We start from the raw sequence: 117,489 nt of genomic DNA on the forward strand, positions 1-117,489 counted from the left end.
TTTGGGAAGGAATCGAATGTGTACCTTATCACCATCCAAATCAGCAGTGGTCAAATCTTTGCAATGAGTCAGAACTAATTGTAAAAAGGCTCCCCCACCCACAGTCAACACACAGTCTGCCAAGAGCAGTGGGGAGAACAAGGTGTGTCTGACAGTGTTCCAAGTCACCAGGGCCCAGAGATGGTTAGATACAGCCCACACCCAACACTGATGATGAATAGGAGTCACACTCCTATTGAGCTCAATATGAATCCTATGAGATCATGTGCAGAGCAAGAGCTGTACACTTTCAGTCTGATAAAACATTTGTAGAGCCTCACTGCTTATATTCCTCTCTGTTTTCATATGGTTTACTGGGTTGGTACAACAATACTCAGTCTATGTGGCAGGCCTTAAACACTTCTGCCCATGCATGTTGCTTGCCTGACAAAGTACACAAAAAAAAAAAACTGTTAAACTACGACAGAGAAATTACATTCCAATCTTGAAATGTTCCTCAAGTCCCTAGTGCCCAGTGCTGTTGGATGGACAGTACATGACAGTGTGTCTGCCTTTGACCACCATTAGGAGCATGGCTACTGACTGAGGTATTTTCTGGAGTCATGAAAAGTGAGAAAGGGGGATTTTTCAGCCCTCTGTCGACTGTAGCTAAAATAATCCATAGCTGTACTTTTATGAAAGTTACCTGTAAGGTTACAAAGCAGAACACAATGTATGAGATAATACAGTGTACGTTTGACAGCTTACTTCAACAATTTCCATTTGCAACCTTGTACATCACCACGTGTGTCTTTGGACATACAGTAAATATCTGGTTTGAAAATTGAACGCAGTAGGACGTATGTTGATGTAATTCAGACTACTGCTCCACACACCACATACTGCAGATTGGAGGCTGTGTGTGAAACAGTCTAAAGTCTGCAGTCATTAAATGGAACTAGGAGAGACCTCTGGAGCGGTGTTGTTGAATAGTCAGCCTCCCTATTCCTAGAGGCCTTACCTCACAGGGGCAGTTTCCCATTCACAAGGCCATTAGATAACACAGTGGGATCTCAAGACCAACATGGTGTAAGTGTGGGAGGACAGGCTATAGAACAGCCCTCTCCCCAACTCACAATCCTCTAGTCTACCCCCTACTCCGTCTCTCTCTCACACAGGAATTATGGTGTCATTGCAACACCCACTTCACAATTCAGTCCAGCCAGACAGTTTGCAGAGAGTGTTATTCAGCCTTTTAGACTGGGTTTCCTATCTGTGTGCATATATATATATAAATATAAAAGACAGAGAGACAGAGAGAGACAGAGAGAGAGAGAGAGAGACAGAGAGAGACAGAGAGAGACAGAGAGAGACAGAGAGAGACAGAGAGAGAGAGAGAGAGAGAGAGAGAGAGAGAGAGAGAGAGAGAGAGAGAGAGAGAGAGAGAGAGAGAGAGAGAGAGAACACTGTTTATACAGGATGGATAAGTCACCATGACGACAGAGCTGCCAAGTCATGACACGATGAGAGGGGAAAACACCAAGCTGAGTGTCAGGTTCACTTCCATGCTCCTGCTTCTGCACGTTTCTCTGTCTGGCTACTCTTTGTTGGAGGGATACTTTTTTATAAAAATATTTGAGAAATCACTCTTATGTCAGCTGAGACTGTCCAGAGAGTAATATGGATAACATTTGAGTTAGTTTTAAGAGGTTTCTTAATCAATAGAGCAGTTATTATGCATTCATTGATTATCAACCTCCCGGGTGGCGCAGTGGTCTAGGGCACTGCATCGCAGTGCTAGCTGCGCCACCAGAGTCTCTGGGTTCACGCCCAGGCTCTGTCGCAGCCGGCCGCAACCGGGAGGTCCGTGGGGCGACGCACAATTGGCATAGCGTCGTCCGGGTTAGGGAGGGTTTGGCCGGTAGGGATATCCTTGTCTCAGTATGTAAATGTAATAAAAATGTATGCACTCTACTGTAAGTCGCTCTGGATAAGAGCGTCTGCTAAATGACTAAAATGTAAATGTAAATCAACATCTTCATATGACATTTTTACAACATAGGACCTATAACAGTTTGTTGGAAAGTACAGCAACTAGGTTACATAACCTTGGATGTTTGATAGATGGGTGGTTAACCACAAAGTGGACCACACAAGTCATGACATCACCATGGCGACATATCTTTATTATCTCTAATTGTGTGGGATCACGTCAACAGAACCGACAGAACACACATTCAGAAGTTCGGCAGAGAAACAGGGCACTAATTGAGCATAATTGAAGGGGTCCTAGATGTGTGTCTCTTTGAAATCTCAGCACAGGGTTCAAAGACATGGAAGTTGGTCCATCAAATTGGATTTGCAGTTGACAAATATTACCAAAGGAATTCATGAGGGAAACTATGTAGGCTAAGAATAAAGGAAACACCAACAGTGTTTTCATAGGGCATTGGGCCACCACAAGCCGTCAAAACAGTTCAATTAACCTTGGAATATATTCTACAAGTGTCTGGAATTATTATAGAGGCATGCGACATCATTCCTACACGAGAAATTCCATAATTTGGTGTTTTGTTGATGGAAAACTGTCTCAGGCGCCGCTCCAGAATCTCCCATAAGTGTTCAGTTGGATTGAGATATGGTGACAGACACACACACACACACACTTTACACTCCCTATGCCCCTTTGAGACCCCTCTTTCAAAGTCACTGAGATATCTTCTTCTAGCCATGGTAGCCAAAATAATGTGCAACGGAGCATTTGTATACATGACCCTAAGCATGATGGGATGTTAATTGCTGAATTAACTCAGGAACCACACCTGTATTGCAGCACCTGCTTTCAATATACTTTGTTTCCCTCATTTACTGAAGGGTTTCCATTACTTTGTCCAACTTTAATAACCTCTCCATAGTGTTAAATGACACAAATATCACCATATAGGCAGAAACCTGAGCTGAGCACAAAGAATAAAGTCAAAGAGCCCTGGAGAATAGCCGAGACACTGCACACCAGGCAGAATAGCCGAGACACTGCACACCAGGCAGAATAGCCGAGACACTGCACACCAGGCAGAATAGCCGAGACACTGCACACCAGGCAGAATAGCCGAGACACTGCACACCAGGCAGAATAGCCGAGACACTGCACACCAGGCAGAATAGCCGAGACACTGCACACCATGCAGAATAGCCGAGACACTGCACACCAGGCAGAATAGCCGAGACACTGCACACCAGGCAGAATAGCCGAGACACTGCACTCTGCTGCTGGCACACTCTGCCAGCAGCAGAGCGCAAGCCAGGTGTTTGAGTCGAGCCATGTGCCACACAGGTAGATAGCCAACAGTGTGAGAAAGGTGTAATTATGGCCCACAATTCGGCAGGCGGGAGTGAAGGACACTGTGTCCTACCTGGGACTCCGGTACACAGCAGGTGGTAGGCGGGGGCAACACTGGTAGCTAACTGGGACACTGGTAGACAGCAGGCAGTGGCTAGCTAACTGGGACACTGGTAGACAGCAGGCAGTGGCTAGCTAACTGGGACACTGGTAGACAGCAGGCAGTGACTAGCTAACTGGGACACTGGTAGACAGCAGGCAGTGACTAGCTAACTGGGACACTGGTAGACAGCAGGCAGTGACTAGCTAACTGGGACACTGGTAGACAGCAGGCAGTGACTAGCTAACTGGGACACTGGTAGACAGCAGGCAGTGACTAGCTAGCTGGGACACTGGTAGACAGCAGGCAGTGACTAGCTAGCTGGGACACTGGTAGACAGCAGGCAGTGACTAGCTAGCTGGGACACTGGTAGACAGCAGGCAGTGACTAGCTAACTGGGACACTGGTAGACAGCAGGCAGTGGCTAGCTAGCTGGGACACCGGTAGACAGTGTACTTCGCCCCCATAAAACTCAGATAATAGTTTATTTCCCTTTTGGCCCACATTTTAATGGCATCAAGAACCAGGAGAAATCTGTCACGCAAGCATGAAGATGGCATGGGGGGGGGGGGGGGGGGGGCGTTCATGCAGGAACCAATGGGATGCTCAAAGGGTGGGCGTTCCTGCAGATGCAGGAATGCCCACATGCAAGAACGCCTTGTATTGCAGGCCGCAATCACACACTTCTGAACAATTTGGCACACGAACTAATGCCCCACACCACCTGCCTGTCCTCCTGTGTTGGTCGTGAGGTAGGCTACCTACACTAACTGAGCCAGCTGAATTGCCCTGACTATAACTGCCGGTCTGCCAATATACATAGCCTATAGATACACCTACAGCACCGTTTTATTTTGTCCTTTGACCACCTCCATAACCTTTGCACTGCTGAAACCAAAATGAAATCAAACTTGAATTACACAACACCCTCTTCTTGTAAACGCGAAAACACGCGGGGCAGAATGAAGGAGGAGGTTATTTTTAAACCATCCAAATATTATTTAGAAAACGTTCTTATGACAGTTAAAAGTGACATGAAATTGTGAAAAGAGCAATGCTCACTAAATAGTACATGCAAAGACATTCAGGCACTTAGCAGGAAATAAAAGAGTTTTACCAGTTGGTTGATGAGCGGGGGTTGAGAATGTCCTCTTTGGCCGTAAGCAGTGACAGGCTGTAGGTATCGAGGTTAATCGCTCGCATAGTGATGCAGAAGTTTTCCACAATCCAGCCTCGAAGATTTCTTCACTTAGCCAATTGCACTAGAAACTTACCCGCATAAACGGTCACACTGAAACACTGACGCGCATTCACTGCCAGGAGAACGATCTGTAGGCTTATCTCATGCAAAATAGTGGAAGTATCAAGTGGAGAAGAAGGTGAAGGTCCGTCAGCAGGATATGTAGGGCAGCGTTCAGTACATAAAAACGTAATAGAACGTTCAATTGAACGGAAACGGTGCTGTAGCCTGGTGTACGACCAGTTGAAAAACGGGGTTGTGGCTTCAAAATGCACCTCTAGCTTTTAAATACGTCAGCCATTGCGTCAAGCCACACCCTGGCACACCCACAAAACGGAGCAAACTGTACCTCAAAGTCTCTTCAAGAACGTACAAAAACTTTTGGGGAAACACACACACACCACAGGAGGTTGGTGGCACCCTAATTGGGGAGGACAGGCTCGTTGTAATGACTGGAGTCAGTGGAATGGTATCAAATACATAAAATACATGGTTTCCAGGTGTTTGATGCCATTCCATTTGCACCATTCCAGCCATTACTATCAGCTGTTCTCCCATCAGCCGCCTCCTGTGACACACACACACACACACACACACACACACACACACACACACACACACACACACACACACACACACACACACACACACACACACAGAGACTGCCTAGTTGGGGCTGTTACAGACTTTCTTCAGTGAGATGTAAATACGTGTTCACCAAAAGCCCTACCAGATGAATGGGGGGAAATCTCAGTTACATTCTAGCTGGCCTGGTCCTCACACCATTATTTTCTCCTTCATTCCACGCTTTAATAATAAGGTGGAAATTATATATTTTCACCATTAACTAGCTTTATGTGCATATAACCAAATAGTTATTTTGAGAGCCATTCGTGTACATCAACATCTCTCACTTTCAGTAAGCTAATATGATCCAGATATACGACTACACGACACAGCTGAGGGTGTATCTGGCTGGCATGGTCTGCGTCAGGTTCAAGAAAAGCCACAGGAAAACAAAACACTTTATATTGGCACTGGAAGGGAGGGGCGGCTGTCAGTGTGAGGAGGGCCAGTGAAGGAGTGGTGGTGCTGGTGAGGTTTAGAGGGTGCAAATGGGGGGGGGGGGGGGCAGCTATAGAGCTGTCACTCTCGCTTTGTCCCACCAGCCCTTTGAATTGGCCCCTAGCAGCCCTTGGCAGCTCCCAGAGAATCAATGTACAGTGAGGGCCGTCTCCATCGAGACTCTTGAAGAATCAGAGGGACCAATTTCATGGGAACTGCGTCTGAGGCAGCCAGCGTGTTAAAAAAATTCAGTTCTCTGGTATTTGAGTGCTGATCAGGGTAGGGGGTATGCATAGCGTTTATGTAGGTTTCTCAGCATTTTTTGGATGGTCATTCTGTTATCGTTCAGTCCAGATGTATCATTTGATAGAATCTTTGTTTCTGGTGTGTCAGTACAGAGTTTCCCCTTAAGTCTTCAGAGATTCGGACAGAGACCAAAGCCCCATTTAATATCTGCTCATCAGACTCACAGACTCAGTGTCTGTCTGGCATATGAAATCATAAACATAACCACTACCTTAAAAATAATAAGGAGTAACTATGCTTTCTCCAGCTTCCTCGTTTAAGTCCAATTGCCTTAATCTGACACAACTCTCTTACTGCACCAGTGGAGGCTGGTGGGAGGAGCTATAACAAGATGGGCTCATTGTAATGGCTGGAATGGAATGAATGGAACAGAATCAAACGTGGTTTCTATATGTTTGATATGTGTGATACTGCTCCATTCATTCCATTCCAGCCATTACAATGAACCCCTACTCCTATAGCTCCTCCGACCAGCCTCCACTGAACTGCATGTAGTGCTACATCCCCACATCCCCATATCCCCAAGCCTCTATTATTCGTACAACTTCCTGTCATTAGGGGCTTCTCTCTGCCCTGGCCGGGGTTTCCTGACCGGACATGATTTGTTGTGCTGTTATGCTTCATTTCAGACGATTCCGGCACTTCCTCCGTTCGTGTGCAGTGGCAGGCAGCTGCTGTTGGATGGGGCTTTTAGTGGGGGAAGGGGGAGGTGAGATATAGAGGGGGGCTGGTTAGGGGAGGGCATTCATTTTACTGAAACTCTTTCTCTCTCTAAATTTTCTCAGTAGGAGTTGCTGTTGGCTGTTGGTTGTTTGGCCTGAAATAGCCTGAACAAACTCAGTGTGGGTGACAGTGTTGAGGTGAGTATCCGAAAGGCAACATCCTCTCTCAGATCTCTTGATTGTGTGTCTAGATGGTTATTATTGGTCACTATGTATAGCTATTGCTAGACATAGTAGGCCTCTATCATGGTTATAAGCATTGTTATAAGCATGGTTATAAGCATGGTTGATTGCACAGTACATTGGTGCATGGTGATGTTTCCTCGCAGTACATAAGCAAAAAGGTCTTCAAACCAAAATCAAATCAAATCAAATTGTATTTATCACATGCGCCAAATACAGCAGGTGTGGAAGTTACAGTGAAATGTGGGGCGGCAGTTAGCCCACATGGTTAAAGCATTGGGCCAGTAACCGGAAGGTTGCTAGATCGAATCCCTGAGCTGACAAGGTACAAATCTGTCGTCCCTGAACAAGGCAGTTAACCCACTGTTCCTAGGCCGTCATTGTAAATAAGAATTTGTTCTTAACTGACTTTCCTAGTTAAATAAAGGTTCAATTAAAAATAAATAAATAACAGGCCAAACAACCAACAATAACAAGCCCTGAACCAACAATGCAGTTTTAAGAAAAAAAATTATGTTAAGAAGGTATTTACTAAATAAACTGAAGTAAACAATGAAAAAAATAAGAAAATAACACATGACGAGGCTATATACAGGGGGTACCGGTACAGAGTCAATGTGGAGGCTATATACAGGGGGTACTGGTACAGAGTAAATGTGGAGGCTATATACAGGGGGTACCGGTACAGAGTCAATGTGGAGGCTATATACAGGGGGTACCGGTACAGAGTCAATGTGGAGGTTATATACAGGGGGTACCGGTACAGAGTCAATGTGGAGGCTATATACAGGGGGTACCGGTACAGAGTCAATGTGGAGGCTATATACAGGGGGTACCAGTACAGAGTTAATGTGTGGGTGCACAGGTTAGTCGAGGTAATTGAAGTAATATGTATATGTAGGTAGAGGTAAAGTGACTATGCATAGATAATAAACAGAGAGTAGCAGCAGCGCAAAAATGTGTGTGTGGAGTGGGGGGGGGAGTCAATGCAAATAGTCCAGGTAGCCATTTGATTAGGTGTTCAGGAGTCTTATGGCTTGGGGGTAGAAGCTGTTAAGAAGCCTTTTGGACCTAGACTTAACACTCCGTTACCGTTTGCCGTGCGGTAGCAGAGAGAACAGTCTATGACTAGGATGGCTGGAGTCTTTGACAATTTTTAGGGCTTTCCTCTGACACTGCCTAGTATAGAGGTCCTGGATGGCAGAAACTTGGCCCAAGTGATGTACTGGGCCGTACGCACTACCCTCTGTAGTGCCTTGCGGTCAGAGGCCAAGCAGTTGCCATACCAGGCGGTGATACAACCGGTCAGGATTGGTGCAGCTGTAGAACTTTTTGAGGATCTGAGGACCCATGCCAAATCTTTTCAGTCTCCTGAGGGGGAATAGGCATTGTCGTGCCCTCTTCATGACTGTCTTGATGTGTTTGGACCATGACAGTTTGTTGGTGATGTGGACACCAAGGAACTTGAAGCTCTCAACCTGCTCCACTACAGCACCGTCGATGAGAATGGGGGCGTGCTCGGTCCTCCTTTTCCTGTAGTCCATGATCATCTGCTTTGTCTTACTCACATTGAGGGAGAGGTTGTTGTCCTGGCAGTGTCTCTGACCTCCTCCCTATAGGCTGTCTCATCGTTGTCGGTGATCAGGCCTACCACTGTTGTGTCGTCGGCAAACTTAATGATGGTGTTGGAGTCGTGCTTGGCCATGCAGGAGGGGACTGAGCACGCACCCCTGAGGGGACTGTCATGCCAAATAATGTCCCCCAGCCAAATAGTGTCCCCCTCTACGTCACAATGGGATTAGATAAACTATTAGCGTCCGTTGCCATATCAACGGTGTGATTGCCTAATGACTAGAATTTTGGAGATCATTACATCCTAAATGACGTTCTTTTCATCATCGCTATGCAAACAAGGCTGATTTTCGTGACAATTTCGCTGTTTAAACAAGTTTACTTTAGCTAATCAAATGAAAACATTAATTCAAACTACTTTTGGGTACCTTGTTAACATTACAACATAAAATCCATGTCTTAAACATTGCTACGTTTCGGAAATGGCAAAGAAAACGTGTAATCTTCTTGACACATTAGAGTTACTTTCCTTAGATCAGGAAGTCAGCTAATTTCCACTCCATTCATATGCAAATCGTTTTGATTCATACACTAGCTTGTCTGGCTGTCATGTTTTTTATTTTAACCTGTCCTTCCCTTATCTACACTGAAATAATATAATTTCACTAGTCCTCTATTATGATAAATTTTGCTCTATCTCACATAGCTCATTAGTACACCCTTGTGGTTGAATATATATGTATCTATTGTAGGTTCTAGGATACAACAATGAATAATGTGGAACAAATAAATACCATCAAAGGAAACCTTACAATAATGAACACCTTGTAAAACAGCTGTGAAAACCAATCTGGCAATATTTAAGATTTTAATACATAAACTTTGATCGTTTTTGGTAGGTACAGTTGTGTCATTCATTTATTTTCACAGATTTTTTTGTGCACTCACATGGCAATCATAGATTAAAATACTGAATTCTGGTGTGTGGAATATAGAGGAGGTGATTTGAATTGGGACACTGACTGATCATGTGCCATGGTGAAACAACTTTGATGGGCTTAAACTCCGGCGCTACAGTCTTCGCCCTCTCAAACTTCTGCCAGGCTAGACAGGTACTGACCTTTAGCACAAAGTGACAAATTGAAACATTGTGTGCTCTCTGATATGACATTCATTGAAGTCATAATAATTTCAGATTTAATAGAATGTGATTGATAAACAAAAGGTTATTTTACTTGCCCAGCTGTCCACCTCCTTGATAATTCCCCAGCTGTCCACCCCCCTCGCAAAAAAACACACACAATACCACAATTGGTTAGGAGCCCGTCTCCTCCCGCGCCAGCCTTCTCCCTCCGCGCCATTATGTATCTTCAGCTATACAAAGACGTTGTATAATGAATATATTGTATATTATGAGTGAAGTCTAATGTGCCCAGCTGCCCATACTTCACTTGGCTAGGTCATTCTAGAGGGAGAAAATGTATTTCTATCTTCCTCAAAATAATATTTTATAATAAGTGTTTGGTGTCAGATGCAGGCTTGTGTGACAGCCAGGTGTATGTGTTCAGACCTAATGTGTGGGATTTGATGGCAACGGGCATCTGAGATGTGTTTGGGTTTAGAGGTTACAGTTTGACTCGTGCCCTTCTGTTATCGTTACTCGTTACGATAGTTTGTTTTTCATGACTCTCATTTCCGTGCTTTTAGACAGCATACCTTTTGGCCGTTCCACCTCAAAAAGCACCAGAAAGAGGACTTCGACATGCACCATCTCAGATTGTTCTGAAATCAGTTATGTAGTTAGACACAGATAAGATATGTATTCCTTCAACATTATTTTGTAAATGTCAATTTAAAATTAAGCTAATCGATTCCACCCAAATTTGCCATTTAAATTCATAGGATTCATATAATATTAAATAAATATAGTCCCCAACATCCGATTTGTACCAAACCTCTTCTTAACATTGAACAAGACGTAAGGAATTTAAATAAATGGACCCCCAAACCCAACACCAAGTCCACCCCAACAGCCAGTATACAGTATCAGTTCTCTATGTTTGTAGAATAAAGCTGTGACTAGTATTGTTTCTTCATGCTATGTCATGTATTCTCAGTGAATTTGGTGATGGTTATTTTCCCCTGTTCAGAGAAATGTTTCATTGAAGTAGTTAGGTTTATGTACCATCATACAACCTGATATTACCGGGTACTGACCCCGAAAAGTGAGAAGAACCCCCCCCCCCCCCCCCCCCCCAATGTTAATTCAAGACTCAACCTTAAAATAATAATGATTTATAAATGTAGAGTGAAGAGTTAAATGTTAGAACAATGTATTGGCCCAAATACATCTCAACCAAAAAGTATATGAAAACAAAAACAGCATTCAGGACTACTCATTCCACATTTCATTCTTTCACTTGTTTTTTCTTTCTTCAGTGCATCTTCTATTGCAGTGATGTCTCTACATCCCAAATGATGTTGGCGACCAGTTGCAGTGATCGGTGCCTTAATGGGGCAGATTATGCTTGTTTTGGGTACAGAGCATGTGTCCTCTCTGTTTGGCCCCCAAAAATGATCTTGATGGATAACTTGAGTCCATGTTTTCATCATCCACAGCATCGGCAATTCCAATATAGTACTCATCATCATAGCAGGTGTTGAATGCCTGAGAATGATTCACTCATCTGATTTGCCTATAGCAATATTTACCTTGGAGGATAGATAATGCGGCTAACCCTGCAACGTTCAAAGGTAGGCACATTCCAGTGAGTAGTACATTTACAAGACAATTAAACATGATAATGTCCTGGGAAAGGCTGTTCCATAAGCAGACCATTAAGCATTCCAGACATAGCTCACACTGAACACACACTCACACCCACAAACACAAACACACACACGCAAATGAGGGCTTACAGGACTGTCAAATCAAATCAAATTGTATTGGTCACATACACATCGTTAGCAGATGTTAATGCGAGTGTAGCGAAATGCTTGTGCTTCTAGTTCCGACAGTGCAGCAATATCTAACAAGTAATATCTAACAATTCCCCAACAACTACCTAATACACACAAATCTAAAGGGGTGAATGAGAATATGTACATATAAATATATGGATGAGTGATGGGCGAGCGGCATAGGCAAGATGCAGTAGATGGTATAAGATACAGTATACACATATGAGATGAGTAATGTAAGATATGTAAACATTATTAAAGTGGCATTATTTAAAGTGACTAGTGTGTGTGTGTGTGTGTGTTCGAAAGGGGTCGTTCCATGTCATTTTCAGATTGTTCTGAAATGGTTTCTGCATTTAGATACATATAAGACATGTATTCCTGCAACAGTTTGTTGAAATATTTTGTGGAAATATAATTTTATATATCATTTTATATATAAAATATAATTTTAGGATTTTATCAAATTTTATCTCTTACTGCAGTGGGCTAAATCAGGGTGGTCTTAAACAACTCTACTTTGAAACACAGGTATAGACCTCACACATGGTTATGGGCTTAAAACAAAGAAGACACCTGTACAATGTATTACATTTTGAGTTTGCATCCCAATATTATTCTTTATATACAAACACAGGATGTTCTGCATTTAAAAAAAGGAATGTTTATTAATAAAATAACGCTGATTAATTATGAAATGATGACATTCCACCGATGAGGCTACTGGGTCATTTGACTGCAGAAAAGGGCTACCCTTATAACTACGTGGAGGTTAAATTATGACTTGAGATATGTAAACAAAACAAACAGGTGCTTTCTAGTACCTGAAAGGGTTCTTTGGCTGTCTCCATAGAAGAACCCTTTGAAGAACCTTTGTTGGTTCCAGGTAGAACCATTTTGGTTCCAAGTATAACCATTTTGTGTTCCATGTAGAACCCTTTCCACGGAGGATTCTACATGAAACCCGAAATGGTTCTACCTGGAACCAAAAAGGGTTTTCACCTGGAACCAAAACTCATTATCCTATGGGGAAAGCCAAAGAACCATTTGGAGCCCTTTTTTTCTAAGTGTAGGTTTAACTCAAACATATCTCTCTTAACACATAACTCTCAAAGAAATCAATGTGTGATTTGAGTGAAATTCCGATCTACGTGATCATATCTGAAGTTAGAATGTGGCCCGGTATGACACCATGGACTAGCACTGAGCAAACGCAGGCTGATAACAGTCTCCCTTCCTGCCTGTTTCTGCTTCCCTCATAACCTTTCAGTACTGAGCCTGTAAGGTTGTGTGTTATTGTCTGTCTGGGTGGTATTGAGTTAGACGTGGGAGAGCTGGACTGCTGTTAGGCCACAGTGGAGCACTCCCTCAGTCATGATAAGCCATGCAATAAGTTTACGAGGCAGGAAGGGACCCAGACCATAACAAGCACCAGGCCATGTTGAGACAGTGACACCATGTGAGGCAGGAAGGGAACCAGACTACCACCACCACCAGCAGACCCTGTAGAGACAGTGACAACACCGCCATTGACAGCATCCTGTTGGGCTGTATCACTGCCTGGTATGGTAAGTGAACCGTCCGCAACCGCAGGGCTCTTCAGAGGGTGGTGCAGTCATCCCATCACCGGGGGCACACTGCCTGCCTTCCAGGACATCTACAGCACTCGGTTTCACGGGAAGGCCAAGAAGATTATCAAAGACCTCAACCAGACAAGCATTGTAATTTTGAATTCCGTAAAGTGAGTGTGCAAGAGCTGAAAAAATTATTGCTGTCTATCAACAATGACAAGCCACCGGGGTCTGACAACTTGGATAGAAAATTACTGAGGATAATAGCCGACTATATTGACACTCCTATTTGCCATATCTTCAATCTAAGCCTACTAGAAAGTGTGTGCCCTCAGGCCTGGAGGAAGCAAAAGTATTTCTACTACCCAAGAATATTAAAGCCCCCTTTTACCGGCTCAAATAGCCGACCAATCAGCCTGTTAACAACCGTAAGTAAACTTTTTGAAAAAATGGTGTTTGACCAGATACAATGCTATTTTACTGTTAACAAATTGACAACAGACTTTCAGCACTCTTATAGGGAAGGACAATCAACAAGCACGGCACTTGCACAAATGACTGATGATTGGCTGAGAGAAATTGATGATAAAAAGATTGTGGGGGCTGTTTTGTTAGACTTCAGTGCGGCTTTTGACATTATCGATCATAGTCTACCTCTGGAAAAACATATGTGTTATGGCTTTACCCTACTATATTGTGGATAAAGAGTTACCTGTCTAACAGAATCAGGAATTCCCCTGAGCAGCTGTCTAGGCCCCTTACTTTTTTCAATCTTTACTAATGACATGCCACTGCCTTTATCTGTGTCTATGTATGCGGATGACTCAACACTATACAAGTCAGCTACTACAGTGAATGAAATCACTGCAACACTTAACAAAGAGCTGCAGTTAGTTTCAGAACGGGTGGTAATGAATAAGTTAGTCTTAAATATTTTAAAAACTAAAAGCATTGTATTTGGGACAAATCAATCACTGAACCCTAAACCTCAACTAAAGCTAACATTAATAATATGCATGTAAATCTCTCATGGCTTAATGTGGAGGAGAGATTGACTTCATCACTACTTGTTTATGTAAGAGGTGTTGACAAGCTGAATGCACCGAGGTGTCTGTTTAAACTACTAGCACACAGCTCAGACACCCATGCATACCCCACAAGACATGCTACCAGAGGTCTCTTTACAGTGAAACTCTATTCCACGTCATGTAACTGATGCAAGCAGTAGAATCCGATTTAAAAACCAGATAAAATACACCTTTTGGAAAGGCGGCGACTGTGAAGATACACACACACACACACACACACACACACACACACACACACACACACACACACACACACACACACACACACACACACACACACACACACACACACACACACACACACACACACACACACAGGAACAGACACGCATACGCACACACACTCTACACATACATACATTGTAATATTGTTGTATGGTGGTATTATACATGTTGTATTGTAGATATGTAGCGGTGTAATAATGTTATATGATGTACTGTTTTTATATTTTGTTTTATGTGTGATGTGCCTTGATGTGTTTGGACCCCAGGAAGAGTAGCTGCTGTCTTGGCAGGAACTAATGGGGATCTATAATAAATACAAAATACCCGAGCCACGGCCTGTTCACCCCGCTACCATCTAGAAGGTGGAGTCAGAGACTGAGAAACAGCTTCTATCTCCAGGCCATCAGACCATTAAACAGTCACCACTAGCCTCAGTGACTATTCTAGCCGGCTACCACCCGGTACTCTGACCTGCACCTTAGAGACTGCTGCCCTATGTACAGTGCATAGAGTAATTGTATCAGAAATCAAGGTAAGACCAAGATGCAGACCGTGTCGAAGTAACAATGTTTATTACAGCAACAGGGGCGAAGGAACAGGACAGCAGGCAGGGTCAGGGTCAGGTCAGGCAGAGGTCGGTAATCCAGAGGTGGGGCAAAGGTACAGGACGGCAGGCAGGCTCAGGGTCAGGGTCAGGCAGAGTGGTAGGCGGGTGGGTACAGGGTCAGGACAGGCAAGGGTCAAAAACCAGGAGGACGAGAAAAGAGAGACTGGGGAAAAGCAGGAGCTGACACAAAAACGCTGGTTGGCTTGACAAATAAGACGAACTGGCAACAGACAAACACAAAGACAGGTGAAACAGATCAGGGTGTGTGTGACACATTGAACACTGGTCAATGTTTACATAGTGTTTCAACCACTTCAAATCAAATCAAATTGTATTTGTCACATCCACATGGTTAGCAGATGTTAATGCGAGTGTAGCGAAATGCTTGTGCTTCTAGTTCCGACAATGCAGTAATAACCAACGAGTAATCTAACCTAACAATTCCACAACTACTACCTTATACACACAAGTGTAAAGGGATAAAGAATATGTACATAAAGATATATGAATGAGTGATGGTACAGAATGGCATAGGCAAGATGCAGTAGATGGTATAGAGTACACTATATACATATGACATGAGTAATGTAGGGTATATAAACATAAAGTGGCATAGTTTAAAGTGGCTAGTGATACATGTATTACATAAAGATGGCAAGATGCAGTAGATGGTATAGAGTACAGTATATACATATGAGATGAGTAATGTAGGGTATGCAAACATTATATAAAGTGGCATTGTTTAAAGTGGCTAGTGATACATTTTTACATACATTTCCATCAATTCCCATTATTAAAGTGGCTGGAGTTGAGTCAGTATGTTGGCAGCGGCCACTAAATGTTAGTGGTGGCTGTTTAACAGTCTGATGGCCTTGAGATAGAAGCTGTTTTTCAGTCTCTCGGTCCCTGCTTTGATGCACCTGTACTGACCTCGCCTTCTGGATGATAGCGGGGTGAACAGGCAGTGGCTCGGGTGGTTGTTGTCCTTGATGATCTTTATGGCCTTCCTGTGACATCGGGTGGTGTAGGTGTCCTGGAGGGCAGGTAGTTTGCCCCCGGTGATGCGTTGTGCAGACCTCACTACCCTCTGGAGAGCCTTACGGTTGTGGGCAGAGCAGTTGCCGTACCAGTCGGTGATACAGCCCGACAGGATGCTCTCGATTGTGCATCTGTAGAAGTTTGTGAGTGCTTTTGGGGACAAGCCGAATTTCTTCAGCCTCCTGAGGTTGAAGAGGCGCTGCTGCGCCTTCTTCACAACGCTGTCTGTGTGGGTGGACCAATTCAGTTTGTCCGTGATGTGTACACCGAGGAACTTAAAATTGATATATGTATATAGGAACTTAAAACACGAGGAACTTAAAACACTTTATATGTATATACTGTATTCTAGAACTTATAGAACTTATTTTTTTATTTTTCTGGATTATTACTACCAAGGACTATCAAGAAAAAACTTCTAACAAACCAAAACCTGCAGAAGAAACAGAGGAACCTGGAAATACCATCCAACACAAAACTGAGTGAGTAATGTTCAGTCTGAACCTACTTCTGAAGCCAAAAAGTAAAATACAATAATTTCTAGATAATTTTGTTGTATAAAGCTTAATAAACAAGGCTACTAAGCTACCAAGCTGCTAGGACAGAGCTGACCTGGCTGCAACTTCAATTAGCACTGAAGTGTGAAGTGAGAGGTGTAAAAACTCTTGAGCCTAACAATGGCAGGAGAGTTTCACAGCTCCCCCCGCCCAAATGCAGAGGCCTTTGAAGCCCCCATGGCTTATCCCTGGGCAGAGGTCATTACAATACAGTACCCCATGGATATTAAAAATAACACTGCACGGAGTAAGTACAAAAAAAGCTCATCAAGGACAATCCAGAGACACTATTTGCTGACTGCTAAAAAGAGGGGAACGTAAGCAACTTAATGTTCCACACAGACCATCCCCTGGCATGGCACAGTGCTATAAGAGCACACTACCCTTATGTCAAGAGAGAGGGTATTGTCCCTGGGTGGAAACTCAGAATACTAGACATTGAGGAAATTGAAACAACCTCTGTCAACGTGTACAAGTCTGGGACAGTGGTGCAGGGCATCCTCAAGCAGTTCCAGCAGGACTTTTACAGGATCAAAGAGAGAGAGCACAGCAGGAAAAGCTCTCTTTCTGTGACGACTCGCCCATCCAGAGTGAGTCTGATCACACCTCTTCAAACTGTTCTGCAGACGAGGACAGTCACCACCCCAGCACTGAACACACCCAGGTCCCACAACTGCGCTGCTCCTCCATCATTGAGAGGGATACATTCACAGAGCTGGAGAGAGACATGGTGGAGCTCAGAGAGATAGTCCACACAATCCAGACAGTACAAACCCACAAAAGAGACCAGCACAACAACACCCCCGCAACAAGGCCCGGAGGGCAGAAGGTGGAGATGGACGGCTGTCTGAGAGAGCTGGCTGCTCTACGGACTGAGGTGAGAGAACATATGGCACTGAAGGAGGAGGTGAGAAAACTAAGTTGTGACAGAGAGCAGGACATTCTCCCAGACAAACCAGCAGAACAGCCCACCTTAGACCCGGACCACAACGGGACAGACAACACAGGACCCACCCACCCACCAAGCCAACAGACCCCACCCCGTCCTAACAGCCCTCATGTCAGCTCCCCTGATAACTCTCTTGACAACCCCCACACATCCACTGAGGACACACAAAAGCCAGAGATTGTGCTCCTCATGGACTCAAATGGCAAATACATTCAAGAGGATAAACTTTTTCCCAAACACAAAGTGGCTAAACTCTGGTGCCCAAACACTGTTGTCAAAGGACATACTAGGGTCCCCCAGCTTCATCATCATTCACACATGCACAAATGACCTGAGGACCCAGCAGGAAAGTGTAGCCACAGGACTAAAGGGAGTGATTGAAAAAGCTTCTTCCACTTTCCCCAACGCACAAGTGGTTATCTACACCCTGCTACCACAACCATGCCACCATACAGCGGGTGAATGCAAGAATTTCACGAGACTGTGCCTCAAAACCTAATGTCTACTTGGCCCACCATTCCACCCTGGACTTGAACAGCCTTTCCAACCAGGTCCACCTCTACATCAATCCAAACTTTTACCAAGACCCTGACAGATGTCACCCTCAACCATAGCCCCAGCACCTCACACAGGAGCAACATAGCAACAGACACCCCGCCCAGACCAGCAGACACCCTCCCAGACCTGCAAAACCCCCTCCTGAAGGACCTGCAATGAGAGAACCCATGCCAAGAGGACCTACACGCAGACCACAGCATCACCAGCCAAGACCACCCGAAGCAAACCCTGGCCACACCCTATGTAAGCCTCCCCTTATCAGACCTATGCCCCTTTTGCCCACCCCATGCCCCCCCGCCCCTGCGGCAAGGACCTCAACAAGATAGCAGGACATATGCCCAGGTCGTGAGCAGAGCAACAGGCCCAACCCCCACTATTACTAGAGAAAAATGTCCTCATGTGTGCTACCTACATCCCACAATAGAATCCTCATACTTTAACGATGACAGCTTCTCAATCCTAGAGGGGGAGATCAACAATTTCCAGGCCCAGGGACATGTACTAGTCTGTGGCGACCTAAATGCCAGAACTGGACAAGAACCTGACACCCTCAGCAAACAGGGGGACAAACACCTACCTGGATGTGACAGCATTCCCTCCTCCTTATGCCCCCATAGACACAACTACGACAACATAAACAACAAAAACAGGTCACAACTCCTGCAGCTCTGTCAGACGCTGGGTATGTACATAGTCAATGGTAGGTTTCAAGGGGACTCTTACGGCAGGTACACCTATAGCTCATCTTTTGGCAGTAGTACTGTAGACTACTTTATCACTGACCTCAACCCAGAGTCTCTTAGAGCGTTCACAGTCAGTCCACAGTCAGATCTGACCTATCAGATCACAGCAAAATCACACTCTACTTGAACAGAGCTATGCTCAATCATAAGCCATCAAAGCCAAAGGAACTGAATAATATTAAGAAATGCTATAGATGGAAGGAAAGTAGTGTGGAATTCTACCAAAAAACAATTAGGCAACAACAAATTCAATCCCTTCTAGACAATTTCCTGGACAAAATGTTCCACTGTATTAGTGAAGGTGTAAACTTGGCAGTAGAAAACCTAAACAGTTTATTTGACCTCTCAGCTTCCCTATCAAATCTAAAAATTGCAGCAGACAACCTAAGAAAATTAACAACAATAACAAATGGTTTGATGAAGAATGCAAAAACCTAAGAAAGAAATTGAGAAACCTATCCAAACAAAAACATAGAGACCCAGAAAACCTGAGCCTACGCCTTCACTATGGTGAATCACTAAAACAATACAGAAATACACTACAGAAAAAGAAGGAACAGCACGGCAGAAATTAGCTCAATGTAATTGAAGAATCCATAGAATCGAACCACTTCTGGGAAAATTGGAAAACTCTAAACAAACAACAACACGAAGAGTTATCTAACCAAAACGGAGATGTATGGATAAACCACTTCTCCAATATGTTTGGCTCTATAACAAAGAATAAACAGCAAAAACATATACATAATCAAATACAAATCTTAGAATCAACTATTAAAGACTACCAGAACCCACTGGATTCTCCAATTATCTTGAATGAGCTACAGGACAAAATAAAAACCCTCCAACCCAAAAAGGCCTGTGGTGTTGATGGAATCCTCAATGAAATGATCAAATATACAGACAACACATTCCAATTGGCTATACTAAAACTCTTTAACATCATCCTTAGCTCTGGTATCTTCCCCAGCATTTGTAACCAAGGACTGATCACTCCAATCCACAAAAGTGGAGACAAATTTGACCCCAATAACTACCGTGGGATATGCGTCAACAGCAACCTTGGAAAATCCTCAATCCTCATATCATTAACAGCAGAATCGTACTTTTCCTCAGCAAAAACAATGTACTGAGCAAATGTCAAATTGGCTTTTTACCAAATTATCGTACGACAGATCACGTATTCACCCTGCACACCCTAATTGACAAACAAACCAAAACAAAGGCAAAGTCTTCTCTTGCTTTGTTGATTTCAAAAAAGCTTTTGACTCAATTTGGCACGAGGGCCTGCTATACAAATTGATGGAAAGTGGTGTTGGGGGAAAACATACAGCATTATAAAATTCATGTACACAAACAACAAGTGTGCGGTTAAAAAACACACACATTTCTTTACACAAGTTTGGGGGGTGAGACAGGGATGTAGCTTAAGCCCCACCCTCTTCAACAAATATATCAACGAATTGGTGAGTGCACTAGAACTGTCTGTATCACCCGGCCCTCACCCTACTAGAATCTGAAGTCAAATCAAATCAAAGTTTATTTGTCACGTGCGCCAAATACAACAGGTGTAGACCTTACAGTGAAATGCTGACTGACAGGCCCGAACCAACAGTGCAATTTTTAAGTAAAAAATAGGTATTAGTTGAACAATAGATAAGTAAAGAAATAAAAACAACAGTAAAAAGACAGTGAAAAAGAACAGTGGCGAGGCTATATAGAGTAGCGAGGCTATATACAGGCACCGGTTAGTCGGGCTAATTGAGGTAGTATGTACATGTAGGTATGGTTGGGGTGACTATTCATATATGATAAACAGAGAGTAGCAGTAGTGTAAAAGAGGGGTTGGCGGGTGGTGGGTGGCGGGTGGCGGGACACAATGCAGATAGTCCAGGTAGCCAATGTGCGGCAGCACCGGTTAGTTGGGCTAATTGAGCTAGTATGTACATGAATGTACAGTTAAAGTGAATATGCATATATGATAAACAGAGAGTAGCAGCAGCGTAAAAGAGGGGCTGGGGTGGGGGGCGTGACAATGCAAATAGTCCGGGTAGACATTTGATTACTTGTTCAGGAGTCTTATGGCTTGGGGGTAAAAATTGTTGAGAAGCCTTTTGGTCCTAAACTTGGCGCTCCGGTACCGCTTGCCATGCGGTAGTAGAGAGAACAGTCTATGACTGGGGTGGCTGGGGTCTTTGACAATTTTTAGGGCCTTCCTCTGACACCGCCTGGTGTAGAGGTCCTGGATGGCAGGAAGCTTAGCCCCAGTGATGTACTGGGCCGTACACACTACCCTCTGTAGTGCCTTGCGGTCGGAGGCCGAGCAGTTGCCGTACCAGGCAGTGATACAACCAGTCAGGATGCTCTTGATGTTGCAGCTGTAGAACCTTTTGAGGTTCCGATGACCCATGCCAAATCTTTTTAGTTTCCTGAGGGGGAATAGGCTTTGTCGTGCCCTCTTCACGACTATCTTGGTGTGTTTGGACCATTCTAGTTTGTTGGTGATGTGGACACCAAGGAACTTGAAGCTCTCAACCTGCTCCACTACAGCCCTGTCGATGAGAATAGGGGCGTGCTCGGTCCTCCTTTCCTGTAGTCCACAATCATCTCTTTTGTCTTGATTATGTTGAGGGGGAGGTTGTTATTCTGGCACCACCCGGCCAGATCTCCGACCTCCTCCCTATAGGCTGTCTCGTTGTTGTCGGTGATCAGGCCTACCTACCACTGTTGTGTCATCTGCAAACTTAATGATGGTGTTTGAGTCGTGCCTGGCCACGCAGTCGTGGGTGAACAGGGAGTACAGGAGGGGAAGTCAGATGTCTACTGTTTGCTGATGATCTGGTGCTTCTGTCCCCAACCAAGGAGGGCCTACAGCAGCACCTAGATCTTCCGCACAGTGTCGGTCAGACCTGGGCCCTGACAGTGAATCTAAGTAAGACAAAAATAAGGGTGTTCCAAAAAAGGTCCAGTTGCCAGGACCACAAATACAAATTCCATATAGACACCGTTGCCCTAGAGCACACAAAAACCTATACATACCTTGGCCTAAACATCAGCGCCACAGGTAACCGCCACAAAGCTGTGTACGATCTGAGAGACAAGGCAAGAAAGGGCCTTCTATGCCATCAAAAGGAACATAAAATTAGGATCTGGCTAAAAATACTTGAATCAGTTATAGAACCCATTGTCCTTTATGGTTGTGATGTCTGGGGTCCGCTCACCAACCAAGAATTCACAAAACACCAAATTGAGACTCTGCATGCAGAATTCTGCAAAAATATTCTCTATTGTACAACGTAAAACACAAAATAATGCATGCACAACAGAATTAGGCCGATATCCGCTAATGATCAAAATCCAGAAAAGAGACGTTAAATTCTACAACCACCTAAAAGGAAGTGATTCCCAAACCTTCCATAACAAAGTCATCACCTACAGAGAAATGAACCTGGAGAAGAGTCCTCTAAGCAATCTGGTCCTGGGGCTCTGATCACAAACACAAACAGAACCTACAGAGCCCCAGGACAGAAACACAATTAAACCCAACCAAATCATGAGAAAACAAAAAGTTAATTACTTGACACATTGGAACGAATTAAAAAAAACTGAGCAAACTAGAATGTTATTTGGCCCTAAACAGAGAGTACACAGTGGCGGAATACCTGACCACTGTGACTAATTAAGGAAATCTTTGACTATGTACAGATTCAGTGAGCATAGCCTTTGTATTGAGAAAAGCCGCTGTAGGCAGACGTGGCTTTCAAGAAAAGACAGGCTATGTGCACACTGCCCACAAAATGAGGTGGAAACTGAGCTGCACTTCCTGACCTCCTGCTAAATGTATGACCGTATTACAGACACATATTTCCCTCGGATTACACAGACCCACAAAGAATTTGAAAACAAATCCAATTTTGATAAACTCCCATATCTATTGGGTGAAATACCACACTGTGCCATCACAGCAGAAAGGTTTGTGACCTGTTGCCACAAGAAAAAGGCAACCAGTGAAGAACAAACACCATTGTAAATACAACCTATATTTATGTTTATTTATTTTCCCTTTTGTACTTTAACTATTTTCACATCATTATAACACTGTATAACAGCACTGTATATAGACATAATATGACATTTCAAATGTCTTTATTTTTTTAGAACTTTTGTTAACTGTTAATTTTTTATTGTTATTTTCACTTTAGTTTTTTATCTATTTCACTTGATTTGGCAATGTAAACATATGTTTCCCATGCCAATAAAGCCCTTAAATTGAATTGAAATGGATTTCAATTGAGAGAGAGAATGCAGGCATGTAGTAGTATATATTGAGTGTGTATCTGCTCTTTGACAGCGTTGAAGCTCCCTGGTCTCTCAGCTGAGGTCACCTCTCAGCTAACTCTGGTTAACTTATCTTCCCTTGGAGCCCAAATGTGTCTTAAACACACACACTTTATACGCACGATTTACATGCACACACTTTATACACGATTCACATGCACACACTTTATACACACGATTCACACGCACACACTTTATACACACAATTCACATGCACTGACAAAATACCTAATTTATTAACACATTGTATCACCTCTCTCCCTGCCCCCTCTCTTTTCCCCCTCTCACTCTCTTCCCCTCTCTCTCTCTTTCTCTCTTCCGGTCCCCTCTCTCTCTCCCCCTCTCTTCCTGTCCCCTCTCTCTTTTTGAGTCCCCCCTTCATCAAATTTCCCTCTGAGAGATATGGCAAAACATAAACAGGGGAAAGATCAGTTTATTGTCCAACATCTTAGTTAGAACACAGTTATGTTTTCCCGTACAGAAACAGGTCGTTAAATTAGCCCAGAAATGTCATCATGCTGATGGAAAATGTAGCCCACAATGTCATGATGGACATTGTGTAAACTTGGTCTGATTGAGAGGTGTGTGTGGGTGGAGAGGACAGTGAAGACGTAGATTAACAGCATGCCCTGGAGGAGTGATAGAAAGAGAGGAAGAATGTGCTGTCACTACTCAACTCCCTGGGCTTTTTGGTATGTCACTCTTGTCAGGAATGCCCAGGCTGTGTGTGTGGGCGTGCGTGCAATGCATGTCAACAACAAACAGCTTTTCACTGCTTGTCCATCCAAGAGTGTGTTACACACAGGGTATAAACCCGGATCTCCCACAGGAGCAACAACCAAGAGGAAATTGCTTGGGCTGAGGGCAGTAACTGGTTTTGAAGTTTGTAGGCGGAGCTACGTCGTCACGTGACCATGGCCGACTCATGTCCGCTACAGAATAGTGCATTGCAGTTTACGCTCACTAGCCTCAGAAACCTCTGTTGTAAAGAACCCCGACCCCCAGGTACTTCGAGTCTATTATCTATACTTTCAGCTCAGATATATTATAATCAGCTGGAAGGCAATATTCTCACTCCGTTCTTCACATTTTCTTCTCTTCTCCCTGGAGAAAACTCTGAAACGACAGCCACATGTGGGGATGATGATGTCACTGTGTATCACAGACTGCGTTAAGCGAGGCTGTGGCGGCCTGGCGTTGGTGCTCAGTGGGAACTAGGTACACATCACTGATAAAGCGCAGGACACAGCGTTCAGGCCTGTAATCAGGGCTTCACCAATGCCAGTGGACAGATGACACAACAAACCAGCAGTAACCACCACACATCTGGAAATGCTCACATTTACTGCAATTTGAGGAGAAATTAGGTGAGTTAGGGACTCTGTGTGGCACCTGGACTTGTGTTACTGGTGATGAATGGCTTGTTGTTGTAACGGTGTTCCTCCTCCTCTTCATCCGAAGAGGAGGAGCATGGATTGAACCAAGGCGCAGCGTTGTGAAATGACATAATTTATTAAACAAGACGAAAAAACGAACTACACTTGAATAATTAACAAAACAAATAAACGACGTAGACAGACCTGGACGACGAACTTACATGAAACACGAAGAACGCAATAACAGGAAAACTGACTACACAAAAACCGAACGAACAAACATACCGAGAACAGTCCCATGTGGCGTAACATACAGACACTGACACAGGAGACAACCACCCACAACAAACAGTGTGAAAACACCTACCTTAATATGACTCTCAATCAGAGGAAACGACACACACCTGCCTCTAATTGAGAGCCATATTAGGTACCCATTAACCAACATAGAAACAGAAAACATAGACTGCCCACCCAAACTCACGTCCTGACCAACTAACACATACAAAAACTAACAGAAAACAGGTCAGGAACGTGACAGTTGTCAACATTGAGGCACATGGGAGGGTTGTTATTGCCATCAACCAATTAACACAAGGCACACAAGCAGATGCACACAAGCACACCGGTTGAGATTGCTGGGTACAAGAACTCAATGACCCTTAACCCCCCACTGCATTTCTGATGTGACCCATCAGCCATATCACTACAAGTCACCATGGCAACCCAACGATCCCCAGCCCAGTTCAAGTGCTGTTCACTAAACCCTTACCAGACTTTCTCTATTAAAACAAAAAACTCTGAAGGCTGAAAATAAAATATATTAATGATTAATGTGTCCTATGAGTAGAGCAGTGAGCCAAATGGCATGGGTTTGTGCTGACTCAGTATTCAGTCTGTCTGTCTGTCTGTCTGTCTGACTTCCAGGAAACTGTGGAAAGTAAAATATTGTCATGGATACAGGCAGACAGCTAGATGTCTTGTCAGAAAGCCATTGTGTGTTGGTGGGAACAAGCGGAGCAAGCTGTGGAATGACGGTTCAAAATGGGACAACGGCTCAGTTTGTGTGGGCATTGCGATTACAGTGCACACTCACTGTTGGGATATATACACTACCGTTCAAAAGGTTGGGGTCACTTAGAAATGCCCTTGTTTTTGAAAGAAAAGCATTTTTTTTGTCCATTAAAATAACATCAAATTGACGTAAACAGTGAAGAGGCGACTCTGGGATGCTGGCCTTCTAGACAGAGTTGCAAAGAAAAAGCCATATCTCAGACTGGCCAATGGAAAGAAAAGACTAAGATGAGCAAAAGAACACAGACACTGGACAGAGGAACTCTGCCTAGAAGGCCAGCATCCCGGAGTCGCTTCTTCACGGTTGACGTTGAGACTGGTGTTTTGCGGGTACTACTTAATGAAGCTGCCAGTTGAGGACTTGTGAGGTGTCTGTTTCTCAAACTCCTCTTTCTATTCTGATTAGAGCCCGTTTGCACTGTTCTGTGAAGGGAGTAGTACAGTGTCGTACGAGATCTTCAGTTTCTTGGCAATTTCTTGCATGGAATAGCCTTCATTTCTCAGAACAAGAATTGACTGACGAGTTTCTGGCCATTTTGAGCCTGTAATCGAACCCACAAATGCTGATGCTCCAGATACTCAACTAGTCTAAAGAAGGCCAGTTTTATTGCTTCTTTAATCAGAACAACAGTTTTCAGCTGTGCTAACATAATTACAAAAGGGTTTTCTAATGATCAATTAGCCTTTTAAAATGATAAACTTGGATTAGCTAACACAACGTGCCATTGGAACACAGGAGTGATGGTTGCTGATAATGGGCCTCTGTACGCCTATGTAGATATTCCATTAAAAATCAGCTGTTTCAAACCTTCCATGTTTGACGGACGCATAAAAATATGCCCCACCTCAGACAAACTGATATATCGTCAATATGACGCTTTTCAATCTGTTAGCATACCTTCTACAGATGCCATTAAGGCAAAATGGGAGGAAGAGCTAGGGACTGACATTTCTGTGGCAGACTGGGAAGATAGCTTGGAGTATATCCACACATGCTTCATTAACTCCAGACATAGTCTCATACAATTCAAGGTATTACACAGATTACACTATTCCAAAACCAAACTGCATAGGATATTTCCTGATACATCCCCTATGTGTGATAAATGTCAGGCTGCACAGGGTACACTACTCCACTGCTTAGCCCTACGCTCTAGCTTGTATGGTTATTGGTGTGGAATTTTTAGGATCCTCTCTGAAGTTCTGGAGACTTCAATAGACCCAGACCCGCTTCTGATAATCCTGGGAGTGTCTGATCCCTAAACGGATTAACCAACCCGCAAAAGCAACTCATCTCTTACAGTCTCATTTCGGCAAAAAAAATTATCTTGTTGTTTTGGAAAAGGAGGGAAGCGCCCTCTACCAAATTATGGCTCAGCGAATTGGCAACACTATATAGATATATTCTGAACAATAAATTGTCAACATTTGACCAAATCTGGCAGCCTTTCCTCTCTTACTTGGACCAGTCGGCGCTGTGAATTTGTGCATTTTAACGCACTCTGAATTGTAATATTTTAATCTACCTTTGGGCAGCATGTGCTTGCCCCGCCACCCGAGCAGTCGGGATGGGAATAGGGGGGAATAAGGGGGGGATAAAGGGGGGTGACATCTACCCTCTTTCTTTCTACCGGTCCTGGTTCTGTATGTCTTGTTTTGTAATGTTTGTTTTGTACCCAGAACTCTGGGTCTTGTTGTTTCTGTCTGCTCTTTTATGTTTAGATAAGAATTGCATACTTGTCTTTTACACCTATACACCATTCTTGTGTGTGTTCAATAAAAAATATTTGAACAAATAATCAGCTGTTTCCAGCTGCAATAGTCATTTACAACATTAACAATGTCTACACTGTATTTCTGATCAATTTTCTGTTATTTTAATGGACAAAAAAAAGAGCTTTTCTATCAAAAACAAGGACATTTCTAAGTGACCCCAACTTTTGAACGGTAGCGTAGATAAACTGGTACGCTATTCTCTACTGATCGGTGAAGTAGACAACCAATGGCAATGTCTCGTATGATCTCACAAATTTCATCCAGTTTGTCTTGTGCCAAATTAACTTCACCGGAGTTCTCTTTTCTCTTCTCCTGCCTTTTCTCCACCTTGGAGAAATAATCCATCTAATTTATGACTACAACAGCAGCACAGGAGGCTGCTCACTATAACAGCAGCACAGGAGGCTGCTCACTATAACAGCAGCACAGGAGGCTGCTCACTATAACAGCAGCACAGGAGGCTGCTCACTATAACAGCAGCACAGGAGGCTGCTCACTATAACAGCAGCACAGGAGGCTGCTCACTATAACAGCAGCACAGGAGGCTGCTCACTATAACAGCAGCACAGGAGGCTGCTCACTATAACAGCAGCACAGGAGGCTGCTCACCATAACAGCAGCAATAATAACACACCTTGAGGTGACTTGCTGGGTGTGTGTGTGTGTTGCTTAGCTGACACTGGAGATATGCCTCTGTGGAAACAGAGACAAAGAGCCAGTGTGTGTGTGTGTGTGTGTGTGTGTACATGCGGCAGCTTCATGCTTCACATCTTCATGCTTCCCTCTGTATAGGCCAAGGCAGGGATCCTTCCAATAGGTCCACAGGCTGGCTCCCAGCACTCATTGTGTAGGAACCATACAGATATGCAGACAGGTTTTGTTAAAAATGAGGTAAAATATTAAAACAGCAAAAAACGTTTTTTTAAATATTTTGTTTAATTATTATAATTATTTTATTTTTTTAACAAATCAGTGGTTCAAAAATATTAAATAATTTTTATTTTATTTTTCAAAAGCAGCAAAACATTCTGATTGTTGTCTTTTTAAAAAAGCCCTTAATATTGTGTATGTGGTGTGTGGTGTGTTGTGTTTCATAAACGTATTAACACAAGCAGTTAATATCAATTTGAACTGGAAAATGAAATGAGAAGGGGGAAACAAAAGTGCATAATAATATACATAAATCACACTGAAAAGTCACAGAAAAACGTGTGTTTTTTCTATTCACCATACATCACACTGAAAAGTCAGAGCAGAGATTCATCTTCACCCTACTAAGGCTCCTGTCTCTCCCCCTCCCAGCTCTATGTCCTGGGCCACTTTCGAGACAGGACTCTCTAGGCTAACAGCTAGCTTTGGGTCAAACAAATGGAGGTCGGGTTTCCAAAGTTAACTGTGAAATACCATTACAGCAAAGGAGCAGTTCTGCCATTTTGAGTCAAAATGGTAGACACGGTACTGCTGAACATCACATATTGTGGTAGTGTCTCAGTCTTTACAGATGGGACTCCCGCCGTACATTTAGAATGAATAGCCCAGTTCTACACAACCGCAGTCTCTGTCTAAAGAGCCTTACCAAGGAGAGAGAGAGAGAGCTGGAGACAGATTTGGGTTGAAGTTGTTTCTGACTGCTCAGGCAAGCTGGTAAATCTAGGTTTAATAATGTATTAGTACACACATGGTTTAAAGGCTACATAATAGACGGAAAGTGCAGGCCTTGACAGACTGCCGAGTGCAAAAGATCAGTTTGTGACAAAATCTGTTGGATCTCAATGTCTTCTCCACAGTTTATCAATAGCTCAGCTTGTTTGGATGATGTAACAAGGTTTGGGTGACATATTTGTAAAGCTCCAAGTCTGGCGCCTTTTGCAATGTGTACCCCACAACTACTGTAGACTACCGTAGGCCTCATTAGCAGAGCCTCTCTGGTACACAGCATAGGATTTACGAAAGATGGGTCGATCCACAGGCACTAAGAGACAAGAAGGAAAGCTGCCTGGTTGAATGTGTGTGCGCGTGTGTTTTTAGCTTGGGTGCCAACTTGAACCCAGAAGGCAGTGGTTTGGAGGCCCCCTCATGCATATGATAAGCCTATAGGAGGGCTCGGGGAGACAGGCAACAGCGTGAGAATATCTCAAAAGGCACAGGAGACGCCAGGCCAGGGGCAAACAACAATGGTTGCTTTCCATGAATAAATGTCATGTTAGAAAATATCAGCTTTATCAATGCTACAGCAAATTCTCATAGGAACACTCATGTTTTCTTGAGTTTATACTACTACACTCTATAGCTAATCTGAACTAGGGTGATGTTACAGTGACATCATAAAAGAGTCTGGACTAAATGACAGTAGTGCAGTAACCGCAGTTCAAATGATAGTCCATCATCTCGCACCAAATGTGAAGTTACAGAAATGAGCCTCTAGGGGACAATGTGGCTCAACTATCGGTGGCTGGTCAAAGCCAAGAAATCGTTTTATAAGTCAAATCAAAACATTCCTTTAAACTCCCAAGGCAGCCCATTGTATAAGTAGGACATTCTCAAGGTGTATGAATTCATATAGTGTTAGAACTTGAGCGCAAACTACAACTATGTACTGTACTAGCACTGTCAAGTCCTGGGGCAACCACATGCCCAACAGCTGGCAACCCAAGAACACCATGTCTCATATATAACCTCCTGCTTCCAATACACCACAGAACAGTGTTAAGATACTGCTATAACACTGTACAAGAAGCAAGACATCTCTGTAAAATTCCTGTGTACTGTCAATGTTATTCTGAGATCACAATGATGTTACCTTTAGGCTGTACACAACCCAACTGAATGTATGAGATTATATAAAATTAGAATATTATCATTTAAGAGGCTTCCCACACTATAGACGCAGGCTTCAATGTCAGCCACTAATGCTATGAATACTACCACTGAGTCCAGTTTGTCTTTGTCCGTGAGCATGAGATACCCACTCACTAAAACCAAGTACACCACATGGACAGTTAAAAAACAAAGGAGCCCCCATGCTACAAAATATCATTTTTTTTTTCATAAACTTTTTTAAAAAGTAGTCCATGCCAAGCACAAAAAGACAGAGCTAAAACGACAGAAAAGAAGAAAAGTGCAATCCAATATTAAAAGTCAAGAGAAAAGTGTCATTACAATGCCAAAATCAGGCCACCATGCAAAAATACTAATAACCACATCCCACAAGTATTGACCAGCATTCACACAAGGAAACCAGTATCCTCATAGTAAGCTTTGGTATCCGTGAGATCAGAGGTGTCTAACCCTGGGTCTCTAGGGGTTTACAGTGGGTCCTCTGCTGGTTTGTAACTGACACAATCAGTTTTCCAACCAGAAACAGACCTTACAATATATGAAATCCCCTTCATCTACTAATTTAAGGACTGTGTTTGACTGACCACCAGCAGACCCAGTGTCTCTCCAGGAGGGCTGGGGTCTGTTGCCCCAGAGGGAGGCTCAGTCGTAGGTGACAGACCAGGGAGAGACCTGCCTCTCTGGCCTGGGTGGGGGGTGAGACTGGGTGTGTTAGCATAACCAGAGACTGAATCAATCAGTTCAGCTATTATCCTTTGCAGAACCTGTCTGTAACTGTATACAACTACCTTAAAACTACACTGTACACTTAAGAGTATACTCTGTTCCTAATAGTGGATGTACATCTTTAAGGCACAAACCATGAGGGAAGGCTTAGTAGGGCATGTCTACCATTAGTAGGACTCAAATAACTCCTCCTTGGGGCATAGAAAGGGGTCATGAAGTGAAAACATCTGTATGTCCCCACGTCAACCCCAGATGAATGTTCTAATATCCCAGCCCTAAATAAGGGCGCTAGGACTATTTTCAAGATGCCTGGGTTATTTTCCCTTATATATTTTGTTGGTAAGGGCAGCCCAATTCTCACTTGGGTCCCGTGAGATCCTACCGTACAGCTAATTCAGTAGCCGTTGAAGACTCAAAACATGTCTTCTGTGGAGAAAAGCAAAACGAGCCATGTTTCACACCATCTATCCAACTCCCGCTGTTTGTCACCGTCGGCAAGTAGCCTAGCGGATAAGAGCATTGGACCAGTAACCGAAAGGTCGCTGGTTCTAATCCCAGAGCTGACTAGGTGACAAATTTGCCTATGTGCCCTTGAGCAAGGAATTTAACCCTATTCGCTCTGGATAAGAGCCCCTACTATGATGGAAATGTTACAGGGGTGGAAATCTCAAACCCACAAATAGAGCAAAAGTGCTTAAGAAAAACCGTGTGAAAAAGACTTGTTTTTTTCCACATTAACTCCTAAAGAGAAGAAAATAAACACAGTAACAACGCTTTACTAGTTATCTCCTTTCAACATGCCTGTTTTGATACACACTGTCGTGGATTAATGGAGATCTTAAAGGTGCAGTGGGTTATTAAGAGTTCCTCAGCAGTTCAACATCCAACTCCAATAGCATTCAACTAAAAGCTGGAACTGCATCCTCTTTGTTAAAAACTGATTGACACAGCACACTCCCTCGCAAATAAATAAAACTGATTGAAACAGTACACTCCCTCGCAAATAAATAAAACTGATTGAAACAGCACACTCCCTCGCAAATAAATAAAACTGCACTCTGAAACTAAAAGCAAGTCCAAAATTTGGTCTAATACTGTATTGCAAATGATGTAGTTAACTTCATGTTAAGATTCAACTCTACTCATACTGAAATTACCATCATTCAAATGAATAATACTATGAATATATTCACTAACACAACGTCTATTAGACTGCCACACACCTTTGGATAAGGAAAAATAACCCAAAACCCCTAAAGCTTTTCCAAGAGATCCTAAACCGTTGATAGGACACTTGTGCATCAGATGTGACTGTAACATTATCTTTGTAGATCAGGTTCCTGCATATTAACACTGATGAAGGACTGGGCCGACATTTTAAAATTAGTGGACAGAAAAGGAACAAGGTGTGCATGTATGTTTAAGTGTGTGTGTGTGTGTGTGTGTGTCAGTGTCTTTTAGTAGACATATTGAGCACCGTTTTCAATTCCAGCTAGAGGGGTGAAAGACAATGTGCTGCAGTGACACTTGGGTTTTACCTGACACTGCAGCTTTAAAGACACACAGACAGGGATCAAAAGATTATTCCTCCTTTCCTAATCCCTTTTTCCTTTCCTCCCATATTTGCCATGTTACGGAGGAACAGAGGAGAGGGCGAGGAGACAGGATGGAGAGAACATGTCACAGCTTCATTTTTGGTATAATACCTTTCAACACCATGTGAGGACAAACAGCTAAAGTTGCCTTTCAAATACAACTGGAATAAAAGAAAAGTCAAAAGCTACTGGAATCAAGGATATAAACAGGTAGGGGAGAAAACTCCTGTTTCCTCCGGGTGACAGTTGATGATGGTACCCTGAGCAGTGCTGCCCCCTGTGGTAAGGATGAGTAAAGGCAGGCTGGCTGAGGGGCACCCTAGTGGTCAATCAAGGCGGAGCAAGAACTCTGTTCAGTTCTGCTTCTTACTCCCTCCCATGGCAGTGGTATCAAATAGCCCTCTGATCCAGAATTGCTATCAAGTGTTCACTTTGAATGTCTTTGAGGGGGATTTGGTCAGTTTGTTCAGCACTGTTGGCCTCTCCTCTTAGTGTATATGTGGGGGTTGGGGGGGTCATGATGAGTGCTTGAACCACCAGCCATCTGCTGGGCTGGAGCAGGTTCCTAAACCCAGACTACCCCCTTTACTCCCCCTCCCTTTGAGACAGGTGATTCTAGAACAGTCTAGGTACCCTAGGACAACATTTGGGATTCAAACCTCCAACACAGAGCTTCACTGGGATGAGACCCGAAAGAAAACAAAATGGTGTCAAACTTTTCCAAAATGGAGGACAAAGTCTATGGACGAGAAGTTAGACAGGCATAAGTGGTGGTCAGAGACTCTGAGGCAAAACACCCAGGTCTGGGATAGGCTCTACTCTAATTTGAAATCCCTCCTGCCATTTTGGTCATCAGGGTCTTCAACACTGCGTGTGTCTTTGGGTGGTGTGTGTCATTACCCCTGACCAGACCTCACGGCGAAAGAAAAACCAAACAGAAACATTCCTCCTTGTGTGTTGGACCAGCGCTGGAACGCCTCTGGCTACCGTTCTGGTCCAGTGTTCTAACAGTCTGAATAGACTTGAAGGCAGAGGTAACCTCCCCATAGGGGAGTCTTCGCAGTGGTCTGTGGAATGGTCTTTAGCATCTGTGTGACTGAGAGACAGAGAGAGCCCTTGTTCCCAGTCCCATCACCCCCTGTTGGTGGCTGGGTGGAGGTCAGGGGGAAGAGGCAGCACTGGACTGCGGCCTGGCAAGGAGAGGCCAGCTGGGGTATAGAAAACTACCCACGCCTGACCTACAGCTGTGGGGGTGGAGAACCTCGCACATACGTGCACACACACACACACACGTTTGTTTTACTACCTTTATGTGGACCAACACATTTATTCCCATTCAAAATCCTATTTTCCCTAACCCAAAACTTACCCTTAACCCCAAACCCTAAAAATAAACCTAACTCCTAACCTTCATTCTAACCTGAACCCCAATTGTAACCCTAACCCCTAAGCTTAAAATAGCCCTTTTCTTTGTGGGGACTGGCAAAATGTCTCCAGTTGTCCAAATGTTCCTTGTGAGGACTTCTGGTCCCCAGTACAACCACACAAACAATCATACAGAGATGAGACTTGGCTCTCCCGTTATGGAGGGATGGTAGGCTCATGGCCTCCTCAGTCTGAGGTCAGAGGTCAGGAGGGGTCATGGAGGGGCGACAGCCTCAGGAGACGTGGGGCGAGGAGGACGGGTGTCTCCAGAAGCACCAGCCCCTCTTGGTGTGCTGCTTACGGAGGACCTCTTCCTCCCGCTGGCGCTCCTTCTGAGAGCGCAGGTAGCGATCCTCCTCCTTCAGGAACCACACTGGAGGCCACCGCTGCTTCTCAAAGTGCCTCTGGTTCTCTACATACAGAAAGAGAGAGTGAGGGGTGGGGGAGATCAGAATAAACAAATGAATATTTGAAATGGAGAAATGTACATAAATAGATGTAGAAAGAGAAAGAACAAAGAGTGAAATGAAGGGAAGCGACGAGAGGGTGCCAAATAACATCAGAACAGGAGGCAGGAGGGGAAAGCGTGAATATAAAAGAGAAAAAACAAATGTGAAAAAAACAAGTGAGAGGAGTGGAGGGAAGTAGGGGAAGAGTGGAGGGGAATGGAGGAGGGGAGTGGAGGAGGGGAGTGGAGGGAAGTAGGGGAAGAGTGGAGGGGAATGGAGGAGGGGAGTGGAGGAGGGGAGTGGAGGGAAGTAGGGGGAGAGTGGAGGGGAATGGAGGAGGGGAGTGGAGTGGAATGGAGGAGGGGAGTGGAGGAGGGGAGTGGAGGGAAGTAGGGGAAGAGTGGAGGGGAATGGAGGAGGGGAGTGGAGTGGAATGGAGGAGGGGAGTGGAGGAGGGGAGTGGAGGGAAGTAGGGGAAGAGTGGAGGGGAATGGAGGAGGGGAGTGGAGGGAAGTAGGGGAAGAGTGGAGTGGAATGGAGGAGGGGAGTGGAGGGAAGTGTGGAGGGGAATGGAGGAGGGGAGCGGAGGGGAATGGAGGAGGGGAGTGGAGGGGAATGGAGGAGGGGAGTGGAGGGGAATGGAGGAGGGGAGTGAAGTAGGGGAAGAGTGGAGGGGAATGGAGGAGGGGAGGGAAGTTGGGGATTGGAGGTGGGAGGGAAGTTGGGGATTGGAGGTGGGAGGGAAGTTGGGGATTGGAGGTGGGAGGGAAGTTGGGGATTGGAGGTGGGAGGGAAGTTGGGGATTGGAGGTGGGAGGGAAGTTGGGGATTGGAGGTGGGAGGGAAGTTGGGGATTGGAGGTGGGAGGGAAGTTGGGGATTGGAGGTTGGGAGGGAAGTTGGATTTTGGAGGTGGGAGGTGGGAGGGAAGTTGTGGATTGGAGGAGGGAGGGAAGTTGGGGATTGGAGGAGGGAGGGAAGTTGGGGATTGGAGGAGGGAGGGAAGTGAAGTTGGGGATTGGAGGAGGGAGGGAAGTTGGGGATTGGAGGAGGGAGGGAAGTTGGGGATTGGAGGAGGGAGGGAAGTTGGGGATAGGAGTTGGGAGGGGAGGTGGGAAGGGAAGTTGGGGATTGGAGGTGGGAGGGAAGTTGGGGATTGGAGGAGGGAGGGGAAGTGAAGTTGGGGATTGGAGGAGGGAGGGAAGTTGGGGATTAGAGGAGGGAGGGGAGGTGGGAAGGGAAGTTGGGGATTGGAGGGGAAGTGAAGTTGGGGATTGGAGGATGGAGGGGAAGTGAAGTTGGGGATTGGAGGAGGGAGGGAAATTGGGGATTGGAGGTGGGAGGGAAATTGGGGATTGGAGGTGGGAGGGGAAGTGAAGTTGGGGATTGGAGGTGGGAGGGGAGTTGGGGATTGGAGGGGGGAGGGAAGTGAAGTTGGGGATTGGAGGAGGGAGGGAAGTTGGGGATTGGAGGAGGGAGGGGAGGTGGGAAGGGAAGTTGGGGATTGGAGGTGGGAAGGGAAGTTGGGGATTGGAGGTGGGAGGGAAGTTGGGGATTGGAGGAGGGAGGGGAAGTGAAGTTGGGGATTGGAGGAGGGAGGGAAGTTGGGGATTGGAGGAGGGAGGGGAGGTGGGAAGGGAAGTTGGGGATTGGAGGATGGAGGGGAAGTGAAGTTGGGGATTGGAGGAGGGAGGGAAGTTGGGGATTGGAGGAGGGAGGGAAGTTGGGGATTGGAGGTGGGAGGGAAGTTGGGGATTGGAGGTGGGAGGGAAGTTGGGGATTGGAGGAGGGAGGGGAAGTGAAGTTGGAGATTGGAGGTGGGAGGGGAGGTGGGAAGGGAAGTTGGGGATTGGAGGTGGGAGGGAAGTTGGGGATTGGAGGTGGGAGGGAAGTTGGGGATTGGAGGTGGGAGGGAAGTTGGGGATTGGAGGTGGGAGGGAAGTTGGGGATTGGAGGTGGGAGGGAAGTTGGGGATTGGAGGTGGGAGGGAAGTTGGGGTTTGGAGGTGGGAGGGAAGTTGTGGATTGGAGGAGGGAGGGAAGTTGTGGATTGGAGGAGGGAGGGAAGTTGGGGATTGGAGGAGGGAGGGAAGTGAAGTTGGGGATTGGAGGAGGGAGGGAAGTTGGGGATTGGAGGAGGGAGGGAAGTTGGGGATTGGAGGAGGGAGGGGAGGTGGGAAGGGAAGTTGGGGATTGGAGGTGGGAGGGAAGTTGGGGATTGGAGGAGGGAGGGGAAGTGAAGTTGGGGATTGGAGGAGGGAGGGAAGTTGGGGATTGGAGGAGGGAGGGGAGGTGGGAAGGGAAGTTGGGGATTGGAGGGGAAGTGAAGTTGGGGATTGGAGGATGGAGGGGAAGTGAAGTTGGGGATTAGAGGAGGGAGGGAAGTTGGGGATTGGAGGTGGGAGGGAAGTTGGGGATTGGAGGAGGGAGGGGAAGTGAAGTTGGGGATTGGAGGTGGGAGGGGAGTTGGGGATTGGAGGAGGGAGGGAAGTGAAGTTGGGGATTGGAGGAGGGAGGGAAGTTGGGGATTGGAGGAGGGAGGGAAGTTGGGGATTGGAGGAGGGAGGAGGGAGGGGAGGTGGGAAGGGAAGTTGGGGATTGGAGGTGGGAAGGGAAGTTGGGGATTAGAGGTGGGAGGGAAGTTGGGGATTGGAGGAGGGAGGGGAAGTGAAGTTGGGGATTGGAGGAGGGAGGGAAGTTGGGGATTGGAGGTGGGAGGGAAGTTGGGGATTGGAGGAGGGAGGGGAAGTGAAGTTGGAGATTGGAGGTGGGAGGGGAGGTGGGAAGGGAAGTTGGGGATTGGAGGTGGGAGGGAAGTTGGGGATTGGAGGAGGGAGGAGGGAGGGGAAGTGAAGTTGGGGATTGGAGGTGGGACAGGCAGTACAAAACAAGCTGAGAATAACAAAAATTGATTCAACTTCTATATTGCTTTTCATAAGACATAAATCTCAAAGCACTTCTAAAGCAAAAAACAAACAAGCACTACATCAATATGAGGAGTCTATCTATTGACATGGAGAGGGATGGAGGAGAGATGAGAGAGAGGGCCTTGGTTTGTACCTGGAGACATGACCTTCATGTCTTTGGGGAACTTGCGACAAACGCTGTTGTAGTTGGTGCAGATGTGATGGAGACACCAGGCATAAAGCTGCTTGGCATTGTGGAACTGCCAGGGATGAATGAATAGGTGAGCAGTCCATCAAAAAGGTTACATGACAAGAAAGAACACCTCAAACTTTCTTACTTTACAAATAAGAAAGATGAACTTGAATGGGAAGTGGACAAATGGCTTTTTAAGACTAATGTCACCTGTCATTGTAGAACAGAGTTCTATACAGTCCTGTATATGATATATAGGCCTAAGCTTTAGGGTGGTCTCATCGTTCAGGGATGTCAGTTAGAATGTTCCCTCCAGTGAAATAGTATTTCCTTAACAACCACGTACAGTATTACATGTATTGCAGTAACAGTGTCTTCACTACAACTGTCACTGAGAATATACAGTGAGTACTTGTAGATGAATTTGGAGACTCACCTGAGCCAACTCCAGGTAAGCAAGCACCTGTCCGTCAATGTCTACTCCCTTCACCAAACACTGTAGCAGCTCATCCACAACATGTTGCTCTGTGAGGGCAACGAGGCGTGGCAGACACAGCCGATTGGATAGGACGATGAGCTCCATAGGCTCCCAGTCAGGACAGGCCGTCACCAGCCCACAGTATAGGAACTCCAACACTGCACGCATACAGGCACTACTGGAGTCAGGGATGGACACCTGGAGAGAAGGGGAGAGAGAGAAAGAGAGAAGAAGAGAGATGGAGAGAGAGAAAGAAACGTAGAGAGAGACGTAGAGAGAGAGAGAGAAAGAAAGAGAGAGGGAGAGAGAGAGACGTAGAGAGATAAATATTTACATTTAGTATGGCTTCCAGTAGTAATTTGTCTGTAACTCGTGTTTGATTGGAGCCCAACTGTAGTAAATTCAATTGATTGGACATGATTTGAAAAGGCACACAACTGTCTATATAAGCTCCCACAGTTGACAGTGCATGTCAGAGCAAAAACCAAGCCATGAGGTCGAAGGAATTGTATGTTGAGCTCCGAGACAGGATTGTGTCGAGGCACAGATCTGGGGAAGGGTACCAAACAATTTCTGCAGCATTGAAGGTCCCAAAGAACAAAGTAGCCTCCATCATTCTTAAATGGAAGAAGTTTGGAACCACCAAGACTCTTCCTAGAGCTGGCCAACCGGCCAAACTGAGCAATCAGGGGAGAAGGGCCCTGGTCAGGGAGGTGACCAAGAACCCAATGGTCACTCTGACAGAGCTCCAGAGTTCCTCTGTGGAGATGGGAGAAGTTCCAGAAGGACAACCATCTCTGCAGCACTCCACCAATCAGGCCTATATGGTAGAGTGGCCAGACGGAAGCCACTCCTCAGTAAAAGGCACATGGCATCCCACTTGAAGTTTGCCAAAAGGCACATAAAGGACTCTCAGACCATGAGAAACAAGATTCTCTGGTCTGATGAAACCAAGATTGAACTCTTTGGCCTGAATGCCAAGCTTCACGTCAGGAGGAATCCTGGCACCATCCCTACAGTGAAGCACGGTGGTGGCAGCATCATGCTGTGGGGATGTTTTTCAGCGGCAGGGACTGCGAGACTAGTCAGGATCGAGGGAAAGATGAACGGAGCAAAGTACAGAGAGATCATTGATGAAAACCTGCTCCAGAGCAGGCTGGGGCGAAGGTTCACCTTTCAACAGGACAACAACTATAAGCACACAGCCAAGATAACGTAGGAGTGGCTTCGGGACAAGTCTCTGAATGTCTATGAGTGGCCCAGCCAGAGCCCGGACTTCAACCTGATCAAACATCTCTGGAGAAACCTGCAGCGATGCTCCCCACCCGACCTGACAGCTTGAGAGTATCTGCAGAGAAGAATGGGAGAAACTCCCCAAATACAGGTGTGCCAAGCTTGTAGCATCATACCCAAGAAGACTTGAGGCTGTAATCGCTGCCAAAGGTTCTTCAACAAAGTACTGAGTAAAGGGTCTGAATACTTATGTAAATGTAATATTTCAGTTCTTTATTATTTATTTAAAAAAAATCTTTGCTTTTTCATTATGGGGTATTGTGTGTAGATCAATGAGGAAAAAAACGTGGAGATGAAGGGTTGTCCGTCTCCAGTTGAGGAGTACTTTTTGAGCCTGCGAAAGATGAAAGTCCCACCCTACCAGGGGGGCACTGACGCTAGCTTGTTACCCCACTGGGCCTGTCGCAACGGATGGCATAGACGGCCTAGATGTCTTTGTGGGATAGAGCTGGAAGCAGAGCTGTGAAAGGGACCGAGGAAAAGACACCTCTGATTGGATCATGAGAAAAGAGCATTTACGTATGCACACCCAAAACGGAGCAGGATCAACATGAAAGAACAGCTAATGTGTCTGCAAATCCGGACAATAAAACTACAGCTACAGAAAATAAGTTAATGTCCGCTCACTGTCCGTGGCTCACTGTGTCCCACTCCAATAACACGGTCTGTCGTTGGAGCAGCACACAGGCTGACCAGAGCTACTCATACAGGCAGAGTGGGCCGGCTGGAGGTGCCCTAGACATCAAGTTTGCCGATGACAGAACAGTGGTAGCCCTGATCACCGACAACGATGAGACAGCCTATAGGGAGGTCAGAGACCTGACCGTGTGGTGCCAGGACAACAACCTCTCCCTCAACGTGATCAAGACAAAGGTGTTGATTGTGGAATACAGGAAAAGGAGGACCGAGCACGCCCCCATTCTCATCGACGGGGCTGTAGTGGAGCAGGTTGAGAGCTTCAAGTTCCTTGGCATCCACATCACCAACAAGGGTACCAACAACAGAGGGTAGTGCGTACGGCCCAGTACATCACTGGGGCCAAACTTCCTGCCATCCAGGACCTCTATACCAGGCAGTGTCAGAGGAAAGCCCTAAAAATTGTCAAAGACTCCAGCCACCCTAGTCATAGACTGTTCTCTTTTCTACCGCACGGCAAGCGGTACTGGAGCGCCAAGTCTAGGTCCAAGAGGCTTCTAAACATCTTCTACACCCAAGCCATAAGACTCCTGAACATCTAATCAAATGGCTACCCAGACTATTTGCATTGCCCCCCCTCCCTTCTACGCTGCTGCTACTCTCTGTTATTATCTATGCATATTCACTTTAATAACTCTACCTACATATACATATTACCTCAATTGCCTCGACACCGGTGCCCCCCCCACCGGTACCCCCTGCATATAGCCTCGCTATTGTTATTTTACTGCTGCTCTTTAATCTCTTACTTTTTATAGGTATTTTCTTAAAACCACATTGTTGGTTAAGTTTGTAAGTAAGAATTTCACTGTAAGGTCTACACCTGTAGTATTCAGCGCATGTGACAAAGAAATTTCGATTTGATATGTTGCCAGTCGGCCAAAAGTGTGTTTCTCTCCTGAGAGGAGAGCAAACAAAGGTACACTTATTCCCACAGCCACAAGTGACGGCCGAGGATTTACGGGGGCAATTTGGGGAGGGATAGAAAGAACTGCTGAGACTGTCAGACCATGGTAACTCCCTTTTCATCTTCTCCCCCCGCCCTCCCACAAACGCATGCAGTTTATACAAAATTTAAAAAACTACACCACCCTGGCCACTAGGTGTCACTAAAGTACAACTGTGGTTGGCTTCAGATAAGTACTGACCAAGGCACGTTTACATTTTCCTCCTTTAGCAGACGCTCTTACCTAGAGCGACTTACAGGAGAAATTAGGGTTAAGTGCCTTGATCAAGGGCATATAGACCGATTTTTCACCTAGTCAGCTCTGGGATTCGAACCAGCGAGCTTTCGATTACTGGCCCAACGCTCTTAACCAACACTCTTAACTGCTAGGCTCTCTGCTGCCCTAGGTAGTGATTCAATTAAATGTTATTCTACGTTTTCAACCTTTCAGCCCAATTGGTTGTTCAATAGGTTGGATTAAAAAGGGACAAGACATTTTAAAGTCTCAGAGCAGTCTCAACACCACTATTGAGTATTGCCTTGTGGTTTAAGCTACAGTAGGAGGTAGGAAGAGCCATGAGGGGTCCTTCCTCAGTCCCAGGGGTGCCCCTCACCTGCCTGTCTCTGTGCCAATTAGGTGAATGTCAGCCTGGCAATGACCCTTCATTATGGCGGAAAAGGTTCGGGTAGAGACACAGGTGGCCGCTCCAGTTCAAAGCTCCTAAACACACACAAGTCCTTACTCCTCATCAGAATGGCATTCAAACCAAACTATCCAATCAGGGAGGGGTTTATTGAGTTCAACGTGATCTTTTATAGGTGGAAACGTGTGGGGGGGTGACTGACAAGGACACAGCAGGCTGGCAGGCTGCTGACACAGCAGATCGTAACAGTAGGACCAGAATAGAAGCGTTATCACAGCACCTCGTGAATACAAACAGTGACAGGCTAAAGATACGCATGAGAGAAATGAGAGAGTGTGGTGAGAAGAGTCAGGGTGAAAGGTGTTAAAGTAACTGTCCAGTGAAAATGTCACTTTTAAAAGCTCATAATCTGTTCACCTGTACACAAATAATGTTGTTGACTCATCCTATACTCATACTTGTGGCCAAAGCATAAATTAGAGAAAAAAACACTTCAAAAGCCACAGTGCCGAGCGACTAGTGCTTATTGAGGTCGGTTCGGTTTCAGTTCGATTATTAAAAAATATTCACGTTTTCAATTTCGGTTTCAAATTTGTATTTAATCATGAAATGCATTATGAAATAATTACATACAAATTATTTTAGAGCTTTTTAATGGAAATTCCAAAGCCAAAAATAGTGAACATTCAATTGCCAAAACAAAGAAAATATTCCATTCTCAGTCAGGTCTACATTGGGTAGACATCAATTGAAAAACAGGAAATTACAATGAAGTAATAAACGTTTTTAATTGATGACTTTATTCTTTTTCATTCCTTAAAAGTAATCATCTCATCTCTGCTCAGTCAGTAGCAGCCAGACAACCTTCTCTCTGCTCCCCATACTGTACAGTCTTTTGGCTGAATATTTGCTTAATAAAAAACGACAGCTTAAATTTCTCTCTAGAGAAACTGCACGTTGGGTTCAGAAAACAACGAACCGACGTGGGTCAATAAGTTGTTAAATAGCCGGAAAATAAAAACGAAATGTTGGTTAATCGCTCAGTACTAAAAGCCCCACCACAAACTTATATCAAAAATGATTGCTTTTTCCTCATAGAAGATGATGTCATGTTTTTGGCCAAGACGTCTCATTGGCTGAGCAGTCCAATCAGCTGTTTACTTGTCATAAATATTTTAATTGACCGGTATATGCCCACACTATTCAGTTGTTGGGGTACGCCCACACCATTCAAACACAGAAAAGCTGCTTTTAAACATACTCAATAAACAATTAATGGAAGAAAAACGATTGCACTAATATTGTAATTAACTATAGGTAATATTTAATAGAAATCTGGAAACACTGGACAGCTACTTTAAAGACAGATCGCACTGTGTTAGCTGATGGCAGACAGACAGACAGTCTCAGTCCAACACACTCTGAAACAGAGGCCAGACAAGTCACAGTACACTACAGTACACCGATTGGTCCGAGACTCCCAAGGTCACATGCCTCTCCACGCCACTCTGATGCCTAGCCCTGCCCACAACCATAGCCACATCTGTGTCACTCCAAGGGAGGCTTTGTCTATGCACCTCAAGGCCAGCCAGCTAAGCAGGGGAAGTGTTTGCTGCTGAAACTTTAAACACCACGATCATTGCTGCACCACTATGGAAATCTCTCACACAAAGACAAATGCTGGCGGCCTCACATTGTCCAGAGCCTCAGTCTTTGTTAGATGTACTATGCCAACCAAAAGCCATAAAGAGTGTCACAATGGGGACAAAGCTACGAGGGTTACCATGGATACTGGCAGGCGTCCCGGTGACCCCCCCCCCCCTCACCACTGCTGTTGGTGTCTTACAAATGACCCCGTCCCGGTCCCCTTTCCCCTCGCTACACACACACACAAACAAACGTACCCCTACTCGCTCTACAACCTCTTAGCCTCCCAGTCTCCACCTTAGAGCATGCAGCACACCATGACCCTGTCCACTCCTCCCTCTCTGTGGACTCTGGCTGTAAGCGTATCCAGAGGGCCTGTCCAGCGTCCTGTTTCCTGGGGCTGCCTGCTTCCTGGCAGGGCCGTAACTCAAAGCCTGTGGGGCCTGGACTGTAACCGTACCTGGGGGATCCAGTTCTCCAGAAGGGCCCAGGCAGCAGACACCCACAGCATCGAGAGAAAAGAGCTCCCTCCCTGGGTGGGTTGGCAGCAATGCCCTGGAAGAGTCTAGCCTTTCTAGAACCCGAGCCATCAGAGAGAAGCCGGGGGTAACTGGACACTCCGCAGGCTCGATGCCTGCATAGTTTCTCATGAACGCCTCTCTAACATGAATGCATGTCATCTTACACCGTTGTCTTGGGGTCAAATGTCAAAGGAAAAAGAGATTGTTCATCTCTAAAAGCGGTCCCTTTAAGATACATATTGTCCTCTAGTCTACCACCTCTCTGTCTCACCCTCCCTCCTCAGCCTCTTCTCCAGCCATCCGATGAGGCTGTGACGAGTGTGTTGATAACAGGCAGGAATGTGGGCAGTATGTCTGGTTAGCTGTGATGTGATATTTTAATATTCTCACGCTGCCTCTTGTCCAACAAGTATGTATAAAGAGGAAATGACACGGGCCCTCAACCCAGAAAGTGCTGAGGTGAGCCGACTTCCTGCCGCATCTGCTCAGACGCGGAACCCTGTGTGCCCTGCCCGCTTTGGACCACGTTTCTGGCTGTATGCAACGCCAGTACTGTACATATTGTCGGTTAGTGTAGCAGTTGGCTGTGAGCCCTCAGGGGAGGCTTATAGTATAGCATGCTTTCAACACAATCACGGGTGAAACACAGCTTTACTGATCACAGTGCAGGCCAGCCTCATGCCTCCCCCACCCCACCTCTACAAACACACTTTACAACCCATCCTTACCGAATCACTCTCACACTCTCACACTCTCACACACCTCCTTGATGTAGCTCTCCACGAAGGATCCCCGGAACATAGCGGCCATCCAGTCACAGCTGGAGATGAGCAGAGGCTTGTGGGCTGGCAGGTAGCCATCGTCCAGGCGGAACACCACATCTAAAACCGGGGAGGGAAAAGAGCACTCATCTCGGAGTGAACCACAGAGTCGAGGCTACAGAGGGGAAAACAGACGGACGGGGACACACAGAGATATACGCAGACAGACGCACACAGAAACAGAGACAGGTAGACAGACAGAGATAAATGGAAAGGTAGACAGAGCTCTATTTGACACAGGGTGCAAGGGAGGGAGAGGGCAGGACATAGTATCTCAACTCTGTTTTGTACTAAGATTGAAACCTATATAGACTTTTGAAGCTGTCCAGATAGCTTGCATCCTACCTAACTACACTGTCTGTAAGGGCTCGGACTGTGGCTCTATTCTGTTTGGATACCCAAGGAATCCGTGTTGGGGAGTAGTGAACTATATTTAACTCCATTTGGCTGTAGCTTGGTGGTAGTTGAACTAAATTCAAATCTTGTTAGTGTTTTCAGTAGTTAATTACTTTTTTTGTAGTGTTGTAGCTAAGTACTGGAACTACATACTGCTCTTTTTGCAAAAATAAAATGGGTAAAGTAGGTAAGAATTTACTTTTCCTTCATCAGACCTGCCTAATTCTCACTTGAAACATTGTTTTTGTGTTTAATATGAAATGACATTCTGTTAACATCTGACTACAGAGTGATTAAGGCAGCCCTCCGCACCTCTCTGATTCAGAGGGGTTGGGTTAAATGACTCCTGCACCTCTCTGATTCAGAGGGGTTGGGTTAAATGACTCCTGCACCTCTCTGATTCAGAGGGGTTGGGTTAAATGACTCCTGCACCTCTCTGATTCAGAGGGGTTGGGTTAAATGACTCCTGCACCTCTCTGATTCAGAGGGGTTGGGTTAAATGACTCTGCACCTCTCTGATTCAGAGGGGTTGGGTTAAATGACTCCTGCACCTCTCTGATTCAGAGGGGTTGGGTTAAATGACTCCGCACCTCTCTGATTCAGAGGGGTTGGGTTAAATGACTCCTGCACCTCTCTGATTCAGAGGGGTTGGGTTAAATGTGGAAGACACATTTCAGTTGAATACATTCAGTTATACAACTGACTATACACACAGACCGAAGAACCCAGACAAAAGTGATACACAGAAACGCATAGGAATGGGCATGGCACACATAAGGACAAACGGATAAAAGCTCAGCAACACATGTTTATAGCAATGACACCAAATGGACTCATTTGATGGAGGACACCAGGATACAGATAAACACACACAGATATTGCATATAGGAAAAACAATATAATGACCATAGATCCAGACGTGTGAATCCATGGGAGAATACTGAAATAACATGGGAATGCTAAATGTACTGGGTACACACACACGTATGGACCTTTGCATGCACACACACACACACACACTAGAGAATCTCTGATGACGCAGCAAGTGGAGGCAGTGTGTTTACCAGCGAAGGTGCCCTTGCTAAGGCACTCTTTGATGCGGTTTGCTCGACGGACGTGGAAGGCCTTGGTGATCTCCTGATTCATGAAGCTCTCACGGTTCAGCACATTGGCCACCATCATCCTCAGGTCAAACACCTCCAGCAGCTCAGCGATGGTGGCCACCTGCATCAGATCCCCTCGGCCCTCATCCAGACTGCCTGTGTACAGGTACTGCAGCACCGCCTGAAACCACCACACAGTTGAAATATAATCAACACCCTCGACCTATCGGAATCGAGTATTAGGACTGTGGTATAAATGTGGTATAAATCAAGTGAATAAACACCACTTGAGGTGTATGGATTCACTTCAGTTTAATAACCTTTCATTAGAATTCTGCATCTTTGTTGCCCTAAAATGTGTTATGGTTATGATGACCAGTAGAGGGCACTCTTCAAAGTGCTCTAAGTAGATGATATAATCCTGGAGCAGTATAGGGAATGGGAACCTCACGGTGAGCTGGTTTTGTATTAATACGGTGATTTAAGCAGATGCTATTATCCGAAGCTACTTGGAAGACTTGGTGATGTTGCTACGATCTGATCTTACCTGGAAGGGTTCTTCCTGTATGAGACCGTCCATGGAGACCACGGTCATGAGGCGAGGTCGCCCCGTCTCGGGGTCAGCTACGTGCTCCAGGTACACACTCAGGAAGCCCCTCCCCCAGCTTGAAAGGCCACGGCCGGCCCCCAGGGGCCCCACGGAGCACTGGCTCCTGGCGGGGAGGGCGTTATCACTTTTGGAAGTCCTCAGGGAGCCCTGCTGGAGCATGGGTGGCCGTTTGATTCCCCTGGCTCCACCCTCCCCATCATTATCGATGTCCAAGCTCTTAGTACGCCCTGCCTGCTCTTTGGCACCTCTCCTACTCTGTTCATCCTCCTCACCGCTCTCGGCGCGCTCCTCTCCTTCCCAATCCGCCTCGATGGCCAGCAGATCCAGGGTGAAGAGGTCGTAGAACTTGGAGCAGGAGGTGGCCAGGTAGACTTTGTGTGCGAAGACATGCGTGGCGCCACCTTGGAGTAGGAAGAGGACATCAGCGCATAGCGGCTGGCAGAGGAGGGAGTCGGGGGCTTCTCCGTCGATGGGAGGGGGGTCAGGGATGCCCACCACAGGGCGCGGGGGCCGAGGGGGCAGGAAGGGGGCCTGGAGGAGGGGCCGCTGGACTCTCTTCAGGTGGGACTTCCAGAACTGGAGGTGACGGCGGGAGATGAGAGCGGAACGGATGGCGTTGTCGAACACATCCTTGACCCCAAACTGGGCCACGATGCTGGTCTCGTAGTAGGGAATGCCCAGCTCCTTGGCCACCTCGTGCCCTCTCTCTGGAGGCAGGATGTCTGTGGGCTTGATGGGTCTGAGGACAAGGGGGAGGGGAGAGGGTTAGGGCATTAGCAGAGTGGTAGGTCTCTAATGAAAGGAGTGTGCTGACAGAAGCTATGGACAGAGAAAAGGTGAAACAGGTATGTTTGCGTTTCAGTCAAATGCTGCACATGCAGTTAATGGATGTGATGGGTGTTCTGCAGTGAATGTCGCCCGTGTCAGCAGCATGGATGATGGCGGTCTCACTTGGCCAGGGGTCTGCGGGCGCGGTTCACAGCCTCCAGGTCAGCGTAGCGCAGGTCCAGCTGGCAGCCCACCAGGATGATAGGGGTGCGGGGGCAGAAGTGCTTGATCTCAGGGTACCACATGGTGCGGACGTGACGCAGGGAGTTGGGGTTGGCCAGGGAGAAACACAGCACTACCACGTCAGACCTGCACCACGCACAGAAAAGACAGCGGGAGAGAGAGAGAGAGAGAGAGAGGGTAATGTAGGAGGGAAGAGGTGAGAAGTCAATTCCTGTCTGATTTTCATATGAGAAGAGTCTGCTACTAGGCAGTGTACACTACTGTTCAAAAGTTTGGGGTCACTTAGAAATGTCCTCGTTTTTGAAAGAAAAGCACATCTTTTTGTCCATTAAAATAACATTAAATTGATCAGAAATACAGTGTAGACATTGTTAATGTTGTAAATGACTATTGTACCTGGAAACGGCAGATTGTTTATGGAATATCTACATAGGCGTACAAGAGGCCGATTATCAGCAACCATCACTCCTGTGTTCCAATGGCACGTTGTGTTAGCTAATCCAAGTTTATAATTTTAAAAGGCTAATTGATCATTAGAAAACCCTTTTGCAATTATGTTAGCACAGCTGAAAACTGTTGTGCTAATTAAAGAAACAATAAAACTGGCCTTCTTTAGACTAGTTGAGTATCTGGAACATCAGCATTTGTGGGTTTGATTACAGGCTCAAAATGGCCAGAAACAAAGAACTTTCTTCTGAAACTCGTCAGTCAATTCATGTTCTGAGAAATGAAGGCTATTCCATGCGAGAAATTGCCAAGAAACTGAAGATCTCGTACAACACTGTATACTACGTCACCCCCTTATGCACTGACATATTGAACGACAAGGTCAAAGGTCAATAATATGTCAACTTCTTTAGAGCCATCTACAAGTAAATGACACAATAAATTATCAAATAAACTATCAGATAATGTTGGACACAGAGGACAGTGTGAGTGTGCCTATAAGCAGCTGATTGTTGGATAAGGGTGCATGCATGGTGGCCTGTCTAGTGGGTTTAGGGCCAGAGGTTGAGCACAACAGCACCCAGACAGACGGGCAGACACAGAACAGCTTATCTGGCAGTGCCTCTTGTCAGCTGACTGCAGGCTGACTGAGCACACACACAGTCATTGACCATTTAAAATGCTAGCAGGGCTTAATCCACACCCACACCCACACACACACATTGACCATTTAGAATGCGCACACACACACACACACACACACACACACACACTCTGTCACTCAAAAACAGATCCACAAAGTGACAGGGTGACTTGTTATACAAACCCAGCCCCCACCTAACCTGCTCAGTGACTGTGCCTGTGTGCGTATACACGTGTGTGTGTGTGTGTGTGTGTGTGTGTGTGGATTAAGCCCTGCCAGCTGGCTGAGTAAGGATCAGTGTTATGCCAGAAGCTTATTGTCTGAATGGCCTGGGTGAGAGGGATAGAGAGATGATTCCATCACGTCTGCCTGCTACAGGAGAGGTATATTGTATCTAGCTATCAGAACACAAAACATATTAATAATGGTAGCCATATCAGCCACTATGACTGTATGTGACAGTGTGTGTATGTGTTTGTGTGTACACGTGTGTCCTTCAGCCTAAAAGCCAGGTGAGCTGAATGCTGGTAAATAAATAGTGTCAATCCTTTGCCAATGACCTGAGATCAGGGGGGGGGGGGGGTTGGTTATTAGGTCAGTTACCAGAATCTGGCTGTACAACAAGTACCCTGAGCCCAAAGTACCCACAGCCTCCCAGTGTGTGTGTGTGTGTGTGTGTATATATCTCCTCACCTGCCGTAAGCGAAGCGTCTGTCTTTGTGATGGTCACCGAAGGTGTCCCATAGTCTTAGGGAGACACTGACCTCATCCACCACATCCCTAGACCTCTCCAACACCTAGAGGCACAAGCACACATCAATGGAAGAAGTGTGTGTGTTAGTGTGTGTGTGTGTAGGTGTGTGTGTAGGTGAATGTGTTTGTAGGTGAATGTGTTTGTAGGTGCGTGTAGGTGAGTGTAAGTCTGTGTGTGTGTGTAGGTGTGTGTAGCGTGCATCTATGCCCACCTCCTGGCACACGCGGTACTGGTCGATGGCCCAGACTGTTGGCACGTGGGTGGCGAGCAGCTGGTACTGTGTGAGGGTAGCATTGCAGGCGCGGGCACAGATGAGCCTGGTTTTGCCCACTGCATTGTCCCCTACCACCACACATTTAATAGTTTCCACATTGGGCCTTTCATAGTCTGTGTCTATATCCATGGAGAGGGCCCTGAGAGAGAAAGAAAGAGAGAGAGAGTGAAGGGGGAGAGAGAGAGAGGGGAGGGGGAGAGAGTGGAGGGGGGAGAAAGAAAGAGCGAGAGAGAGAGAGACAAAGAGGAGGGGGAGAGAGATTAAGTGAAGAATTCAGGTACAAACGGAACAACACTGACCAGAACAACACTGACCAGAACAACACTGACCAGAACAACACTGACCAGTAATGAGCAGCTCCTGCCAAACTCCTTCAGAGTGAACACATGGTACGGAGGCAGAGAAATAAAGAACCGAGCAGCTATTTATGTCATATATGAGAGAGAGGGAGAGGGAGACGGAGAGGGAGAGAGAGCAGGAGAGAGAGAGAGAGAGAGCAGGAGAGAGAGAGAGAGAGAGCAGGAGAGAGAGAGAGAGCAGGAGAGAGAGAGAGAGCAGGAGAGAGAGAGCAGGAGAGAGAGAGAGAGAGAGAGAGAGAGAGAAGGAGAGAGAGAGAGAGAGCAGGAGAGAGAGAGAGAGAGCAGGAGAGAGAGAGAGAGAGCAGGAGAGAGAGAGAGAGAGAGAGAGAGAGAGAGAGAGAGAGCAGGAGAGAGAGAGAGAGAGAGAAAACGAGGATAACACTTCTAGCCTCCTCTTTCTCTCAGGCAGGGAGGAGTCAAGCATAACCACTAGCGCATGCAGCCAATGCACTGTACATTGTGAAGATACATAAACACAGCCCCATTATCCACACTCCACAGACAGTCAGCATTTAAAGGAACACACGGTCTCTTCATGAACATGACAAGTGTATCGTAGCCATGCCTCCAACCCTGCCGGAGGAGAAAGCCACTTATCAGAGTGGGCCATGATAAACCAGGACCCAGTCCTAGTGGCAGACTTTCTGATGAGTGAATGAGTTCGCTCTATAGAGAATGATAGAGGACTCTCTGTATTCGTCCCATTATGGCACCTGTGAGTCCACGGGCAGCACCATTGAAGCCATCTCCATTTTGAAGTAGTCAATTTTCTTCTTCTACTACTTCTATGAGTTGGTTAACAAACTGAAAGGGTGCACACTGCTACCTGGAGTGTGTTGTTTGAACAGGTATAAAGACAAGGTTGCCTATTTACTGCTACCTGGAGCGTGTTGTTTGAACAGGTATAAAGACAAGGTTGCCTATTTACTGCTACCTGGAGCGTGTTGTTTGAACAGGTATAAAGACAAGGTTGCCTATTTACTGCTACCTGGAGCGTGTTGTTTGAACAGGTATAAAGACAAGGTTGCCTATTTATGTCTGGTCACGAGTATATTTCATTGGCTGATTCCTCCTGATGACCTGGATGGAATTATGTGATCCTTCCTTAATCCATAGGAAGCCCCACCCAGTTGACTACTTCAAAATGGTGAAAGTCCTCAATGGCGCTACACATGCTTAAACAAGCTTATGGTTCGCTCTCATCTGCTGAGGGGCACTCATTAAAAGACCCCCACCCCCTCCTGCCAGACCTCTTCCTTCCCTCCCTCTCTTTTTCTCTCTCCCTGGAGAGTCTGCTGATGCCAAGATTGCCTCCTCTTTGAAAACAGAAAGAGAAATAGGAGGCAGGGGCGTTTCGAGAAACAGTAGCGTCTGAACAGGACAGATGACAGAGCTCTCGGCTCGTCCTGAAACTCTAGTCTAGAGCCACAGCAGCAGAACAGTAAAAGAGCATGTGGTTGCCCTATGCCAAAAGGAAGTGCTGAAGGAAGTGGTGATGTACAGACAGAGTACAGACCACTTTGACCTGGTTCAACAGACAAATGGGTCTGAAAAGCAAGAAGTTTCCCAGAGACTTGTCTTGTCTATTATTTAACAGAGAATGTGATGAAAGCGATGATTCATGTGATTGTGTCACACACAGGACAGGACAGTGTCTCCATAGGCTCCCCTATCAGAGTCAGAACACCAACCAACTTCCATCAAGAGCTTGGCACGTAGCAGAGGTGATCGCATAGTTCCAATGACTTCCTCTTAACGCCATAAATTCACAGCCCTGTGAAAAGCTTACTTTAAGCTTCTTCCTTAAAGCTGGAATCCTTAACTGCCACGTCTGTTTGGGATATTACAACACAACAAACCGCCCCCCCCCTTGGACATCATTGCACGCACAACAGAACAGCAGAATATGCACTGCAACGTTTTTTTAACACGCTGCTCGACGCATCTCACCTCCGTTTTAACCCGCTGCTCGACGCATCTCACCTCCGTTTTAACACGCTGCTCGACGCATCTCACCTCCGTTTTAACCCGCTGCTCGACGCATCTCACCTCCGTTTTAACACGCTGCTCGACGCATCTCACCTCCGTTTTAACCCGCTGCTCGACGCATCTCACCTCCGTTTTAACCCGCTGCTCGACGCATCTCACCTCCGTTTTAACACGCTGCTCGACGCATCTCACCTCCGTTTTAACACGCTGCTCGACGCATCTCACCTCCGTTTTAACCCGCTGCTCGACGTATCTCACCTCCGTTTTAACCCGCTGCTCGACGCATCTCACCTCCGTTTTAACACGCTGCTCGACGCATCTCACCTCCGTTTTAACCCGCTGCTCGACGCATCTCACCTCCGTTTTAACACACAACACACAATTTCTGACATGTCAAATCAAGGCTGTCAATATTCGGCTCTCATGAGGAATGATCTTATGAAATTGGAACAGGGTTGTTGCATTTCATTTCGGCAAGCCATGAACACCCACAGTCGCAGATTGTTCTGAAATCGTTTCTGTAGTTAAAAACAGATAAGAGTAGCATTCCTGCAACATTATTTTGTTGAAATATAATTTGATCTCTGAGAAATTGAGCGAATTGATTGCACCCAAATTGCCCATTTTAATTTACAGAATTAATATAATATTCAATAAATACAGTAGCTAACATCCAATTTCGAACAAAATGTCTTCTAACAATGAGCAGGATATGAGGAATCCAAAGAAATGGTTAAAAGCCACCCACAGACCCCCCCCACACCCATGCCAATCCCACCAATCAATCAATCAATCAATCAAATGTATTTATAAAGCCCTATTTCACATCAGCAGATGTCAAAGTGCTGTACAGAAACCCAGCCTAAAACTCCAGAAAGCAATGCAGATGTAGAAGCACGGTGGCTAGGAAAAACTACCTTGAAAGGCAGGAACCTAGGAAGAAACCTAGAGAGGAACCAGGCTCTGAGGGGTGGCTAGTCCTCTTCTGGCTGTGCCGGGTGGAGATTATAACAGTACATGGCCAAGATGTTCAAACGTTCATAAATGACCAGCAGGGTCAGGTAATAATAATCACAGTGGTTGTAAAGGGTGCAACAGGTCAGCACCTCAGGAGTAAATGTCAGTTGGCTTTTCATAGCCGAGCATTCAGAGTTCGAGACAGCAGGTGCGGTAGAGAGAGAGAGTAGAAAACTGCAGGTCTGGGACAAGGTAGCACGTCCGGTGAATAGGTCAGGGTTCCATTGCCGCAGGCAGAACAGTTGAAACTGGAGCAGCAGCACGACCAGGTGGACTGGGGACAGCAAGGATTCATCAGGCCAGGTGATCCAGAGGCATGATCCTAGGGCTCAGGTCCTCCGGGAGGGGAGGACCTGAGCAGGCTTATACAGTATCAGCTCTCTATGTCTGACAAGTATTATTATTGTCATACCTTGTCAATAGACTGCTTACAGGAAGGAAACCAATGTAATTTTGAAATTTGGGTGAACTGTCCCTTTATCACCTAATAGCAGGAACAACACCATCTAGTGGTCAGAACCTGGTAATATCAGGATATACGATGGGACTTAAACCTAACAACTTCCATGACTAAATACTCAGGGGGGGAAAAAAACAATCAAATTCACATTACATAGGATGAAGAAACAATACTCCAAGCTGCAGCTCCATAGTACTTGTCAAACATAGAGAACTGATACTGTATACTCATTGTTGTGGTGGGATTCCTCATGTCTAAGTCATTGTTAGAAAAAAGTTTGGTCCATATCAGATGTTAGGTACTATATTTATTGAATATTATATGAATCCTATACATTAAAATGGCCAATTTGGATGCAATCAATGAGCTTCATTTCTCAGAGATCAATTATATTTCAACCAAATAATGTTGCAGGAATGCTACTCTTACCTGTTTCTAACCAAATTAATTATTTCAGAACAATCTGAGACGGTGGGTGTCGAAGTCCTCTTTCTGGTGCTTTTTGAGGTGGACCGACTCAGTAGAGAGAGAGAGAAAGTTGGTTAGACTCCCGTGCTTCTCTGAAGGTGATATTGATACGGCCAGACCAGAACAGACCTGCAGTCCTGTCCTACCACTCTGCCACTCCAACCTATCCAAGGTCCCATAAATAGGCTGTTTGAAAGATTCATAGGCTTATTATTGTTCCATTGACGTAGATGCACTTCATCCCTGCCCTGACAGACAGTAGCGGATAAAAATGGCATCCATTCATCGGACACAAGAGACGACAGGCAGCCGGATATTCAGCTCACCCCCCTCCCCCACCCCTCCACTCATCTCCACCAACTCCTGCTCCTCTCGTCTCATACATTGTATGTCCCTGTTGCTACAGATTGAGACACTATTGCAATAGGCCTAAACAAACAATGTCAGGTCTTGTTTAAGAGCTACAACAAACAGTGTGTTCCCTTTGTAATATTCCATCACCGTTACAGTCCCAGAGCTGTCAAAGCCACTGAGCTGCAGCTGTTATTATTACACTGTACCTTAACCTTAGTCGATGTGAGTAGCGGAGGGAGTGACAGAACCCAGAGAGATGCAGAGGAACTGAGGGAGTAGTGGCTGTCTATCTAGACTTTATCTGTGCTCCCTCCCTACTTTTCCCTTTGTGTTTGTCTTTCTGAGACACACAGTCAGGCACATACTGTAGGTCTACGTGAGTCAGTTAATAGTGGGATAGAGAGAGCAGTAAAAGTCACGACATTCTATCCTTATCTAACAGTTCTTCACTTCAAGGAAAATTCCAACCAAAAACAAGATTTTGGTATTTGTTTCATTAGTCCGAAATGTTTTGCATGTCAGAAGGTTTCAACATATTACATTTTCAAAATACATACAGTACCGGTCAAAAGTTTGGACACACCTACTCATTCAAGGGTTTTTCTTTATTTTGTATTATTTTCTACATTGTAGAATAATAGTGAAGACATCGAAACTATGAAATAACAAATATGGAGTCATGTAGTAACCAACAAAGTGTTAAACAAAACACAATATATTTGAGATTTGAGATTCTTCAAAGTAGCCAGTCTTTGCCTTGATGACAGCTGTACACAGTCTTGTCATTCTCTCACTATTATTCTACAATGTAGAAAATGGTAAAAACGAAGAAACACCCTGGAATGAGTAGGTGTGTCCAAACTTCTGATGGTGCACTTTGCATCATACCAGATGTATTTATGTATTTTGAAAGTTAAATATTTTTGAAAATTGATTACTGACATGCAAAACATTTTGGGACTATATAATCAATGGACTGAAACAAATACCAAAATATAATTTTGGGGTGGAATTTTTCTTTAATGGTCGTAGCAGCTGCAAGAGGAGCACATCAATAACAGCTCTGAGAGTTGCAGATGGAAAGAGCAATAAAGGGAAATATTAGACAGTCATCCCTACAGGATCAGCACACCACCACTCAGGGTTGAGTACAATGTGCTTTGTTTTCCAAGTAAGTCTATGGGGCTGACAGAACCTATGTGTAGGACAGAGTGTGTAAGTGAATTCGCATCAATGTCTCACATCAGCAGTGTCACAGCTCACTCACCATTGGCTCATGCTTGTTTGTATTTGAGAGTGTGTCTGCATGTGTAAAACATATAAAGGCCTGCCTGTGTGCGTGCGTGTGTGTCTGTATGGTGTTAAGGGTCCCCTGGGTCTGGTGTGTAACAGGCTTAGGCAGGCTGTGAGGCATGGAGATATGAAACTAGGGGCAGAGGACAGTTTCTCAGGGGATCAGACGCTGGATCCCTGGAGCACTACACCATCGCTCTGTGGCACAGCATCCACCACGCAGAAGGCAGCGAACACATACACACGCACACATTTTACACTCTTATCCAGACTGATTCCAACTACTGTGTTCATCTTAAGGTAGCTGAAACAACCACATATCAAAGTCACAAACACACACACACACACAGAGAGGCTGGCTGAGAGAGGCAGCAGAGGTAACTAGACACAGAGCTGTGTAGGGTTTAATTCACAGCCAGTGACTGACTGATGCTGAGTAAAGCAGCAGTCTAGACACCATCTGTTAGGCTGTCACCTGTACTACAACGATTGGAAACGTCAGTGAACAGCAGACACACTGAGGAAGGTGCAAGCCAATACTTCAGCTCTGCTACTAAGACATGTTCCCCTTGAAAAAATAACATAAAAACATCTAATCTAAAATCTCTCTACATCAAGGCCTTTTTTACCTCTATATTATGGGGTTGTTCCACATTGATCTAAGGATGGAAAAGTGAGTAATGAAAGGTGTTAGGACAGGAACAAGTACAAGAAGTCCTGCTACGACCTCCTCAGAGTCAACAAAGGGACAATATAGGAATAAGGTGGAATCATATTACACAGGCTCAGACGCCCACCGCATGTGGTAGGGACTACAGTCCATTATAGATTACAAAGGAAGACCCAGCCATGATCTGCCCAATGATGCCTCTCTACCAGATGAACTCACGCCTTGACAATAACAAGCCTGTACCGTGCGTGAGGGCCCCCAACTACCCAGAGGACTGGGTGATCTCGCTCTCTGAGGCCTGCGTGAGTAAGGTCTTTAATCAGATCAACAAACGCAAGGCCACGGGGCCGGACGGTATTCCAGGGCGCATTCTCAGAGCATGCGCAGATCAGCGTACAGGCACATTCACTGTAATTTTCAACCTCTCCTTGTTCCAGTCTGTAATCCCCACATGTTTTAAGATGACTACCATCATCCTTGTTCCTAAGAACTCTTGACTACCACCCTGTAGCACAATGACTACCGCCCTGTAGCACCGACATCTGTAATCATGAAATGCTTTGAAAGGCTGGTTATGACACACATCAACTCCACCATCCCAGACACCCTAGACCCACTCCAATTCGCATACCACCCTAACAGATCCATAGATGACGCAATCTCAATTGCACTCCACACTGCCCTCACCCACCTAGATAGCGGAATACCTACAGTTGAAGTCGGAAGTTTACATAAACTGAGTTTAAATGTATTTGGCTAAGGTGTTTCACAATTCCTGAAATTTAATCCTAGTAAAAATGTTCTGTATTAGGTCAATTAGGATCACCACTATTTTAAGAATGTGAAATGTCAGAATAATAGTAGATAGAATGATTTATTTCAGCTTTTATTTCATCACATTCCCAGTGGGTCAGAAGTTTACATACACTCAATTAGTATTTGGTAGCATTGCCTTTAAATTGTTTAACTTGGGTCAAATGTTTCGGGTAGCCTTCCACAAGCTTCCCACAATAAGTTGGGTGAATTTTGGCCCATTCCTCCTAACAGAGCTGGTGAGTCAGTTTGTAGGTCTCCTTGCTAGCACACACCTTTTCAGTTCTGCCCACAAATTTTCTATATGATTGAGGTCAGGGCTTTGTGATGGCCACTCCAATACTTTCTTTGTTGTCCTTAAGCCATTTTGCCACAACTTTGGAAATATGCTTGGGGTCATTGTCCATTTGGAAGACCCATTTGCGACCGAGCTTTAACTTCCTGACTAATGTCTTGAGATGTTGCTTCAATATATCCACGTCATTTTCCATCCTCATGATGCTATCCAGTCCCTCCTGCAGCAAATGACCCCCAAAACATGATGCTGCCACTCCCGTGGAAGCTGTTTACAAGGCAGTTGTTGGAAAAATTACTTGTGTCATGCACAAAGTAGATGTCCTAACTGACTTGCCAAAACTATAGTTTGTTAACAAGAAATTTGTGGAGAGGTTGAAAAACAAGTTTTAATGACTCCAACCTAAGTGTATGTAAATTTCCGACTTCAACTGTATGTGAGAATGCTGGTCATCGAGTACAGCTCAGCGTTCTACACCATTGTCCCCTCCAAGCTGGTCACCAAGCTTAGGACCCTGGCATTGAACAACTCCCTCTGCAACTGGATTCTGGACTTCCTGACCGGCTGCCCCCAGGTGGTGAGGGTAGGAAACAACACCTCCATCACGCTGACCCTCAAAACAGGGGATCCACAGGGGTGTGTGCTTTGTCCCATCCTGTACTCCCTGTTCGCCCATGACTGCGTGGCCACGCACGACTCCAACACTATCATCAAGTTTGCTGACGACACAACATTGGTAGGCCTGATCATCGGCGACGATGACACAGCCTACAGGGAGGAGGTCAGTGGCCTGGCAGTGTGGTTTTGGGACAACAACCTCTCCCTCAAAGTCAGTAAGACCAAGGAGCTGATAGTGGACTAGAGGAAACATTGATGGGACTGCAGTGGAGGGGGTCAAGAGCTTCAATGGTCCACTCACACAGTCATAAAGAAGGTGCACCAGCGCCTCTTCCCCCTCAGGAGGTTGAAAAGGTTTGGCATGGCCCCTCAATTCCTAAAAATGTTCTACAGCTGAACCATTGAGAGCATGTTGACTGGCTGCATCACTGCTTGGTATGCCAACTACTCCGCCCTCGATCGCATGGCTCTACAGAGGGTGGTGCGGACAGCCCAGTACATCACTGGGACCGAGCTCTCCCTGCCATCCAGGACCTCAGGCAGTGTGAAAGGAAGTCCCGGAAAATTGTTAAAGACTCCAGCCACCAAAGTCATAGACTGTTCTCTCTGCTTCCGCATGGCAAGCGGTACCGGTGCATCAAGTATGACACCAACAGGCTCCTGAACAGATCCTATCCCCAAGCCATAAGATTGCTAAACAGCTCACAGAATGGCTACATTGACTACCTGAGTTGACCATTGTATTTTATTTTTGCACTGATTCAAGACTCTACACTCACGCACACTAACACTCCAACACACACATAACACATGCACACACATTTATACTGACTCTACACACACAATCATCATATACGAGGCTGCTACTCTGTTTATCATATATTCTGATGCCTAGTCACCTTACCACTATACATATCTACCTCTATTACTCCAGTATCCCTGCACATTGTTAGAGTGTCTCAGTATGGGTTTGGTTGTGTCAGTGCAGTGCGAGCTTTCATACCTCCTCTCCCAATGCTCCCTCCCTTTCTCCATCCACCACTCTTTTTTCGCTGTTTCTTTAAAAAATAATTCACCCAGTTTTTTCTCCCCAATTTCATGGTATCCAATTGGTAGTAGATACAGTCTTGTCTCATCGCTGCAACTCCCGTACGGACTCGGGAGAGGCGAAGGTCGAGAGCCGTGCGTCCTCTGAAACACAACCCAACCTAGCCGCACTGCTTCTTGACACAATGCCCATCCAACCCGGAAGCCAGCCGCACCAATGTGTCGGAGGAAACACTGTACACCTGGCGACCGTGTCAGCGTGCACTGCGCCCGGCCCGCCACAGGAGTCGCTAGTGCGCGATGAGACAAGGACATCCCTGCCGGCCAAACCCTCCCTAACCCGGACGACGCTGGGCCAATTGTGCGCCGCCCCATGAGCCTCCCGGTCGCGGCCGGCTGCGACAGAGCCTGGGCTCGAACCCAGAATCTCTAGTGGCACAGCTAGCACTGCGATGCAGTGCCTTAGACCACTGCGCCACTCGGGAGGCCTCTTTTCGCTGTTTCTATTGCTCACCTTCCCCATCTCCTTTCTCTCTCGCTCCACTCGATTAAACAGCTATTCCCTCCCTAGGTGTTACTCTCTGTCCTTAGTTTACTTATTCTTTTTCACACCCATTGCCCTCTCTCTCTACCCACTGTCCCTCCCTTCCTGGCTTACCTTCTTTCTCCAAACTCCTCCCAGATCTCTCCCTCCCAGTTATGTAACAGTTGGAATGGTAGCAGCCGCACGACCCCAGTGCTCCATAAACCCGATTCCTCATCCTGCTCTTTCTCCCCCACCTCCTCCTCAAGGCTAGAGTTCACCCAAACACCATGACACAGCTGGCTGCCTGTAGCACCCCCTCAGAGGATGCCAGCTACAGTCTGCTTCACGCACGCATACACACACAAATTTAACTCTGGTCACAAGCTCGCTAATTGTCTTCCTTCCTTTGAAAATGACTGGCGATGGTAGCTAGGTCGTTGATACTGTCGGCAAATGTGTACCCTAGGTTATTCATAAATAGAGCAGGTGTCTGAGCATGTCTGGACATGTGTGTGTGCATGTGAAATAGAGAGAGAAAAAGAGGGGAGACAGTGGCAAGAGTGGCACAAACTGGTTACTGTATATAAGGCGGTAGGTAGTCTGCTCTAGTCTACTGCCTCAGCCTGGCCACACTAGTCTACCGTACTGTAAACAGCCTGGCCGCACTAGTCCACGGGAAACAGCCCGGCCGCACTAGTCTACTGTAAACAGCCCGGCCGCACTAGTCCACGGGAAACAGCCCGGCCGCGCACCGGTCTACTGGAAACAGCCCGGCCGCACTAGTCCACGGGAAACAGCCCGGCCGCACTAGTCCACGGGAAACAGCCCGGCCGCACTAGTCCACGGGAAACAGCCCGGCCGCGCACCGGTCTACTGGAAACAGCCCGGCCGCGCACCGGTCTACTGGAAACAGCCCGGCCGCGCACCGGTCTACTGGAAACAGCCCGGCCGCGCACCGGTCTACTGGAAACAGCCCGGCCGCACCAGTCCACGGGAAACAGCCCGGCCGCACCAGTCCACGGGAAACAGCCCGGCCGCACTAGTCCACGGGAAACAGCCCGGCCGCACTAGTCCACGGGAAACAGCCCGGCCGCACTAGTCCACGGGAAACAGCCCGGCCGCACTAGTCCACGGGAAACAGCCCGGCCGCACTAGTCTACTGGAAACAGCCCGGCCGCACTAGTCTACTGGAAACAGCCCGGCCGCACTAGTCTACTGGAAACAGCCCGGCCGCACTAGTCTACTGGAAACAGCCCGGCCGCACTAGTCTACTGTAAACAGCCCGGCCGCTCTGGTCTACTGTAAACAGCCTGGCCGCTCTGGTCTACTGTAAACAGCCTGGCTGCTCTGGTCTACTGTAAACAGCCTGGCTGCTCTGGTCTACTGTAAACAGCCTGGCTGCTCTGGTCTACTGTAAACAGCCTGGCTGCTCTGGTCTACTGTAAACAGCGTGGCTGCTCTGGTCTACTGTAAACAGCCTGGCTGCTCTGGTCTACTGTAAACAGCCTGGCTGCTCTGGTCTACTGTAAACAGCGTGGCTGCTCTGGTCTACTGTAAACAGGTCCAGGGGAGAGGCAGGGGCACCCAGCTACAGTCTCCTATGTTATTAAACTGCCCTGGGCTTCTGACACACAGAAACAGACACACACAAAGAGCTATAGGAACACACAGTACACACAACACAAACATTTCTAAATGCATCCATCACAACAGGCCTAATGGGTAGCTCTCGGCACTATGGGAGTATGTCTGGGGATGGGTGACTCTACTGCTTCACTGCCTTGTAAACAAGACATGCATCCTTCTCTGTCCTACTTCCTCCCTCTCCTCCTCCTTCATCTCTCTGACCCTCATTGGCCAATCCATATCCTCCTAGGTTTCCCTCCCTCCCTCCCCTTCTCTTTCTCTCCCTTTCTGTCTCTCTTTCTTCCTGTCTCTCTCTCTCTAATGCCTTCCCTCTTCCTCTTTGGTCGAGCCATATCCCCAGGGTTGACAATGTCTTAGCCAATGGCAATGTCTCGCCATGTCCTTCCATTATCAATAGCTTCCATAGCTTCTGTTAGGAGCCTGAATACACCAGACAGCCTATCTTACACAACGAACATTACTAACAGTGTTTCATAAGCTCCAACTGCACGTCACATGACCAAAACATCACCTGGGACTACCACTAACTGCTTAGGCATATGTAAACACCAGAGACACTTGCACACAGGGCTGTGCACAGCCTTTTCAGGGGGAAGGTGCTCAAAATGACAAGCATTACACTCACAACATGTACCAGTAAACCAACCACCCACAAGAACACTTTTACTTTGGACTGCAGGATAAGTGTCACTCCTGTGTCACTCCTCTCAGCTCAGGCATCTGCTCCGTCTCAGACCCTGGCATTGGGCATGACCCTGTCATGACCCTGTCTGCCACACTGCCCCAACGGCTTCGCTCTCATCTCCCTCCAATTCAAAGGTCATATGTTTACATTGCCAAAGCAAATGGAATAGACAATAAACAAAAGGGAAATAAACAAGGAAACATTAGTGAACATTACACTCACAAAAGTTAAAAGAATAGACATTTCACATGTTATACTATTCGCTATGTACAGTGTTGTAACAATGTGCAAGTAGTTGAAGTACGAAAGGGAAGATAAATCAACAGATAAATATTGGTGGTATTTACAATTTGTTTGTGCTCCACTGGTTGCCCTTTTCTCATGGCAACGGGCCACATATCTTGCTGCTGTGACTGCACAATGTGATATTTTGCCTAACAGATATGGGAGTTTATCGATGTTTGATTTGTTTTCAAATTCTTTGTGGGTCTCTGTGATCTGTTGGAAATATGTGTCTCTAATGTGGTCTCTCTCTGTCTGTTACTTCCATGTGGCTCAGTGCAGCATGTTATCTCCTAACTTCTGACAGACAGAACAGGCCTTGGTCACTATAATGGCTTGCTTGGCCCTGTATCCTCTCTAGACTGCATACATATGATAAGATATATAATGTAGATATACAATAAAGCTAGTCATTCAACGAGAGCAGCAGCAGAGTTTTTTGTTTGTTAAATCCTACTTCCTGAGTGCAAGGCCGAAGCAGATGCAATGTTGTGTTTATTACACATGTATAACGTATATGGGGAAGATAATTCCTCTTGTCCTCCCTAATAAAAAGTAACCTTTCCTCACAAGGCATTGGTTTTGGTCAACAGATAACATGCCAAAGGATGTTTCGAACAGCATAATTGGCAGACTGCAATTCGTGATTTGGAGTACTGACTAACTGAATCACTGACAGAGTGGTACTGCAACCTAGCGTAACCTAACCATCTTAATGATCGGGATCACTATTACAGGCCGTGCGTGTGTTATTTGATAGATGTCTTTGATAGATGTCATCATCCACAAATCAACAATCAATCTGCTATTCGGCTTTTCTTCTATGAAAGACTGCATGTTGAAACATTGCAGAAAGCTGCTGGAGACTATAACATATTATTAAATTGGCATCAATGGACAGTGCTTTATGTGATTGCTGATGCGCGACCATTCATAACCAAGCATCGGATTATTCATATTCTCTACAGTATGAGACCCAATATATTGTTCACTGATAGGAGACCTGCAGGCAACTGATGTATAAGCATTTTCATTGCTGGCAAGAATTAACCCCAAAATATACACTAGATTACTCGAAAACAAACGTGAAATTAGTTACAATTGTGAGACAAAACACGTTAATGAGGAGATAAGGGTAAATGGGTACACCCCAAACAGGTGCAATAGTCTTGCGTAACAGACCAAGCCCATTGCTGCACCACAACCGAACGCAAGCAGCTTCCGAGCAGCAGGACCCGTGTGCAGAAAAAAAAATCTACCATCATTATTGCTTGTTACGTTGTCATTGTAGTCTATTGTTGACAGCTCTAAACTTTGGGAAACATTAAAGCAGTGAGTTGTAATCACAACCTCCTAATGCAAAAGTAAACACGTGACCATTACTGCAACACTGTTGCACTGTCATTTCTCCCTACCTTCCGACTGTTCCAGTACTGACCCACATGTCACTCGGCGCGTGGTTCGCCCGTCACATTAACCGGGCGCGAGAAAGGAGTGGTGTGGAGGAAAGAAGAGGTTGCCAACTCGAGAGCCTTGGCTTGAGAGAACTAGCTAGGTAGAGCGAATGTTGCACAAAAACTCAGCGCTAAAACAAAGGTAGCATTTTCCTTCCTTTCACTTCAGATTGCTCACTGACTAATTTAGCATCTAGCTAAAGCAGTAAGTAACTCTGTACTTTTGCCTAAACTGCTCTTATTTGGTAAAATATCAATCATAATCCTAACTATCTCCCCTGTGAGCTACGCGTCTATTAGTCTGTGTCTCTCCAGCTGATTTCTTCAAAGGCACGCCCCCTTGTTGTGCGTCATGATGTCTTGGCGACGGGGAGCCAATGGTAAGGACTCGTGCTCTTCCTGTTACCGCCCTAAAGCAGTTTGCCCGCCCGTTAACAACCAAAAATGAATTACGCTGATACTAAAATGTATACCAAACAAAAAACATTGATTTAAAAGTTTAACAAACCATAGAACTCTTTGCACAAGAACTACTTTTCACAATTTCCCCTGAACATTTTACAAGAACACATCTGCAGGAATAACTGTGCAGATACAACGTTCGGTAACAGAATAAAACTGAGGGAGATTTTCCATAATAGCAAATTTTGCATCTGCACAGTTTTTCCCAGTAAATGTGGGGCTTTTTTTTGTCTCCGTGTAATTCTGTTATCATGGAATTGCCCCTTATCAACAGCATTGCCACAAGTGTCTTTTGGCACAAACTGTAGATGAAACAAGTGGAACATCTATTTATGATTTTCAAATATTATACAAAGTATATTACACAGTTCTTGATGTCATATTATTTGATCTCTTATTGAAGAAAGCTAACCAAAGACTATAGGGCACTTCACTCCCAAAACATGACTATGGTACTTCACTCCCCAAAAACAAAAACATTTCAAATTCAGGTAAAATATTTGCCAAACAGATCACTGTGAGATGGTTGTCACTAGTTACCAGAACCGAAAAGTCCAAACTGGCTAAATTGTAAAAATTCCTTATTCTTTTTTTGTTGTCTTTTTGGTCTTAATTTAAGGTTAGGGTTAGGCATAAGGTTAGCAGTGTGGTTAAGGTAAAGGTTAGGTTTAAATTCATTATTTTGACTTTGTGGCATTTTGACTTCATCTATTTTGACTTAATCAATTTTACAGCCTGAATGTAAAATTGGTTAAATTGAAATTGTGTGTCACTGGCTTACACACAATACCACATAATGTCAAAGTAGAATTATGTTTTAAGACATTTTTATAAATTCATTAAAAATAAAGAGCTGAAATGTCTCGAGTCAATAAGTATTCAACCCCTTTGTTATGGCAAGCCTAAATAAGTTCAGAGGTAAATGTGCTTAACAAGTCACATGATAAGTTGCATGGACTCACTCTGTGTGCAATAAGTGTTTAATATAATTTTTGAAGAACCTAACATGGTCCACACACACCCGCACAGTCGTGAAGAGGGCAAGGCAGTGCCTCTTCCCCGTCAGGACGCTGAAAAGATTTGGCATGTGCCCCTCAAAAAGTTCTACAGATGCACCATCGAGAGCATCTTCACTAGCTGCATCACCGCCTAGTCTGGCAAATGCAACGCCCTTGACCAAAAAGCGCTACAGAGGGTGGTGTAGACAGCCCAGTACACCATTGGGGCTGAGCTCCCTGCCATCCAGGAACTCTATATCAGATTATCTATATCAGAGGAAGGCCCGAAAACTGACCAACTGGGACAGCTTCTACCCTCAAGCCATAAGACTGCCAAAATAGCCAGACTGCTAAATAGTCAATTAATGGTACCCAAACTGTCTGCTCTGACCCTACGCACACTCACTAGACAATACATACACACCATACACACACTCACTAGACAATACATACACACCATACACACACTCACTAGACAATACATACACACCATACACACACTCACTAGACAATACATACACACCATACACACACTCACTAGACAATACATACACACCATACACACACTCACTAGACAATACATACACACCATACACACACTCACTAGACAATACATACACACCATACACACACTCACTAGACAATACATACACACCATACACACACTCACTAGACTATATATACACACACTCACTAGACAATACATACACACCATACACACACACACACACACACTCACGCACACTACATTGACACTCACACACATTCACATACACTACAGTACATACGCACACACACACACACACACACACACACACACACACACACACACACACACACACACACACACACACACACACACACACACACACACACAGACCAACACAAACACATTACACACACACACTTTTACACATAACTTTCTGCTGCTATTCTGTTCTTTATTTTACTCTTATTATTATTTATCCTGATGCCTAGTCACTTTACCCTGCATTCATGTACATATCTACCTCAAATACCTTATTATTATCTATCCTGATGCCTAGTCACTTTACCCTGCCTTCATGTACATATCTACCTCAAATACCTTATTATTATCTATCCTGATGCCTAGTCACTTTACCCTGCCTTCATGTACATATCTACCTCAAATACCTTATTATTATCTATCCTGATGCCTAGTCACTTTACCCTGCATCTCTGTAATTGCAAACAAAAGTTTCTGTACCAAATATTAAGTTCTGCTTTTCTGATGTATCAAATACTTATGTCATGCAATAAAATGCAAATTAATTACTTAAAAATCATACAATGTGATTTTCTGGATTTTTGTTTTAGATTCCGTCTCTCACAGTTGAAGTGTACCTATGATAAAAATTACAGACCTCTACATGCTTTGTAAGTAGGAAAACCTGAAAAATCGGCAGTGTATCAAATACTTGTTCTCCCCACTGTATATATATTTTTTTAAAGCAGACACTGAATATCCCTTTGAGCATAATAAAGTTATTGATTACACTTTGTATGGTGTATCAATATACCCACTCACTACAAAGATGCAGGCGTCCTTCCTAACTCTGTTAACAGAGAGGGATTTCGCCATGAGGCCAATGATGACAAACTTTTTTTCAATTTTCGCCTAAAATGACATACCCAAATCTAACTGCCTGTAGCTCAGGACCTGAAGCAAGGATATGCATATTCTTGATACCATTTGAAAGGAAACACTTTGAAGTTTGTGGAAATGTGAAATTAATGTAGGAGAATATAACAGATTCGATCTGGTAAAAGATAATGCAAAGAAAAAAACGAGTTTTTTTGTATTTTTTTTGTACCATCATCATTGAAATGCAAGAGAAAGGCCATAATGTATTATTCCAGCCCAGGCGCAATTTAGATTTTAGCAACTAGATGGCAGCAGTGTTTGGGCAAAGTTTTAGACTGATCCAATGAACCATTGCATTTCTGTGCAAAGTTTTGTATCAAGACTGCCCAAATGTGCCTAATTGGTTTCTTAATAACTTTTCAAGTTCATAACTGTGCACTCTCCTCAAACAATAGCATGGTATTCTTTCACTGTAATAGCTACTGTAAATTGGACAGTGCAGTTAGATTAACAAGGATTTAAGCTTTCTGCTCATATCAGATATGTCTATGTCCTGGGAAATCTTCTTGTTACTTACAACCTCATGCTAATTGCATTAGCCCATGTTAGCACAACCGTCCCGCTGGGGACCCACCAATCATGTAGAGGATATTATTAAAACAGTTACAGAGTTTAATGGCTGTAATAGGAGAAAACTGAGGATGGATCAACAACATTGTAGTAACTACACATCACTAACCTAGATTACAGAGCGAAAAGAAGGAAGCCTGTATAGAATAAAAATATTCCAAAACATACATCCTGCTTGTAATAAGGCACTAAAGTACAACTGCAAAAAATGTGCCAAAGAAATTAACCTCAATACAAAGCGTTATGTTTGGGGCAAATCCAACACACTCATCACTGAGTACCACTTCATATTTTCAAGCATGGTGGGGGCTGCGTCATGTTATGGGTATGCTTGTCATCAGCAAAGACTAGGGAGTTTTGTAGGAGAAAAATACATAGAATAGAGCTAAGCACAGGCAAAATCCTAGAGGAACACCTGGTTCAGTCTGCTTTCCAAGAGACACTGGAAGACAAATTCACCTTTCAGTAAGACAATAACCTAAAACACAAAGCCAAATCTACACTGGCGTTGTAACGGCTTTCTTCCTGGGATGAAGGAGAGGACCAAAATGCAGCGCAGTTAGTGTTCAACATGTTTAATATAACAAACTGTGAACACTTACAACAATACAAAAACAACAAACGTGAAAACCGAGACAGTCCTATCTGGTGCAGAACACAAACACAGAGACAGGAAACAACCACCCACAATCCCCAACACAAAACAAGCCACCTATATATGATTCTCAATCAGGGACAACGATTGACAGCTGCCTCTGATTGAGAACCATATTAGGCTGGACACAGAAACAGACAAACTAGACACACAACATAGAATTCCCACCCAGCTCACGTCCTGACCAACACTAAACAAGCAAAACACATAAGAACTCTGGTCAGGACGTTACAGGCGTTGTTTACCAAGACGACATTGAATGTTTCTGAGTGGCCAAGTTAAAGTTTTGTCTTAAATCGACTTGAAAAACTATGTCAAGATTCGAAAATGGCTGTATAGCAATGATCAACAACCAACTTGACAGAGTTTGAATTCTTTCATAACAATGTGCAAAGATTTTATAATCCAGGTGGGCAAAGCTCTTAGAGACTTACTTAGCAAGACTCACAGCTGTAATCACTGCCAAAGATGATTCTAACATGTATTGACTCAGGAGTGTGAATACTTGTGTAAATGAGATATTTCTGTATTTTACTTCCAATAAATTAGCAAAACATTATTATTATTATTTTTTTTTTACATGTCACTTTGTCATTATAGGGTATTGTGTGGAATTCAGGCTGTAACACAACAAAATGTGGAATAATTCAAGCTGAATGAATACTTTCTGAAGCCACTGTATGTGAGATCATTGGCATGGCAACGTGCTACCACACACAGCAACACCAACAGTCATGTGCTCAGCCACCACCATACAGGACCACAGAGATGGCACTGTAGATGAGAAAGGTAAGCCTCCCCCACCTGTATAATAAACTAGCCATTATTGTCACACCCTGGCCTTTGTTATATATATTTTCTTGATTAGTTTAGTTAGGTCAGGGTGTGACATGGGGGATGTTTGTGTGTTTTGTCTAGTTTAGGGTGTGTGTATTGTTTAGGGGGTTTTGTATAGTGTATGGGGTTGTGTTCAGTGTAGGTGTTTAGGAAAGTCTATGGTTGCCTGATTTGGTTCTCAATCAGAGACAGCTGTTTATTGTTGTCTCTGATTGGGAGCCATATTTAAGGCAGCCATAGGCTTTAGGTGTTTGTGGGTAATTGTCTATGTTGAACGTTTGTAGCTTGTGTGTGCACTAACGTTTGTAGCTTCACGGTTGTTTTGTTTTTGTAAAAGTGTTCGTTTCGTGTTTCGTCATCTCATATAAAAGAAGATGTCCTCATATCCCGCTGCGCCTTGGTCCGCTTATTATGACGATCGTGACAATTATTTTTCATGATCGGAATGTCTGGGAATTCAGTGCCTGGAACGTTAAACTATGCCACAGGGGATTAAGTGCCACTGTGTTGCCAAGAATAAACATTTATTTAACGTAACGCATTACTTTATATTTTCATTATAAGGGCATAGATTTAACACTTAACCTATTTAATCCCATCGGTCACAATAGTGACCGTAAAAATGTTTTAGTTATAAGGCTCTAAAAATGTTACTGAATGATGTATCAATGCATTTCCAGCAAATATTGAAAAAGTAAAGGGTCTCAATGAAATATGTGCAGTGTCACATGTTTAGTGTAAATTGTCACATGACCAGAGCTGTTTACTTCCTGGTTGCACCATGAGAAGAGAAATGCTGCATCAAAGCTCCCAAACAAGAGGTTAGTGAAATATGTTAACATAAAGATAGGACAAAGATTTTTGGTACACATCATCTTTAAGGTGTCTAGTATTGATATATGCATTTGCAATTTCTCAACTTTGTTCAGTGTGGTCATAGAATGTGTAAACATGTTGACGGCAACAATAGTGACCGCTGGGATAACACAGTGCGTCTAGGTATACACATAGTTATACACATACATAGTTCTTGTTCTAACTGTCTACTCTGTTCTTTCTTTTAGTTTCACTTTGAGTCAAGTTCTGGATATGTTGGATCTAGGTGACTGCCCAGACAAGCCATGCAACAAGTTCTGGATATGTTGGATCTAGGTGACTGCCCAGACAAGCCATGCAACAAGTTCTGGATATGTTGGATCTAGATGACTGCCCAGACAAGGCATGCAACAAGTTCTGGATATGTTGGATCTAGGTGACTGCCCAGACAAGCCATGCAACAAGTTCTGGATATGTTGGATCTAGGTGACTGCCCAGACAAGCCATGCAACAAGTTCTGGATATGTTGGATCTAGGTGACTGCCCAGACAAGCCATGCAACAAGTTCTGGATATGTTGGATCTAGGTGACTGCCCAGACAAGCCATGCAACAAGTTCTGGATATGTTGGATCTAGGTGACTGCCCAGACAAGCCATGCAACAAGTTCTGGATATGTTGGATCTAGGTGACCACCCAGACAAGCCATGCAACAAGTTCTGGATATGTTGGATCTAGTTGACCACCCAGACAAGCCATGCAACAAGTTCTGGATATGTTGGATCTAGGTGACCACCCAGACAAGCCATGCAACAAGTTCTGGATATGTTGGATCTAGGTGACCACCCAGACAAGCCATGCAACAAGTTCTGGATATGTTGGATCTAGGTGACCACCCAGACAAGCCATGCAACAAGTTCTGGATATGTTGGATCTAGGTGACCACCCAGACAAGCCATGCAACAAGTTCTGGATATGTTGGATCTAGGTGACCGCCCAGACAAGCCATGCAACAAGTTCTGGATATGTTGGATCTAGGTGACCGCCCAGACAAGCCATGCAACAAGTTCTGGATATGTTGGATCTAGGTGACCGCCCAGACAAGCCATGCAACAAGTTCTGGATATGTTGGATCTAGGTGACTGCCCAGACAAGCCATGCAACAAGTTCTGGATATGTTGGATCTAGGTGACTGCCCAGACAAGCCATGCAACAAGTTCTGGATATGTTGGATCTAGGTGACTGCCCAGACAAGCCATGCAACAAGTTCTGGATATGTTGGATCTAGGTGACTGCCCAGACAAGCCATGCAACAAGTTCTGGATATGTTGGATCTAGGTGACTGCCCAGACAAGCCATGCAACAAGTTCTGGATATGTTGGATCTAGGTGACTGCCCAGACAAGCCATGCAACAAGTTCTGGATATGTTGGATCTAGGTGACTGCCCAGACAAGCCATGCAACAAGTTCTGGATATGTTGGATCTAGGTGACTGCCCAGACAAGCCATGCAACAAGTTCTGGATATGTTGGATCTAGGTGACTGCCCAGACAAGCCATGCAACAAGTTCTGGATATGTTGGATCTAGGTGACTGCCCAGACAAGCCATGCAACAAGTTCTGGATATGTTGGATCTAGGTGACTGCCCAGACAAGCCATGCAACAAGTTCTGGATATGTTGGATCTAGGTGACTGCCCAGACAAGCCATGCAACAAGTTCTGGATATGTTGGATCTAGGTGACTGCCCAGACAAGCCATGCAACAAGTTCTGGATATGTTGGATCTAGGTGACTGCCCAGACAAGCCATGCAACAAGTTCTGGATATGTTGGATCTAGGTGACCGCCCAGACAAGCCATGCAACAAGTTCTGGATATGTTGGATCTAGGTGACCACCCAGACAAGCCATGCAACAAGTTCTGGATATGTTGGATCTAGGTGACCACCCAGACAAGCCATGCAACAAGTTCTGGATATGTTGGATCTAGGTGACCACCCAGACAAGCCATGCAACAAGTTCTGGATATGTTGGATCTAGGTGACCACCCAGACAAGCCATGCAACAAGTTCTGGATATGTTGGATCTAGGTGACCACCCAGACAAGCCATGCAACAAGTTCTGGATATGTTGGATCTAGGTGACCACCCAGACAAGCCATGCAACAAGTTCTGGATATGTTGGATCTAGGTGACCACCCAGACAAGCCATGCAACAAGTTCTGGATATGTTGGATCTAGGTGACCGCCCAGACAAGCCATGCAACAAGTTCTGGATATGTTGGATCTAGGTGACCGCCCAGACAAGCCATGCAACAAGTTCTGGATATGTTGGATCTAGGTGACTGCCCAGACAAGCCATGCAACAAGTTCTGGATATGTTGGATCTAGGTGACTGCCCAGACAAGCCATGCAACAAGTTCTGGATATGTTGGATCTAGGTGACTGCCCAGACAAGCCATGCAACAAGTTCTGGATATGTTGGATCTAGGTGACTGCCCAGACAAGGCATGCAACATTGCAGTTATCCCTCAAAATGAGAAAGATGCTGTCCTGAGTGATTGTGATAGCGATGGGTCAGATATGGACAGACCATTTGCCAGCCAGGCTGTTGAATGCATATGCTGAACCTATGCAAACAGATCATGACAGGAACAACGTTATCAAAATAGTGATGCACAAACTAATCTTGCACTTGGTTCTGAAGCCTCTATGATATATATATATATATATATATATGCACTCATTGTGCAGTGGCGCTTTTTAAATATATATATATATATATATATATATATATATATATACACTGCTCAAAAAAATAAAGGGAACACTAAAATAACACATCCTAGATCTGAATGAATGAAATATTCTTATTAAATACTTTTTTCTTTACATAGTTGAATGTGCTGACAACAAAATCACACAAAAATGATCAATGGAAATCAAATTTATCAACCCATGGTGGTCTGGATTTGGAGTCACACTCAACATTAAAGTGGAAAACCACACTACAGGCTGATCCAACTTTGATGTAATGTCCTTAAAACAAGTCAAAATGAGGCTCAGTAGTGTGTGTGGCCTCCACGTGCCTGTATGACCTCCCTACAACGCCTGGGCATGCTCCTGCTGAGGTGGCGGATGGTCTCCTGAGGGATCTCCTCCCAGACCTGGACTAAAGCATCCGCCAACTCCTGGACAGTCTGTGGTGCAACGTGGCGTTGGTGGATGGAGCGAGACATGATGTCCCAGATGTGCTCAATTGGATTCAGGTCTGGGGAACGGGCGGGCCAGTCCATAGCATCAATGCCTTCCTCTTGCAGGAACTGCTGACACACTCCAGCCACATGAGGTCTAGCATTGTCTTGCATTAGGAGGAACCCAGGGCCAACCGCACCAGCATATGGTCTCACAAGGGGTCTGAGGATCTCATCTTGGTACCTAATGGCAGTCAGGCTACCTCTGGCGAGCACATGGAGGGCTGTGCGGCCCCCCAAAGAAATGCCACCCCACACCATGACTGACCCACCGCCAAACCGGTCATGCTGGAGGATGTTGCAGGCAGCAGAACGTTCTCCACGGCGTCTCCAGACTCTGTCACGTCTGTCACATGTGCTCATGTGCTCAGTGTGAACCTGCTTTCATCTGTGAAGAGCACAGGGCGCCAGTGGCGAATTTGCCAATCTTGGTGTTCTCTGGCAAATGCCAAACGTCCTGCCCGGTGTTGGGCTGTAAGCACAACCCCCACCTGTGGACGTCGGGCCCTCATACCACCCTCATGGAGTCTGTTTCTGACCGTTTGAGCAGACACATGCACATTTGTGGCCTGCTGGAGGTCATTTTGCAGGGCACTGACAGTGCTCCACCTGCTCCTCCTTGCACAAAGGCGGAGGTAGCGGTCCTGCTGCTGGGTTGTTGCCCTCCTACGGCCTCCTCCACGTCTCCTGATGTACTGGCCTGTCTCCTGGTAGCGCCTCCATGCTCTGGACACTACGCTGACAGACACAGCAAACCTTCTTGCCACAGCTCGCATTGATGTGCCATCCTGGATGAGCTGCACTACCTGAGCCACTTGTGTGGGTTGTAGACTCCGTCTCATGCTACCACTAGAGTGAAAGCACCGCCAGCATTCAAAAGTGACCAAAACATCAGCCAGGAAGCATAGGAACTGAGAAGTGGTCTGTGGTCACCACCTGCAGAACCACTCCTTTATTGGGGGTGTCTTGCTAATTGCCTATAATTTCCACCTTTTGTCTATTCCATTTGCACAACAGCATGTGAAATTTATTGTCAATCAGTGTTGCTTCCTAAGTGGACAGTTTGATTTCACAGAAGTGTGATTGACTTGGAGTTACATTGTGTTGTTTAAGTGTTCCCTTAATTTTTTTGAGCAGTGTATATATGTGTGTGTGTGTAATATATATATATATATATATATATATATATATATATATAATTGTATTTTGTTCAGTGTAGGCCTCTACTTGAATGCATATTCTACAGGCTACCTCTATCCTAAATGTTACCTTTATGTTCAGTGGGAATGAATCACACGACTGCTATATAGTTGTTAGTGAATGTTGCACTAAAATATCACAATGACAATGTTACCATGAATATTGCACTAAAGTACAAGTTCAACTGTTACAATAAAGTTACAATATAAATGTTTCAATACATGTTGCACTAAAGTAACAATGTTGAAATACGTTGATGGTTGTTGTTTTTTTGTCTTTGCTCTCAGTATTCATATCGTGTTGTATAGGGGTTTTTGATGTGTAAAATAGTCACACTAGAATGTGACGGGGCATTCTAGTGGCAATGCTGGGGACTGCTAGTGACAGAGTTTTAAATGTGTTAATAACTGGGTTGGGATTTATAAGAACTTTGATAACTGCATAGGAGAAATATGTTAATTCAGTGTATGTAACATTATCCCACCGGTCACAATTGTGACCGACCATAAAACACACTTTTTCACTTACTTTTCCATTAAAATGTAATAAAATAATGATTGATTACTTCAAAGGTTTACTAATGACACTTGATTTGGATATTTTCATGTCTGGGAAAAATTCGGGATTTTAACACTTAAAGCTGGAATCCTTAATTGAAACAATAACAAAGCGACACCCTGCCTGTGTTTTGGTAAAAAGCTGAGGGATGGACATGGAGAAATGTAACCACTCTCAAATTCAAAGCATCTATGATATCAAAATAATACTTTTAACCATGTGTTGAGACTATACCGTGTTTGTTTACATTAACTTTGCTTACAAACATTGGAGTATAACAAGTTGAACTAAGCTCATGAGGCATTTATAAGTTATATTCTTCAAGAATCAATGGGTATATATCATTAAGTTATAAGTCCAAAAATGTATGTAGCAACTAAGGATTCTAGCTTTAAAGGTAGAGTCAGCGTTATGACGTAGATGCAGAAAGTAAACAGCATAGTGGGTCAATTTCTGCAACAACTAAGGGCGTTGAAGCACGAGGCTCAACTTCTCCACTGTTTTGGTCCAGTGGCTACCACGTTGTACAAGTGTGAAGCAAACCTGTGCACACACGCCGATACTGTGTGTGACTCTCGCTCATCACAATATCTGTGGTGCTGCACGTGGCAAAGTAATTTCACTGAGTCTACCTTTGACTACCCCATGCACTGTGACCAGACAATGTGTCCTGTAGGACGTTTATTTAAATTGTAATTACTTCGCCACTATTGGCATATTTATTGCCTTATCTCCTTACTTAATTTGCACACACTGTATACAGATTTTTCTATTGTGTTGTTGACTGTACGTTTGTTTATCCCATGTGTAACTGTGTTGTTGTTTTTGTCGCACTGCTTTGCTTTATCTTGGACAGTTCGCAGTTGTAATTGATAACTTGTTCTCAACTGGTCTACCTGGTTAAATAAAGTTTAAATAAATAAAAAATATCTTGGCATCACAGGTCATAGGGTCATTCCTTAGCCTTTGGCCTATGCATGACAGTGCTGATGTTGGCCCAATATTTCCAATGTTCTCATCTGATGCACAAAAAATCTTCTGGATGAAAATGTTGTCATTAAAGGTGGGAATTAGGACCAACATTTAAATGCTACCAAAAAAGTACCTCTACTGATTGTATAAGGGAAAGAAGACTGACATCTCCTGGTGGACCTAGGTACTGCATGTTCCAAAAGAATGTAGGAGGAAAACATGTTTTGGTGCTGACAGGTAGTTCTGTCATTCTGTAGTGATAGGCTGTTACTGCTAGGAAACAGCTTAGCTTACGCCCCCTGTTCCCACAGTCTTGTCAATGCAGTCACTCAGCCCTGTCCGTCAGCCGACACACACATACACACGCACAGACTCGCACACAAACCTGCACAAGAGTGTACGCACGCACGCTCACACGCACACACAGCCCTCACCAGACACACGCACGGACTCACATGCACTCACCTGCAGACGCGTGTACGCACACTCACATGGACACACACGCATATACACACGAATACACGCATGGACGCACGCACACACACACACACACACACACACACACACACACACACACACACACACACACACACACACACACACACACACACACACACACACACAGTAGCCAGTCCTGAGAAAGCGCTGCCCCCTTGCCCCCTCTGGCATGGCACAAATGGAACGTCATGAATGATGGGATTGGAATGCTGCATAAAGCGGGGGGTCATGGTCTTACACTGAGGGCTATAACATTAGAAGAGGCAGTGCTTGTTAAGGAGGTGCCTTGTGACAGAACTCTCAAGTGGCTTCCTTGTTCCAGTCGCAAGAAGCACTGGGCTTGTATCAGTGTTTTATTACTATGTTATTGCAATTGTATTACACATTGTTATTAAATGTGTTTGGAAATATCTCTTTGCTGCTGTACTGTAATGAACTGTGGGTTGAGAATGATCCTTGCTGGTGTACTATCATGAACTGCGGGTTGAAAATGATCCTTGCTGGTGTATTGTAATGAACTGTGGGTTGAGAATGATCCTTGCTGGTGTACTGTAATGAACTGTGTGTTGAGAATAATCCTTGCTGGTGTATTGTAATGAACTGTGGGTTGAGAATGATCCTTGCCGGTGTACTGTAATGAACTGTGGGTTGAGAATGATCCTTGCTGGTGTACTGTAATGAACTGTGTGTTGAGAATGATCCTTGCTGGTGTACTGTAATGAACTGTGGGTTGAGAGAATGATCCTTGCTGGTGTACTGTAATGAACTGTGGGTTGAGAATGATCCTTGCTGGTGTACTGTAATGAACTGTGGGTTGAGAATGATCCTTGCTGGTATACTGTAATGAACTGTGGGTTGAGAATGATCCTTGCTGGTGTACTGTAATGAACTGTGGGTTGAGAATGATCCTTGCTGGTGTACTGTAATGAACTGTGGGTTGAGAATGATCCTTGCTGGTGTATTGTAATGAACTGTGGGTTGAGAATGATCCTTGCTGGTGTACTGTAATGAACTGTGGGTTGAGAATGATCCTCGCTGGTGTACTGTAATGAACTGTGGGTTGAGAATAATTGAGGCCATAGATTAAGGAATAGATTTATCTTATCTAAACAAAGTCAATTATTTCCTAAAAATACAGAGTAACACAAGTGGCCGTCACATGAACATAAGACTAGGAAAAATGCTCTGCCATATTTGTTGATTTAGCTTTCGTCAACACACACACACACACACACACACACACACACACACACACACACACACACACACACACACACACACACACACACACACACACACACACACACACACACACACACACACAGGGATAGGAAACATTTACACAGGCTGCTGGAGCAGTAGGGGAGCCTTGCTGACTAGGCCAGTCTGTCTGTCTGTCTGTCTGTCTGTCTGTCTGTCTGTCTGTCTGTCTGTCTGTCTGTCTGTCTGTCTGTCTGTCTGTCTGTCTGTCTGTCTGTCTGTCTGTCTGTCTGTCTGTCTGTCTGTCTGTCTGTCTGTCTGTCTGTCTGTCTGTCTGCCTGCCTGTCTATCTGTCTGTCTGTCTGCCTGTGCCCAGACCATGAATCCCTGACCCCAAGAACTTCACCCAACAGCTCCCCAAGATGAGCCACATTCAGACACTGACACTACCCCCAATCCCTGTCAGTTCACCCCACTGTCCTATGTCCCGTGCTTCAGTCTCAATCCCTGTCAGTTCACCCCACTGTCCTATGTTCCGTGCTTCAGTCCCAATCCGTGTCAGTTCACCCCACTGTCCTATGTCCCGTGCTTCAGTCTCAATCCTTGTCATTTCACCCCACTGTCCTATGTCCCGTGCTTCAGTCCCAATCCCTGTCAGCTCACCCCACTGTCCTATGTCCCGTGCTTCAGTCCCAATTCCTGTCAGTTCACCCCACTGTCCTATGTCCCGTGCTTCAGTCCCAATTCCTGTCAGCTCACCCCACTGTCCTTGAGACTTTTACTCAAGTAGAATTTTACTGGGTGACGTTCACTTTTACTTGAGTCATTTTCTATTAAGTTATCTTTACTTTTATGCAAGTATGACAATTGGGTACTTTTTCCACCACTGGTCAAAACACCCAGCATCTTGCTCCTGCACACCCACAGAGAGCTCCCCTCAGACACCATGTGACAGCCAGAAACCTCCACACTGACACAAGTAGGTCAGTGTCATAGTGGGCCATCCAACAGTCCCCCAAAACCAGGGAAGAGATAGGCTTACCACAGAATCAACTCTCAATTCCACTCTGTCAGACGTAGCCACGAAGCTTGAGGAAGTTTGGAAGTCAGCAGGGAGATAGTTTTTATTTTGTTTTGCAAAGGGAAGTGGAGTTTGCTGCTTGCTTGTCCTCAGGGAAACGTAGTGGTCAAAGGTGAGGGGTGAAGATGATGCTACTGGAGGGGCAGGAGACCTTGTTGGGAAAAGTGAAGCTGGCATTCCTAAATACACACACGCACGTGCACACAGACACACACACACACACACACACTGTGTGTGTGTCAGCCCAGCTGTCAGTAAACAGTATGCGTCTCACTAGTCCTAATGGGGACATATCAGTCTCTGCACACAGCACAACAACATAGCCTCCATGATACAGGAAACACACTTACATTTGACCAGTATGTGTAACTGTTGTGGGGTATGAGTTTGTATAGAACAATGGAGGGCACCTCAGTTCCTTCTTCTGATGCAGTACTCAATGTAATGTTGTAGTTGGCATTTGTAATACTGTACTTTATATTGGTTGTACTATTGTGTAGGCATAATAGAACAGCAGATATTGAAGGCAAGGACTTTAGGTCCTACATACTTTTAGATAGTTTTGTTTGTGATATCCATGTCTATGCCTTTTGCTCTACAACTTTAAAATTATGCACTGACAAAAGGCCTTTCTGCTGGATAAGATCATAGGCCATATTCACAAAGCGTCTCAGCATAGGAATCTTGAATTTTATTAGGATCCCCATTGGCTGACACCATGACGTCAGCTAATCATCCTGTGGTCCAACACAGAACTAAAAACACATTACAAACAATTACAGAATGACAGGGCCCCCAGTAGAAGAGCTGATCTAGGATCAGTTTGGATATGGCCCTGAGCTAGACTGCTAGCTAGATGACTATAACCCACCTGTCCACGTCAGTAGCTGTGATGAGAGGTTGTGATGAATGCAGCTATGCAGGGAATGTGAAGTGACTTAGAGGGAAGAGGATGTGTTGTGTTTAAATGCCTTGTGTCTCAGTGATGTAAAACAGGCCTCTGATGATGATGATGCCAGCGGTGAGTTTTATCACAGAGGCCCCATCCATGCCAAGCAGCACTGAGTGCTCAACCAACTCTACCCAGCCCCCCCCCCCCCCATACCACAGAGCAGGCAGGCAGTCCTCTCACACCAGCCACAGCCCATGTACAGTCATGTGGCATCTCTGCTCTCTGCCATCATTTCTGCACCACTCCCTTACCCCCTTCAGCTAGATATGCACCGCTTAAAAGTAGGGGGTGGGGGGCATGGGAGGAACTCAGGGGGTGGGGGGCATGGGAGGAACTCAGCTGTGAAACACCTCACAGTGCTCAAGTCCAAACACCTCACAGTGCTCAAGTCCAAACACCTCACAGTGCTCAAGTCCAAACACCTCACAGTGCTCAAATCAAACACAAGAAATTCCAGACATTGTTTTCTAGCTAAACTGTTTTTGTTTTGCTTCATTGTTTGAAATGCCACAGCCCTGAGCGCAACACAGTTAATAAGGAGGACTTGGGTGAGGGGAGGTTGAGGCGGAGGGGTTTGAAGTGGACGCTCTGAATTCTTGACTGCTTTGATGGAGACAAACTGCATGGAACGATGATGGAGACAAACTGCATGGAACGATGTCTGTGGATAGCCTGCCATGTGTCTGCGTCAACCCCCAACTCACTTACACACACCACCTTGTACTTACTGCCACAGGGGGAGCGAGGTTGCTCAGGCGTATCTTATAGGGACACATCTCCTCAGCGGGGAAAGGGACACACAGGTCAGCAGAGCTCCTTACAGTGTGGCTCTGTCAAGTGGCAGTTCTAATCTCATTAAGGCTCCACTCAGCCGCTGTTCAGGGGCTTAATTACCCAGGCCAAACACACACACGTATGCAAGCACACGGCCCCACGACCTGCCTCTGCACTGGACACACACACACACACACACACTGGGAACCTCTGTATGGCACAGGCCAGGGACACACACACAACTCCCAGATTTAGGATTGGCATGACAAAACTCTATAAGGCCAGTATAGTGATCAAAACATCTAGGTCCAGAGTGTATAGTGTTTAAAGAGTAGAATCCAGTGAACATGTTCCCTCTATCACTCTGCATAATAATCACACACTAACCACTTGTCCCATACATCCAGAGATCAGTCTGAAACGAGGTTCATCTGCTAGAACTGTTCCCAACCTCATTTAGTACTGTAGATTACGTCCTTTAGTCGATCCATCACCCTGGATCAAAGAGCCACTTGACATGGACAGCCGTAGCATCTGTATCCTACTGTATGCAGAGAGGTTCCTGATACAAGCAGCCCTGCTACTAGGACCTATATCTTTCCACTGGCCTGTTTCACCATCCACTTACGAAGCATTTGCAGCCCTGTGCTACTTGTGGGATTGTTGGAATGTTCTTAACCTGCGTGAACTTCGAACAGATCCAAGCCGCTCTTCACACTTTGGTGAAAACATGTCACAGTAAAGCTTGGAATGGGGTTGAGACAACACACACAGAGAGCCAGAGAGAGGTAATGTAGCACTGATGTTGCTTGACCTCACTGAACCAACCAGGATATGGAAGAGAAGGGTACGATGCTGCTGGACTGGGACATGGTTGATGAGAAATTGTCCCTAATGTCATACATAGTAATGAAATTATGATAGATCTGTTGTTGATATGTATTTCAGTGAGCAAGACTAATACCTCAACAAATATTGCAGAGCGAGAGAGAGAGGATGAGAGAGGACGAGAGACAGGATGAGAGAGAGACAGGATGAGAGAGAGACAGGATGAGAGAGCGAGAGAGAGAGAGAGAGAGAGAGAGAGAGAGAGAGAGAGAGAGAGAGAGAGAGAGAGAGAGAGAGAGAGAGAGAGAGAGAGAGAGAGAGGATGAGAGACAGGATGAGAGAGAGGATGAGAGAGAGGGAGACCATGGAGAGGTGGAAGAGAGGGGGGCTTTTGGCAGAGCCAGTGGTCAGTTTTCCAGAAACAGCCTGATCAAACACAGTCACAGGCCAAGCCAAACACCTCTGGACTTCAGCCTGATGGAGCTGACTGCAGCCTGAGGCCACTGATCAGACTGTACAAGGTACAGTTCTGTAACCACACTGACAAACACAGGTCCTAACGCACTGCAACATTTCAGACAAAGTCAACAGAGAGAGAGAGAGCAAGAGAGAGGGGAACAGGGTCAAGAGAAAGAGAGGGGAGGGAGAGGAAGAGAGAGAGAACATATTGTATCACCAGACAGTCTAGCTCAGTAAGAGAGACCCCACTCAATTCAATTCATAGGGGCTTTTCCCACTGCAAACAGGAAGGGCCTTTGTTGTGATTACTCCAAATAGCTTGAATGTTGTTTGTCTGATCTGCTTTGCTCTGTTTTCTTCATACTCTTCTACACACACACACACACACACCACCACACACACGTAGGGCTAGCACCATTACTGTATAACCGACAGTTATGGATGAAGACTGGCTTGAAAAATAAAATAACCGTCATTGACCGTTTTAAATTTCCTTTAAAAAAACAAACAGCTGACTGAAGACGGGACTGCCAGCCATTCTTAGGGTTAAGTCCGTTTATGCGGTAACATGGACTCGCAAGTGCCCCTTCCCTGCAGCAGCAGCACACATAGCAATAGAATGAATAGAATGGGCTTGGTACCTCTAACCCTGGCAATTTGACTGGTAAACTCACAGTCCTAGTTGGTATAAGAAAGAACATTGCGGCCCCGCCCGTCTGAGGGGAACGTAACCTGTGGTTACCTAGGTTACCCCATTGGCTCACAGCAAAAACTTAACCTTTTTCCAACGAAATGTTCTTGTTGTCTGGTTGTTTTATCAATTACAAAACTACATTTAAGAAAAGTACAACATGTCTAAAGATTATTTTTCAACATTGCCTGCTTAGAACAACATAATATGTAGGGCTTCCCTCATGCCCCTTTTCATGATGATGCTAGCAGCCACTTGAGTGAGTGTTAGCTAGCTAACTTACCGATCGGAAAATAAGATATTCAAAACCAACAACACAAACACACGGACTATACAGCGAGCTACAAGTAGCGAGTGGGGTTACAAACAAACTGTACTAAACAAGTTAAATGTCTTCCACACACATAGCTATGTGTAGTCCACTTGGACTCTGTCCCCACATTTCCCACTCTACATGGGCTACCAACCATCACCACACAGTGAGTGACTTGGGCTGAAAAAACGATTATTGTAGGCCTAGATAGAGAAAGACCATTTAGGCTATGGTTGCAGTAATACTTTTAGACTATGATTTCCTACACATTTGTATCTTTATAGTTTGCAGTTTGTAACCTATGGAATTAAGAAAAGGCTGAACAAGACCCCATAGAGCAACAGTTACTTTGCTCTTAGGTAAATGATTAGTACATCTTGTTGAGATGAGTTGGATACCAGTGGAGGCTGCTGAGGGGAGGACGGCTCATAATAATGTCTGGAACGGAGCAAATGGAGTGGCATCAACCACATGGAAACCACGTCTTTGATGTGTTTGATATCATTCCATTGACTCCGTTCCAGACATTATTATGAGCCTTCCTCCCCTCAGCAGCCTCCACTGTTGGATGTGCTCTGTGCATCTACAGTACATGTAGTCACACAGGTGCCAATCAAAGCAATCATCAGAGTGTGATGAAATAGGAGCACACTACATGCACATCTATTCATGTACAGTAAGACAAGCTAGTAAGAGTCACCCTGAATGACCAGAGAGCTGGCTATTCATGTACAGTAAGACAAGCTAGTAAGAGTCACCCTGAATGACCAGAGAGCTGGCTATTCATGTACAGTAAGACAAGCTAGTAAGAGTCACCCTGAATGACCAGAGAGCTGGCTATTCATGTACAGTAAGACAAGCTAGTAAGAGTCAACCTGAATGACCAGAGAGCTGGCTATTCATGTACAGTAAGACAAGCTAGTAAGAGTCACCCTGAATGACCAGAGAGCTGGCTATTCATGTACAGTAAGACAAGCTAGTAAGAGTCACCCTGAATGACCAGACAGCTGGCTATTCATGTACAGTAAGACAAGCTAGTAAGAGTCACCCTGAATGACCAGAGAGCTGGCTATTCATGTACAGTAAGACAAGCTAGTAAGAGTCACCCTGAATGACCAGAGAGCTGGCTATTCATGTACAGTAAGACAAGCTAGTAAGAGTCACCCTGAATGACCAGAGAGCTGGCTGAGCCTATTTCCAGCGCTCTGAAGATTTATGAGCACAGTCATAACTGTAATTCACACAGAGGCAATTATCTATATACAGTACGGTGTGACTTTTGTCACTACCACCGTGCTATGCCCTGATCCCTTCCTGGTATGACATGCACAATAAGGCCTCCCCATCATGATACATGACATTGTGTTTTATTGTACCCAGGGGCCCCGCTTAGCTTTTATCCATGGTAATGCAGAGATGATATTTGTTCCACAGTGACCTCCCAGTATTAGCTGGGCTGGGAGGCGACCACAAAGGCAGACAGAGACTGGGAGACTCGCCCACTCAGTGGGATGAAAGCGCCCCCAGCAACGCATCCAACCTGTGGTTTGGGTGGATGACTAATTCACTATGGCAGTGATGTTACATCAGTTCTCCCCATTATAACAAGTGGCTTTTTTCACAAGGTTGATTAGGACAGCCAATCCTATGGCTTCTTGGATTGCTTGCTAACATGCAAACTGGTTTGTCCCTGTTAGTAGATGTCTCTGTAAAACATCCAGGTCAAACTAGGTGTGAGGCTGTGTGTGTGTGTGTGTGTGTGTGTGTGTGTGTGTGTGTGTGTGTGTGTGTGTGTGTGTGTGTGTGTGTGTGTGTGTGTGTGTGTGTGTGTGTGTGTGTGTGTGTGTGTGTGTGTTGGCGTGCATGTGCCATTTAAAATCCAGTTTAGTTTCTATCTCTGGCAGCTGAATATGGCCAATGTCTTTTCGATGCTGCTTGGTGGTAATTGCCAACCTCCTTAGTGAAGAACAGGGTGGCCAATACAATACTATCTAGCCTACTGGCAAATACAATACTATCTAGCCTACTGGCAAATACCATACCATTTAACATACTGTCACCTACAATATTATCTAGCACAGGGGTCTTCAACATGTTCTTGCCCATGGACCCCCTCCCAGGCAAACCGGAGACTTAGGAACCCACATCATGCATTCGCAAAACTTTGATTTTTCACGTCTTGTCTTATCATCCGGTGAATGATAATGGCAAGGAGAAGTAATCCACATTTTTAAATGAATAGATTTGGTAGATAGTTTTTCATTATTTTGACCTCCCCACATTATAATTGGAAGATGAAGTGTAAACTCTAACATACCAGCCGCCAGAGGCATTTGCCACACTGGTAGCCTATTGGTGGATGCTTTTTGAAAGCCTATGTCAGATACTACAGTGAGTCTACATGGCTCCGAATAGTGTAATTTGCTCAATATTAGGAGTTGAGAAATCATTAGAAAGAAGATATTCTCTTATTTTCTACTGTAGGTATGTAATTCAAAGGCTGTTTATTCTGTTGTTGCTAACGATATTAATACAAATATTTAACATTTCTTTACATATTTTTTCTCGGCCCCCTGCAGTACCTTGGACCTCCGGTTAAATATCCCGATCTAACAAACTGCCCAGTACAATACTATCGAGCCTACTAGCAACTACAATACTATCTAACCTATTGGCACAGGCATCAATGTCAAACACATAGAAAATTAGAGCTTATAATTTTATGATTTTATTTATGATTTATTAGGATCCCCATTAGCCGACGCCAATGGCGACAGATAGTCTTCCTGGGGTCCGACACGTAACATTAAAATAGATTACAAACAAAAATACTTTACAATTTACATATATTTAAAACATTAACATAGAAAGGACAGACATACAACTATAAGAGCTATAAGATCTGTAGAGACATTGGAGAAGGAATTCATAACAAATCACTCCTCAATTTCTGGTACTGTCTTTTCAATACTGTCTTTTCAATACTGTCTTTTCAATCTGTTTCTTTCTCTCTCTCTCACACACACACATGCGCACACACACACACACACACACACACACACACACACACACACACACACACACACACACACACACACACACACACACACACACAAACACCGCTGGCGACGGAGGTGCTAATGGTGTTCCTTAATTCAGATTTAATGAAACCCACAGCCACTGGAGGAGTGTGATGTGGGATGTTATTAAAGGAAGGCAGGAAGCAGAGAGATGCAAGGAGACACCAGAGAATACTGGAGAGTCTGAACATAACAGGCATGGCTAGTGTGTGTGTCTGACCAAAAAAAAAAAAAATACACACACACAAGCATGTACACACTTTGTGCACACAATGATTTAGGGAGCTTCAATGTTTTGAACCCAAGTTGAACCACTCCTCCCAAAACCAATGTGCCTGTTTAATGTGTAAATGTACATTTTTAAACTGTACCCAGTATGCAAAATGACATTGAAAATACAGTACCAGGAAAAAGTTTGGACACACCTACTCATTCTGTCACGCCTGCTCCCGCTGCCCATCATTACGCACACCTGTCACCATCATTACGTGCATCAGTACTTCATTGGACTCACAGGAGCTTGTTCATGTTTTGATTGCCTCCCCTATATCTGTCTATTCCTCAGTTTCATCCATGTGTCAGCATTATTATCGTTATGTTTCCCTTGTCCAGACGCTGTTCGTGTTTTGTTTCATGTCCGTTATTCATTAAATGTTCACTCCCTGTACTTGCTTCTCGTCTCCAAGCGTCTGTCCTTACACATTCAAGGGTTTTTCTTTATTTTCTACATTGTACAATACTAGTGAAGATATCAACACTATGAAATAACATATATGGAATCATGTAGTAACCAAAACAGTGTTAAACAAATCAAAATAAATGTTATATTTTAGATTCTTCAAATTAGCCACCCTTTGCCTTGATGACAGCTTTGCATACTCTTGGCATTCTCTCAACCAGTTTCACCTGGAATGCTTTTCCAACTGTCTTGAAGGAGTTTCCATATATGCTGAGCACTTATTGGCTGCTTTTTCTTCACTCTGCGGTCCAACTCATCCCAAACCATCTCAATTGGGATGACGTCGGGTGATTGTGGAGGCCAGGTCATCTGATGCAGCACTCCATCACCCTCCTTCTTGGTCAAATAGCCCTTACACAGCCTGGAGGTGTCATTGTCCTATTGAAAAACAAATGATAGTCCCACTAAGCGCAAACCAGATGGGATGGCGTATCGCTGCAGAATGCTGTGGTAGCCATGCTGGTTAAATGTTCCTTGAATTATAAATAAATCACTGACAGTGTCACCAGCAAAGCACCCCCGCGCCATCACACCTCCTCCTCCATGCTTCACGGTGGAAACCACACATGTGGAGATCATCCGTTCACCTACTCTGCGTCTCACAAAGACACGGCGGTTGGAAACAAAAATCTCAAATTTGGACTCATCAGACCAAAGGACAGATTTCCACTGGTCGAATGTCCATTTCTCATGTTTCTTGGCCAAAGCAAGTCTCTTCTTCTTATTGGTGTCCTTTAGTAGTGGTTTCTTTGCAGCAATTCGACCATGAAGTCTTGATTCACACAGTCTCACATTCTAAAAGGCACATCTGTTAATTGAAATGCATTCCAGGTGACTACCTCATGAAGCTGGTTGAGAGAATGCCAAGAGTGTGCAAAGCTGTATTCAAGGCAAAGGGTGGCTACTTTGAAGAATCTCAAATATAAAATATATTTTGATTTGTTTAACACTTTTTTGGTTACTACATGATTCCATATGTGTTATTTCATAGTTTTTTATGTCTTCACTATTATTCTACAATGTATAAAATAGTCTAAATAAAGAAAATCCTGGAAAGAGTGTGTCCAAACTTTTGACTGGTACTGTATATATTTTAGACATACACTACCGTTCAAAAGTTTGGGGTGACTTAGAAATGTCCTTGTTTTTGAAAGAAAAGCACATTTATTTTGTCCGTTAAAATAACATTAAATTGATCAGAAATACAGTGTAGACATTGTTAATGTTGTAAATGACTATGTTAGCTGGAAACGGCAGATTTTTCACGAAATATCTCCATAGGCGTACAGAGGCCCATTATCAGCAACCATCACCCCTGCGTTCCAATGGCACGTTGTGTTAGCTAATCCAAGTTTATCATTATAAAAGGCTAATTGATCATTAGAAAACCCTTTTGCAATTATGTTAGCACAGCTGAAAACTGTGGTACTGATTAAAGAAGCAATAAAACTAATGTTGACGTCAGGTGCAATGACCGAAATATGTATTTTTTGGTCATTGATTATACAGCCAAATTTAAACTGCACATACACTCTCAATAAAGTAAGAATTATATCTCAATAATAATATTTCAAGCCTCTTAATACAGGAAAAAGGAGTCAACTGAAGATCACAACAGAATATTTATTATCACTCCAATTGGCCACAAGCACTTACTGTATGTTTGATTTTTTTTTTTTACTTCAAAACTAACAATAACGATGTTCAAAGTAGTCAAAATCACAGAATAAACCAACAGACCACTTCAACTACAATAACATTCTCAGTAATGGTTCCAGAAAAAACAATTCTGGCTATGACTGATATGTTGTTCTTTATCTACCTTAGTTGAATGCACTGACTGTAAGTCGCTCTTGATAAGAGCATCTGCTGAATGACCAAAATGGAAATGGAAAAACAAATACTTGCAATGCATGCTGGGTATTATTCTAATATTTGGAAACCCCAGCTCTACTGTACTATACCTTGCTGTCCAAACTTGTGAACCATAGCCATCTATGATTCATTCAGACCAAATCTACCAAAATTCAGACCAAATCTAAACCAAATATAGACGTCTATGTTTGGGCTAAATCTAGTCCGGACCGGACGTCTGTGGGCATTGAAATCAAGGCTGGACTGCACCAAAAAAAGGCGGTTGGTCCGGACAGGACCAAAAAAAGATGGCTGGTCCGGACAGGACCAAAAAAATACATTGTCATCGGTACATACTTAGTGGGAAGTGCTTTATGTTGTAAATCTTAGAAACCTAGAGTGCTGCTTTTTTGGCCAGGTCTCTCTTGTAAAATATATATTTAACATCAATGAGACTAACCTGGTAAAATAAAGGTAAAATAAATAAAACAAACACAGACACACAATCATGTACACACGCTAAAACACACACTTATGCAACATGCACACATGAACACAGACACATCCCACACAGTAGTGATATATTGTGACAACACACTTTCTCTCTCATGCACACGCACAACCCCCCCCCCACTGTCATATGACTGAAGTGCTATGTCTCCCAGGAGGATCAGCTTTCCAACACAAACATGAGAACAGCAGCAGACGCTACAGAATGGCACCTCCAGATCAAATCCCTGACACACACTCCAAAATACAAACATAGTCACAGTGACGTACTGTTTAGATATAAGATCTTAACTTGAGCCAGTTTGCTACAGCAGAAAAAATATCCTGCAGGAAGAGAAAATACTAATTATGGAAATTACTAACTTCAGAAGCCTTTTAATAAAACCTCAAATAAACTGCAAGTTTTGAATTTCCTGCATCCTGTGACAGGGTGATCAAATTAAGATCCTACATCTCAATTTGCAGTCTCATAATGCTATTCTACATATTTTGTCATTAAGGCTGTGAGAAAATGTTGCATGTGCCCTGGGTATGAGAACATTTGTGAGAAAACATTTTAAAAACTGTCCAAATCAGCGGTTATGTTTTAGAGACATTTAGACACATGTTTTAGGTGGTTGTTAACAATACATTTGAAGATGTATTGTATTACCTCCATTTGGTAAATCCGACCACAACTCTATCCTCCTGATTCCTGCTTACAAGCAAAAATTTAAGTAGGAAGCACCAGTGACTCGGTCTATAAAAAAGTGGTCAGATGAAGCAGATGCTAAACTACAGGACTGTTTTGCTATCACAGACTGGAACATGTTCCGGGATTCTTCCGATGGCATCAGTCACTGACTTTATCAATAAGTGCATCGATGACGTCGTCCCCACAGTGACTGTACGTACATACCCCAACCAGAAGCCATGGATTACAGGCAACATTCACACTGAGCTAAAGGGTAGAGCTGCCGCTTTTAAGGTGCAGGACTCTAACCCGGAAGCTTACAAGAAATCCTGCTATGCCCTGCGACGAACCATCACAGAGATAAAGCGTCAATACAGGGCTAAGATTGAATCATACTACACTGGCTCCAATGCTCGTCTTATGTGGCAGTGCTTGCAAACTATTACAGACTACAAAGGGAAGCAGAGCCACGAGCCTACCAGACAAGCTAAATCACTTCTACGCTCGCTTCGAGGCAAGCGACACTGATGCATGCATGAGAGCATCAGCTGTTCCGGATGACTGTGTGATCACGCTCTCCGTAGCCGACGTGAGTAAGACCTTTAAACAGGTCAACATACACTAGGCTGCGGGGCCAGACGGATTACCAGGACGTGTGCTCCGGGCATGTGCTGACCAACTGGCAGGTGTCTTCACTGACATTTTCAACATGTCCCTGATTGAGTCTGTAATACCAACATGTTTCAAGCAGACCACCATAGTCCCTATGCCCAAGAACCCAAAGGCAACCTGCCTAAACGACTACAGACCCGTAGTACTCACGTCCGTAGCCATGAAGTGCTTTGAAAGGTTGGTAATGGATCACATCAACATTATTATCCCAGAAACCCCAGCTGCAACATCGAGAGCATCCTGACTGGTTGCATCACTGCCTGTTACGGCAATTGCTCGGCCTCTGACCGCAAGGCACCACAGAGGGTAGTGCGTACGGCCCAGTACATCACTGGGGCTAACCTGCCTGCCATCCAGGACCTCTACACCAGGTGGGGTTGAGGAAGGCCCTAAAAATTGTCAAAGACTCCAGCCACCCCAGTCATAGACTATTCTCTCTACTACCGCATGGCAAGCGGTACCGGAGTGCCAAGTCTAGGACAAAAAGGCTAATCAAATGGCTACCCGGACTAATTGCATTGTGCGCCCCCCCCCCGCCCCAACCCCTCTTTTTACGCTGCTGCTACTCTCTGTTTATCATCTAGTCGCTTAAACTATAGTCGCTTAAACTATACATTCATGTACATGCTACCTCAATTGGGCTAACCAACCAGTGCTTGGCTAACTGCATTGTGTCCCACCCACCACTCGCCAACCCATCTTTTACGCTACTGCTACTCTCTGTTCATCATATATGCATAGTCACTTTAACCATATCTACATGTACATACTACCTCAATCAGCCTGACTAACCGGTGTCTGTATGTAGCCTCGCTACTTTTATGGCCTCGCTACTGTATAAAGCCTGTCTTTTTACTGTTGTTTTATTTCTTTACCTACCTATTGTTCACCTAATACCTTTTTTGCACTATTGGTTAGAGCCTGTAAGTAAGCATTTCACTGTAAGGTCTACTACACCTGTTGTATTCGGCGCACGTGACAAATAAACTTTGATTTGATTTCAGATGGAATGTGAGCTGACCCAGAGCCTGACCCTGTCCTAACTCAGGCCTAGTGCTGTCATTTGACCCAGACCCAGACCCTGTCCTACCTCAGGCCTAGTGCTGTCATTTGACCCAGACCCTGTCCTACCTCAGGCCTAGTGCTGTCATTTGACCCAGACCCTGTCCTACCTCAGGTCTGGTGCTGTCATTTGACCCAGACCCAGACCCTGTCCTACCTCAGGCCTAGTGCTGTCATTTGACCCAGACCCTGTCCTACCTCAGGTCTGGTGCTGTCATTTGACCCAGACCCTGTCCTACCTCAGGTCTGATGCTGTCATTTGACCCAGACCCTGACCCTGTCCTACCTCAGGTCTGGTGCTGTCATTTGACCCAGACCCTGTCCTACCTCAGGCCTAGTGCTGTCATTTGACCCAGACCCTGTCCTACCTCAGGCCTAGTGCTGTCATTTGACCCAGACCCAGACCCTGTCCTACCTCAGGTCTGGTGCTGTCATTTGACCCAGACCCAGACCCTGTCCTACCTCAGGTCTGGTGCTGTCATTTGACCCAGACCCAGACCCTGTCCTACCTCAGGTCTGGTGCTGTCATTTGACCCAGACCCAGACCCTGTCCTACCTCAGGTCTGGTGCTGTCATTTGACCCAGACCCTGTCCTACCTCAGGCCTAGTGCTGTCATTTGACCCAGACCCTGTCCTACCTCAGGTCTGGTGCAGTCATTTGAAGCCCTGTCCTTCCGAGAATGTGCTCATGCTGTTTTTTCCACCACTTCTTAGGATCTGTGTTTACGCTGTGAGATCATTACATCATGCAGAGGAAGAGCTTCAAATAATATCATAAGCAACTGGAAAAGTTTATAAAGAGTGCCTTTGAGTTGCCAGAAATGACAATGCAATAATTCTACAACCCAGTGTGGGAAGTTAAAATCCCCATAGAAAAAACAAGGCACACTTTTCTGTGCTGAACATTTGGCTTGGAAGCTCGGAGCTCTTATCCCAAAGTGTGTCAGTATGGGGGGTTGTGCAACAGGCACGCTTATCTGTACCGTCACCCTGGACCCAAACAGGACACCCACTCAGGCCCTGTCCCCAGCCTAGGGCTCTCAGAGTGGGGGAGAGGGCAGAGGGAGAGGACAGAGGGCTTGTAAATGTTTCTGTGTGCTTGTGTGCATATGTGATCACCTTAAATGTAAACGTCCATGTATATACGTACTGTATGTGAATGTGATAGGAGTGTGAGTGTACATGTAGGTATAAAAATGTATAATATTACAAACTGTATTTTTTGTTTTTCTAGAATAAAATATGAATATCAAAAAAAGATAAATGTCTTTGAAAGGCAGTGTTTGTTAGATCTGTTATTACATAAATATGCACACGGTTATGTGTAGTAGCAGCTGCAGAGCCTCAGACCTATGTAACACAGAGTAACTGAGTGCACTGACTAATGACATTACTCAACTAAGAGGAATTACTTTTTAAGGGGCGAATCCTAACTTTAACTGAGGTCTTTTTAATTCATTGATATCAATGGGAGACTAAATTAACATTTTACTGAAAGTGGAAGTTAGGATTCGCCTGAAGAGCAGAGGAACTGAGGGAGCACTACTGTAAAAGATATGGCAAGTAGATGACTCTAGTAGCCTGTCTGTCTGTCTGTCTGTCTGTCTGTCTGTCTGTCTGTCTGTCTGTCTGTCTGTCTGTCTGTCTGTCTGTCTGTCTGTCTGTCTGTCTGTCTGTCTGTCTGTCTGTCTGTCTGTCTGTCTGTCTGTCTGTCCGTTTGTCTGTCTTTCTTTCTCTCTGCCTGTCTGCCTGTCTCTGTTATGCCCATGTTGGATTGTTTATGTTTTTCACAAGGTGTTGTAACGGACTTAGTACCTGACTCCCAACTCTGTATTGGCAAAACAAAGGCTTTGTGATATCTAGCCCTCTTGTCTGTGTTCCTCTCTGCTCTCTGCTGTTCTCCAGGCTGCTTCCCTCTTCCTCAGGGTCTGTGCTCCTCCTTTCCTCTCTGGGGAGGCCCACTGTCTCCTCCCCAGCTCTCCTCTCTGCTCTCCACTACCATACAAACACATGCACATGCACATGCATGCGCACGCGGACACACGTTCTTTGCACACGGACACCCTGCTTAAAAAACAACCACAGTGGCAGCCAGAAAAGAGAGAAAGGAAAGAAAGAACTGTATGAGTGCCACTCCTCTCTCAATCGCCTGCTACATTCCCCCTCCTTCTCTCCCTCTCTCCTTCTCTCCCTCTCTCCTCCTCTCCTTTTCTCCCTCTCTCCTTCTCTCCCTCTCTCCTTCTCTCCCCCTCTCCTTTTCTCACTCTCTCCCTCTCCTTGAAACAGCATTACTTCAGCAGAGACAAACATCATGTGGTTTAGAGAGAATAACTAACTTTTGTTTAGTGTATCTCTGTGGGTATCTCAGTGAATGTTTTATGACTGCCAAGGTGACAATGGGTGTGTGTGTGAGAGAGTTTGCACACGTGCACACTGTGCATTCGGTGTGTGTGTTCCTTTGTCTTGCAATGTATCTTACAGAGACTACGTCTGATTGTTATGAGGCGTCACATGGTTTCAGCAGCTCTCTGTCCTTTGGTAGAGAGTGGAATGCACACACACACACACACACACATAGCCCTCCCCACGGCGTCCCACCCCATGCGTTCATCGGGGTATGCAGAGTTGAACAGTGGTGGGGGTCGGAGTGTGTGTGTGTGTGATATTGCTCAACACACAAAGACACAGCGTCTTATATGGCTCCCAGCTGCGCAGAGCTGGCCCGCTAACCCTTCATCCAGCAGCCTGGAATGTTTGGTGTTCAACCCCAGTGGAAAGCCCCAGTTGCCAATACACACTCCCAGCCCCCTCAGGAGACAAACATATTCCACAGAGCCGGACAGGCCTCACCCAAGGAAGAATGGCTCAAATTATACAGCTGGTACAAAAACAGAGCAGAGGATACCGATGTCAACCCTGTATCTGACCATCCACATCTCATAAAGTGGGACATTCTGAGAGAGAGAGAGACAGAGAGAGAGAGAGAGAGAGAGAGAGAGAGAGAGAGAGAGAGAGAGAGAGACAGAGACAGAGACAGAGACAGAGAGAGAGAGAGAGAGAGAGAGAGAGAGAGAGAGAGAGAGAGAGAGAGAGAGAGAGAGAGACAGAGAGAGATGGAGCAATGTATACATATGTTTCCCATGCCAATAATGCCCTTTGAATTTAATTGAACTGAGAGAGAGAGAGAGAGAGAGAGAGAGAGAGAGAGAGAGAGAGAGAGAGAGAGAGAGAGAGAGAGAGAGAGAGATGGGGGAATTATGCAGTTTGTTGGTCAAGTTGATAAAGATATGGAGGGTGGTGTCATTTTCAGAGGCAAAACGCTTGAACGTTTATAAGCTACAGTGGGTGTCTATAGAGGGGGGTGGGTATGAACTGTTCCTGCTGTCATTCTAATAACGTAACTTCTCAGGAGACACATTGTTGTGGTGGCTTTTTCTTTGTCATGGTCGACAGACAGCAGGTGCTATGAAAGAAAGTAACCTATCTTATTGAGATTGTCATAGGCTATACAAACCGATGTTAAATACTCTATTTATTTTTAATAAGATTTCTGTTACCTATAGGTTGTTGAAACGTTTGGCCTAATATACGGGTTTAACCGAGCTACCATCGCAGTACAATTAGCTTTAAAAATTCTAAATTCTCTCAGTGTCATTGCAAAATGTGTAGAATAGCATGAGATTAGCTATACAACTGCAAATTGTTTTCTCTGACCCATGTCAAAATGTGTTGAATTGCATGACATTTGCTTTAAAACAGCAACATGCTCCCTCGGCACACATATCAGCAAGTACACACCCTAAATAAACGCCTCTCAAATAAACGGCAGGTCTAAATGAATTGTTTATGAGGTTACCATGAATTACCATGAATTGTTTATGAGGTTGCCAAAAGGAAGCAAACACCCCGAAACAGAGGGACCTACCTGAATTTGTCCAATAAGAAACGCCTGTTCTTCCTTTGCAAAACGTTTAGTTTATGGTGTGCTCTAATGACCTTCCATGGCTCCTACGGTGGGCTCAGACAATGCGGGACCGCGAAACTTCTGTATACCACTGTACATGTGTGGTCAGTTGCTTGTAATTTCGTTTTCTTATGATAATAACACATTAGCATAAATTATTTCGTCCGATTACTGCAGTCAATTAGGAACTTACCTTCAATGGTCATTCGCCTCTGGAATCTTTTCGGTGTTCTGCGTAGTCCACTTCACACTCTCCACTTTTAGCTTTCTTACTGTTATTTTCACAGCGCTCGTATATTTCTCTTCCCTCTTAGCTGCAAGGCACAACACACAATAACAATTTTCAGTACATTCCTGCATGCTACTGATAAAAAGATTTGTGAACAGTGTGCACTTAATATTTACTGGGAAGTTTTTTCTTGGTGAGACTTGACGCCTGTCTTCCGATGCCTTTTGGGCCGGTTTTGTTGTGACCAGTCAGCTCTAGAACACTCCCATGTACAGACGCCAGAAGGAATGTAAATATGCAGCATATTGCATATTGCAAAAGCTGCAGACAATCTTGGCTTTTGTTTAGGGGACTGGGTGTTCACTGGTGCTGATGCGAGTTTGTCCACGTCCTTTGTTGTTTCTGTCACACCTAAAAGGGGACATTGGAGGAAAGGCATGTGCCCGACTTTCTTTGTCTGTTTCCGTCTATCGCCTTTACCAAAACAATATATATTTTTGTACATTTCTTGATCTTTCTTATTAGACTATTATCTAACCAGTGACTGGTTGCCTATACGTTCATCCAAATCGAACTATAGCCGAAACCTGGTCTACGCAAATGTGATCGCAAGCATAAAACAAAAGGAAACGTGGTATTCACAACGTGCAATGCTTTTATATAGGCTATAGACTATCTGTTTTTGTTGTCAGTAAGGACATTTTGAGACAAAAAAGTTCATCTCAAATCCTTTGTTTCACTGTAACCCTGCTCCAATTCCACTCCTTCAACGCGTGTAGTGCATGTGGTGCGAGACTGCCCCATAGCCTCACCAAATCCGCCCGAAGTTCACCCCTCGGCTTGAGTCTCTGTGGTGTCGCTGTCTGTCTCTCGCTCTCAATTGTCACATACGGTGGAGGAGGCAAATTGCGCTCTAATCCAGTCCAGCCAGCGACAAACGCCAGTGCCTATCAACGAGAGCAGTGACGAAAGCCTAGCGCCAGTCACTCATCCGCCGCCTCCGCCACACCCATCCATTCATAAACTGAATGGATGCCCTCACTGGCACATGGCGCCGAGGATAGGGAGAGGATGGTAGTAATACGGTCAAATCCTGTTGTATTTTTAAGAGAGAGAGAATAATTAAATCTGAAATAAATGCTTAATCCATATAGCCTACCGACAATACCTACTGCAGGACTTGACATATTTTTTTTATAGTGACAAATAGCCTATCAATCAAATTCACCCAATCTGTCATAATTTCTCGTAAATACTGAGTATTATTAATATCTGGTCTTGCTCAATGCATCGCTAGGGACACATGTTACTCTGGCTAATCACACTTATAGTGATAATGAACAACACCTCTGGTGTGTGTGTGTGTGTGTGTGTGTGTGTGTGTGTGTGTGTGTGTGTGTGTGTGTGTGTGTGTGTGTGTGTGTGTGCGCTTTGGTGTGTGTGTGTGTGCGCTTTGGTGTGTGTGTGTGTGTGTGTGTATCTCTGTGTAGTCTTTGTGTGTGCGTGTTTATTTCAAACCAACGCAAAGCCCCCTGTTGTTATGGTTACACTTAGATATGACATTAATTGGTTGGAAATGTCAAGGTAAAAATACCATCAGGTGTTGAATAGAATGGTGGCAGACAGCCACAGGGACCTGTCTACAGGTGCTGTGCATAGGAGTTGATATAGGTCTGTGTAGTCACTTTGTTGCACATGGTCTGTTGTGCATCAGGAGTGTCTACTAGACAGTTTAGGGATGTATTCGTTAGAGCACACCATAGCAAAACGTTTTTCAACTGAAAAACAAGAACAGGAGTTTCTGATTGGATAAATTCAGGTAGGTCCCTCTCTGTTTTGGTGTGTTTGTTTCTGTTTGGTTCCTAGTGATTACACCCTAGGTGGACCTGTACCTCTATTCAGTGTTGGACAGCTTGGATGCACACACTCCCAGACTTTCCCAGACACATCCTGTGTCTAGAAGCTAATTAGGAGTGCCACTTGACTTGAATGACAACAAATCATTTGAACTACTATCAATTTTTGCTATGACACCCTATGTCAAGGAATGGGAGATACCTAGTCAGTTGTACAACTGACTGCATTCAACTGAAATGTGTATTCTGCATTTAACCCAACCCCTCTGAATCAGAGAGGTGCGGGGGGCTTCCATAATCAACATCCATGTCTTCAGTGCCAGGGGAACAGTGGGTTAACTGTCTTGCTCAGGGGCAGAACTACATATTTCTACCTTGTCAGCTCGGGGATTCGATCCAGCAACCTTTCGTTTACTGACCCAACGCTCATACTCGCCAGGCTACCTGCTGACAAGAATTACTAAAGTAGGATTACTAAAGTAGGATTACTAAAGTAGGCTTACTAAAGTAGGATTATTTAAGTAGGATTACTAAAGTAGGATTACTAAAGTGTTACCAAGACCTTTGCCAGGATAGGACAATGATTTACTGGGAGGAACACACAGGACCATGTTTTGAACATTTTGGTCTCTGCCTCTCCAGTTCACTCAACCATTTGCTGAGGCATTCTCGATGTGAGGACGAGAAACATGTCCAGGCTTGCTCACATCTCAGCTGTTGTGCAAGGAGGGCCCCAAACAACACACTACAAGCCAAGCCATAGGTCCTTGGTACTAATCAAATCAAATCAAATGTATTTATATAGCCCTTCTTACATCAACTGATATCTCAAAGTGCTGTACAGAAACCCAGCCTAAAACCCCAAACAGCAAGCAATGCAGGTGTAGAAGCACGGTGGTTAGGAAAAACTCCCTAGAAAGGCCAAAACCTAGGAAGAAACCTAGAGAGGAACCAGGCTATGAGGGGTGGCCAGTCCTCTTCTGGCTGTGCCGGGTGGAGATTATAACAGAACGTGGCCAAGATGTTCAAATGTTCATAAATGACCAGCATGGTCAAATAATAATAATCACAGTAGTTGTCGAGGGTGCAGCAAGTCAGCACCTCAGGAGTAAATGTCAGTTGGCTTTTCATAGCCAATCATTAAGACTGTTACTACGGTTATTATAACACTCTGGCGGGTATGACATGTATCTGTGGCCATGGCAATGGTATCATTGGGATAAATCATTGACCTGTATCTGGATAAAGTGAGTGTATTGGAAACATGTTTCTGATGAAGGCCATTGACAGCCGATTTTAGCTCTAATCAGATCAATCAAGTATCACGTTTTTATTGTGAGCGAGAGTCGCGCCTATTCCTTCCAAATGTATTGGGCGGAGACAATCTTTATTGCAGTGATGAACATTGGCGTGATGGTGCAACGTGGGTCATGTGAACGTTTGTCTTTTTGAGCCAACTCTATGCTCATCAAAGCTAATCATCTTCTTTGTTACCTCTCTCCTTCATGCCACACCAGGTGCATGGAAGCTTTATCCTAAAGTGTCCTCTCCAGCACTTTCCCATTGCCCAGGGTTATGCCCAGCACCATTGTTGTGCCTGGGCACAATAGGAGCACAAAGGTGGTCTCCAAAAAGCCCACCCCGCTGTCTCCCTGTCCTGTGGGGGGGGGGGGGGGGGGGGACTGCTGATCCGAGGGGTGGGAAAGGCCTGCGTCGGCTGAATTCAACAAAGCTGGCCCGGCCCGTGCCACACACTCATGAAAGAGTGGTCCTAATCCCACCCAGATCGATTTCACTCAGCAACTCTGTGTCCCTCACACTGGCCCGGCCCCGGCCACAATAGGGCTCTCTCTGCACCTCAGAGCCTGGTTCATTCTCCCCGCTGATCCTTCCGACAAAGCAACGTTACAGAAGTGCCAATTGAGCTTGAACAATCGCTCACAAAGGGAGGTGCTCACTTGGTCCACCCCCTGGCCGTACGTACCCTAGCACATTGGGCAGTAGCCAGCCAGCCAGCCAGCGAGCTAGCACTGTGTGCTATGGAGACTGGGTGCCGTTATTCACTGTTCAGCTGAATTAGATCATTCTGCATGTCAGCTATTGATTGGAGATGGATAAGTTAGTAGGCCAGTGTGTGAGAGAGAGCCAGGCCTTGAGTCACTACAGTAAAACTGACTCACAGCTAGGCGTTAGGAGATTACATGGATACGGTAGGGGGATGACAGTTCCCTAATACTCCTGCCATCTTGCATTCCACTAACACCCTATGACACGGGTTTAGGTAAAGTATTGCTATGGTTTTGACAATACATACAGTGATATGCAACTAATGACGTATTGAAATCTCAGCTCAACAGGACAAGAAGAATCAGGACTGAATCCACGACTCCTTTAAGACTAACAGTCCTATTACTAATGGAGGTTATTGTTACTTCTCCAATCTACATGATCAGTGTGATCCTGAATGCAGCCCAGAGGAAAGCTCATAAGCTCTGTGTAGTGATTGACTAGACATACGGTCCATCTCTGTAGGGCAGTAGGGAGACCAGGTGTCACCCCCCAGAGTCTGGAGCAGGATCAGAGCGAGAAAAACAGCAGCTCCATGCCTTGTCCCTCCGTACACCTGCCCATAGCCACACCTCCGCCTCGACACTGAGTGCTATGAATAGTCACGCTGAGTGGAGCCAGGTTTAGGCACGTGCGCCTCAATGCAGCTCAGTTCAGCACAGCGATCCCAGTAGTGTCACCACTCTGACGGCACTTTGGGGTCGCCATGGATACAAGGACTAGTGCAGCTGCCACTACCCTGACATCGTTACACGAGCTGACTGAAGATTCCTATTTTAATTTGACTCTCTTTCCTCTCTCCCTCTTCTCTCTTCCCTCCCCTTTCTCTTTCTCTCCCTCTCTTCTCTCTCGCTTCTCTTTCTCAGCCTCTTCTCTTTCTCCTCCCTCTCTTCTGTTCCTCTGCTCTTTCTCTCCCCCTCTCTCCTCTGCTTCTCCTATTTCTCCCTCTCTTCTTTCTCTGCTTCTTCTCTTTCTCCCCCTCTCTTCTGTCTCTCTTCTCTTTCTGTCTCTCTCTTCTCTCCCTCTCCTCTCTCTCCCTTCTCTTTCTCTCTCTCTTTTCTCCCTCTTCTCTTTCTCTACTTTTTCTCTTTCTCCTCTTTCTCCCCTCTCCCCTCTCCCCTCTCTACTCTCCCCTCTCGCCTTTCCCCTCTCTTCTCTCCACTCTTCATGTTTTCTTTCTCCTCTCTCTCTCCCCTCTCCAAACGATCTACTCATTGTGTCTGTCACTGTGTGTTTCTGGGTTCATAGCTGCATTGGTATGATGTGCTTTCTGTAAAACAGAATGGAGCACACCTGACACTACTTACGTGTCTGTATGTATGAGCTCACAGAGATGGATCTGGGAATTGTACAAGTCCCAACAGGGAGGTGGAGAAACGTGTGTGTGTGTGTGTGTGTGCGTGCACGCACTAGAGGCCATGTGCACTCCTTGCCATCTGACTGCCACGTCGCTCTCTTTCTCTCTCTTTCCCTCCTTCCCTCCCCCTCCTTCAACCACGCAGAGTATGAGTGATACCACTAATGGACATCTTTGTGTGTTTGAGGCCCTGGCCTTTTAGTGATGTCCAGCAGCTCTCCCTGTGGTCAGAGTATATCACAGGGAGAGCTAAATACAGGGCTAAATGACCAGATTTAGGTATTTGTGTTCCGGATCCATTTACCCTTCAGTGTTTGATCAGTCATATAATTAGTGTACCCAGACAGGCAGACAGAAAGGAAGGAAGACAGGCAGGAAGGAAGACACAGGAAGGAAGACAGACAGGAAGGAAGATAAACATGCAAGCAGATAGGGCGGCAGGCAGGCAGCCGAGAATGGGATGACCCCGTAGTCTGGTTCCTCTCAATGTTTCTGTGGACCAAGGAGGTTTCCTCTCCACCCTCACCCTGGTTAGTTCTTTTGAGGGTTTAGTGGTTAGGGAGTATGGTGAGGACTTTGTGCATTTGTAAAAAGTGCAATACAACTTAACAAGATACTGGCTTTGGATCTACTGTACGTCAGATAAGACGAAGAGTGGAAGTGAGCACATCGATTTTTTGTTGTTGTTGCTGCTCACTAGATTGATCTTACAGTACTTAAGTGAGTCCGAGAGGGCTGTCATTGAGTCCACCTTCACTCACTCCAGCCAGCCAGGCTGTTGATTCAGAATTTTCAGTCAGAACATAATTAATTTCCTCCCTCCAACATTTTGAAATCAGGACAGTGAAGATGAGCTCATGTGTTGAATCAGCTGGAGCAGTGTGTAGTGTGCAGTGTGCAGTCCCAGCGGGGTGATTGTGGTGGGTCGGTGGGTTGCCTAACTCTGGTCTGATAGTTGGTCAAAGTCCTACTGGGGGAACAGAGTAACACACCAGACGGAGCCAGATGTGTCTGTGTAGGATGTCTGCAGGACAGACAGTTTGATGTTCACACTGTCCGTTGTTGTTGTCTGTCTCACTTTTAGAGGATCTTTTGTTTAGCGCACCCAGTGAATGACCGTTGACCTGAACTGAATGAGAGTCCGTGGTATGGGTCAGAGCTTACGGTTTATGCCTCTCAGAGACTGTGGTGTGTAGTGTGTGTGTGTGTGTCTGTGCACGTATATGTGTTTGTGTACACATCCGCAGTGTAAGTGACAGTGCAGCTGGTTGAGACATGAGACTGGTTGATCTAAAGGGGGAGCAGCAGGGCCTCTCACTGGCCCAGCTCTGCTCTGCCTGGTGTAATGAGTTCTTATGGAATACCTGGGGCCTGGGCTCCATGCTGGCTGACTTGTGTGCTGCTGAATCACATGGAGCAATGGTAATATGCATCGGCGCCTCAAACAAGCCAAACAGACAGTGACTCATCTGTGCAGTGGAAAAAAAGTATTATTGAGTTCATAAAATACTTTAGCATGTGAACTTGAAATGAATGGTGAGCATACATCCTCAGCCATCCAGGATATTTAGCCTGCCTCTTGTCCATATTGCTATTGTTAAGAGGATATTCATTTATTCTTTCTAGTTCATGATAAATTCCATTGGGAAGCAGCAAATGTACTGTTGTCCTAAATGTCCTACCTAGGAAAGTATACCAGGGTTTAGCCCATCATTAAATAGGACATGATTTATTTTTAGACTGTGTTTGAATCGTCCGACCTGCCAGTCTAGTAAGTGAAACCAGTTCTGCAGGATCAATTCTGGCTCCCTACAGTTAATGCATTTGGATAAAGTGTTCTGCAGTTTGCTCTGTTCTTATCTAGATAAATATTAGCCATTTGAGTTCAGCTTCTCTGGGAATATTAGGTTAAAGCCCCAGTGAATCATGACTGGTAACTTGTATAAGAATTTGATATTGTCACGAATCCCGCCGAAGATGGTGCCTCTTCCTGTTCGGGCGGCGCTCGGCGGTCGTCGTCACCGGCCTACTAGCTGCCATCGATTCCCTTCTTTTTGTTTCTGTTAGTTTGGGCTGATTGGGTGCACCTGTTTTGAGTTTAGTTTTGTGGGTAGGCTATTTAAGGGCAGTAGGCCCGCTGGCTTTTGTGCGGGCTTGTTCTCTGTTATTTTGGTGTTGGATTTTATGTGGATTCTATATTTTCCGGACAGTTTAGTCCTGTGTGTTTGGACTGGTATTTTCATGCGCCCGTGTGTTTGGGCATGATCGTTTTCCCTGTCTACAGGAAATAAATATCCACGTTCTTGAATACCTGCTCTCTGCGCTTGACTCCTCCACCCAGTACTCCTAGCAGCTCTGACAGAAGCCCGCACCTCCCAATGGAGTCAGCAGAAGCAGCGACCACCCCTCTCCCAACAATGGAGGAGCGCGTCCATCATCATACAGCTGTCCTCCATCGAATCGGGTCAGTGATGGACCAGATGATGGAGAGGATGGAGCGATGGGAGAGGAGTGGTCTCCCGACGCCCCCTTCAGCTCCCCTGCAGACGAGACAACCCACTCCTCCCGTGTCATCGGCTGGGACCAGCACATTGCGTCTCACCCCCCCGAGGGAGTACGATGGAGCAGCGGCTGGATGCCAGGGATTTCTGCTCCAGCTTGAGCTCTACCTGGCTACCGTGCGTCCGACTCCCTCGGATGAGGAGAGTGTAAGCCTCCTTGTCTCCTGTTTGTCGGGTAGGGCCCTGGACTGGGCCAACGCAGTCTGGAACAGCCCAGACTCGGCTCGGGACCACTACCCGGAGTTCACCCGCCGGTTTCGAGCGGTGTTCGACCACCCACCGGAGGGCCGAGCGGCGGGTGAGCGTCTGTTCCACCTCAGACAGGAGACGAGGAGAGCCCAGGATTTCGCTTTAGAGTTCCGGACCTTGGCTGCTGGTGCGGAGTGGAATGACAGGGCCTTAATAGACCATTACCGTTGCAGCCTCAGGGAGGACGTCCGCCGGGAGCTAGCTTGTCGGGACACCACACTCTCCCTCGATGAACTGATAGACATGTCGATCCGACTAGATAACCTGCTAGCTGCCCGCGGGCGTTCAGAGGGGGTCCTGTCAATTCCACCTCCCAGCCCTCCCGCTCCAACTCCGATGGAGTTGGGAGGAGCTGCATCTAGGGGGACCAGAGGAGGTGGCTCCTCTTGCACCTACTGTGGCCGGAGAGGACACACTTCGGACCGGTGCTGGAGGAGTCCATCTGGGAGTCGAGATGGCAGGCGGAATACTCCTCGGCCACCCCAGGTGAGTAGGCACAAGACTCACCCAGAGCTCCCTGTTGGTCACATGTTTTTGGTTATTTTTTTCCCTGCGTTTTTCCCCTCTCTTCAGCATAAGGCGCTAGTCGACTCAGGCGCAGCTGGGAGTTTTACGGATCGCGGACTCGCCCGTAAGTTGGGTATTCCGCTGGTGCAGATAGACCCACCGTTCCCCGTGCACTCCTTAGATAGCCGACCGTTAGGGTCAGGGCTGGTCAGGGAGGCCACGATTCCGCTGGACATGGTAACACAGGGGGATCATAGGGAGCAGATCAGTTTCTACCTTATTGATTCACCTGGGTTTCCAGTGGTGTTGGGGGTTCCCTGGCTAGCCATTCACAATCCCCTCATTTCCTGGAGACAGGGAGCTCTTCAGGGGTGGTCAGATGAGTGTTCAGGTAGGTGTGTGGGAGTTTCCATCGGTGCCACGTCGGTGGAGAGTCCAGACCAGGTTTCCACTGTGCGCATTCCCCCAGAATATGCCGATTTGGCTATCGCTTTTAGTAAGAAAAAAGCGACCAAATTACCACCTCATCGACGGTGGGATTGCGTGATAAACCTCCAGTAGAACGCTGCACTTCCCAGGAGTCACGTGTACCCATTGTCACAGGAGGAGACGTTGGCTATGGAGACATATGTCACGGAAGCTCTGAGACAAGGGTTCATTCGGCCCTCCATGTCACCCGCCTCCTCGAGTTTCTTTTTTGTGAGAAAAAAGGAGGGAGGACTGCGTCCGTGCATTGATTATCGAGGTCTAAATTCAATCACAGTGGGATTTAGTTATCCGCTACCTCTCATCGCTACGGCGATGGAATCATTCCACGGAGCGCGTTTTTTCACAAAACTGGACCTCAGGAGCGTGTATAATCTGGTGCGTATTCGGGGAGGAGACGAGTGGAAAACAGCGTTTAGTACCACATCAGGCCACTATGAGTACCTCGTCATGCCGTATGGGTTGAAGAATGCTCCAGCCGTCTTCCAATCCTTTGTAGATGAGATTCTCAGGGACTTGCAGGGGCAGGGTGTGGTAGTATATATTGATGACATCTTGATCTATTCTGCCACACGCGCCGCGCATGTCTCCCTGGTGCGCAGGGTGCTTGGGCGACTGCTGGAGCATGACCTATACGTCAAGGCTGAGAAATGTGTGTTCTCCAAACCAGCCGTTTCCTTCCTGGGTTATCGCATTTCCACCTCGGGGGTGGTGATGGAGTGTGACCGCGTTAACGCCGTGCGTAATTGGCCGACTCCGACCACGGTAAAGGAGGTGCAGCGGTTTTTAGGGTTTGCCAATTACTACCGGAGGTTTATCCGGGGTTTTGGCCAAGTGGCGGCGCCCATTACCTCACTGCTGAAGGGGGGGCCGGTGCGTTTACGGTGGTCGGCCGAGGCAGATGGAGCCTTCAACCAGTTGAAGGCACGGTTTACTGAGGCTCCCGTGTTGGCGCATCCGGACCCTTCGTTAGCGTTCATAGTGGAGGTGGATGCGTCCGAGGCTGGTGTTGGAGCCGTGCTATCACAGCGCTCGGGCACGCCACCGAAGCTCCGTCCCTGTGCTTTCTTTCCTAAGAAGCTGGGTCCGGCGGAGCGGAACTATGATGTGGGGGACCGGGAGTTACTAGCTATGGTAAAAGCCCTGAAGGTGTGGAGACACTGGCTTGAGGGGGCTAAATACCCTTTCCTCATTTGGACTGACCACCGCAATCTGGAGTATATCCGAGCGGCGAAGAGACTGAATCCGCGTCAAGCTAGGTGGGCCATGTTCTTTACACGCTTTAGATTTACGATCTCTTATCGACCAGGTTCCCTCAACACTAGGGCCGACGCGCTGTCCCGTCTCTATGACACTGATGACCGGCCCATCGATCCGACTCCCATCCTTCCAGCCTCTTGTCTGGTGGCCCCGGTGGTATGGGAGGTGGACGCGGACATCGAACGGGCGTTGAGGGTAGAACCTGCGCCTTCCCAGTGTCCGACTGGCCTTAGGTACGTACCGCTTGGTGTCCGTGATCGATTGATTCGGTGGGCTCACACACTACCTTCTTCGGGTCATCCGGGGATTGAGAGGACAGTGCGGGGTCTTAGGGGGAAATACTGGTGGCCCACCTTGGCTAAGGACGTGAGACTCTATGTCTCCTCCTGTTCGGTATGCGCACAGAGTAAGGCTCCTAGGCACCTGCCGAGAGGGAAGTTACAACCCCTCCCGGTTCCACAACGGCCATGGTCTCATCTATCGGTAGATTTTCTGACTGATCTTCCCCCATCTCAGGGGAACACTACCGTTCTGGTCGTTGTGGATCAGTTTTCTAAGTCCTGTCGTCTCCTTCCATTGCCTGGTCTCCCTACGGCCCTACAGACTGCGGAGGCTCTATTTACCCACGTCTTCCGGCACTACGGGGTGCCGGAGGACATCGTATCTGATCGAGGTCCCCAATTCACGTCCCGGGTGTGGAGGGCGTTTATGGAGCGTCTGGGGGTCTCGGTCAGCCTTACCTCTGGGTATCACCCCGAAAGTAATGGGCAGGTGGAAAGAGTGAACCAGGAAGTGGGGAGGTTTCTGAGGTCGTATTGCCAGGACCGGCCAGGAGAATGGGCGAGGTACGTCCCGTGGGCAGAGTTGGCCCAGAACTCACTCCGCCACTCCTCAACTAACATGTCGCCATTTGAATGCGTACTGGGGTACCAGCCGGTCCTGGCTCCGTGGCATCAGAGCCAGACCGAAGCTCCTGCGGTGGAGGAGTGGGTACAGCGCTCTAGGGAGACCTGGCGGGCAGTCCAGGACTCTCTCAGGCAGGCCAGTGAACGGCAGAAGAAGAGCACTGACCGCCACCGCAGTGAGGCCCCTGTGTTCGCACCAGGGGACAGGGTCTGGCTCTCGACCCGAAACATGCCCCTCCGCCTGCCCTGCCGGAAGCTGGGGCCGCAGTGTGTGGGGCCATTTAATGTCCTGAGGAGGATAAACGAGGTGTGTTATAGATTGCAACTCCCTTCTTACTATCGCATTAACCCCTCGTTTCATGTGTCTCTCCTCAGGCCGGTGGTAGCTGGTCCCCTACAAGAAGGTGAGGTACCGGAGGTCCCTCCGCCCCCTCTGGACATCGAGGGGTCCCCGGCGTACACAGTACGAGCTATTCTGGACTTGAGACGCCGGGTGAGGGGCCTGCAGTACCTCGTGGACTGGGAGGGGTACGGTCCGGAGGAGAGGTGCTGGGTACCGAGGAGGGACATTTTAGATCCTTCCCTCTTGGTTGATTTCCACCGCCGCCACCCGGATTGCCCTGCGCCTCGCCCTCCGGGTCGTCGCGCTGCGGGAGCCGCGCGTCAGAGGGGGGGTACTGTCACGAATCCCGCCGAAGATGGTGCCTCTTCCTGTTCGGGCGGCGCTCGGCGGTCGTCGTCACCGGCCTACTAGCTGCCATCGATTCCCTTCTTTTTGTTTCTGTTAGTTTGGGCTGATTGGGTGCACCTGTTTTGAGTTTAGTTTTGTGGGTAGGCTATTTAAGGGCAGTAGGCCCGCTGGCTTTTGTGCGGGCTTGTTCTCTGTTATTTTGGTGTTGGATTTTATGTGGATTCTATATTTTCCGGACAGTTTAGTCCTGTGTGTTTGGACTGGTATTTTCATGCGCCCGTGTGTTTGGGCATGATCGTTTTCCCTGTCTACAGGAAATAAATATCCACGTTCTTGAATACCTGCTCTCTGCGCTTGACTCCTCCACCCAGTACTCCTAGCAGCTCTGACAGATATACACTCTTAGAAAAAAGGGTTCCAAAAAGGTTCTTTGGCTGTCCCCATAGGATAACCCTATTTGGTTCCAGGTAGAACCCTTTTGGGTTCCATGTAGAGTCCTATGTGGAAAGGGTTTTACATGAAACCCAAAAGGGTTCTACCTGGAACCAAAAACGGTTTGTCAAAGGGTTCTCCTATGGGGACAGCCAAAGAGCCCTTTTAGGTTCTAGATAGTAGCTTATGGATTCATTCCATATCCTGATAGAAAGATATTGCTCTTCACTGAATAGAGTAGACCAGGGGTGTCAAACATACAGTCATTTGAGTAATAACAATAACAATATCTATATTTTGGGGGGGAAACTAACTCAATATACGTTAAAATGACTAAAACCAAATGGAAACTGTATATAAATGATAATGGACCTACAGTACATTTACACAGTAACAATCATTAGATAGTCAGGGAGCATCGACAATTCCAAGAACTATGGATCGAGGACAATTGTCTGCAAATTTTGACACCAAGGAAATATAACACACTTTCAGTGCGGCCCTCCGAACCTCGTTGAAGTCCGAATTCGCCCCTAGGGCAAAATTTGTTGGACACCCCTGGACTAGACTCTCTCTAGATTTTCCTCCATCTTGTTAACCCAAATATGATTGATTTGAGTATCTCTGGTCGATAAATGAAGTGGGACCTTTATGGACATTGAATTTGATTGAATCCCTCTTCTATGACATTGAATGGCTCTATGTGGCTAACCAACTAACGTGTTAATGTGTTAATCCTGGAACCTGGGTTTTACCGTACTAACGCTGGCCACCATGCTGCCCAGGCGCCTGTGTGCCAGGGCCCTGGTGTACTGTATGGACCTCATCCCTGCCAACATGGTGTCCTGGTGTACTGTATGGACCTCATCCCTGCCAACATGGTGTCCTGGTGTACTGTATGGAGCTCATCCCTGCCAACATGGTGTCCTGGTGTACTGTATGGACCTCATCCCTGCCAACATGGTGTCCTGGTGTACTGTATGGACCTCATCCATGCCAACATGGTGTCCTGGTGTACTGTATGGAGCTCATCCCTGCCAACATGGTGTCCTGGTGTACTGTATGGACCTCATCCCTGCCCTAGCTGGTCACTCATACACACACCCTGTCTTTACCCAGTCCTCTATACTGAGAGCCTTTTGGATTTGTCTTTACCCAGTCCTCTATACTGAGAGCCTTTTGGATTTGTTTTAACCCAGCCCTCTATACTGAGAGCCTTTTGGATTTGTCTTTACCCAGTCCTCTGTACTGAGAGCCTTTTGGATTTGTTTTAACCCAGTCCTCTGTACTGAGAGCCTTTTGGATTTGTTTTAACCCAGCCCTCTGTACTGAGAGCCTTTTGGATTTGTCTTTACCCAGCCCTCTATACTGAGAGCCTTTTGGATTTGTCTTTACCCAGCCCTCTATACTGAGAGCCTTTTGGATTTGTCTTTACCCAGTCCTCTATACTGAGAGCCTTTTGGATTTGTCTTTACCCAGTCCTCTGTACTGAGAGCCTTTTGGATTTGTCTTTACCCAGTCCTCTGTACTGAGAGCCTTTTGGATTTGTTTTAACCCAGCCCTCTGTACTGGGTTGAACATGTAGTGTAATTGCAGCCACAGCTCTGAAGAGGCTCAGGTCTCATCTCATATCAACCCTTTTAATGGGCTCTTTGATAGAATACAATGGTGATGGATCCCATGATATGCTGTAGTTGAGGTTGTTGCTGTGGTTCAGAGTCAGACTATTTTGGGACTCGATGGTTCACACAGCACACTTGATCGTACCAGGGAATGAGGAGACCTTTCTGAAACCCTTATAGGAAGGACAAACACACACACACACACACACACACACACACACACACACACACACACACACACACACACACACACACACACACACACACACACACACACACACACACACACACACACACACACACACCAGCACAGTACTCTGGAGCCTTAGTCTGGAAAATGAATCCATCATCATGAGTGCTGCCATCTGTGTGCGCACACGCACACGCACACACACACACACGCACACATACGCACACACACACACACACACACACACACACACACACACACACACACACACACACACACACACACACACACACACACACACACACACACACACACACACACACACACACACACACACACACACACACACACACACACACACACATTATCCTCAGTACACCCACGTCAGACTATCCAAACAGGACACGGCACTAGGCAACCATGCCATCCCAGCGCAGATGGCTGATCATGTTTATTTTACTCTAATGTACTTAAGCACAGATGCCTCCCCATGTCTGCTAATTTACATCAGTAGGGGGTCCGTATGGGGGGCGCCGGTACGCTAATGTGGACTGTCTGTGACGTCAAGGGAAGAGTCAATGGCACTGTGACCTTCAACCATATAATTCCAGTCCCATCCTACCAACACTAAGTGTGTGTCCCACTGAGAACAGACATCAGTTCAACGTCTAGTTTTGATTTACATTTGGTTGAGTTGTCAACTAACGTGAATTCAACATGAAAACCCAAAAAATGAATCACCATGTCATTGGGTTTAGGTGAAAAGAAAGACGAAATACCCTGATGACGTACGTTGATGACTTTTAGCAAATCCAATCAGTTTTCTATGTTGATTCAACGCCATCATGTAGATTTTTTGAGGTTGAAATGAGGTGGAAACAAAGTTGATTCAACCAGTTTTTGCCCAGTGAGGTGTGATGATAGGTGTGTGAGGTGTGTGTTGTGGTTTGCAGTCCTGTGTCAAACGTCTGCGTAGTCAATGTGGACAGGCATGAAATTCTAAGTTGTTTTCAGGGTTAGTACTTAATGTTGACTTTAAAAGGTTAACCTTAAAGGGACAGTGGTCATCTTTGACTTAATTCCCTGTTAATCTTCCTCATCTTCTCTCCATTCCCTCTTGACTAGGTGTGGTAACAGGATAGGTTTTCACCATATTTCCCATAATCGATCAAGGGCTCTCGGACTTTGGTTAGGGATAGTTCACCGAAGTTACAAAACATTGTATTGGTTCCCTGTAAGCAGTCTATGGACATGGTATGACAGCAGTCCATGCTTTGGTTTTGTTTACTTGGCCACTGTTTCAAATGCTAACTTTTTAGCATCTGTGGCACAAATCCAATGCAAGTCAATTGTACCTATATTAGCATTTTTTTTGCGCTTCATGTCCAAATCATCTATAAGTAACTTAATTGAGTTAGACAATCACATTTGAGATATTTTAGGATAATTCGAGACAAGTAGATGATGCAATGTAAGGACATTGGGATCCAATCTCAGTCTTGGGCTTTTCTCTTTACTGTAACTCCTTTAGGGAGTCTCCCTGGAGGAGCCGTCTTCTCTTGCCCTGTCCTGTGGGTTCTAGTTCAGGAGCCGTCTTCTCTTGCCCTGTCCTGTGGGTTCTAGTTCAGGAGCCGTCGTCTCTTGCCCTGTTCTGTGGGTTCTAGTTCAGGAGCCGTCTTCTCTTGCCCTGTCCTGTGGGTTCTAGTTCAGGAGACGTCTTCTCTTGCCCTGTCCTGTGGGTTCTAGTTCAGGAGCCGTCTTCTCTTGCCCTGTCCTGTGGGTTCTAGTTCAGGAGCCGTCTTCTCTTGCCCTGTCCTGTGGGTTCTAGTTCAGGAGCCGTCTTCTCTTGCCCTGTCCTGTGGGTTCTAGTTCAGGAGCCGTCTTCTCTTGCCCTGTCCTGTGGGTTCTAGTTCAGGAGCCGTCGTCTCTTGCCCTGTCCTGTGGGTTCTAGTTCAGGAGCCGTCTTCTCTTGCCCTGTCCTGTGGGTTCTAGTTCAGGAGACGTCTTCTCTTGCCCTGTCCTGTGGGTTCTAGTTCAGGAGCCGTCTTCTCTTGCCCTGTCCTGTGGGTTCTAGTTCAGGAGCCGTCTTCTCTTGCCCTGTCCTGTGGGTTCTAGTTCAGGAGCCGTCGTCTCTTGCCCTGTCCTGTGGGTTCTAGTTCAGGAGACGTCTTCTCTTGCCCTGTCCTGTGGGTTCTAGTTCAGGAGCCGTCTTCTCTTGCCCTGTCCTGTGGGTTCTAGTTCAGGAGCCGACTGGTGAGTCAGATCTGTGGGAGAGGGCATTTCCCCTTAATGAGAAGCCTAGGCTCACTTTGGGTGTGTCCCATCAGGGTACAGCGATGAACTAAGACGAGTCTAGTAGGCAGGGTTGACTAAAGCTTTCACAACAGGACTACCAGGCAGTAAGGATGAGGTTTGCCAACTATCCACCTGAGTGAATCCCCATAAAGTTTGCATCATGTTGTGCTGAAACTGTCCGCTCAGTTCAGTCTCTTAATACAATGCTATTACCCACGGGTCCTTGAAGTGCACATTTCTGCACGTCATCGCCTGTTTACTGGCTCGCCAACATCAATATTATTTTGAACTTCTGGTTTATTTCAATGGGGGGTTGAACAATCCAAAGCATCCCTCTGATTGGTTGAGTGCGAAGTCTTGAAAAGAGGACTGACAATATTAAGAATCTCTCACCCCAAAGAGCCTTGAAGAGATTTATTTCACATCAGAGGACTGATTTTCTCTCCCTTTCCCTTTCTGTCTGCCACTCATCTCATTCTGAGGAATGACTCAGTCAGAGACACAACAGGCAGACCCAGTTTCTGAAAGACAGGATCCCCCACTTAGACGCTCCAATTTCTGGAGGAAACACACCAACATAATGAATATAACCACCTAATGAATCATCACCAGCGAGTTGAATGGAAAACATTTTTCTCATTTATGCCAAAACTCCCCAAACAGCTTCTGTCTCATCTCTCTAATTTCTCTCACTCTCATTTCTCTCTCTCTCTGTCTATTTATACTGCGGGGCGTCTGTCTGTTTCCTCAATTCCTCATGTGTGTTTCTCTGCCGTCCAGCTTGGAGGAGCTTTAGACTGGTCATCCCCTTAGTGTGCTTCTTCCTCAACAGGCTTTGCTGTAGTGGCCCAGGCAGCTGCCAGTGGGCTGGAGGAGATGGGCAGGGATTGTGCGTGCTGTACCATCCACATTTCACACCCAGTGGATGTTTGTGTTGTCGTTGTATCATAGGGCTCGGTCGATACCTCTGCAAAACAAGGGTGGACTCCAAACAGCCTTGTTTTATTGTCCTTTTGATTAGATAATTAAGGTGACACCCACATACCGTTCCAAGGTGTTTGCAGGTTCTGTGATGACGCTAGTGCAAAGGGTGAATGACTGATTCATATGAGATATTTTGCTATTTTTGTCCCTCATGAATAAAATATGTCTGTGTCTACTGGGTATAGTGAATTGAGTCATTTCTTCATTCCAACCTCTACTACGCACAAACACACAAACAAACACACACACACACACACACACACACACACACACACACACACACACACACACACACACACACACACACACACACACACACACACACACACACACACACACACACACACACACACACACACACACACACTTAATGAAATGTCAGTCTGTACATAACTCATATTTTGTCCCATTTCTGTCAACCAAAACATTGCAAACCATGATTAAGGATAGATGATGCAATCTACACACACATTGTGAGCTCAGCGGTGAAACCCATAAGTGCACCGTATTGACTCGTATATTGTATTGTGCTGAAGTGGATTGCAGTACTCAGTATATGGGGGCCTGGGGCTACAGTATGTCTGGGGCCAGAATAGTACAGAGCACTATCGACCTTATCCTGCTGAGCATGTCACTGTGGCCCGATGCTTTCTGTTGCTTCACATCCCTCTAAAAACACAGTGACCTTATATCCCCTCTCTCTCACAACCTCTCTATTCCTATTCCCCATACCTTTACTCTATTAGTATTCCCCATACCCTAGCTCTATTAGTATTCCCCATACCCTCGCTCTATTAGTATTCCCCATACCCTAGCTCTATTCCTATTCCCCATACCCTAGCTCTATTAGTATTCCCCATACCCTCGCTCTATTAGTATTCCCAAAACCCTAGCTCTATTCCTATTCCCCATACCCTAGCTCTATTAGTATTCCCCATACCCTCGCTCTATTCCTATTCCCCATACCCTCGCTCTATTAGTATTCCCCAAACCCTCGCTCTATTAGTATTCCCCAAACCCTCGCTCTATTAGTATTCCCCATACCCTCGCTCTATTAGTATTCCCCATACCCTCGCTCTATTAGTATTCCCCATACCCTCGCTCTATTAGTATTCCCCATACCCTCGCTCTATTAGTATTCCCCATACCCTCGCTCTATTGGTATTCCCCATACCCTTGCTCTATTAGTATACCCCATAGCCTCGCTCTATTGGTATTCCCCATACCCTCGCTCTATTGGTATTCCCCATACCCTCGCTCTATTGGTATTCCCCATACCCTCGCTCTATTGGTATTCCCCATACCCTCGCTCTATTAGTATTCCCCATACCCTAGCTCTATTGGTATTCCCCATACCCTCGCTCTATTCCTACTCCCCATACCCTCGCTCTATTAGTATACCCCATACCCTCGCTCTATTAGTATTCCCCATATCCTAGCTCTATTAGTATTCCCCATACCCTACCCTCGCTCTATTAGTATTCCCCATACCCTCGCTCTATTCCTATTCCCCATACCCTCGCTCTATTAGTATTCCCCATACCCTCGCTCTATTAGTATTCCCCATACCCTCGCTCTATTAGTATTCCCCATACCCTTGCTCTATTAGTATTCCCCATACCCTCGCTCTATTGGTATTCCCCATACCCTTGCTCTATTAGTATACCCCAAACCCTCGCTCTATTAGTATTCCCCATACCCTCGCTCTATTAGTATTCCCCATACCCTCGCTCTATTAGTATTCCCCATACCCTCGCTCTATTAGTATTCCCCATACCCTTGCTCTATTAGTATTCCCCATACCCTCGCTCTATTGGTATTCCCCATACCCTTGCTCTATTAGTATACCCCATAGCCTCGCTCTATTGGTATTCCCCATACCCTCGCTCTATTGGTATTCCCCATACCCTCGCTCTATTGGTATTCCCCATACCCTCGCTCTATTGGTATTCCCCATACCCTCGCTCTATTAGTATTCCCCATACCCTAGCTCTATTGGTATTCCCCATACCCTCGCTCTATTCCTACTCCCCATACCCTCGCTCTATTAGTATACCCCATACCCTCGCTCTATTAGTATTCCCCATACCCTAGCTCTATTAGTATTCCCCATACCCTACCCTCGCTCTATTAGTATTCCCCATACCCTCGCTCTATTCCTATTCCCCATACCCTCGCTCTATTAGTATTCCCCATACCCTCGCTCTATTAGTATTCCCCATACCCTCGCTCTATTAGTATTCCCCATACCCTTGCTCTATTAGTATTCCCCATACCCTCGCTCTATTGGTATTCCCCATACCCTTGCTCTATTAGTATACCCCATAGCCTCGCTCTATTGGTATTCCCCATACCATCGCTCTATTGGTATTCCCCATACCCTCGCTCTATTGGTATTCCCCATACCCTCGCTCTATTGGTATTCCCCATACCCTCGCTCTATTAGTATTCCCCATAGCCTAGCTCTATTGGTATTCCCCATACCCTCGCTCTATTCCTACTCCCCATACCCTCGCTCTATTAGTATACCCCATACCCTCGCTCTATTAGTATTCCCCATACCCTAGCTCTATTAGTATTCCCCATACCCTACCCTCGCTCTATTAGTATTCCCCATACCCTCGCTCTATTCCTATTCCCCATACCCTCGCTCTATTAGTATTCCCCAAACCCTAGCTCTATTCCTATTCCCCATACCCTCGCTCTATTAGTATTCCCCATACCCGCTCTATTCCTATTCCCCATACCCTCGCTCTATTAGTATTCCCCATACCCGCTCTATTCCTATTCCCCATACCCTCGCTCTATTAGTATTCCCCATACCCGCTCTATTCCTATTCCCCATACCCTCGCTCTATTAGTATTCCCCAAACCCTAGCTCTATTCCTATTCCCCTTAGCCTCGCTCTATTAGTATTCCCCATACCCGCTCTATTCCTATTCCCCATACCCTCGCTCTATTAGTATTCCCCAAACCCTAGCTCTATTCCTATTCCCCTTAGCCTCGCTCTATTCCTATTTCTCATACACTAGCTCTATTTCAATTCCCCATACAATCTCTCAAAACCTATTCCACATACCCTCTCTATTCCTATTCCCCATACCATCTCTCTATTCCTATTTATCATACACTCTCTCCATTCTTTATCCCCATACCCTCTCTCTATCTCTATTCCCCATACCCTCTCTATTCCTATTCCCCATACTGTCTCTCTATCTCTATTCCCCATACCCTCTCCCTTTTCCTATTCCCAATACACTCTCTCTATTCCTATTCCCCATACCCTCTCTATTCCTATTTCTCATACCCTCTCTCTATTTCAATTCCCCATAACCTCTCTCTCTCTCTATTCCTACTTCTCATACTGCAGTGTGAGTTTTTATATGCTCTTAATTACCCCCCACCACCCTCTCTCTCTCTGTCTCTCTCACTCATGCAACCTGTCCCCATAACCTCTGTTGCATCTCTCCCTTCCCCCCTCCCTCCTCCTCCCTCCTCCCTCCCCCAGCAGAGTTGTGTAATAATAATAGCACCCGTGTGATTGGGGATCTAACCACAGACTCCTCTGTACAGTCTAACCACAGACTCCTCTGGCCAGTCTAACCACAGACTCCTCTGGACAGTCTAACCACAGACTCCTCTGGCCAGTCTAACCACAGACTCCTCTGGCCAGTCTAACCACAGACTCCTCTGGCCAGTCTAACCACAGACTCCTCTGGACAGTCTAACCACAGACTCCTCTGGCCAGTCTAACCACAGACTCCTCTAGACAGTCTAACCACAGACTCCACTGGACAGTCTAACCACATACTCCGCTGGACAGTCTAACCACATACTCCTCTGGACAGTCTAATCACAGACTCCTCTGGACAGTCTAACCACAGACTCCTCTGGACAGTTTAACCACAGACTCCTCTGGACAGTCTAACCACAGACTCCTCTGGCCAGTCTAACCACAGACTCCTCTGGACAGTCTAGCAACAGACTCCTCTGGACAGTCTAACCACAGACTCCTCTGGCCAGTCTAACCACAGACTCCTCTGGCCAGTCTAACCACAGACTCCTCTGGACAGTCTAACCACAGACTCCTCTGGACAGTCTAGCCACAGACTCCTCTGGACAGTCTAATCACAGACTCCTCTGGCCAGTCTAACCACAGACTCCTCTGGACAGTCTAACCACAGACTCCTCTGGACAGTCTAGCCACAGACTCCTCTGGACAGTCTAACCACATACTCCGCTGGACAGTCTAACCACAGACTCCTCTGGACAGTCTAACCACAGACTCCTCTGGACAGTCTAGCTACCATTGATTCTCTGTTAGTCATTTGACCCTATCATCATCAATGTAAGTTAACACACTGTCATTACATGCCATAGAGGCTTCCATAACTGATGTTAACTATAGGAATTTACACCACATGGTTCCTTACATATACCGGTGTTAATGAGTGGGTTAATTAGGAACAATCAATAGATCTAAGTTGTCTCCACAACACCACTTCACAGATTGCAAAAAAATATTTTCAAGGTTACTTGAAAAAATACATTTTTTTTCTCTAGACATATTTGATGTTAGTTTGAAAGAAGAATGTCCTCCCACACCTCTCTACAGCACCCTGAGCACACAGAGAATGAACAACGTTAAGTGAACTCTAAGCCCCTGAAAGTGCTTAAGGTTTTTTCTCCATTACACAAAAAAGGAAC

The 117,489-nt window shown here is 45.6% G+C and overlaps 2 protein-coding genes across 3 annotated transcripts in view; both read right to left on the reverse strand.

Moving 5' to 3' along the window:
* The window catches only part of si:dkey-40c11.2 (drebrin-like protein A), a 50,155-nt gene extending 45,269 nt beyond the window's left edge, over positions 1-4,886 (reverse strand). Inside the window, exon 1 of the mRNA XM_039000948.1 lies at positions 4,537-4,886. Within this exon, the coding sequence (XP_038856876.1) occupies positions 4,537-4,622 (86 nt within the window). The 5' untranslated portion in view covers positions 4,623-4,886. The remainder of the gene's footprint in view (positions 1-4,536) is intronic.
* Positions 4,887-28,316: 23,430 nt separating this feature from the next.
* Positions 28,317-96,265, reverse strand: rhobtb4 (Rho related BTB domain containing 4). 2 transcript variants are annotated; one of them, XM_038992698.1, is made up of 11 exons: positions 96,133-96,265; positions 95,285-95,405; positions 49,719-49,920; positions 49,447-49,550; positions 47,604-47,789; positions 46,590-47,391; positions 46,004-46,223; positions 44,485-44,603; positions 37,934-38,173; positions 37,459-37,564; positions 28,317-34,364 (listed from the first exon to the last, which is right to left on the reverse strand). In XM_038992698.1, exons 3-11 carry the CDS (start codon positions 49,908-49,910, stop codon positions 34,186-34,188), a joined length of 2,148 nt encoding a protein of 715 aa, XP_038848626.1. In that variant the 5' UTR covers positions 49,911-49,920; positions 95,285-95,405; positions 96,133-96,265; the 3' UTR covers positions 28,317-34,185. The 2 variants fall into 2 exon arrangements, with proteins under 2 accessions (XP_038848626.1, XP_038848689.1); XM_038992761.1 differs by lacking the exon at positions 96,133-96,265 and adding an exon at positions 95,497-95,671.
* Positions 96,266-117,489: the final 21,224 nt, after the last annotated feature.

This window comes from Salvelinus namaycush, chromosome 1 (assembly GCF_016432855.1).
Source record: "Salvelinus namaycush isolate Seneca chromosome 1, SaNama_1.0, whole genome shotgun sequence".
NCBI lineage: Eukaryota > Metazoa > Chordata > Actinopteri > Salmoniformes > Salmonidae > Salvelinus > Salvelinus namaycush.

Excerpts from the sequence above, each read along its gene's own strand:
- rhobtb4 (XM_038992698.1), bottom strand. The coding sequence starts at position 49,910 with ATGGATATAGACACAGACTATGAAAGGCCCAATGTGGAAACTATTAAA. Across the intron at positions 37,565-37,933 it reads CTTACCTGGAGTTGGCTCAG|TTCCACAATGCCAAGCAGCT; the intron begins GTGAGTCTCCAA and ends CATCCCTGGCAG. Across the intron at positions 34,365-37,458 it reads CATGAAGGTCATGTCTCCAG|AGAACCAGAGGCACTTTGAG; the intron begins GTACAAACCAAG and ends TTCTGTATGTAG.